This window comes from Anabrus simplex, chromosome 5, assembly GCF_040414725.1.
Source record: "Anabrus simplex isolate iqAnaSimp1 chromosome 5, ASM4041472v1, whole genome shotgun sequence".
Lineage (NCBI taxonomy): Eukaryota > Metazoa > Arthropoda > Insecta > Orthoptera > Tettigoniidae > Anabrus > Anabrus simplex.
In genome coordinates this window covers 379,925,340-380,069,518 of record NC_090269.1, presented here as the reverse complement: position 1 = coordinate 380,069,518, position 144,179 = coordinate 379,925,340, and the positions used below count along the sequence as shown (strand labels likewise).

The 144,179-nt window shown below is 38.6% G+C and overlaps 1 protein-coding gene across 2 annotated transcripts; it reads left to right on the top strand.

The window, feature by feature from the left end:
* Positions 1-38,901: 38,901 nt before the first annotated feature.
* Positions 38,902-115,257, top strand: LOC136874950 (uncharacterized). Of its 2 annotated transcripts, XR_011018319.1 has the most exons (5): positions 38,902-38,981; positions 39,064-39,174; positions 41,319-41,446; positions 86,737-87,049; positions 114,842-115,257. XR_011018319.1 is itself a non-coding variant. In XM_068227939.1 (4 exons), the coding sequence occupies exons 1-4, from the start codon at positions 38,963-38,965 to the stop codon at positions 114,908-114,910; spliced, it is 327 nt and encodes a 108-aa protein (XP_068084040.1). In that variant the 5' UTR covers positions 38,902-38,962; the 3' UTR covers positions 114,911-115,257. The 2 variants fall into 2 exon arrangements, 1 of the variants encoding a protein (XP_068084040.1); XM_068227939.1 differs by lacking the exon at positions 86,737-87,049.
* The last annotated feature ends 28,922 nt before the right edge of the window (positions 115,258-144,179 follow it).

Below are 144,179 nucleotides of genomic sequence, written 5' to 3'. Positions count from 1 at the left end.
GTATTCTGTAATTGGAGCATTCTGTTGAATCTCCTTTTTTGTTCAGAAGTACTGCTTTGCTTTCTACCAAATCCTCTGGCATATATACTTTTTCATACCAGTACTTGGTGATTTTGAAGAGTTCATCCTTCAGCTTCTTTCCAGAGTTTTTCCACAGTTCAGCAGGCAGTTTGTCTGGTCCAGGAGCCTTTTTTCAGCTGTTGCAGTGCTGTTTCGAATTCCCTTCTCACTATAGGAGGACCTAGTTCATCTTGTGAAACCTGCTCTTGTTTTATGATGCACTCATCTACATTGTCAATTTCTTCTCCATTATATATATCCTGCAAATACTCTTTCCATCTCATCATTACCTCCTCTTCTTATATTAACAGATTTTGTTCCTAATCTTTTATTACACTGCATTTAATTTTAGCTTTTTACTTGATTGTATGCTCTGTCAACATTTCCGATTTTCATATCATGTTCTATGCTTTTACAAATGTAATCCATCCATCTTTCTTTCGCCTCTCAGCACTTCTGTGCGACTAAGTTTTGTAGTTTCTTATAGTTTATCATTCCTTCTGGAGTATTTTTCCGGTGTTCTTTATTTCTTTCCCGAATGAGATTTAGTATTTCTTCATTCATCCAGTTCTTCCTGGGTTCAAGCGTCTTTTTCCCTAGCACTTCATCTGGTGCTGTTGTAAGTGAAGCTTTGACAGCGTCCCAATCTGTTTCGTTGCAGTTATTGTACAAGATCGTGTCTGTCTTTTCTTCGAATGCTACTTGTGTTAAACGATCATTTAACTTTTCTATATTCCATTTCTTGCTTCTTGGTTTCCTTAACTTCTTCAGCATATTTCGACATTTTGCTAATACTGTCTAACCTATCTAACCGTATTTTACAATCAGATTTCGCATAACCTTTTTATACATCGAGGAAAAAAGTGCCCTATAGAACATGAGTAACAGCTGCAACTGATAGACGAGGAAGCGTTTAAACTTTGGTGTGAAGAAGATAAGACAGATAAGTTTTAGTCTTTTACTCCAAAAAGGTGAGGCCATTGAACGTGATTGCGAAGTGTATTAGTGTTCTTAAGACCTCCTGTAGATATTCTATCGATATGAAAGGGACAAGTGACCTAGAAGTGCAAGCGTATTTTAAAATTATTGCTTTACTAGCAGAAAGATTAAAGTTGGTATTGGAATGTTAAAGACAAGACGACCTGAAATGTGACAGAAAGAGAAAATGTGAAGCACTGGTAAGTCATCTTGGTAGTTGTGAAGAGAGTATTATCAAAATGAGTGACAGGTTCTTTATTTTGCGGGACTTTCTGAAAAATTAAGCCCTTGTTTTAGCCTTGTGTTATCCTTTGAAAATGTACCACGAGGTACACCCGCCCCGTTCATTCAAATGAAGCAGCTTGAAGAAAGCCATCTTCAATATAAACTTGCAACAACTTGTGCAAGATGTTTGGACTTTTCTTCACAGATGTCTCTTTCAAACAAACGTATGTTATGCCCTCTAGTGTGATGAGGAACGATTAAGACTACAAAGTAATTTGTTATTTTAAGGTTTCCTTAACTGAGTTGCTTTGAGTTTTTTGGTGTATCACAGTTGTCAACACTTCGATTTATTTCCGCCAACTTCAAAACTGACCAATAGGAAAATTTGTACGCGTATTTTTCCACCAATAATGTTCATCTACTACTTATTTGATCATCCAATAAAAATTGGCGGTGTGTCGGGGCTTAGTCCAGATCGCTCTAGAACCTTCCTCTCGGGTATAACAGCTGGTACCTTTAAGAGCCACCTTGTCTTATTGGTCGTCCAGTTTACTGAGTGTGTGCTAATAGAGGAGGCGAGGCGTCTCACCCTTAGTCGAGCTTTACTGCAGATTTATTGTAATGGCAGCTATTTAATATCTATGTGATAGCCTCTGAAAGCTAGCTCGACGGGAAGGTTTCCTGACTTTAATAATGTAACCTTTAATTTCCAATCTCCTAAAATGTAAATGTCTACTGTAAATTTCAAACCAGCCGAAAAGCACTTAGCTTAAATTCGGGAATAGAGAGTGTGACACTCTCTCGAGTTCCCTATCAGTTGGTCTTCGAAGTGACTATGATTTTGTAACCATTTTCAGTCTGTAACTTAAATTTTCTCCATCTAGTCGCCTCAATAGTATAGAATTAGCCTCTGTAACGTCGGGTAGCGAGCCCAACTGTAAGTTTCCAAGTGTAAGTTTCAAGGAGTGCAAGTTTCTGCCTCCGCATCATTTTGCCTTTTGTGCCAGTAACCTTAACCTGTGTTTTTGTTCTCTCCACAAAGGCGCGGTAGAATGAGCATTCGTTTCTCCTATAAATCATTTATGTGAAGTGGTTAGACTGTCGAGTGTTTAAGACAGTGAATTCTGTTTGAATTGTAAAATGTAGGTTGTTCCTCGAGAAGCTTGGAAAGTGTAAATTTTCGTGAGCAAAGATGCTCGGTTTGTACATGTGGAAGGTTGCCTTGAGGAGGAAATAGGAGTATAAGGTTCGGACCGCAGTCTGCTAGATACTTCATAGAGCATTGACGCTCTTTCTATTTTGTAGAGGTGTTAGTAAAACTCTGTAAATGAAAGTGGGAGACCTGTCTCCTTGACTCTTGAGTGGATGGAGCAATAGTGCTCAAGTAATATTTGTAAAATCGGGAGCTTCAAGCTCAAATGATTAATTACAAATTTGTTGATTTTCTAATTTTTCCTACTTTGTACTTAAACTTATGCCATTTCACTGTTACCTAAAGATACAACCGGAACAAAAATGGAGTCTAAATTGTCAAAACGACGATATTTAAACGTCAGACACTATTACAAGCCGAGATGGTAATATTTTCGTCAAGCGCTCCGAAAAAGAACGAAACAGAGAAGGCGGTGGAAAAAGAACGAAGTGAGAAGATTGTTACTAGCTATTATTAAGAAAAAAATTGAAAAAAATCATTCATTCACTTAACTTACTTATGAGAGGAACGACATAGTCGGTTACCAGAAGGAGGATATCAGCGTATCGGAATTTCATTCTGAAGACAGGAGGAAGACTTTATTTACGGCTATGATTATAGCGGGATACATTACTTCGCTCCGCGAAATTAAATTACTTTAAAAAATTACAGAAAATTCCACGATGATACGTCACACTACATTTTTTAGACGACGTATTAGCCGATACTCCCAATTTTAAACGGCTAAAGGATTGGATTTTCGGCAAAAACATTGAGAATATATATATATAAAACGCTATTTTTACATTTTGAGTGGAATAATTAATTTCACCTATCCCAGGCTGTTAGTTATTTCTAACATCAATTCTTCCAAGAACGACGTTTATTAATCATAGGCAAATAGTAACAGAACATAGCCATAAGATGACGACGTGGACTGAAATGATGTATTATTATTCTGTTCCAATTGCTCAAGCCATCACCATGGTGCTCTAAGAAGACGAGACGGTCCCTAACGTTCCCAAACACCAAAGGGAGATGAAAGGAGCTATGTCCGCATGTCCAAACGCCCGGACATGAGTTGACTACATGAGTTGCTGAACAAAGATAAGTCCACTTTGAGTTAAATGTACAATCAACAAATTAATCTAAAAAGCCACCTAATCGATACTTTATTTCTTTTGCCTTTGGCAAACTTAAAAATACATTAACAAACACAGTACATGTTTCGACCACTTAGTGGTCATCTTCAGCTGTATATAAAAAATCTTAGATGATAACATTTAAAAGCAAGCACATTGGATCTTTTAAATGCTATCATCTAAGATTTTTTATATAAAGCTGAAGATGACCACTAAGTGGTCGAAACATGTACTGTGTTTGTTAATGTATTTTTAAGTTTGCCAAAGGCAAAAGAAATAAAGTATCGATTAGGTGGCTTTTTAGATTAATTTGTTGATTAAACTCATCGATACGGCCATGAACTGGACAGCTTGCAATTAAATGTACAAGTAAGAAATTATTCATTTTTCTTATTATTAAAGTGCTGTTATAGTTATAGCAAGTGCGATAATTAAATACGAGTAGTTGGTTACCAAGGTTAGGTTAAAGATTATTAGGTATTCTTCAAACCTTATACGTCAAATCCACATGTAGGGAACAGTCATCCAGTGATAAGAAAGCCTTCGTTCGTAACGCTGTCAATATAATGTAAGAGGAGGCTAGTTTTTATTGTATTGGTGAGTTTCATACGACGTTGAAATAGAAGTTAGGCATGTGTGAGAATTTATGCGACTGAAGAATTATAGGAAGGAGATTGTATATATGAAGTGCTTACTATATATAAATGTGGTAATATCTTTTGGAATTATGAAAGGATTAAAGCTATGACAGGGTTGATAAGTTCACGAACCATGATAAAGGTAAGAGATACGTCGAATTAGAATATGGTAAGACATATACGGTGAAATGAAATGTAATATTTATTTGAAATGTGAAATGATGATTATTTAATGTGAGTAATGATATGAGATATGGTAGTTAATATTGGTGGTAGTTGTTATTCTTCGTGAATATAGTCATGGTTATGTTGTTGTGGACATAATGTTCCAAGTTACGTATTTTGAAGTGATTAGTGAACTTATTCTGTTTTCATTTGATTATTTACCCATAAGTAAGCCAAGAGTTGGATAGAATGCGATCCCAATGCCGTCCGTATGATGACATTTATGTGTAAAATCACCAAATGATTTATAATGAGGAGGATGAATTTAAACTAGCTACCTCCCTGGTATATATTCCAATTATAAGATTCTTCTCATGTGTTAGGCAGACTTTGAAGTTAATTCTAAGGCATTACCTAGTATCACTGGTGACTGAACTGCACAAATAAAAGTTATTAATTTGAGGTAGAGTCTTCGCACAAGGTAGACCACATAGTTATCGCATATTTTGATGGAAGTATGATGATATACACTTAGTAATATAGTATAATAGCATGGATACGCACTTGAATTTTATGAATAATCTCGAATTAAAAGAGTAATTTATCTAATTTTTTAAATGTGATGTTTGATCGTCCTTTTGAGAGTATACATTAATTTAAGGGGGACTTATCGATGTTTATCAACAGAATGCGTCAAGAAACATGAGCATTACTTGAAATACAACATCTGTCAAATATTATAAATACTATGAGGATATTTTCCAGGTTAATTTGATTGTGTATCTAGACACAAAGAGTTAGAAGCAAGAGAAGTTATTGCATTTCCGTAAATCAACGTAAATAAGATGAGAGAAAACTGAACATTTGAATTTAATTTTGTGAGATTTCATGTAGAAAGCTGTGATTCCAATTTCGTTAAGAGGTTTACTGCCAAATACGAATCAGCGTCCTATATTTTCTAAAACCACCCTCAATCTACGACACTGTACATATTATGTTGTGATGTAAATATTATTTTTCTTCATTTGATGCATCTAATATCTTAGTCAATATTTTAATCATCTAATATTTTAATTATCTGATGTTTTACTTATCCAATATTTTATCATTTAGTACTTTAATCATCTGATGTGTTAATTACTTAATATTGTCATTACCCAATATTTCTTTATCAGATACCGTCATTTTAGTTTCTTTCCTTTTCAAATATAGACTTTCTAGACAAGTAGTTCTTTGATTGAGATCTTCTAAGATCGTGATTATTTATTTTCAAGCATACTAACTGGACATTTCGTTTCTTTCAAGAACCTTAACTTAATGTTTTCAGAAATGAACTTTTAGATAAGGGCACAGCCCATCACTCATTACCTTTATTCCCAAAGGAGAAATTATGATATTCTTTCTACGGAATGAACTGAGTTTGTAATAAATGTAGTATGTTAAAATATCAACCTTTCTTTTAATGGCTCTGTAGAGTAGTTACTTAGTTGTAAGTACCTATATTTTTGGCAATCTGGTAAACCATAGGGAATTCTAGCTAATGTGCGAGTAGGGGACGTCCTTCTACGCGAGTTAGAGATTTCCTCGAGCATAATTCGGTAGTCTTTCTTCTCAACCGGAACTCATAGCCCGTAGATGACACATAGTGGCAAATTTTATTATAACTTGAGCAAGTCTGGATCTTGTGCGTCCTTACCTGGACGCGGGAACGGCGCAAACTGCTGTACCTGAAATCGTGTTCCGTCACTGAGCGACTTGTTTTGTTAAAATTTAGCTTCTGAAAGAAAACGACCAAAAGAAATATAACTCTAATTTTAAGGCTTTTAATTAATCTTTTGTTTGTATTAGATAGACCTATTCCTATCCCTACCTTCTTTCACCTCTGCTCACCACGAAACACCGTAACAGAAAATAACATTAATAATTAAACTGATGTGTGGAAGTGTGGTGTTCTTTCGACAAAAATTATAAAGGAGTGTGTAAAAACTCTGGCCAATATTTGTTATCAACAATTATTCAAATATCTCAAACGAAAATAAATTATCAAAAGAAATTGCCAGAAACGTCAAAAGCAGGGAACCAAAGGAATTGTTTTTAGATGTGTGTAATGCTAGTTTTAGTCAACTTCTATAGTTTGGTGAATGATGCATAATAGGATAATTGGCATGCCGTCATTGTGTTAACGACTGAAAATCTATTTATTTGTTTGGTTTGTCTCGAATTTTTAGAAGACCATATTCATGTTTTAACATACATACATACATACATACATACATACATACATACATACATACATACATACATACATACATACATACATACATTATCATTATAGACTGTTGTGCCTTTCAGCGTTCAGTCTGCAAACCTCTGTGAATTTAATTAACGTCGCCACAATCCTCGATTTGCAACTAGTGTTGTGGCCTCATTTAGTTCTATACCTCTTATCTTTAAATCGTTAGAAACCGAGTCTAACCATCGTCGTCTTGGTCTACCTCTACTTCTCTTGCCCTCCATAGCAGAGTCCATTATTCTCCTAGGTAACCTATCCTCCTCCATTCGCCTCACATGACCCCACCACAGAAGCCGGTTTATGCGTACAGCTACGTACATCGAGTTCATTCCTAAATTAGCCTTTATCTCCTCATTCCGAGTACCCTCCTGCCATTGTTCCCACCTGTTTGTACCAGCAATCATTCTTACTACTTTCATGTCTGTTACTTCTAACTTATGGCCGGGCTGAGTGGCTCAGACGGTTGAGGCGCTGGCCTTCTGACTCCAAATTGGCAGGTTCGATCCTGGCTCAGTCCGGTGGTATTTGAAGGTGCTCAAATACGTCAGCTTCGTGTCGGTAGATTTACTGGCACGTAAAAGAACTCCTGCGGGACAAAATTCCTGCACCTCGTCGTCTCCGAAAATCGTAAAAGTAGTTAGTGGGACGTAAAGCAAATAACATTATTATTATTATTATTATTATTATTATTATTATTATTATTATTATTATTATTATTATTATTATTATTATTATTATTATTATTATTATTATTATTATTATTATTATTATCTAACTTATGAATAAGATATCCTGAGTCCACCCAGCTTTCGCTCCCGTAAAGCAAAGTTGGTCTGAAAACAGACCGATGTAAAGACAGTTTCGTCTGGGAGCTGACTTCCTTCTTACAGAATACTGTTGATCGCAACTGCGAGCTCACTGCATTAGCTTTTTCGACATCTTGATTCAATCTCACTATATTACCATCCTGGGAGAACACACAACCTAAATACTTGAAATTATCGACCTGTTCTACCTTTGTATCACCAATCTGGCATTCAATTCTGTTGAATTTCTTACCTATTGTCATCAATTTAGTCTTCGAAAGGCTAATTTTCATACCATACTCATTGCACCTATTTTCAAGTTCCAAGATATTAGACTGCAGGCTTTCGGCACAATCTGCCATTAAGACCAATTTGCTGGGTGTTGATAACTTGATGTTTGTTGTAATAATTTTTTCTTTTGCCAGTTATTTAACGTAATGGTAACACATTAAATGTTTTCGGCGACGAAAGGTTAGGAAAGGGCTCGAAGTGGTACGGATGCGGCAGTAGCCATAATTAAGGTACATTCCTAGCATATTCCTGGTGTGAAAATGGAAAACCAACGAAAACTATCTTCAGGGCTATTAGCGGTGGGATTTGGATCCCTCCTATCTTTCGAATAGTAGCTCACAGCTTCTCAATCCTGACCGCGCTGCCAACTCACTCGGGGTAATGCTTATAAAATCCGCTCAAAGCATCTTACATTCTAGATGTCGAGCGATTAGTGTCTAGCTTGCATTCGGGAGATAGTGGGTTCGTATCCCACAGTCGGCAGCTCTGAAGATAGTTTTCCGAGCTTTCCCACTTTCACACCAGGCAAATTCCGGGCTTTACCTTCATAATTGCCACGGCTGCTATTTTCCCAATCAGTCCTTTCTTATCCTTCCATCCCCGAAAACCTTCGATGTGTTAGTGCAACGTTAAAGAAGAAAATAACTCTCCTAGATAAAGAGCATGAAATTAAAATTACTATTTCTCTTCTACGTATCAAATTATAAGTTTTAAGAAACCTTCGATAAACATTTTTGTACAACATTCCCACTCCCATTATTAGGCCAGTCCTTTCCTCACCAGCTTTGGCTTGTACGGCAGCCATGATTTTCTGTATTGTCTCAGTATTGTAGTTCTTGCTCTACCCATCAACGAGCTAAGCTAGAATAACATAGAGGGGCAGAAGCGCTGTCTGGCTGAAGCTACTTGAACGAAAACTCGCCATGTTTACGGTGGTTACGAAATATGTTGAAAATACGCATTAGTGAACCACTGGTGCAAAACTAAAGATCATTAGAAAAAAACGTAGAGCATTAGTAATCAAAGAATGCGGACAGCTTCACTTCATCCATGTTGCAACGTGAGGCCAACACCGCCATCTGCTATTTGTAGGGTAGTTCGAAAAGGATGTAAGGAAGAATCGTCGCCAGTGACATTTGCACAGGTCACGAAATCCCAGCACGAACATTACCCTGCTTGGCTGTTGTGGATAATTCGACATTAGGGTATATGGAAGATAATAACGGACAGGGTAATTCAAACTCAATAAAGAGAACTCAGAAAATACACCGTAACCCAGAAATAAGCTTACCCAATTAAACAAAGAACTCCCTCAGTGAAGCGTACTGAAACCCACCCACATAAAAAGGTAGAGGTGGTGATCCACATAGAGTGCAATATTAACGACTGAATAATACACATATTCCTTTGAGTATATAATATACCGTAATTTTAGAAAGTATGTTTTTAACAAACGAAACATTATTTGCAGGAGAAATATTACAAGGTAATATTTTTAACAATAAAATCATAAAACTTACCAGAGAGAATGCAATTTAACAACCTTAACAACGGGATCCCGGATTGATTTCTTTTGAGAACATGATCACAATGTTCGTGACGTCAAATCAGTATGAAAAACATCTAATCGCTTTGTTGCATAAGAATACATCACAATTTCCTGCAGAGGGATTAACACTAGAAACAATATCACTATAAGGGTAAACCAACGAGCTAGAAAGAGGACTATAGAGTGGCTAACATGGCTTCTACAACGCTCTGGGTGGTGCCAAGACGAAATAGCGACTCCATAGTTTAAGCCCCATTCATATAATTTCTTCCGCATACGGTGCGATGCTTTTAACAGATTAGATCGAAGAAATTATGCTCTCTACGTGTGTGGCATGCAATTGCATAAATTGTAGAGAAAACACGAAGAATAAATATCATATTTCAGGTAAGATTTTTTTTACTAAAGTACACAGTTTTGGGCGATTAGCAGAATTACGTTGCCTGTGTAGCACAATCCAGCACGTGTACATTAGGCCTACTTTTATTTTCTTGTAGGAACTGGCAGCCAAACACGATAAAAATGTATCCTGCCTGACTAAGTGGCTCAGACGGTAGAGCGCTAGCTTTCTGAGCCCAAGTTGCCATATTTGGTATTTGAAGATGCTCAGATAGGTCACCTTTGTGTCAGTAGATTTTCCGGCCCGTAAGGGAACTTCGCCGGGGCAAAATTCCGGCACTTCTGCTTCTCCGAAAACCGTACTAAGTAGTCGGTAGGAAGAAAAACCAAGACCACTATTTATTATTACATTGTATCCTACAGAGCACATTTCCCCAGCATTTTGATAATAAATATAAAGTGAACAACGGTGTTACAAGTCCTACACCACCACTACTACTGAGCGAGTTGGCTACGTGCTTCGCGGTATATAGCTCTTAGCTTGCATTCGGGATATAGTGAGTTCTAATTCCACTGCCGACAGCACTGATAGCTGGTTTTCCGTGGTTCCCATTTTCACATCAGGCAAATACGGGGGCTGCTGTGCCTTAATGTCACTGACACTTCCTTCGCAGTCCTAGCATTTCCCTATCCCATCGTAGCTATAAGGCGTGTCCGAGTGGGTGCTACATAAGGCAAATAAAAATCGGCGTTACCATAATCTTCTTCCAAAGATAAGCGAAGTGAATTATTCAGGAAAGTTAACTTATGTGATTTAAGATCATTATCACAAGAAGAACCGTTCTCTTTTTCAACAATTATTTCAAATTGTTTATCCTACAAATTCTTGTTATTTTATTATTATTATTATTATTATTATTATTATTATTATTATTATTATTATTATTATTATTATTATTATTATTCAGGGATACTTTATTACACCATTGTTCACTTCAAACATTGTACCCCACGGCTCTAGAATACTTATTTTTCGTAAATTATTATTAATTTTACGTCCTATTAACTACTTTATCGGATAAGCCGAGGTGCCGGAATGTTGTCCCGCAGGAGTTCTGAGGGATATGAGCACCTTCAAATACCATCGTACTGAGCCAGGATCGAACCTGCCAAGTTGTTTAGTGTCGGCTCCTTGGCTGAATGATCAGCGTGCTGGCCTTTGGTTCAGAGGGCACCGGATTCGACCGGGGTTGAGGATTTTAACCGGGTAGTCGACAGTTAAATACTCTGGATCCGGGACTGGATAACCTTCTTCATCTACATACAACAGAACATACTACAAACCACTACAAAAACATGCAGTAGTAAATACATCACTCCACCTAGGGTTAGCGTCGTCAGGAAGGGCATCCGGTCGTAAAATTAGGCTAAATCCATACAAAATTCCAATTCCAGGTAAATGGAAAGATACTAGGATTTATTATTATTATTACTATTATTATTTTATTATTATTATTATTAAAGTTATATGAATTATTTCTCGATGTTATATTACTTTGCTCAAGGTTTTCTGTTCTATATTTTCATTCCCTGTAAGTGGGTCTAAATTTTTGGCAATGTCTTGTGATTTGTTTTGTAATTCGGACTACTGGAAATGCGCTAATTTTCTTTCTTTATAAAATATGGAAGTACGTAGCCTGTATCTTGTATTTTTAATGTCCTTTTAAACAGACATTGCGCATCTTTGAGTGCTTCCCTAATAAAAAAAAAACTGTGAAACGGTATTTATTCCCGCAGCCTCTGTACTTGCTTCATCACAAGCCCACTCGATTTGATCGCTTACAATATGGCGGACGTGGCTTTCAAGTAGATTCAAATATGGTGGTCCAATAGCCACTCTATAGTCCTCTTTCTAGCTCGTTGGGGTAAACCAAATGGAAACAGAAATAATAATAATAAGCAGGGATGCAACCGTGTAAATGCGCCATACAATAAAAAACGAAACCGAAAAACGAAATGTCATAATAACAGAGAAATAATGCAAATCAAATTCACAGGGAAAATATTAATTCAGAACATGCTGATATCTGGTAAAATTATATCACATGGACAGGGAAATGAATAATAATCCTCACATAAGAAGAATGGGGCGTGGCTTTGTTGGGTAATTGTTGCAGTTCTCGGGAGTGATGAAGATAGATTTAAGATTTGCTGCATGGATTATTATTTCTTTGACTACGCATGGATGGGGAAAGGCTAGGATTAGTAATACAGCGGCCGTAGTCTTAGTTAATATACAGCCCTCTATTTTCCTGGTGTGAAAAAGTGAAACCATGGAATACGGTACCGTACACTTCATGAACACCAGTAAAATACTGTATTTATCATGCTTAGTATACGTTTGAGTGAAATAGGCTTACAAGAAACCAATGCCCAAGCACATGACAAGTTGTCAGGACCAATATGGATATGAAGAAGATAGGGAAAGAACCTTAATATCAAATTTCTCTGAATCATATACCATCACCAGATGACAACAAACGTTAACTTTCAAGGGCAAAGATAAACAGGTGCCGGTACCAGGAAATTATCACTTATGATAGCTGTCTCTGTGGAGCGGTCATAAAGTGTTGGCCTCCGGATCCCAAGATAGCGGGTAGTCGGATGTTTGAAGGGCGGAAAAAATAATTCCATTCGACACTCCAAGTCGTGCGATGTCGGCGTGTAAATGATCTATGGTGACATATTTGGTTTTTACCCGACGAAATTCATTAAATCTCAGCCACAGACGCCCAAGTGAGTTTTGGTTTACTCTCTCTGCTATCTACAAGGCCTAGAGTAAAACGGAACGTCGAAATTGACAGGAAGATAGCCAGATGGTGTAAAATTGAAATGTCTGTAAATGGTGGCTGAGGCCATACGCTGATTATTATTATTATTATTATTATTATTATTATTATTATTATTATTATTAGTAGTAGTAGTAGTAGTAGTGGTAGTTGTAGTAGTAGTAGTAGTAGTACTGTACCGGGCGGTACACCTCTACGCGACGCAAGTTCATATCTTGCGCCAATTGAAACTTCTCTACTGGAGAAACCCGGAACTTTAACCACCGAACTAACTCTACTAGTTATCAGAAGATGTCACTGAGTGTTTTTGATTTGCTTTTGTTTTTCATTGATCAAGAACTGTGGACATTCTCTAACAGATGTCTCAACCAAAAACTATGGTAATACACTCTGGCGCAATGGAATGAACTCTCTTGAAGAAATGTTGTATTCATAAGTTTTGTCTTCACTAAATTTTGTTCTGTGGTTTGTGGGTTGGCATATTAATCCTTTCTTTCCGCCTGCTTTGAATTTATCCAATCAGTAATTTCTGTAATTAATTTTCCTCCAATCATAGTTTTCTTCTTCAAATTTCCATGTGTAATTCTTTGTCTACCAATAAAAATTGAGGGGGTGTGTCTACTCATTCTTGAAAGGTCTCAAATTTTCCACGAGGGTATAAAAACTGCTGATTTTCTTGTCTCGGGGCCACTAGTATAACATCTAACTCAGTGTGTGAATATGTAGCAGGGGGCGGGAAGCGCCTCGTTCTTCAGACAGCAGATCTTCACCAAGGTAATGGCCTTTTAAAATTTTTATTTCTTGCTAGCTCAGCAGTCTAACTCTCGGGGAGGGTTCGAAACCTTTAATACGTAACCCGTCTCTTTAAAATGTAAATTCCTTTTCAGTCTATGTAAAAACTACAAATCTCTTTTACTGTAAAGCGGCGATAGAGAGTGCTTCACCCTCTCGAGCTCCCCTTCATTTTGAAATTGAGGTGACTACGTTTTCATAACCGTTTCTTCTCTTCCTTAATGTATTAAAGTTTTCTCATACGAGTCACCACCCTAGCTTGGGATTAGCCCCTCTGTATCGGCCTGGCGCCACTTAGGTTTTAAAATGTAGATTTAGGAGTGCAAATTTACGCCTCCATCCTCTTTGTTTTGGGCCATTTAAATTAACCTGGTTTTTGCACACTAAGGCCCAGTAGATTGGGTACGAGATACCCCTGTTTCTTTATTATGCCTTGATGGCAGTTTGTATAAAAGTCTGTTATTGCCGTTATAGACTTGAAAGATCGGGAGCGGGTCAGCTCTTTATGGTGTTGTGGTAAAAGTGCCTTAGAGAGGCTTGAAATGTAAGGTTAGGAGCTAATGCTCCATGTAATTAAGGGTTTTCTGCCGTTTGGTGTTTTGTGATTGTGAGCTGAGAGCTCAAGGATTGATGAATTTGGGCCCGTAGCCCAGAATTTGTAAAGACCACTTAACTGGTGCCTTCTTGTAAAGCGGCATTGTACCTGATTTTCTTTCTTATTTCCCCCTAGTGGAAACTGTTTAAATTTTTCTCTTGGTTGTGTACCTGATTTAACTTGTTGTTATTTGTTGTACGCTCAAAATTCTACGTCACCATTGTCAAGTTTAAAAAAAAACTTGTTGAAATTTTAATTCATTTTTCGAACTAAAGTTAGACCTATTCCAGCCCGCACCTTCTTTCACCTCTGACTTCCACGGATAACTCCCTAACAATTATTATTATTATTATTATTATTATTATTATTATTATTATTATTATTATTATTATTATTATTATTATTATTATTATTATTATTATTATTATTATTATTATTATTATTATTATTATTATTATTATTATTATTATTATAGGCCTTTGCTGGCAAGATATAGTGTTTGCAGTGCACTATGTCTTCTGGTATGAGATAGAATATTTTTACTTTCATTGACCTGTCTCAGTCTTATACTTGGCTTTGACAATATGAAAGTGACTGAGGTATGAGTGACTCTAGTAATGCCATACCTTATGCAGCCAGTCCCTGCTATGAATGGTGTGAAAATGTCGCTCATAGGGTCGGTTAGTGCACGCATTTCAGTGGGCTGGACAGACTGATGTGCAATAGAAACTTCTTGCTCAGTGAGGAAAGCAACGGGAAACTACCTCACTCCTCATTTACCTAGTACGCCTCTTCAGTGACACCTAGGCCATCTATGACAGCTAATGGTGAACCTGTTGAGGATCCAACCAGCCTTCGGGCTGAATACCAAACATACATACACATTATTATTATTATTATTATTATCATTATTATTATTATTATTATTACTATTACTAGTATTATTAGTATTATTAGTATTATTAGTATTATTAGTATTATTATTATCATGGGCGCCCGTAGGACCTTTCCCATGTGAGGGCATATGGGGGGAGCATATCAACAATTTCCTTGAATATAAAAACCAATATAACGTCAGCAACATTAAATTGTTTACAGAAATTTCCGGTTATAACAGATGCTAGATGACTGTCAGTAAGTTCAGTTTATGAAATATTCTTACAAGATATTAAACAATTGACCATCAACATTTTTAGAATTCCAGGGGGGTCAAGCGTTCCCCTTGATCCCCCTTGCGGGCGTCAATTATTATCATTATTATTATTATTATTATTATTATTATTATTATTATTATTATTATTATTATTATTATTATTATTATTACTACTTATGATAAGTCTGAAATAAGGGTACATTATTTTTTTTTTGCTAGTTGCTTTGCGTCGCACCGACACAGATAGATCTTATGGCGACGATGGGACAGGGAAGGGCTAGGAGTGGGAAGGAAGCAGCCGTGGCCTTAATTAAGGTACTGCCCCAGCATTTGCCTGGTGTGAAAATGGGAAACCACGGAAAACTATTTTCAGGGCTGCCTACAGTGGGGTTCGAACCTACTATATCCCGAATTCTGGATACTGGCTGCACTTAAGCGACTGCAGCTATCGAATTCGGTGGGTACATTATCAATCACCTTACCCCGATTAGCGCAGCCATACGCTGAGCATACGGCTGGCTGGTGTTCTGGAAGGCGAGAAAATAACGTTTCAATTCTTAAAACTCACGATGTTCAATCGTCACACGCAGTCTACTTGTCACTTGATAATATGTTCTTGCGCGAACTCTCTTTGACAACTCGAAACATGATATGCCTCCGCAAGGAGCGCTGATGTTAGGCATTAATCTCTTGTATCTTGCTATGCATATGGCGATTCCTTGATTCACAGTGAAAGTTGGATTTGATTGGGTTTATTATGTTTGGATTGGCTTTGGTTCCAGTTCCTATCAGTATCAAGGATCATGTAGATTTCTCAATATTCACAGCAGAACTTATAGCGATAAGACAAACACTACTGTATATAAAAAACCGAATCAATCCCGAATGCCAATATTTTCAAGGATTCACTATCAGCACTACAATCGATACAGTCCTCTAAATTCACGCTTAACTGGTATGTTTATAATTTTAAGCAGCTACTATACTACCTACATAATACTGGTATACAGATTTCGATTATATGGGTTCCGGCGCATTAAACATTCCCGGTAATGAAAAAGCGGATAAAGCTGTCAAAGGAGCATCACAGCTCAACACCCCCCCATTTACATTTATGACAGTAGTATAATACAGGGATTCGGGCGCCGCCTCCCCTCCGGGCTCCCAGGGGCCCCTCCGCCTCCCGCGGGAAATTTGAATTTTGGCGGGAAATTTGAATTTTGGCGCGAAATTGGAATTTGTAAACAAAGCCACGTGCTTTTTGACAGCTGTCATCGACAACAACGCATCGCTAACCTCACTGCTGCCATCTTGAAAGGCCTAAACCTCAGTAGTGCCAACTTAACCTAACTAGCGCGAGGTAAACAAAGACACGTGTTTTTTGACAGCCACGTGCTTTTTGACAGACAACAACGCATCGCTAACCTCAGTACTGCCATCTTGATGGGCCTAAACCTCAGTAGTACCAACTTAACCTAACTAGCGCGTGGTAAACAAATCCACGTGCTTTTTTGACAGCTGTCATCCGCCATATTTAAACCACAGAGCACTGTGCTGCCCTCTTTATCGCAGTAGCTGCAAATTCGTCACCTGTCATCCGCAATGCAGCCATATTGACGGGCCTAAACCTTAGTGCTACCATCTTAACCTCACTAGCGTGAGATAAACAAATCCACGTGGTTTTTTGACAGCTGTCATCCGCCATCTTTAATCTATAGAGCACAGTGCTGCCCTCTTTAGCTACTTACCTTTGAAATGTGGTGGCGGATAATTTGAAAAATGCCTTTTGACAGCAGCCATCTTTAATCTAGAGAGCACCGTGCTGCCCTCTTTAGCTAGATACCTTTGAAATGTGGTGGCATGCAATTCCACATGACCAGCAGCCATCTTTAATCAAGAGAGCACCGTGCTGCCCTCTATGTGGTGGCGGCAATTTGAAAAATTCTACATGCTCTTGTTTGGAAACAAACTCACGCGCTTTTTTGACAGCCGTCATCCGCCATCTTTAATCAACAGAGCACAGTGCTGCCCTCTTTAGCTAGATATCTTTGAAATGTGGTGGCAGAAAATTCCACGTGCTCTTGTTTGGAAACAAAGCCATGTGCTTTTTTGACAGCTGTCATCCACCATCTTTAATCAACAGAGCACCGTGCTGCTATCATGCGGGCAATTTCGTCAGCTGTCATCCGCCATCTTTAATCCACAGAACACCGTGCTGCCCTCTTTATGGCTACTACCTTAAGCATGTAGTAGCGGGCAATTTGAAAAGTTCTGTTAGCTATCATCCGCCATCTTTAAGCAAGAGAGCACCGTGCTGCCATCTTTAGCTAGATACCTTTGAAATGTGGTGGCGGATAATTTGAAAAATGCTTTTTGACAGCAATCATCTTTGAGCACCGTGCTACCCTCTATGTGGTGGCGGCAAATTCTACATGCTCTTGTTTGGAAACAAACCCACGCGCTTTTTTGACAGCCATCATCCGCCATCTTTAAGCAACAGAGTACAGTGCTGCCCTCTTTGTTGTGGCGGCAAATTCCACGTGCTCTTGTTTGGAAACAAAGCCACATGCTCTTTTGACAGCTGTCACCCGCCATCTTTAACCAACAGAGCACTATGCTGCTATCATGCGGGCAATTTCGTTAGCTGTCATCCGCCATCTTTAATGAACAGAGCACCGTGCTGCCCTCATGCGGGGCAATTTCGTTAGCTGTCATTCGCCATCTTTAATGAACAGAGCACCGTGCTGCCCACATGCGGGGCAATTTCGTTAGCTGTCATTAGCCATCTTTCATCTACAGAGCACGGTGCTGCCCTCTTGCGAGCGCCATCTTTAATCTACAGAGCATCGTGCTGCCATCATGCGGACAATTTAAAAGCTGCCAAGAGAGCATCGTGTTATCATCTTTATTCTTCGACATGTGGTGGCGGTAAATTCCACATCCACCATCTGAGAGCACCGTGTTGCGCTCTTGATCGTAGTAACGGATAATTTAAAAAGAAGCGATTAAGAATATAATCGAACACTGTACTCGATACAACATATGATCAGAACATCGATTTTTCTAAGAGATAACAAGACTACAGTTTTGAATAGCTTGCGTAAGATAGCTATTGTTTGCTTAGCTTCAACATGTGATTAGAACATTAAAACATGGCAATACTAGAATCGAACACTGCACTCGATATTGTTAACCTTAAGATGTGATGAGAACATTAATTGATGTGTTCAAAACACTAGATAAGTGATCAAGACTAGAATAGAACACGGTACGACATGTTTGAGAATACCTTTATACATATCGCGTAACTGGAGTGATGCATTTTTAGACTTGAACACATACTGCTGTTTAAAACCTATTACAACTAGAATCGCGTACTATAGTTCGATGTTGCAGAACACAGCATTGCGAAACTAGAATCAAGCACTGTTTAGAAAAACAAAAAATTCTCTTCTCAACATACTTACTGAGCTGCTCTTCCTACTCAGTGAAGGTACATCTCTATCGAACGTGCATTGCAAAAGCAAGATTGTAAAACATAACAAGACTAGAATCGAACACTGCACTTGATTTTAACTTCAACATGAGATTAGAACATTAAATCAGTTTCAAACGTAGCAAGACTAGAATCGAACTCTTCCTACTCTTTCAAGGTACACCTCTATCGAACATGCATTGCAAAAAACAAGATTGTAAAACATAACAAGACTAGAATCAAACACTGCACTCGATGTTGTTAACTTCAACATGTGATTAGAACATGAAATGAGATTAAAACATAGCAAGACTAGAATCGAACACTGCACTCGATGTTGTTAACCTTAACATGTAATCAGAACATTAATTGATGTGCTCAAAACACTAGATAAGTGATCAAGACTAGAATCGAACACTGCACTCGATGTCGTTAACCTTAACATGTGATCAGAACATTAATTGATGTGTTCAAAACACTAGATAAGTGATCAAGACTAGATTCGAACACTGTACTCGATACAACATGTATTTAGAACATGTTAGGGGATACCTTTGTTCTAAGAAAATCAGATTGAGACATAACAAGACTAGAATCGAACACTGCACTCGATGTTGTTAACTTTAACATGTGATCAGAACATTAATTGATGTGTATAACTTCCTTTACCTTTACTTACTCTGCCAAGGTACATCTTTATCGAACATGCATTGCAAAGCGAGAGTGTGCAAGTTTAGACTTGAATACATACTACCGTTCAAAAAAAACATATATATACACATACTATAGTGCGATGTTGTAGTACACTACATTGCAAGCCTAGAATCAAGCACTGTTTAGGAAAAAAATCTCTTCTCAACATACTTACTGTGCTAGACTATAATATACTTACGAATTTAATCAACATCTTCTTTCTTGCTCTTATTCTTCTTCGAGAGGAAGGAGTAGGAGGGGAAGGTAATACCTAATCTAAAATAAAAGAATATGCCAATTCTACAGTATTTATTTACATCTTGTATGTACTAGTTTTATCATGAATGATTTTACTTGTAGTGATGTTTGCGTACTTTTGCTTTCTCGATGTAATTCTTGTATGTACATGCTTTTACGCGTCAGTAAAACTAATAACACAAGATTTATTCTCTATGCCGCGATATATAATGGAAATAGAACGTTGATTTAGTTCTTCTATTTCTAAATCAGTTAGCACGCTAAATCTATTAGGTAAAAAAACTTGAAAGTCTTTGCAGACACATAAAATCCTTTCTCCAAATTTCGTTTTTAATCTTCGTAGTGAAATTACTTTAAATTGCTCATTAAGCGGTAGACTTGTTAGCGGCTTGGTAGTTGGAGTTCAAGTATGACCTAGCTGGTTAATCTTCTCCATGGTTTTTCTAAAAAGAACAAATATATAAATGCAGCTTTAGCACTTGCATCACACATAGTAATAATAGGATATAAAAGGGTAAGTGTGCTAGCCTAGAGTTACGATGTTCGGAAGAAACCAAGTTTCAACCTATAGAGGTCAGACATTGCTGAAAATTTGAAATTATAAGATTAACCTCTTCTACAGCATGAAAGATTGAAGAGAGCAACTATTTATCAATAGACTAAAGTTGCTATGTTCGGAAGAAACCAAGTTTGAACCTGTACAGGTCAGACATTGCTGTGAGTTTGAAATTATAAGATTAACCTCTTCTACAGCATGAAAGATTGAAGAGAAACTCTATTTATCATTAGACTAATGTTACGACGTTCGGAAGAAACCAAGTTTCAACGTATAGAGATTAGACATTGCTGTAAGTTTGAAATTATAAGATTAACCTCTTCTATGGCATGCAGATTAAAGAAAATAACTATTTATCAATAGACTAAAGTTACGATGTTCGGAAGAAACCAAGTTTCAACCTATAGAGTTTAGATATTGCTGTGAGTTTGAAATTATAAGATTAACCTCGTCTATATCATGAGGATTGAAGAGAACAACTATTTATCAATGGACTAAAGTTACGATTTTCGGAAGAAACCAAGTTTCAACGTATAGAGATCGGACATTGCTGTGAGTTTGAAATTATAAGATTGGGTTTGAAACTTCTATGGGCCATTCAAACTTCTATGGGAAATTATAAGATTAACCTCGTCTATAGCATGAGGATTGAAGAGAACAACTATTTATGATTAGCTTAAAGTTACGATGTCCGGAAGAAACCAAGTTTCAACGTATAGAGGTCGGACATTGCTGTGAGTTTGAAATTATAAGATTAACCTCTTCTATGACATGCAGATTAAAGAAAATAACTATTTATCAATAGACTAAAGTTACGCTGTTTTAGAAGAAACCAAGTTTCAGCCTGTTGAGGTCAGACATAGCTATGTGTGTTTGAAATTATAAAATTAACCTCATCTATAGCATGAGGATTGAAGAGAATAACTATTTATCATTAGACTAAAGTTACGATGTTCGGAAGGAACCAAGTTTCAACCTATTGAGGACAGACATGGCTGAAAGTTTGAAATTATAAGATTAACCTCTTCTATAGCATGTCGATTAAAGAGAACAACTATTTATCAATAGACTAAAGTTACGATGTTCGGAAGAAACCAAGTTTCAACCCATAGAGGTCGGACATAGCTGTGAGTTTGAAATTATAAGATTAACCTCTTCTATAGCATGAAAGATTGAAGAGAACAACTATTTATCATTAGACTAATGTTACGATGTTCGGAAGAAACCAAGTTTCAACGTATAGAGGTTAGACATTGCTGTAAGTTTGAAATTATAAGATTAACCTCTGCTATCGTATGCAGATAAAAGAAAATAACTGTTTATCAATAGACTAAAGTTACGATGTTCGGAAGAAACCAAGTTTCAACCTATAGAGGTTAGACATTGCTGTAAGTTTGAAATTATAAGATTAACCTCTTCTATGGCATGAGGATTGAAGAGAATAACTATTTACCAATAGACTAAAGATACGATGTTCAAAGGAAACCAAGTTTGAACCTGTACAGGTCAGACATTGCTGTGAGTTTGAAATTATAAGATTATCCTCTTCTATAGCATGCAAATTAAAGAAAATAACTATTTATCAATAGAATAAAGTTACGATGTTCGGAAGAAACAAAGTTTGAACCTGTACAGGTCAGACATTGCTGTAAGTTTGAAATTATAAGATTAACATCTTCTATACCATGAGGATTGAAGAGGACAACTATTTATTATTAGACTAATGTTATGACGTTCGGAAGAAACTAAGTTTCAACCTATAGAGGTTAGACATTGCTGTAAGTTTGATATTATAAGATTAACCTCTTCTATGGCATGCAGATTAAGGAAAATAACTATTTATCAATAGTCTAAAGTTGCTATGTTCGGAAGAAACCAAGTGTCAACCTATAGAAGTTGCTGAAAGTTTGAAATTATAAGATTAACCTCTTCTACAGCATGAAAGATTGAAGAGAACAACTATTTATCAATAGACCAAAGTTGCTATGTTCGGAAGAAACCAAGTTTGAACCTGTACAGGTCAGACATTGCTGTGAGTTTGAAATTATAAGATTAACCTCTTCAACAGCATAAAACATTGAAGAGAACAACTATTTATCAATAGACTAAAGTTGCTATGTTCGGAAGAAACCAAGTTTGAACCTGTACAGGTCAGACATTGCTGTGAGTTTGAAATTATAAGATTAACTTCTTCTATGACATGCAGATTAAAGAAAATAACTATTTATCAATAGACTAAAGTTACGATGTTCGGAAGAAACCAAGTTTCAACGTATAGAGGTCGGACATTGCTGTGAGTTTGAAAATATAAGATTAACATCGTCTATATCATGAGGATTGAAGAGAAAAACTATTTATGATTAGCTTAAAGTTACGATGTTCGGAAGAAACCAAGTTTCAACGTATAGAGGTCGGACATTGCTGTGAGTTTGAAATTATAAGATTAACCTCTTCTATGACATGCAGATTAAATAAAATAACTATTTATTAATAGACTAAAGTTACGATGTTTTAGAAGAAACCAAGTTTCAGCCTGTTGAGGTCAGACATAGCTATGTGTGTTTGAAATTATAAAATTAACCTCGTCTACAACATGAGGATTGAAGAGAACGACTATTTATAAATATACTAAAGTTACGATGTTCGGAAGAAACCCAGTTTCAACGTATAGAGGTCGGACATTGCTGTAAGTTTGAAATTGTAAGAATAACCTCGTCTATAGCATGAGGATTGAAGAGGACAACTATTTATGATTAGCTTAAAGTTACGATGTTCGGAAGAAACCAAGTTTCAACGTATAGAGGTCAGACATACCTTAAAATCTTCGCGCTGCAGACTGTTACTCGGATGAATAAAATGCGTACTTTCAAGCCTGAAACTCGAATGATAATATTCTAGTTGTACCTAAAAAGAAAAGAACAAACATATATGAATGTAGTGTAGGGTACATCAGCTAGCCTAGCTATCTTTACAACTCAATTCGAAAACATACCTTAAAAATGCACGTGTTGCAGACTGTTACTCGGATGAATAAAATGCGTACTTTCAAGCCTGTAACTCGAACGGTACCTAAAAAAGAAAAGAACAAACATATATGAATGTAGATGTTTATTACCTAGCGTAGAAGTTGCTTTGCAAACAGTGACTAACAGTTCAGGCTTACCTTAAGCTAAAGGCTGAAGAATAATATTCACAGCGGACAGTACTTAGACGGGAGATGTGAACGTAATAAACACATACAAAGAACTGTGAGCGCTTCACGCAGACTGCAGCGAGTAAATATGCTCCTTGTTACCAAGCGGATATCAAGAATTGCAGACGTTTGCAGTACAGTCGGAACGAAATGTTTATGCAACAAGAGCTCTCCTGAGTGCCTTACGCTGAGTTCTGCAGGCTGACGTATTTAAGCCGGGATCGAACCTGCTGTTGATGTCGAGGTGTCAGAATTTAAGAGTTCTGCAGCGGATCGAGCCTTGGAAAGTTAGCGCGCGATCCTCGACCTCTGGACTTAAACGGGAGGGTACTAAGCTACATCCGCGGTATTCCTTACCTGTAGGCACTTAAAGGTAATTAGCTAAAACTGCATTTAGCTAGATCATGTAATTACACGTTATGACGATCGCGCAGGTCCCTTGCCTAGCATTTGCTATTTTTTACGGCTTCCGACAGTAGGGGTTCGAACCCGCTATCTCCCGAAGTAGCGAGAATGATTGCGGGTACAAGAGTGTTGAGGGTGATTCATTTGTCGGATGGAGGCGATAAGCCTTGTGCAGGCTTCTTCGGTAGGAGTAGGCTATGTGCCGGTACCGGGATATCTAGTTATAAAACCCGCTACAACAAATTTATCGCGTATACTGCGATTTAAAATCCTAGTCCTTTAACGTCAGGAAGGTAACCGGTCGTAAAACTATGGTGTATGATCTAAGAGGCGGGGTGTGCAAAAAGCCAGCATTAAGTAAGGGCTGTTGATGGGGGGCGTTAAACCTTGCGCAGACTCCTTCGAAAATGATTGTAAGTACAAGACGTTGATGGCGATTCATCTGTCGGATGGAGGCGTTAAGCTGTGTGCAGGCTTCTTCGGTAGGAGTAGGCTATGTGCCGGCACCGAGTTTTACCCTCTCCCTACTGTAGTATATTACATTCTTAGGTAGTTTCGAGGGCGTGCAAAAAAGCCAGCATTAAGTAAGAGCTGTTGATGGGGACGTTAAACCTTGGGCAGACTCCTTCGAAAATGATTGTGAGTATAAGATGTTGATGGTGATTCATCTGTCGGATGGAGGCGTTAAGCTGTGTGCAGGCTTCTTCGGTAGTAGTAGGCTATGTACCGGCACCGGGTTTTACCCTCTCCCTACTGTAGTATATTACATTCTTAGGCAGTTTCGAGGGCGTGCAAAAAGCCAGCATTAAGTAAGGGCTGTTGATGGGCGCGTTAAACCTTGTGCAGACTCCTTCGAAAATGATTATGAGTATAAGATGTTGAGGGTGATTCATCTGTCGGATGGAGGCGTTAAGCCTTGTGCAGGCTTCTTCGGTAGGAGTAGGCTATGTGCCGGCACCGGGTTTTACCCTCTCCCTACGGTAGTATATCACATTCTTAGGCAGTTTCGAGGGCGTGCAAAAAGCCAGCATTAAGTAAGGGCTGTTGATGGGGGTGTTAAACCTTGTACAGGCTCCTTCAACAGGAGTAGCCTATATGTCGGCACCGTGCAGGCTCTTTCGATAGTGGTAGGCTATGTGCTAGTACTGGGTTTTAACTTCCCCCGTACAATCATAATATTTTATGTTAGGAACTTACACGAGCTAAATGCTACACGGTAAGAAAACGTCCCGTGAGTTACAAGTGGCTTATCAGCACGCAGTGTCCTCGTTCAAGGTTAGTACAGCCGGAAGCCGAGTGTGCAATTTCAGCCAACGCATGCATTCCGCACTTCGCTCTAACTGAGTGCGCCGATACAACTTCAAAGATAGTGTTCTATGCGGTAGAACAAAAAATGTAACCCATAACCTGTTCCTAAAGCTTAACACTGTAAATGTTTGGAGCTCCTGTTTTTACAGCTAGATGTGGTTCCTAACGTAGCAGGGCCGGGATTAAAAATATGTATTACAGCCGAGTGCCTCCTCCTGACGCAAGAGTTTAAATCGCAAGAATCTGTTTTACGACCGGTTGCCCTTCCTGACGCGAGATTTTAAATCACAAGAATCCGTTTTACAACAGGATGCCCTTCTAGGATTTTAAAAAGCAGTATCTAGCCTCTTACATCATACACTACTGTTTTACGGTACGACCGGTTGCCCTTCCTGACGCGAGATTTTAAATCACAAGAATCTGTTTTACAACTGGATGCCCTCCTAGGATTTTAAATAGCTGTATCTAGCCTCTTACATCATACACTATTGTTTTCGACCGGTTGCCCTTCCTGACGTCAAAGAACTGGGATTAATAATCTGTTTTACAACTAGTTGCCCTTTCTAACACGACAATCGGGGTTTTACAGCTAGATGCTCTTCTTAGATTTTAAAAAGCAGTATCTAGCCTCTTACATCATACACTATTGTTTCACGGTACGGCTGGTTGCCCTTCCTGACGCTGAAAGACCTGGATTTAGCCAGTTACCCTTCCTGATGTAACAAGACTAGGATTTATTTTTAGACTGCACTTGGCTAGAAATAGCTACACGAAATTATTATATAGGAAGAGAATTGCCAGCTCCTACGGTTTGCTTTAGTGTGCTTGCCTCTCACCCGGCAGTCTCGGGTTCGATTCTCTTGGGATTAAAAATATGTTTTACAGCCGAGTGCCCCTCCTGACGCAAGAGTTTAAATCACAAGAATCTGTTTTACAGCCGATTGCCCTTCCTGACGCTGAAAGTCCTGGATTTAGCCAGTTACCCTTCCTGATGTAACAACACTAGGATTTATTTTTAGACTGCACTTGGCTAGAAATAGCCACACGAAATTATTATATAGAAGGAGAATTGCCGGCTCCTACGGTTTGGTTTAGTGTGTCTGCCTCTCACCCCTCAGTCTCGGGTTCGATTCTCTTAGAACGAAGGTGCACTCTAAACACATCATTCAATGTTCTGATCATATGTTGTATCGATTATATTCTTAATCACTTCTTTTGTTATATAATCTTCAAGTATTCGATAAAGCTATGCCTTAACAGAGCAGGGAAAGGGAGGTTAACACAATCGCTATCTTACGCAAGCCGTTCAGAACCGTAGTCTTGTTTTCTTTTAGAACAAAGGTATTCCTTGACATGTTCTTTTTAAAATTGTCCGCTACTACGATCAAGAGCGCAGCACGGTGCTCTCAGATGGCGGATGTGGAATTTGCCACCACCACATGTCGAAGAATAAAGATGCTAACACGATGCTCTCTTGGCAGCTTTTCAAATTGCCTGCCACCACATTTCAGCTAAAGAATGCGGCACTGCGCTCTCTTGATTAAAGATGGCGGATGACAGCTGACGAAATTACCCCGCATGAGGGCAGCACGGTGCTCTGTTCATTAAAAGATGGCGGATGACAGCTAACGAAATTGCCCCGCATGAGGGCAGCACGGTGCTCTGTTCATTAAAGATGGCGGATGACAGCTAACGAAATTGCCCCGCATGGGGGCAGCACGGTGCTCTCTTCATTAAAGATGGCGGATGACAGCTAACGAAATTGCCCGCATGATAGCAGCATAGTGCTCTGTTGGTTAAAGATGGCGGGTGACAGCTGTCAAAAGAGCATGTGGCTTTGTTTCCAAACAAGAGCACGTGGAATTTGCCGCCACAACAAAGAGGGCAGCACTGTACTCTGTTGCTTAAAGATGGCGGATGATGGCTGTCAAAAAAAGCGCGTGGGTTTGTTTCCAAACAAGAGCATGTAATTTGCCGCCACCACATAGAGGGTAGCACGGTGCTCAAAGATGGTTGCTGTCAAAAAGCATTTTTCAAATTATCCGCCACCACATTTCAAAGGTATCTTGCTAAAGATGGCAGCACGGTGCTCTCTTGATTAAAGATGGCGGATGACAGCTAACAGAACTTTTCAAATTGCCCGCTACTACATGCTTAAGGTAGTAGCCATAAAGAGGGCAGCACGGTGTTCTGTGGATTAAAGATGGCGAATGACAGCTGACGAAATTGCCCGCATGATAGCAGCACGGTGCTCTGTTGATTAAAGATGGTGGATGACAGCTGTCAAAAAAGCACATGGCTTTGTTTCCAAACAAGAGCACGTGGAATTTTCTGCCACCACATTTCAAAGGTATCTAGCTAAAGAGGGCAGCACTGTGCTCTGTTGATTAAAGATGGCGGATGACGGCTGTCAAAAAAGCGCGTGAGTTTGTTTCCAAACAAGAGCATGTAGAATTTTTCAAATTGCCGCCACCACATAGAGGGCAGCACGGTGCTCTCTTGATTAAAGATGGCTGCTGTCATGTGGAATTGCATGCCACCACATTTCAAAGGTATCTAGCTAAAGAGGGCAGCACGGTGCTCTCTAGATTAAAGATGGCTGCTGTCAAAAAGCATTTTTCAAATTATCCGCCACCACATTTCAAAGGTAAGTAGCTAAAGAGGGCAGCACTGTGCTCTATAGATTAAAGATGGCGGATGACAGCTGTCAAAAAACCACGTGGATTTGTTTATCTCGCGCTAGTGAGGTTAAGTTGGTAGCACTAAGGTTTAGGCCCGTCAAGATGGCTGCAATGCGGATGACAGGTGACGAATTTGCAGCTACTGCGATAAAGAGGGCAACACAGTGCTCTGTGGTTTAAATATGGCGGATGACAGCTGTCAAAAAAGCACGTGGATTTGTTTACCACGCGCTAGTTAGGTTAAGTTGGTACTACTGAGGTTTAGGCCCATCAAGATGGCAGTACTGAGGTTAGCGCTGCGTTGTTGTCTGTCAAAAAGCACGTGGCTGTCAAAAAACATGTGGCTTTGTTTACCTCGCGCTAGTTAGGTTAAGTTGGCACTACTGAGGTTTAGGCCCGTCAAGATGGCAGCAGTGAGGTTAGCGATGCGTTGTTGTCGATGACAGCTGTCAAAAAGCACGTGGCTTTGTTTACAAATTCCAATTTCGCGCCAAAATTCAAATTTCCCGCCAAAATTCAAATTTCCCGCGGGAGGCGGAGGGGCCCCTGAGAGCCCGGAGGGGAGGCGGCGCCCGAATCCCTGTATTATACTACTTATGACTCCAGTAACGGATCTAATTCCAATACTAAATGAACACAAAAAATGAACATTGCAACAGTTCTGGAATGATACTGCAAGAATTAAAGGGAAATTCTATCACAGAATCCAACTATCTCTGCCAATCCAAACACTGGCATCAACGAACAACATACACACGGCGTCATATCATAAATATTATTAGGCTACATTTCAACCATGCGCTTACGCCAATGTATGAATATCGTTCAACATTGTCAACCAACCGATATGTCAGTGTGGTTCAAATGAGGCGGATGAAAATCACCTCATTCTACAGTGTCCGTTAAATATTCAGGCTCGAACACGGTTGCTTACAAGTCTAATACGTTTACGACTACCGCTTCCAACAAATGTTGATTGTCTTGTTTACAACCCGACACCGGAGGTAATATACATAGTAAACAGATTTTTAGATGATACGAAAATCATACTATAAGAAAATTCATCCGGGTAACGTTTTCATTAATAGTGTGTCATATAAAAAAGTCTTACTTCACACTGCCGACTATGCCTACTTAAGATTCGATTCGGTTTTGTTTAATATACAACTCCAACAGGTACTGAGACTAGGGATGGGCGCGACTGAAGCCTGGAATCGAGAGCGTCGACTCCATCGACTCCGAACACCGGTCCAGGACGAATAGAAATGAATAGTGTGACGACTCCCTCTGAATCACATGTTAACAGACACGGTGTACATGTTCTCCGCCACCTGCAGCGCTGCTGTCGATAAAAGGGCCAAGCACGCGCGCTTTTCGTCGGCTTACCGTGAAAATGTGAAAACAGTTTGTGGTCTTTTTCAGTAGTTTTATACATTCTCCAGTTGTATAAGTGCAAAATAGCTGGCATTAACTTTTCATGAACTGAAAAGTGAAAAAGATTATGCATTTGAGAAGTAGGACGTATACTTTGACATATGCTTCAATTTACTACCACATGTGAATATGCCTACAACTTGCAATGTCCCGGGTTGAAATTCGGGTTACAATAAACATTCGAATGATAAGCGTCATTTTTGTTTCACGCCCAAAAGATCCTACTCTGTTCTCAAAGTGGTCGAAGGCTATCCCACGTCATCTGCCTTAAAGTGATAGTGCCCTTAACATAAATTTTCAATCAGATTAGAGCCATGGCAAAAGCTGTTGTCAGAAAGAATGTCAAAACCATAAGTACAGCTCAGGAAAAAAAATTACAGCACGCTTACCTTTGATCAGCCACAATTATCTTTTTTTTTTCTAGTTGCTTTACGTTGCACCGACACAGATAGGTCTTATAGCAACGATAGGATAGGAAAGGCCTAGGAGTTGGAAGGAAGCGGCCGTGGCCTTAATTAAGGTACAGTCCCAGAATTTGCCTGGTGTGAAAATGGGAAACCACGGAAAACCTTCTTCAGGGCTGCCGACAGTGGGATTCGAACCCACTATCTCCCGGATTCAAGTTCACAGCCGCGTGCCCCTTACCGCACGGCCAACTAGCTCGGTCCACCATTATCAAGTTGGAAAGATGAACAAATAGCTCCTTTCACCAGTTCAAAAATTAATGCCATTCATCAATTCTGTGGGTATATTGTTAAACATGCAAGTGAAGTGATAGGCTGTACAGCATGTATTGGTTCTATGCAAAACAATACAGAGGAGGACCTAACAAGTCTAGAAGAATATTTTAACGCATCCAACTCTGTTATTTATCCATCGAGTGAATTATTATAGATGTTTTCTCATGTAGAGGAAGTTGTTGTGAGAAATATTAGTGTACAAGAAGTATATGGGGTGAAATATTTCGAGAATGCCTGGATAGTTTATCTTCAATTACTGTTTCTCATAGACTTGGGTGCTGAACTGAACATACTCAGGACTTGGTACCAAAATTAATTTTTCATTACATACGATGCCGATTTTATTTCCGAACAAAGGAAGTACGGAAAGAAATGCAAGCTTGTACGACCGCAAAACATACCCGGAAAATGTCCAAGGTGTCCAGTTAACTGACTGACGGGGTGAAGTGCTGATAAGATTCATTAATTTGAGCATGTTAATATATAATTTAACTTAAGTAGTTATTGCATATGTATGACATACCGGTACGTAACATCATGTGGGTGCCTGCAGAGTTTTAATGTGTTTATATTACGCAGCATATACACTAACAGTCGAACATGTGATTTTTTTAAAGGTTATAGCTGATAATAGCAACTGAGTTTGATTTTGTGGTGAATTAATGAAATAGCTCTATACACACATACCCGTTTGACATATTCGTTAAGACACTGACGAACCAATTTCAGAAGTAATGTCATTAAATCTTTACTAAATGTAAAATATGTCCTACGTATTTTTCACATATTACTTTCAAAACAAGGAACACTATAATCTTAATTTGCACGAAACACAGTCATCGGTCAGTAAAGAGAATGCACATTCCTGAAACATAACAGTAATAAACACACGGTTTAAAATAATTTATTTAAACGATAAATTCCGAATTAAGTCACATCAGATCTCATTTAAAATCACATGTTCAGGGACAGCTGATCCCTGTTTACCTACACCAGCGCCGCGTAGTGCAGGAACATATCAAACAGCAGAAGTCGTCACACTATGTACAGTACTTCTATTCGTCCTGACCGGTCCAAGACCAACTACAATATATCAGACCTTAAACGACCTATCGAAACTGTCCATAATGGCGGCAGCTGGAGTGCTAGCATGCGTTTGTTTTGATTTGTGAAAGCCGTGTTGTTACCAAATATTTGCGGAAATTTGAATATTATTAATCGTATATTATATTTATTTATAGTCTTAAGAAGGTTACAGATCCTCTTTCAGTGCCGTAAGAAGCTATTTGTTCTCAAAGAGCTTATTTATTCCAACAATATCGGTGGTAATAAGGTTAATGTTGATTCTCGTGTTCTTCTCTGAAAGTTTTTCCTTTATTTTTAATTACCTATGCAATATGTTTATAGTTTAATGTGCTGTGTGCCTGGATGTAAGTAAGAGCTTAAGTGTTCCCGTTTCCAAAAGACCTAGTATTAAAACAAAATTGGGTTAAGAGCATTCGTAAGGAAAACTTCGAACCGAATCATAGGACTAACAATGTTGTGTGGATTAATCATTTTATCATTTTTGAAATCAAACGTATTGTTAGGGAAGACATTATATACCCATAGAAGATGGTGATCTAATTCGAGTGCCGCGCAAACTTGCGAATTTTAAACTAATGATGCCTATCCTAGCATTTGCCTTATCAGCCAACGTACCTTACTACAAAGAACATTAAATCAGTCCCAGAAATCATGATTAATATTTATGATAAATCTTAAACGGTGGCGCAAGAATGATGTAATAAATTTTCAACGTTTTACAATGAACATGGGTAAACTAAACCTAACCCCCTTTCCCGTGGAATGAACATGAAGATTGTGTTCTTTTATATAAAATACAATTATGCCATAAATTCTGGTGAGTTTTAAGCTGACGAGTGCTTTAGATGGTCAAGTGTATCATACAAATATCGCTTGTACCTACTCAACAATATAGGTGAATTTTGGAGGGTTGAAATTTTGTTGGAGAAATTTATTTGCGTGTTTTACATAATGGGCTGTGGTTAATGGTGGTGTGAAATCTATATATCGTATTTGCTGACCGGAGATTTATATGTGAAATATTTGTATACTGTCTGTCCGTTCCAACCTAACGTTATACAATAATTCTTCCTTCGTTATTTTCCCCTCTGAAATTTCATTTAGACTTACAATACGCTATAACGCTACTTTTGGTGTTTAATTATTCATATTTTGAGTTAGTGAGTTGCATTTCATGACGTTCGACTTGTGGTATTTTCTTTAGGTGACTAGAAATAAACATGCATAATCTTTCCCTCAACCTCTCATATCGCACGCCGATGTCCGCCATGTTTATTCTGGATTACGGTCTGATGTAATTGTAGTTGGTCTTGACCGGTCTCGGTTCGCACGAAGCCTCTCGTCTCCAAGTTAACTTGATGCGCATTGCGGGGCCGCGCGGTCGCTTCGCATGAAGCCTCGCGACTCCAAGCGAACTTGACTCTCATTGCGGGGCCACTTGTGTGTCGAAGCGCGGAAAATAACATGAAATATATCATACATGTTGCTGCTCATTTGCCCATTGGGTCTTTTAAGAGTATTGTAGAGTGAAGTACGATATCGTTAACGAAGACGACGAGCGTAATGGTGTTGAAATAAAATTAAACCTGTCATGTCAGAAAGTATCGACATAGCAGACCACGGACATTTAATTTCACGTCTTTATTTGTCGTGATCAGGAAATTGATAAACAGATATCGATGGTAAATCATTATGAATTGCACATGAACGGCGAAAACAAATCTAATATGGGTAAATCCTCTAACATACTTCGAACATAACTTACACCATTAAAAGCCTCCGTGGCTCAGGCGGCAGCGCGTTGGCCGCTCCCCGCTGGATTCCGTGGTTCAAATCCCGGTCACCCCACTGAGGTTTATTTTTCTCCCGGTACTCCGGCTTTCCCTGTCATCTTCCATTCTAGCAACACTCTCCAACGTTATTTCATTTTATCTGTCAGTCATTCATTATTGCCCCAGAGAAGTGCGACAGGCCTCGGCAACCGGTACAATTCCTATCCTCGCCGCAGGATGGGAGCTTAATTCTTTCCATTCCTTAGCCGGTCACTGACTGGAAAACAGGTTGTAGGTTATAACTCAAGGACCACATTAAGTCTTGTTGCATTATTATTATTATTATTATTATTATTATTATTATTATTATCATCATCATCATCATCATCTGTTTACCCTCCAGGTTCGGATTTTCCCTCGGACTCAGCGAGGGATCCCACCTCTACCGCCTCAAGGGCAGTGTCCTGGAGCTTCAGACTCTCGGTCGGGGGATACAACTGGGGAGTATGACCAGTACCTCGCCCAGGCGGCCTCACCTGCTATGGTGAACAGGGGCCTTGTAGGGGGATGTGAAGATTGGAAGGGATAGGCAAGGATGAGGGAAGGAAGCGGCCGTGGCCTTAAGTTAGGTACCATCCCGGCATTCGCCTGGAGGTGAAGTGGGAAACCACGGAAAACCACTTCGAGGATGGCTGAGGTGGGAATCGAACCCACCTCTACTCAGTTGACCTCCCGAGGCTGAGTGGACCCCGTTCCAGCCCTCGTACCACTTTTGAAATTTCGTGGCAGAGCCGGGAATCGAACCCGGACCTCCGGGGGTGGCAGCTAATCACGCTAACCACTACACCACAGAGGCGACATTATTATTATTATTATTATTATTATTATTATTATTATTATTATTATTAGTAGTAGTAGTAGTAGTAGTATACATAAAAGCCCTTTTTCGCGACAGCCCTGGTAGGCCTTGGCGTACTAAGTGACCTCTGGCCAGCTCGAAAGCCAGTAGATTGCGAGGTGACGTGTGTTCAGCACGACGAATTCTCTCGACCGTTATTCTTAGCTTTCCAGACCCGGTCTCTACCTCAACGTGATCACGAAACCTGAGATACAGGTAAAAATCCCTGACCTGGCCGGAATCGATCCCGGGGCCTCCCTAGACCGCGGAGGCGTCTATTATGACGCACAATGTTTGGTAAAATATTTGTTGTAAAATCAGACTCTAAGCACTCGCTTCTTTATTTTCTTTTTGATGCCCCAGGCCAGGGGTATTAATCATTTACAATTAAAAATCTAACCAGTCCTAGAACCGAATCCGGGACCGCCGGATGACGGGCGTACGCGTTGCTCCTTACACCGCGGAGCTGAACTGCTTGAAATCAATATTGGGGATTATGTAAACGTATACTGTCAGATTATTATTGTCACAACAATTATCGTCATCATTATCATCATCGTCGCCAAAATAGACCTACAACATTAAGACTAACGATCATAAAATCCCGAAACAATATTTAATGCTTGCTGACTAATAATCATCTTGTATTCATCGTATCACGAGTTACACAGGGAGAAACGAGGAATTATAATTCCAAGCAGTTCCGACAATAGTTGATAGATGGCGTTACTGCATCATTGGAGTCGACACTGGAGTCGAGAGTGTCGGTTCCAGAGGTAGCAGTGCCGACTCTTCGCGACTCCGTTCGCAGCCCATCCCTGGCTGAGACATTTTTTCGCACTGCTACTGTCATTTGTCGACTCTATCACATGTGTCATAGTGCGTTGTTCTTTTGTTAGAAAGATCAAGATTCAGTAGGTGAGGTTTTAGGTAGGGATGGGCAGCGAACGGAGTCGCGAAGAGTCGAGACTGCTACCTCTGGAACCGACACTCTCGACTCCAGTGTCGACTCCAATGATGCAGTAACGCTATCTATCAACTGTTGTCGGAACTGCTTGGAATTATAGTTCCTCGTTTCTCCCTGTGTAACTCGTGATACGATGAATACAAGATGATTTTTAGTCAGCAAGCATTTAATATTGTTTCGGGATTTTATGATCGTTAGTCTTAATGTTGTAGGTCTATTTTGGCGACGATGATGATAATGATGACGATAATTGTTGTGGCAATAATAATCTGACAGTATACGTTTACATAATCCCCAATATTGATTTCAAGCAGTTCAGGTCCGCGGTGTAAGGAGCAACGTGTACGCCCGTCATCCGGCGGTCCCGGATTCGGTTCTCGGACAGGTTAGATTTTTAATTGTAAATGATTAATACCCCTGGCCTGGGGCATAAAAAAGAAAATAAAGAAGCGAGTGCTTAGAATCTGATTTTACAACAAATATTTTACCAAACATTGTGCGTCATAATAGACGCCTCCGCAGTCTAGGGAGGCCCCGGGATCGATTCCGGCCAGGTCAGGGATTTTTACCTGTATCTCAGGTTTCGTGATCACGTTGAGGTAGAGACCGGGTCTGGAAAGCTAAGAATAACGGTCGAGAGAATTCGTCGTGCTGAACACACGTCACCTCGCAATCTACTGGCTTTCGAGCTGGCCAGGGGTCACTTTGTACGCCAAGGCCTACCAGGGCTGTCGCGAAAAAGGGCTTTTATGTATACTACTACTACTACTACTACTACTAATAATAATAATAATAATGCAACAAGACTTAATGTGGTCCTTGAGTTATAACCTACAACCTGTTTTCCAGTCAGTGACCGGCTCAGGAATGGAAAGAATTAAGCTCCCATCCTGCGGCGAGGATAGGAATTGTACCGGTTGCCGAGGCCTGTCGCACTTCTCTGGGGCAATAATGAATGACTGACAGATAAAATGAAATAACGTTGGAGAGTGTTGCTAGAATGGAAGATGACAGGGAAAGCCGGAGTACCGGGAGAAAAATAAACCTCAGTGGGGTGACCGGGATTTGAACCACGGAATCCAGCGGGGAGCGGCCAACGCGCTGTCGCCTGAGCCACGGAGGCTTTTAATGGTGTAAGTTATGTTCGAAGTATGTTAGAGGATTTACCCATATTAGATTTGTTTTCACCGTTCATGTGCAATTCATAATGATTTACCATCGATATCTGTTTATCAATTTCCTGATCACGACAAATAAAGACGTGAAATTAAATGTCCGTGGTCTGCTATGTCGATACTTTCTGACATGACAGGTTTAATTTTATTTCAACACCATTACGCTCGTCGTCTTCGTTAACGATATCGTACTTCACTCTACAATACTCTTAAAAGACCCAATGGGCAAATGAGCAGCAACATGTATGATATTTCATGTTATTTTCCGCGCTTCGACACGCAAGCGGCCCCGCAATGAGAGTCAAGTTCGCTTGGAGTCGCGAGGCTTCATGCGAAGCGATCGCGCGGCCCCGCAATGCGCATCAAGTTAACTTGGAGTCGAGAGGCTTCGTGCGAACCGAGACCGGTGTTCGGAGTCGATGGAGTCGACGCTCTCGATTCCAGGCTTCAGTCGCGCCCATCCCTAGTTTTAGGGTAACATGTCGTTCGTCATAACACGCGTTCTTGGTACTTTTCACACACACATTGAGCAGTATCTACATTAAAACCCTCTGATTTGTGTTATCCCATCCTCAATAATAGATCCTTTAGGAGCTGAGTTATATTCTATGTCCATCCCAATTGTAGACCCGTTCCAGTATGTCAAAGTAGCAAGACGCCAAGATGGGCCACTTCGGCGTGAAGATATACTACCTTGCGTCCACGTGCTTACTCCTAGGTCTATTCTTTTTACACTCACATGATGTAGATCACTCCTACTAATGGCCACTGTCCTAAAGTATAATACTTTCTGAATAGTTGCATTACTTCCACATACCAAAGTACGATCCCTACATGGTAATAACCAAGAAGCTTACAGTTTTACCAGCTTTAAAATTTATGAGATAAAGTGTTTGTTAGTCATCATAAATAAGTGGTTCTGAGTGTTGTGAAGTGTTTCATCCATATTGTACAGTATTAATAATAATTATATAAGGAGCACTCGAATGAGTATTGAGTTTGTTGTGCCAATTTACATTGTGCTGTATTCTGTTAGAGTCTTTATTCTGTTCTTGCACTTTAGCAGATGGTAGCGGTCGCACTTTTCCTTACACAGTGTACAAACACAGTCGTCTGTTGGGTTGTGGAATTTTGTCTTTGCGCATATTTTGTGGTGGAAGCCATGTATTGCATATCTTGTTATGATATGTCTTTGCTCTTGAAGGTGATTGGTCAAGACCATCTACAATAATATCAGACCTTAATACAAAAACAACACGGCCGACGTATCGGTTCCATAAAAACACGCATGTGATACATAAACATAACCTTTGGATTATCGCACTGAATTGTTAAGCTGTCAAAAATAACGAACAGAAAATTTACTTTGGGTAATAGACCAACACTAACTAGAAATAGCCTATATTTAGGTAAGCAATATGTGGATAATTTAAAAAAATATATATTTTCTACGAGCTACTATGGTAAAGAAAATAGGTAATACAGGATTGCATTCTAAAATAACAGTCCTGGGGAAATATTTGACGCGTTTCAATTCAGTCAATTAATTAATTAATCACTCACCGATGATCTGAATTTAGAGCTGTCATCCAAGTGGCAGATTACGTATCAATTGTCTACTTAGTATTTTCTTAAGTGATTTCAAAGAAATTGGAAATTTATCGAACTGATGTAGATATAGTAGGGAGCACCCTTGGTAAATTCTTCCTATAAATCAATACTTGTTTTAGAAATACATTTATTTGAATGACCTTTCTGTTACCATATACTTTTAAGTATAATAGCCTACCTCGTTCAAGAAATTTGTTAGAAACATAACCTTTGGCGAATTTCAATTATCTCATAACAATGATTCTGACAATGATCCACGAAACTGCTATATCAATTTCACTTCAGATAATCAATAGGAGAATCTATTTGAAGTTCTCTGGTAGCATGTGCATTTTCGTATAAAGCACTTTAACACCCAAATCGTTGGCAACGTAATAACGTACTGTAAGTGACAGTATATCAGTTGATACCTTGTCCTCTAATTTAACAAGGCGAATATAATCTTCATTCACAGATAAAATAAACAGCATTATCACTTTTAATAACCTCACTTTTAAAATGGATTGGCACCAACACAGAGTTTTGGACTTATCCGAAAAAAAAAAAAACAGCTCATCAAGCAGGCGGAACGCATCCACTCTATTGATAAATTTATCCTCGAATGTTTTAATGCACTAATAAAATACTTGTAACTACGAAATCGTCACGATGCATTAAGAACACTTGATCGGAATGTGAGTGCATCTGCTGTAATATGAATTACATCCAGGCATGCAATACGATCGACACGTCCTAATATATCAAAATAGTTTTAAAACCAAATTTCAATAAAAACATCTCTATACTAACGTTTCCTAATCAAACCAAACCAACAGAAAGAGGCAAATGCTGGGGCTGTACCTTAATTAAGGCCACGGCCGCTTCCTTCCAACTCCTAGGCCTTTCCTCTCCCATCGTCGCCATAAGACCTATCTGTGTCGGTGCGACGTAAAGCCGCTAGCAAAAAAAAAAAAAAAAAAAAAACCAACAGAAAGAACTAAACAGATGTTTCCCACATGCTCATGTTTACATTTGAACAAACCGATCGGGCCGCCATTTTCGCTATTATCGATAGCTGCATTAAGGTCTGAATATTGTAAACCCTAATGCCCATTCGGGTGCCCTTTCTAATAATAATAAAATTAAGGTCTGATGTATTGTAGTTGGTCTTGGATTGGTCCAGTTTCGATCGATCATGGAGTCATTTCCGTGGAATTCGGGGTCTATTTCCGCGCGTTTCTTAAGTAGTTTTTTTCTGAAGCTCTTGGACTGGGCCGGTAGATGGCAGTGGTAGATTGAGTCGTAGATCCTCAATGAAGTAAGTTTCCCGTGCCAGTACATAAACAAGTCTGGAGGGTGCCAGTTTGCCTACTCCTAGGGCCTTCTTCAGGAACCTTGCTTTGACCCTTTCTATCCTCTCCAAGTCACCGATTGTCAGGTTATCCCATATTATTTCGATTCCATATGAGACAATTGGGATTATTGCGGTCTTGTATTGTACAGTATTGGAACTGGGTGTTAGTTAAATACTGAGCCCAATCAAATTTCAAGGAGAAGAAGAAGAAGGATCATGTATGGCGCGAAATTTCAGAGTTGCGTTTGTGGTACGGCTGCATTTATCTTATCCGTTTCGTCTGTATTGCTGCATTAGGTAGCTGTGTACTATGGATAATTTACCAACGGGTAATTACTTTTAATAGAATAATTTTAAATCGTGCTTTTTTTTTTAAGCAATCAGTTATTGATAAATACTTGTGTGCTTTAGGTTCTGGTTTTGGATCTTCAGGAGTTGGATATCCAGAATTGTCTCTCCTATCAAATATTGATTCTACTCTATTTGCTGAAATCAAGAAGATGTGTAAAGAGCAAGGAAAGCGTGAGTTTATGTGTAGAATATGCCATAGTTCATGAAAGATACAGGAACGGAGGAGATATTTGTTAGTTTAGTATCACCAGTGAATAATGGACATAAGAAGTTTTACCCTGTAATAATTAAGAGGGGAATTCCTCAAGGCAGTATTATTGGACCTTTATGTTTTCTGATATATATCAATGATTTGATTAAAGGAGTGGAATCAGAGGTTAGTCTTTTTGCAGATGATTTTATTCTCTATAGAGTAATAAATAAGTTACAAGATTGTGAGCAACTGCAAAATGACCTCGATAATGATGCTAAATGGACAATAGGCAATGGTATGATGATAAACGGGGTTAAAAGTCAGGTTGTGAGTTTCACAAATAGGAAAAGTCCTCTAGGTTTTAATTACTGCGTTGATGGGATGAAAGTTCCTTTTGGGGATCATTGTAAGTATCTGAGTGTTAACCCGCGGTTACTCGCATGGTGAGCGCGGCGCTCACCTTCGTAGTATATTGCTTCTTGTTGGAATATTACAAAACCTCCACCTTTGTAAGTCCCTGTACCTTTGTAACAGATTATTATGAAGGGGATGTGTCAGTCATTTTCATTATCTTTGAAGATAAACACCCGCAATTCATTATTAGGCACGGCAGTGTAGGTTTGGTGAGCGATGCGCTCAGTAGCGAGGAACTGTGCTACTTATATTTCACTCATTGTAATAAGTCAGGTTTTGTTTCATGCTTGTGTTTAATGCGAAATGTTTATACTGCGGGTGTTGTTAGACAATATTTACAAGTTATTGTGGCATCCAGTGATCAGATACTTTCGTGGTGTGTGAAACGAAGGAGGGAAGGTCTTGACATTCGAGACTGATGGTATGAAACAGATGAGGTTTACGGAAGTGATCATAACTCTGTTTCAGAGTGTGTGCAATTTCTGGGGAAGGAGAGGAACTTTCGTTTATAGCAAACTGTGATATCAATGTACATAGCTTGTTTTACGACCGGATGCCCTTCCTGACGCCAACCTCAGTTGAAGAGCTAATAAAGATGAAATAAATTATGGTGAAAGAAGTTGGCTAAACAGGTGTAAGGAATCAGCTGTAGTCTGTGAATAGAAACTGCCCCGGTATTTGCCTGGAAGCGTAAACAGAAAACCATTCTCTGGACAGCTAATGGTGGGGATCGAACTCACGCGTCTCCCGAATGTTGAGCTTGCATCCATAGCCACTCCACTCGGCCGTGTTCCTAAATAAATAACTATCTCAACTGGACATATTAAAAATACCTCCATATTCATATGGACATATTATAGCCTTTAAACATAAGGTGAGCGCTGCGCTCACCAGCGAGTAACGGCGCACGTAAAGACCTAGCGAGTAATGCCGGGTTAATATAAGGAAAGATCTTCATTGGGGTAATCACATAAATGGGATTGTAAATAAAGGATACAGATCTCTGCGCATTGATATGAGGGTGTTTAGGGTATGTAGTGAGGATGTAAAGGAGAGGGCTTATAAATGTCTGGTAAAACCCCAACTAGAGTATGGTTCCAGTGTATGGGACCCTCATAGGATTACTTGATTCAAGATCTGGAAGAAATCCAAAGAAAAGCAGCTCGATTTGTTGTGGGTGATTTCCGACAAAAGAGTAGCGTTACAAAAATGTTGCATAGTTTTGGCTGAGAAGAACTGGGAGAAAGGAGATGGGCTGCTCGACTGAGTGGTATGTTCTGAGCTGTCAGCGGAGAAATGGCGTGGAATGACATTAGTAGACGGATAAGTTTGAGTGGCGTCTTTAAAAGTAGGAAAGATCACAATATGAAGATAAAAGTTGGAATTCAAGAGGACAAACTGGGTCAAATATTCATTTATAGGAAGGGGAGTTAGGGATTGGAATAACTTACCAAGGGAGATGTTCAATATATTTCCAATTTCTTTGAAATCATTTAGGAAAAGGCTAGGAAGACAACAGATAGGGAATCTGCCACCTGGGCGACTGCCCTAAATGCATATCAGTATTGATTGATTGATTTGATAGATATATCTTTTTCGATTTCTTCTGTGTGTACCGATAATTTTTGCTTCATTTCTTCAATTTATTTCTTGTGGTAACTTCTAATGTTGTAAACTTGTAATGATTCCAATGTTTTGCATGTTTTAGTGAGCGACCAAGCACTTCTGGCCCTTCATTCATTGTTCGGAGCTACCTTGGAGAGGGCGGTTGAGTTACTGGAGAAGAACTGTGTTACATATCTGCGAATTCCGAAGAGAACAAGATATGTTGTTCAGGTGAACTATTCTTATTACTAATTGTGAGATTACGTTTTTGTGTGTGGTTTCTGGGTTACCTGCACAGTTCAGTTAAACAAACGTCAACGTAATCTACCATTCTCACAAATAATGAGACATGTAGTAACTTAGTGGTAAGAATCTGGCCATGGGTTTAAAATCTTGTGAGTGTAAAATTTACTTTATTAATTAATTCCAACAAGCCGAAGCCTCATATACAGGAATTGTACAATACAATTTGTTTAGCATCTAAAATTAATATAATACATATACATTGGCTGCAAATAAATACATATATTTGTTATAATGAACATTACTCGAAATATTCCAATATTTCCTTTACATTACCATTACACAAAGTCTTATAAAAAAAGTCGTGTTATAATTATGAATGTCTGAATTCAGTGTGTAGTTACTATCTTGCAGGGCACTGTTTAATTTAATTTTGTGAATTAATATTGATCATCTAAAAGCAGTGCACATAGATAACGGCATAATTTTACTATTAGCGTATAGAACTGAAGTGGGTGTGTCAGAAGGAAGATCATAGATATTTTTTGATTGCTCTATTTTGTATTACCATAAGTTCATAAAGGATTGTCTTTCTGCAACGAGACCAAATTACGATTAGGTACTGTAAGTGCCTGTGAATGAGTGAGTGATATACTGTGAGTAGAACTTTCCTACGGACTATATATCTTAATCTTCTCAATAGCCCAGATACTGGAGCTGTCTTTTTTGCAATGTAATCAACATGCTCTATCCAGCTTAAATGTTTATCTGTTACTAGGTGATGTACCCGTGCTTCGCTATGGAATTCTAAATTTAATCCAGAATTCTAGGTTAGGTAGTGTAAACCTTGTGAGCAATATTAAGTTGCATAGCTCTCAATGTTGCCCTAGAAGCACGACGGGCAAGTCACCAACGTCTTTTCTCATATCAAGACTGGGTTAGGGAATTTTCATTGTAATGGTAGGCTAGCTTGCCTACTGTCAGTCACAATCAGGTTGGGGAGTTTTCATTATAAAGGCAAACACTCACTCTCCACCTGCCTTTATAACAATGACGTCAGTAGGAATGGCGCGATTAAAAGCAATGCCTTCATATGAAATACTCGATCAAATGAAAAACCACACATTTTTTCACTTTTAACGAACAGTACTATGCTGGCGAACTAACAGTCCAAAGCTACAGAGCTGGAATGACCAAGACGCAGACATACGTGATCCGTGAACAATTGTCGTCCTTTTTTTCGGCGGAGGGGGGGGGGGGGAGGTGTGTTCAAATAGTGGATAGTCCCAGGGCAAAAACTATGCCTGTTTACTTATCGGCTTCCTAGGAGTACCCAATGAGTCGGAAAATCTCCATTCACTACACTGGCGGGGGAAAGAACTATCTGACGTGGAGGCAATTTTTACTCCATGCCAGAGAAGAAACCACATCTCCGCTGCTAATTTGGAATAAAATTAATGTAGATTTAATGAAAGTGAAGAGGAAGAAGCTTTTCCTAAGCAACGGCTCTTTTCAGGGTTGAATTTTGAGTTATTTAGTGAATTCTGGTACTATAATTTGGAATAGGGCTAAATTGTAATTCCAGACCAGTTCATACTACTACTAATTGAGCCTCTGACTCAAGTGCGCACACTGCTCATTCAAAACAGCGCATCAGAGTAGGTATCGAATAGCTGGCATACTATGATGAACCAGTGTGTTACGTAGCAGCAGTATCAGAAAATGTATGAACCAGAGGATTGGCATGCTAAAGAAGAAAGTTATCTAACTCCTCAGCTATTTCCCGCCAATATTCAGTTAGGCTGTTATACTCGGTATGCAGCAGTAATCCCATCTATCGGAGTTGAATGTCAGCATAAGAGACAAAGAACATTACAACAAACAACGGTCAGTGTAATGTTATTGTTGATCTATGTTACACGCTCGATATTGTAGGCCATCACATTATTAATTGTCTTCTGGTTCTGAAATACCACTCTTTATCATAGTCGGTACGGTAAAACTGAATACAACATAAATGATCGGAAATTATATTCTCTATAACTTTTGTTATGTACTTTTCCATAGGACTAAGAACATAGGTATTTAAAAATTAAATTTTAGGTGACTTCCCCTAAACTACCATTTCACCCAGGGTGAATAACATTGTTTATAGCTTAAACTGTAGTTTCTTATTCCCCGACTCTATATACCGATTTTCATTAAATTCTGTGTACCCATTTTGTCGGGGCTTGGCGTTGATATGGACTTGGCAACAAAAATCCAAATTCATGAATATTTCTGTTATCATAGCCGGTACAGTAAAATGCATTAGACGTAAATGATCAGAAATTTAATTCTACATATCGATATGACCACTAATAATATAAATATTTGAGAATTGAATTTTAGGCCTTCCCCATAACTACCATTTCACTCAGCGTGAATAAAATAATTTATAGCCTAGATTGTAGCGGCTCACCCCCCGACTCTACATACCGATTTTTATTAAATTCTCTTTAGCCGTTTTCTCGTTATGCATGTACATACATACATACATACAGACAGATAGAAAATATGGAAAAGTAAAAACTGCATTTTCTTGTTACTGTGGACATAATCTATACAGAAATACCATTCATGTCTAATTCTGAACAATCTACAGACAAAACTCTCTTATTTTATATATATAGATTAGACCCAAGTATTTAAAGCGATCGACCTAATCTATTTCTTTTTTTTTTTTTTTTGCTAGGGGCTTTACGTTGCACCGACACAGATAGGTCTTATGGCGACGATGGGATAGGAAAGGCCTAGGAGTTTGAAGGAAGCGGCCATGGCCTTAATTAAGGTACAGCCCCAGCATTTGCCTGGTGTGAAAATGGGAAACCATGGAAAACCATCTTCAGGGCTGCCGATAGTGGGATTCGAACCTATTATCTCCCGGATGCAAGCTCACAGCCGTTCACCTCTATGCGCACGGCCAACTCTCCCGGTAAACCTATTTCTGTGTTGTTGATATATATCTTTGAATGATTAATATTTTTGATACGCGGCTTAGTTATTATCATATATTTAGTTTTACTGACATTCATAGTTAATTTATTGATACTGAGCCACTTGTTTATTGTGATTATGTCTTCTTGCATACGGTATTATTGATTACCGAGTCCACTTTGTCACCAGTGTAGGATACATTTGTATCATCAGCATAATGCATAATTTTACCTTTTAAATTTAGAATATTTATATCATTTATGTATATCAGAAACAATGTAGGGCCCAGGATATACCCTTGTGGAACCCCACAACTCGCCTCTTTGTCTGTGCTTTGATAACCATTGACGGAAACAAATTGCTTTCTTCCACTGAGGTAGCTGCGGAACCACTCTATTCTAATGCAACACCATGAATTCCAGCATCTTCTGATTTAGATAACAGAATTTTGTGATTTACCATGTCGAAAGCCTTTGGGTGTGGCGAGCCCATCGTAACAATAGCCTGTATGGACAAAGCAGATATGGTGCCTCGGAAAAGGTTAGGGCGTCCCCTGCTAAAAGCGATGCGCAGCTCTTCAGGTGCTGGGAGAACTGTGAAAAATGGGCAACCAGCACCAAACTACATCAAAATTGCAACAGTAAATGTACTGACACTGACGGGAAAGACAGAAGAACTGGTTGGCTTCATGATAGAAAAAGATATAGCCATACTTGGACTGTGCGAGACCAAGAAGAGGAGTACAGGGGAGATCTCTCTGAGAGAAGGATACAGGCTGTATGGAGTGGCCATCGTACTTAGAAGAGAAATCCAAGAATATGTGGAATATACAAAGTACGTCAGCGATATGATGATGATGAGACTCCAGTTTGAAAATGGCGTGAAGGATCTATTTCAGTTGTATGCCCCACAAACTGGTTGCATAGATTAACATCTAGAGGACTTCTTAGAGGAAGTGGAGAGACAGATAGAAGATAAGGAAGTACTATTGATGGGAGATCTAAATGCACAAGTTGGAATGGAAAGACAAGGAAAGGAAAATGTTGTAGGGCCCTTTGGATATGGAAATGTAAATCCAGAAGGCGAGTTGTTGGTGGATTTTTGCATGAGGAATGAAATAATTGTTGGAAACACCTGGTTTAGGAAGAAGAACAGTCAGAAGATTACAAGGTATGGTTGGGGAGACAGACGAACAAAGACCATGATTGATTATATAATCATAGAGAAAGAACACCGGAAGAACCTTGTAGATGTAACAGACATGCCTGAAGAAGCCTTTGGTGGAGATCATAGAGTTGTGATAGGAAAATTGAAAGTTGGAAAGATTGAAAAACCCCCATTAAGAAGAGAGAAAAGAATTAAAGTATGGAAGTTGAAGGAGAAAAGCATACAAGAAGAATTTCAAAGGGAAATAATACCCTTGGTACCCAGGACAGAGGTGGGGAATGTTGAAGAAGAATGGAAAAGATTTAAGGAAGCACTGGTTGGATGTGCAGAAAAGGTGTGTGGTAGAACATCAGGAAATGTGAAAGACAAAGAAACACACTGGTGGAATGATAGGGTAAAGATTAAAGTGAAGAAAAAGAAAATGGCATGGAAAGCATGGAAAACATCTAAGACTGAAGAAAGTAGAAGAAAATATGTGGAGGCAAAGAATTTGGCCAAGAAAGTAGTGGAGGAAGAAAAGAGGAAAAGCTGGGCCTTATTCACACAGAAATTGAGAGATGATACGCAGGGCAGCAAGAAATTACCATATGGTATCTTAAGAAACAAAAAGAGAGATCAAGTAAACACCAGCTTTGTGAAGGATGAAGGTGGCATAATTTTAACAAAGCCAGAAGAAATAAGAAATAGATGGAGAGAGTATTTTCAGAAGCTGCTGAACATAAGAACGGATGACAGTCATTCAATGGACGACCAGGAAAGGCAATTAGTTGATGAAGAAATGGATAAAGAAATTACAATGAATGAAATTGAAATGGCAGTAAGAAAGATGAAGAATGGAAAAACTGCTGGAATAGATGAAATTTCAGTGGAGATGATAAAGGCAGCTGGAGCTGTAGGCCTGCAGTGGACATATCGGGTTCTCAGGAATGTCTGGGAGAATAAGGAGGTCCCTGAGGATTGGCAAAAAGGAATAATCATTTCGATTTTCAAGAAAGGTGATAAAGTTCTGAAGAACTACAGGGGAATTACTCTAATATCCCATGTTGCTAAGATAATGGAAAGGATAATGGAAAGTAGAATAAGGTTGAGGGTTGAGAATCAGATACAGGAAAATCAGTTTGGTTTCAGAAGTGGAAGGTCAACAATAGAGCCCATTTTCATTATGAGACAACTAATGGAAAAGCATTGGGAGTACGGGAATGATATGGTGATGACATTCATTGATATTGAAAAGGCATATGACAGTGTCCCCAGGACGAAAGTTTGGGACAGTCTGGTGCAAAAAGGAATTGGACAGGGATTAATAAAAATGATCATGGCATTGTATAAGGAATGTTGTAGTTGTGTGCAAACACAAGTTGGCAGGACAAGTTGGTTCAAAATAACTAGTGGGCTGAGACAGGGAAGTGTTCTATCACCAATCCTGTTTACAATACTAATGGATGACATCATGAGAACAGCAAAAGCAGCATTTGGAGGAAGAGAAATGAACATGATGTTATTTGCAGATGATATTGTGATTTGGGGAGAAGACAACAGGAAGGTTCGAGAACAGTTGAATGTGATGAATGGGAAGATTGAAGAATGTGGATTGAAAATAAGTGTAGAAAAGAGTAAAACTCTTGTTATGACTAGAGGGGAGAAAGAAGGGAAAGGTCAGATTAGACTTCCAGACAAACCCCTGGAAGTAGTGGAAACGTTTAAATACCTGGGGAGTGAATTAATGGAGAATGCTCGACTGGATGCTGAGATTAGTAAAAGGATTCAAGCTGGAAGTTGTTTCTATCATAGTGTAAGAAACATGTTATGGGACAAAGGTGTGCCAACGGAAGCAAAGGATACTATGTACAAGATGTATTACGTACCCATAACAACTTACGGAGCAGAAACTTGGACAATGACAAAGAAGTATGAGAGTCGAATACAGGCAGCCGAAATGAAGTTCTTGAGGAGTATGATACAGAAGAGTAGAAGAGACAAAATAAGGAATGAGAAACCCGGGAAGAAATTGGAGTGGAAAAAATGAATGATAGAATAGAGAAGAGCCGACTAAGATGGTTTGGGCACATAAAGCGAATGAGCGACGAAAGAATGCCAAAAAAGGTGATGGAAATGCAAATCCAAGGAAGGAGTGGCCATGGACGACCACGATTGAGATGGAAGGATACCATCCAACGCAGCATTATAGAAAGAAACCTGGACTGGGACACAGTGTTGAAGGAGGAGTGGTGGAAAGACCGAAGAAAGTGGAGAGGAACATTATTTGCCCCTACCCGGCTACAGCTGGATAAAGGGAAATGATGATGATGACCATGTCGAAAGCTTTAGTGAGATCAATAAACAATCCGATTCATTGTCAGGCATAATGGTTTAGACTTTGTTTAGGAAGTGTGTGTTTTGCTTTTCTACCGTTGAACTGTTTTTGCTCACTAAGGGGTTTGGCTAATTTAATGAAACTACTTTGGTGAAGGTAATTACATGGATGGTTGTTTGCATGGAAACAATAGTGAATACTGTAGTTTCATGGTATGTTCTGAATATTTCTTCGATATTTTCAATTTAGCATATTATGGATGCTCACATCCTTACCGCACCTAGAGTTTTTTTGCTTTATAATTTGTTTTATGTCTCACTAACACAGATAGGACTGGTGATAGTGATGGGCTAGGAGTGGGAAGGAAACAGTTGTGGACGTAATTAATGTGCAGCCTGGTTTGAAAATGGGAAACCATGGAAAACCATCTTCAAAGCTGTCTACATTGGAGTTCGAACCCACCATCTGAATGCAAGCTGACAGCAGTGTGACCCAAACTGCATAACCACTAGCTTGGTGATTAGAGAGGGTAAAACTTCACTAACTAGTTTGCAGAAGTGAGGTTAAGATTCCCACATGGTGTGGCTCATACGATGTCACAGTATGCTACACATGGTTGCCAACTTAGGAATTTAGGTCAGGGTAGATATAAGAACATGACAGCATATGAGATATGTCTGGTAGTGACAAGACCATGGGTCTAGATGTGTTAGATGCAGCTAGTGATAAGACCATTGGGCACGCAAGCGGGGTCAGGGGCATCAGTCCCCAGGTTGAACTGAGAAACGGCTCAAAGGCCTCTATTATCCCCGTGACAGTATTTGTTAGTAACAAAACCATTGGATAATACATCACCGATACTGCAACTACATCCAGCACACACCATGACAATCACTTTCAAACTCCGTGGTTTCCTTATTTTCACAGAATGTGATAGCAGTGGGCCACAGATGATGTGTCTGTTGGGCAATAGGAACTACCCTGCAGCCAGTAAGAACACAGGAAATTGCTGCATTTCAGAAATTGCTTTACCATTGGTTTAAATTTCCTTATTTTCTTATTTTCTAGGGGTGGGACGGTAGGGCCCTGGCAAATATAAAGGAAGGATCTCTCTACTTGTCTACTTTAGGTATTTTTCCCAATAATTTTTGCTTGGGTTTCACGTGCCTAAAAGTGCGAACGCTCTAGTAAAGTGTAACCCAGAAATGTTAGTGACACTGGCTGAGATAGGATAGAAATAAACTACATTGTTGGTGTGCTTGGAACAGTCAGCTGATGATGGAGCTCTCTATTTCTGTTGTTTCAAAGTAGTAATTTCATATTAAAACGGTGTAATTTTTTGCCTGAGTGAGTCAGTGCAATAAATATTGTGTGTTTGGTGTGTATAGGAATATCAAGATTAATTGTACCTATATTTTAAATTTACACTGAGTAGTTCTTTTGGTGTTTGTAGATTATGAAGGTTAGGTTTTACTTTGTTTCGACTTTGGGTTACGCTGTATTCACACGTAGAAGATCAGTATGAGATACACGTATGATATTTCACTGTCAGATACACACATGCCATACATATGAGATATACCACGGCTGTTTCTAGTCATGGCCTGGCCCACACTATATAGCAACATCGCAGAGGGAGGTGGTTGCCATCCTTAAACTAGACACAGTTGGCGATAAAATGAAAGTGCGAAGTGAAAGAACTGTTTTTTGGAGAAATTTTTATTTCAGAAGTTTGTTTCTTGTTAAATTTCTTTCTGTTATTGTTTAAGTTGGCTGTATACCCCTTTCTTTCCCCTTGTTTTGTATTTAGCCAATCCCGAATTTTTAAAATTAATTTCTAACCAATCAGGTGTATCTTCTCCAAAGGGGATATGTTGCTGTACCCTAGCCAATAAAGTGATTGTGGGCGGGTGTTTTCTTACCTGAAACGCCTCGAACTTTCCGCGAGAGTATATAAACTGCTGATTTTAGGGTCTCTGCGCCACTTCAGTACCATCTTTCAGGGTGTAAAGTACATAGCAGGGGGCGGGAAGCGCCTCTTTCTTCGGGCAGCTGTTCAACACCAAGGTAATGGCCTTTTAATAACTTCTTTTCTGGCTAGCTCAGCAGTTTAACTCTCGGGGCGGGTCCGAAGCATTTCTACCATGTAACCTTTTCCTAAAATGTAACTACTCTTAGCATCTATTATCTTTTAAGGCTACATATTGGGATAGAGAGTGCTTAACCCTCTCGAGCTCCCACTCATTTTGTTTTGAGGTGAACTTATTTCTCACAACCGATTCTTCCTTAATGTAAAGTAAATTGTTCTTTTCTAAAGTCACCTCTGTAGTATGGGATTAGCCCTTGCATTAGTGGCCTAGAGCCAGATTAGGTTTTAAAACAAATGCATTAGGAGTGCAGATCGCCTCCTCTCCAATTGTTATTTTAGAGGTCATGTAATTAACCTTCTTCTCATTTAATAGACCTCAGTAGGTTGGGTATTTTACCCCTGTGTATATGTCCTTAGAGGACAGCTTGAAAGTGGAATTAGGTGTGGCCTTTGACAGGCCTGAATTTTGAGAGCAAGTTGCTCTTTCTTGAAAATTTTGTTTTCTGCACGCCTCAAGGAGGCCTTACTGTGTAATTTGGAGCAAGTGCTCCTAGGTATGAATGGGGTTTTCTGCCCCTCTGTTGAAACTTGTGTTTGGGGTAAAACTGGGCTAATTGCTTAAGAATTGTGAGGTTGGGGCTCGAAGCCCAAATCCTGTAAATATTGTAATTGTATTTTTATTGACTTGCTACTCTGTACCTGTCTTTCGTGTTATTTCTGAATTTTGGAAAGAAAATATAACCTTGTTAAATTTTACATTAACTTTAATTTCGTAGTTTGAGACCCGTTCACACCCGCACCTTCTTTCACCTCTACCTACCACAAAAATACGGTAACAAGTGGTAGCAGAGTGTGGTTGAATGGGTCTCAATTTAGCCCCTTTTGACGGCTAAACATTGTTTTGTTCCGAACTCTAACAATTTTCTCAGTTGCTGGAATTTTCTGATTTTTTCCAAATTGTTCTGTCATCATGCCCGGCCCTCGCGATGTTCTCCATCTTAACTATTTGCGCAAGGAGGAGTTGATCTATGAATTAACTATTAGAAATGTGCAGTCTGGAGGCACGGTTGCGGTAGACACAAACAAGCTTAGAGAGTCCCTTGATTTGCCCATTTCCATCCCCACTTTGGGAGACAAAGAAATTGACGACTCTCTTTCCATGATCATCGAGAATATTACTGGGCTAGCATCTGTAGTTAGTTTTTTTGACGAAAATGATCCTTCTCCTAATCAAATTAAGCGTGTGCAAGCCAGGCTATTTCATTTTTCAAATAGAGTTAACGATCTGTTGTCTCTAAAGTTGAATGACGTTCAGAGGAAGGAAGCTTGAAAATATTTCTGAATTATCTAGTAAGGTCACTCAATTGTTAACTGGGGAAGTTCCTCCCAAAACTGATCTACCCGCTACGGTGAATGCAGGTAGCGAGGAAGAGCCTCCTAAGGGAGAAGTCAATAGGATAACCGTTGCTGCTCAAACGATCTCTGCCCCATTGGACAACGAGTCTGAACGCCGTGCATCGTTGAATAATGTTCGTTCTGAATTAACTTCTTTGCCACTTAAACCTTTACCGACTATGTCACCTGGGTTCAGCAGTTTGCCTCATCCATTGGCAATGTTGCTCAGAGGTATCTCGAAGTTTTCGGTTAATACTACCAGTGAAGTTATTTCTTTCTTAAGGTTTTTAGTTGAATTTCAGGATCATGCCCTCGTTTTTTCTCTTTCTCCATGTCAAATTTTGCAAATCATCTATCCTTATGCAATTGGTATTCTCTCTGACAAAATAGTAAGAGCCATAGCTGAACAGTCATCTATTGAAGATTTTCATGCACACTTGCTTGCAAATTTTATTCCTGCCCGCGCAAGGTCATCTCTGATTCAGAAGTACTATTACCGAGTACAGAGATTGGATGAAAATCTGGCTGATTTCATACAAGACATTAAGTTTTATACTAGGGTGTTTGCTCTTCACTTCCCTGAGGATCAGATTGTACAAGCTATAGTGGAAGGCATTTCACCATCTTATAGGTCATATTTGTGTTTCGCGGCGTGCCCGCAAACCTTCTCTGAACTTGAAGCATTGGCCGTCTCAGCGGAAGGAGTTAGGTACGCCGATTCCTTGCGTGTCGCGAAAGAACCCCCTCCTTCGTTTAGTAATACTCGGCCTCCACCTCGCCGACCTGTTACACCCCGTAAATGTTATGCTTGCGGGTCGCCTGACCATCTTCGCAATAAGTGTCCACTGATCAAGTCTAGTGGGACAAGGAATGGGGCTGGTTCATCACAAGGCTGTTTTAAATGTGGGGCTTTCTCACATATCGCCAAAAATTGCCCAAATTCAAATAGCACCCCCTCCTGCTCAACTTCTGGTGCAAATTCCACCAATGCCAATAATAAAAAATGACTAGTGGTTTCGGCTGAGTCGACTAATCCATCTTTCCGAGGCTCAGCCCCTGGTAAACAGATCGAAAATTCAGGGAACGTTCAATCTGCAAATCCATCTTTTGAATGCCCCAAAGAGTGTCTTAGGATCGCGGCGGATTCCCCCGCACCGGTTCCTTTTCTTAAGATTGAGTTAAATAACGAGCCTATAACAGCTCTATTAGATTCAGGCAGTGTTTGTTCAATTATTTCGGACCAATGGTATTCAAAATTGAAATCTGTTTGTAAACTACCTGACTATGGCTCATCTCCTGTTCAATATGTTTCGGCTAATTCATCTCCATTAGAAATTCTAGGGTCTTTACAGGTCAAAATTCATATTTTTAAATTTACATGGAAAATCAAATTGTTTGTGGCCAAGCACTTGTCTTGCCCCATTATATTGGGAGCTGACTTCATTTCTCACACTGGTCTTGTGCTCGATCTTCAGAGTAAGTCGTGCACATTCAAATTTGCTTCCAATTGTAAAATCCCCTTGTTAAAATGTAATTCTGCATCATGTTCATCTATTTCGCCTACCCAGGATGAGATGTTGTTAGACCTTAGACATCTACCTGAGGAGCAGGCTGATAGTATTCGTAAGTTGTGTCAGTCGTTTCCAGAGGTGTTCTCTGATACTCTTGGTGTTACTGACCTTATTGAATACAAAATTGAGGTCACGGATTCGATTCCTGTCCGTTTTCCACCTTATAGGCTCTCTCCACCAAAAATGAAGGCTCTGAAAGAAATCATCGATCAGATGTTGAAGGATGGTATTATTAGGCCCTCGAAGTCGGCGTATTCTTCGCCTATTTTTCTAGTCCCGAAACCCCAAGGTGGCTTCAGGCCTGTCATTGATTATAGGGCTCTCAATCGGAAGGTGGTGTTACAATCTGTGCCCCTTCCTGACCTTCATTCGTGTTTTTCATGGTTTCGTAAGGCCAAGTTCTTTACTATCTTGGACCTGAATCAGGCCTACAATCAAATTCCCCTTGCGGAAGAGTCTAAACATCTTACAGCGTTTGCCACGGACTGGAATTTATACGAATACAGCCGCGTGCCTTTCGGGCTCCCCATGGGAGCAGCTGTACTCACTAGGCTGCTAGATAGGGTCTTCTCCGACATCAAATTTGAGTACTTGTACCACTACTTGGATGATGTCGTCGTATTTTCGGAGACCTTTGAAGAACATCTAGATCATCTGCGAGAAGTTCTCAATCGCCTTCGTAAGGCTGGGCTAACTGTCAAGTTGTCCAAGGTTGCCTTTGCTAAGCCCTCTATGTCATTCCTAGGGCATATTGTGTCACCTGATGGTGTTGCCGTCGATCATTCTAGAACACAGGCCATCCGTGATTTTAAACCTCCCAAGGACATTAAAGGTATCGCCAGGTTCATTGGTATGGTGAATTTCTTCAGGAAGTTTATTCCTAACTTCGCTAATAGAGCGGCGCCCTTGAACCTTCTTCGTAGGAAAGGCATCAAATTTGAGTGGGGACCTTCTCAACAAGCCGCGTTTGAAGATCTTAAATTAGCTCTCTGTAATGCCCCTGTCCTTGCTATGCCTGATTTCTCAAAGAAATTCATCGTCCAAACCAACGCGTCGTCGTCAGCAGTAGCTGCAGTCCTTCAAGAGACTGAACTAGGGAGGCGACCCATCGCCTATGCATCTAGGACCTTGTCGGCTCAAGAAGCCAAGTATTCCATCTATGAGCTCGAAGGTTTGGCAGTCTTATTTGCCTTAGAAAAGTTCCGTCTCTATCTGGAACATGTCAAATTCGACCTGGAGACAGATAATCAAGCCTTAAGCTGGGTCTTAGGTAGGCCGCGTCGTACTGGTCGTATAGCCCGTTGGGCCATCCGTATTTCTGCCTTCCAATTTGATGTTAGGCATATCCGAGGTACCGAAAATGTTGTCGCTGATGGACTCAGCCGTATGTTTTCCAACGACGTCGAGACCCATGAATCGGTCGACAGTTCATCACCTCCCGAGTCCATACTATCTGATGTTAATGCCATCTTAACAGATGCTCCCATGCTCTTTAGGGATATCGAGAAATACCAACGTGAAGATCTGACGCTGGCTCCAATAATGGAAACCCTTTCTTCTGGGGAACATGTCGTCCCTTATGTTCTGAGGAATGGTGTTTTATGTTGCCCATCGAGGCATGATAAGATGATGAAAGTTGTCGTTCCAGCTGTTCTTGTACCTATGATCTTCAAGTACTATCATGAGACCCCATTAGGAGGGCATCTAGGCATCTTTAAAACTCGTGAGAAGATTCGTGAAATGTTCATCTGGAAGGGGATGGACGGTGAAGTCCGTGAACTAGTAAAGGCTTGTAAATCCTGTTTGCTTAGTAAACCAACCATATCCACCAAGGTAGGCCTTTTGTCTTCTCATCAAGCGTCGCGCCCCATGGAACGCCTGTATATTGATTATGTAGGACCCTTCCCCCAGTCGAAGGGAAATGCTAACAAGTTCATCTTTGTATGCGTAGATGGTTTTACAAGATTTTCCTGGTTATTTCCGACTAAGCTGGCTACCGCTCAGTCCACCATTACTTGCCTAAATTCTATTTTTGCTTCTTTTGGTCCGTGCCAATATATTGTGTCTGATAATGCTAAGGCGTTCACATCAAATCTTTTTCGTAAATTCTGTTTTGACTTGTCCATCTCTCATGTAACTACTTCTGCTTATTATCCTCAACCATCTCTGGCTGAACGGGTTAACCGTAATCTCAGGTCCGCGCTTATTGCCTATCATCATGAAGATCATTCCAGGTGGGACACGTCCCTGCATTGGTTAGCTTTTGCTTTGAATTCGGCAGTTCATGAATCACATAACTTTACTCCAGCCTCTTTGATGTTCAAGTTTGTTCCCAACACGCCGCTCTCTAACCTCTGGTCTCTGAGTGACATTCTACCTGAGACAATAGATCCGGATAATATCAAAGATCTTTGGAAGAAAGCTAAAGCCAATCTTAAGGTGTCTCATGAAAAGGTTAGGGAAAGATATGATCGTGGACGGAGACCCACCAATTTGAAGGTAGGTGACCAAGTGATGGTCAAGAATTTTGTTCCCGCGGGCAAGCTTGCCCCCAGATTTCATGGGCCGTGTGTCATTCTCGATTTCCTTACGCCGGTTACGTTGTTATTAAGCAATCCAGCCACCGAGAGGATATTTAGGGTTCACCTGTCGCAGGTGAAACCTGTATAAATCCTGTGCTAACTTGCTTCATATAATCTTGAAAGGAATATGAAGGGTTTTTTTTTTTTTTTTTTTTTTTTTTTTTTTTGAGTCTCACTTTTAAGGCTTTCTGCCCCTTCTATAATATTTTGTTTTATATGTAAGCATTTTTGTAAAACCTGTCCCGAACCGTTAAACTGCCATTCTGTCCTTACCACGGCCATTACCACGCCCCCGTCTCCTGCTCCACTACACACAGTGGCTTATGGGAATTAAATAAATATCTCCACGCCGCTGGGCCCTCAACCTCACCACAATGAATGTACCCTAGCATCATTCTGGTCCAACAAAAATTCTGCCGTCGAGCTTTAATGTTTCAGTGCCCCCGCAGCAGCGCGGCGCCGTACCGCTCCTGAGGCAGGGTACGGGCCCGCCCTTCCCCAGTGAGGCCAACCTGTGTACGGCGAGCCGGAGTCCTCCTCCCGGCCAACACTGATGTGCGGCGCACAACCTGTAACTGGCCCGCAGCCTGTATATGTTCGCCGCGGGTGCGGCGTGCTTCAACACCACTACTCCTCTCATAGTGCGGGCGAGCGGTATCTCAGGGTACTTGAGGGGTCCGAGCGACCTCCTCTGGACACAAGCTGCAGCGGCCGGTCTGGCCATCCAATTTAATCAGCTATATGGACATTCCAGTTCAACATTACTACCTTTTCTTGCATTTTACTGCAATACCTGGTGGACTTAGAAAATTTTTCCTCAACTTAAAAACTAAAGTTTTCCTTCTGAATTCAACTTCTACAAACATAAAGACATTACTTCAGCAGTTACTACGAGAATTTTTGAAACTGGATCAAATCAAATTTCAACAATTTTATAATGCTTCTGCAATTAATCTCCATATCAACATCATAACTTGGACCTTGTCTTCAAACAAAAGTTTATGTTCTTCTGTGTTACCTCTTGGAGGAACTTTTGTGGGGGGAGGTCTGTACCGGGCGGTACACCTCCACGCCGCTTATTTAAAATTTGCGCCAGTTGAAACTCCCCTACGGGGAGAAGTCTGAACTTTGTCTTATGTGTTAATTTTCAAGTTACCCTGAAGATGTCACTACTGGGAAATTTTGGAGTTTTTGAACTGGGTCATTTTTGATGTATTTTTGTTTTACCTGTAGTAAGAAGTGTGAACTTTCTCTTCTAGAGGACACTACTGAAAAACTATAATGGTGCACCCTAGTGCGAAGTGAAAGAACTGTTTTTTGGAGAAATTTTTATTTCAAAAGTTTGTTTCTTGTTAAATTTCTTTCTGTTATTGTTTAAGTTGGCTGTATACCCCTTTCTTTCCCCTTGTTTTGTATTTAGCCAATCCCGAATTTTTAAAATTAATTTCTAACCAGTCAGGTGTTTCTTCTCCAAAGGGGATATGTTGCTGTACCCTAGCCAATAAAGTGATTGTGGGCGGGTGTTTTCTTACCTGAAACGCCTCAAACTTTCCGCGAGAGTATATAAACTGCTGATTTTAGGGTCTCTGCGCCACTTCAGTACCATCTTTCAGGGTGTAAAGTACATAGCAGGGGTCGGGAAGCGCCTCTTTCTTCGGGCAGCTGTTCAACACCAAGGTAATGGCCTTTTAATAACTTCTTTTCTGGCTAGCTCAGCAGTTTAACTCTCGGGGCGGGTCCGAAGCGTTTCTACCATGTAACCTTTTCCTAAAATGTAACTACTCTTAGCATCTATTATCTTTTAAGGCTACATATTGGGATAGAGAGTGCTTAACCCTCTCGAGCTCCCACTCATTTTGTTTTGAGGTGAACTTATTTCTCACAACCGATTCTTCCTTAATGTAAAGTAAATTGTTCTTTTCTAAAGTCACCTCTGTAGTATGGGATTAGCCCTTGCATTAGTGGCCTAGAGCCAGATTAGGTTTTAAAACAAATGCATTAGGAGTGCAGATCGCCTCCTCTCCAATTGTTATTTTAGAGGTCATGTAATTAACCTTCTTCTCATTTAATAGACCTCAGTAGGTTGGGTATTTTACCCCTGTGTATATGCCCTTAGAGGACAGCTTGAAGGTGGAATTAGGTGTGGCCTTTGACAGGCCTGAATTTTGAGAGCAAGTTGCTCTTTCTTGAAAATTTTGTTTTCTGCACGCCTCAAGGAGGCCTTACTGTGTAATTTGGAGCAAGTGCTCCTAGGTATGAATGGGGTTTTCTGCCCCTCTGTTGAAACTTGTGTTTGGGGTAAAACTGGGCTAATTGCTCAAGAATTGTGAGGTTGGGGCTCGAAGCCCCAAATCCTGTAAATATTGTAATTGTATTTTTATTGACTTGCTACTCTGTACCTGTCTTTCGTGTTATTTCTGAATTTTGGAAAGAAAATATAACCTTGTTAAATTTTACATTAACTTTAATTTCGTAGTTTGAGACCCGTTCACACCCGCACCTTCTTTCACCTCTACCTACCACAAAAATACGGTAACAGATATATTTATTGTTCCAAGAATCATGCTATTTTCCTTTCAACAATGCTATTTTCCTTTCAACAAAAAAGTAATATATTTATTGGTCCAGGGGTCATGCTATTTTGCTGTTCGAACTGCCCACGCTAGTCATATGGACAAAGATAATGAGAATTCACAGACATAGCATTTCCATTCGTTGATGCTAGCCCTGGACCTCAAGAAAGAAACAAAAGATGGCACAAGCAGCGGAATACAGCATAAGGGAGTCCTGTCTACAGCCCGTAAGTATGTATACATATTTTTCTAGATTTTTCTGTAGTAATGATGGTATTTCTTAATTTACCGCAGATTTTTCACTTTATTTGTGTAAAAGCAATTATTACGTTCCATTTGGGACAAATATTACAGTGACATTTCATAGATACCTTTGGTCTACATTACCAAAATGAAGACCCAGCTACTAGGATTTCAAAACAATGATTATAGGCAGTGATTATTATTGTAGACTTACATCACTGTGAACATTAATATTTAAGAAGACAACAAAACAAATGCAAACAATGTCATTAAATACTTCTTTATTTGATACTGTATAGGCTTTTGGGCTAATGCCGTGTCAAGAAAATAAGGTGAAATTCTTCATGTTTCGCAGTGGCCAAAAGCCTATACAGTATAGTAACTCCCCTCCAAAACCTAACAGCAAGCCTAAACTCGCTAATGACACTCTACAACAATTCCACCCACCAGTATTTAACCTTTCCTCCACCAACTTAGATGAGGACGATATAAGAATTCTTTCGAAAGGTCCAAAGCACAACTGGCCCTGTTTCAACTCGGCCCTTACAGCCTCCAAACTCGTAGTCGAATCAGAAGTTGCTATCAGCAAAATGCCATATGACCTACAAGACGAACTCAGAATGGACGTTAAAAAAACAATTAAACAAAAGTTTTTTCTCAAAAAACCGCACCGCGACCCCTATCACCAAAATCAACAAAGATTCCCTTACTGAAAGAAAACAAATTCTCAATCTTAAAAAGAAAGTCAAAGACAACCAACTCATTATTACAAAGGCCGACAAAGGCAACACAACAGTCATTATGGATAAAACAGATTACATTCAAAAAACCAAAAATTTCTTAGATAATGACTCCTTTTCAATAGTTAAGAAGGACCCAACACAATCAATTCAAAGGCAATTGAAACAAATTCTAAAAAGCACATATTTTCTCCTCACTGAGCAAGAAAAACAAAAGTTAATTACTATGAACCCAGGTCTACCAACAGCTAAAGCACTACCCAAAATGCACAAAACCGGTGTCCCTATTCGACCCATAATAAACTACAGACCAAGCCCCTTATATAAATTATCTCAATTTATCCAACAATTTCTTAATAAACATTATAAATTCTCGTCAAATAAATCCATCAGGAACACTGTAGAATTAGTGAACAAACTAAACAGTTTCAGTCTTCAACCATATCATTCAATGCACTTCTTTGATATAGTCAACATGTATCCCAGTATAAAAACCAACTCATTATTCCCAATCATCGAAAAGAACTTATTTGCTAACAACCAACTAAGTAAACTAGAAGTTCAAGACTTTATGACTATATTAAGATTACTAATTAACAATAATTATTTCACATTCGATAAGATCATTTACAAACAAGATGCTTTGGCTATGGGTTCACCAGCCTCAGGAATTTTAGCAGAGATCTACCTTGATTTCCTAGAGCACACCGCCATCGACAATAACATCAAATTTGCTAATATCCAATTCTGGGCTAGGTACGTAGATGACACATTTATAATCCTAGATGAACGCTCCATAGACGCGCCATCCACTCTCAAAAACCTTAATAACATTGATCATGACATTAAATTTACCTTAGAATCAGAGATAAACAACTCCATCAACTTTCTAGACTTAACAATCAATAGGCACCCCTCTTCGTTCACATATAGTATCTATAGAAAGCCCACTCAAACGGCCACTACTATAAGAAATGACTCACTACATCCCCAAACACACAAAGCAGCTACATATAATAGCTTAGTAGACCGAGCATTCAAGATCCCGATGTCCAGAAAAAACTTACATAAAGAACTGAACACCATTCGCTCTATAGCAAGATTTAATGGATATAATGAAACCTTTATTGAAAGAATAATCAATAAATTCAGACACCGCCCAAAAACCACCCTAATAAAAGACAATACTAGCACTGCCACGTTTTCTACATTTACCTTTAATAAAGAAATTTACAACGTCACTAACGTTCTTAAAAAACACAATGTTAAAATAGCCTTTCGTACTAACAATAGAAGCACAGAGATCCTACACAACTCTTCATCAATAAATAAAAGAAGTCCTTTTTCTAAATCAGGTGTATATAGGTTTTCTTGCCAAGACTGCAAAAGTTCTTACCTAGGGCAAACAGGACGCAGTTTTAAAATCAGATATGCAGAACATGTCAATGCCATAAAACACAACCGTTTTTCCGCGGTCGGCCTACATATAAAAGAATTCAAGCACTACTTTACTGAAATAAATCAAGATCTTGAGGTATTAGAAATTCTAAACAAAGGTTCTTTCCTAGACGTCACTGAAAACCTCTATATTCATTTAGACCAATATTTCAATCCAAACCTAAACTTAAATGATATCTCAGAGAAACCAAAGATCCTATTCGACTTTCTCATTGAATTTTTTCAAAAACATTAATATCCCGAAAAATAGATCTGTCTATCACATTATGCATAATACTTTGTCACGCCACACACTTTCACCACATCACCCTCCATATTTCCCCTCGTTCCACTCCTCTTCCCCTACCGCTCCTTCCCTCTCCCCTCCTAATCCAACAATGGCCGCTCCCCAGACCTAAACTATCCAATACGCTCTATTCCTCTTCATTTCACGCCATAGCTTTACCGCCTTAGGTCCCGCAATAAACATCATAGAAACCTGCCCCCACCCTACACGTAACGCTGCAACAATACACCACAAATACTGGCACAGTCAACCTCTAAGCTCTCAGAGGAACGTCTTCCTTAATTCCAATTTTATATTTCTTGTCGAGTTGAATATGTTTACTACACCCTCAACAAAGCGATTCTTTATCTACCATGTTCATCTCACACTTGGATTTAAATATGCATTTGTACCAGTTTGGATATGTTGAACCCTGTCTCATACTTACGCTGCGCTTGACTTATATGGCACCTGACGAAGAAATCCTACAAATTTTAATTATTTAACTGCCAATTTCACTTTGTACCACGGAAAGTTGAATATGTTATTTGTATTTGAAAATATTATTTAATGAGTCCTAACTCGTATGAATTATAGCTTTTGAATTCACCTTTCATGGACTGTTTTGAATTGACATTACTGAATATCTGCAATTCGAACCTTCACTGCCAAGTTCATCTCGCAACATAAGTTCAGATGTCACGTGCAATTCTATGAGGCTGTTAAATCCTAACTCACATTTGAACTACACAAGCACCGGTGCCATTCAATGAATGATTGAACGCAGACCCTTTGTGCCAAATCCATCATGAACCTACATTTTCGAGTGTGTTTCATGTGTTTTTTGCATTTATCGAGTCCAAACTCACGCTTGTGCAATTCTTGTCTCACCCTTTACAGCTGTTTTTTGAATTGACGCTTATTGAATAAGTGATTTCAATCCCTAACTGCCAAATTTCACCTCAACCCAAATATTTTATAATGTTATGTGCATTTTTGAGAAGATTGTGTTTATTGAAATATAACCTATGTTTTGTACTACACTCGCGGCAGGCAACATTCAATGGAAGAGTGTCTGAAATAATTTGAATCTCCAATGCCAATCATCTCGTACTTCTGCATGGTTTTGTTACGGTTTATATGTTTATATGTTTTATTATTCAAGTGATTATGTTATCTCATGTTTATACAATTTTGACTCACCCTTCATGACCACTTTGAAACTGACATTGTACTTCGCGTCTTCATGTTCTCTCATTTAATCACACTAATGTAACACCTTGTAATATAAATGTCTACATGCTAGCCTATTTCCCACATTTTGGCTGAAGATGACGGCAAACAGCGTCGAAACTAGTTCCAAGTGTAAATGTGTTGTAAGAGGCCACGCGAAAAAAGGGGCCCCAGGGCCCTGTTTCATAAAACAGTTTTCACTAATATTGTTTATAGTAAGAAACTAATAATATTAGTAATTAGTTCCTTTGTTCGTAATCTCTTTACCCTCCAGGGTTGGTTTTTCCCTCGGACTCAGCGAGGGATCCCACCTCTACCGCCTCAAGGGCAGTGTCCTGGAGATTACTCTTTGGGTCAGGGATACAACTGGGGATAATGACCAGTACCTCGCCCAGGCGCCCTCGCCTGCTATGCTGAACAGGGGCCTTGTCGAGGGATGAGAAGATTGGATGGGACAGGCAAAGAAGAGGGAAGGAAGCGGCTGTGACCTTAAGTTAGGTATCATCCCGGCATTTGCCTGGAGGAGAAGTGGGAAACCACGGAAAACCACTTCCAGGATGGCTGAGGTGGGAATCGAACCCACCTCTACTCGTTTGGCCTCCCGAGGCTGAGTGAACCCCGTTCCAGCCCTCGTACCACTTTTCAAATTCCGTGGCAGAGCCGGGAATTGAACTCGGACCTCCGGGGGTGGCAGCTAATCACGCTAACCACTACACCACAGAGGCGGACCGGTAAATAGTTTGAGTAAAAATTATTAGTGCCATGCGGTTAGGAGCGCGCAGCTGTGAGCTCGCATGTGGGAGATAGTGGGTTCGAATCCTACTGTCGGCAGCCCGGAAGATGGTTTTCCGTGGATTCCCCATTTTCACACCAGTCAAATGCTGTGGCTGTGCCTTAATTAAGGCCACGGCCACTTCCTTCCCATTCCTAGGCCTTTCCTGTCCCATCGTCGCCATAAGACCTATCTGTGTCAGTGCGATGTAAAACAAATAGCAAAAAAATAAAAATAAAAAATTAGTAGATATTCCTAATAATATTAGTAAATTGTTTCATAGACAACATGACTAATAAAAGTTACTCATATTATTGGGATTATTTCCATGAGTATTATTTTGATTCATAATCCATATTATTAGTGAAACCAAAGTGAGTGGTATTTTAATATTTTGGCATAAAATTGTTTAGATCAGTGAAATGGTAGACTGATTCAAATAGCGATGAGGAGTGAGTGTTGGTATTCACTGTCCAGTAAATTTTGGGCATGTACTAGTGTGTAACAAACAGGTCAGACTAGCTGATGTACCAGTGCTTCGCTACGGAATTTTCAGAAAGACTGTGTGGTTTTTCCAACTGAAGATAGTATGAATGTAGCAATTAAAAGCAATGTTATTATATAAAATAATCAAATTAAAAACTGCACAATCTCACTTTTAACGAACAGTAGTACGGTTAAACCAAATTAAAAATAATAAGTGAGTTAATTCCACCTTTTCAATACAAATTAAATAGTGTTAATTAAATAAACATTTAATGGGACTAGTTTCGACCTATTTAAAGGTTTTCTTCAGCCATATCGCATGTATAACAAAGTATTTGAAATGATAGATGTTGATTACCATAGGAAACCTGAAATATTTGTCCCGAATGAGTAAATTTATAATACCAATAAAAATGGTCCGTTATTGGACATCATAAATTTTCCAGCTAACTCATTTTTGGTTGCCAGCGTTTCGCCCCTATGTGCTAAGTTGGGCTCATCAGTTGTTAAATAGCACACCCAACAAGACGCATGGCTAGTGCATACCGTGGAGGCCACTGCGTAGGCTACATGGAGCCACCAGCAGTGCCAATGCATTATGAAAGGCTGTTTCATTACCAAAAATTCGGGACATATATTTCAGGTTCCCTGTGGGAATCAACATCTATATCATCTGATGGCCAGGCAGGCATCAATTTTTGGTAATGAGACAAAGTCTTTCAAAGTGCATTGGCACTGCCGGTGGCTCAATGTAGCCTACACAGTGGCCTCCACGGTATGCACTAGCCATGCGTCTTGTTGAGTGTGCTGTTTACCAACTGATGAGCCCAACTTAGCGCACGGGGGTGAAACGCTGGCAACCAGGAATGAGGTAGCTGGAAAATTTATAGTGTCCCATAATGGACCATTTATATTGGTATTATAAATTTACTCATTTGGGACAAATATTTCAGGTTCCCTATGGAAATCAACATCTATATCATCTGATGGGCAGGCAGGTATCAATTTTTGGTAATGAGGCAAAATCTCTCATAGTGCATTGTCACTGCCATTGGCTCCATGTAGCCTACGCAGTGGCCTCCACGGTATGCACTAGCCATGCGTCTTGATGGGTGTGCTATTTACCAACTGATGAGCCCAACTTAGCACACGGGGGTGAAACGCTGGCAACCAGGAAGGAGTTAGCTGGAAAATTTATAGTGTCCAATAACGGACCATTTATATTGGTATTATAAAGTATTTGAAACAGAGTGGTTTTAAAGGTGGTCTTAAATCGTAGAAATTTGAAACTATGAGAAATTGTTTTTAGAATTTCATGAAAACACTTTTGTTGTAAGAAATTAGTTCACTTAGCTATGGGAATATGTGAGAAGAAGAAGTCTTTAATATTCTTCGTAGTATTCAAGAACATAGATACAAATCAAAATTCTCAGTCTTGATGAGATGTGCAATTGGGCATATATTCATAATGCTTTTGTAGTGCAGGAGATGTCATTTGATATTCTTCATATCACTGCAAAGCGTAGATACACTTAAAATCATTTATAAACTTGATGAGATGTAGAATTGAGCACATATGTAAAGTATTGCTTTAGTTAAAATATGAGTTGAAACAAATATATTATTGCAGTGGAAAGGAAATTTTATATAGTTGCATAAAGAATATATTTGTTGTATGGTGTGCTTGGTGTGACCTGGCTAAAATCAGGTAGTAGTGACATGATAAAAATATACCTCAGAAAATGCTATGCTGTCCTGTAACGCATGGCTTTAAATCAGTCACCACTGATCTGCATTTAGGGCAATCGCACAGGTGGCAGATTCCCTATCTGTTGTTTACCTAGTCTTTTCTTAAATATAAGGGCCGATAAAAAGTTACCGTTTTATGGCCGTACAGTCCAGAATTGGGATGCCAATCAGGCAAATTCGCCGTGAGCATGAGGCACACTCATGCCACTGATGTACCAGGTTGAAGATCCCTGTGTGATAAAAGAATTTGTCTTGCTGCATGAAGTCCGTAACCGCCTGCTGCACATCCTCGCCCGACAGGAAGCGTTGACCCTTCAAAGCCTTTTTGAGGGGACCGAAGGCATGATAATCGCATGGGGGGAGATCATGACTGTCGTCTCATCCACCACCCGCTTGCTGTAATTGATGAGACTGGCCTCCCAGATTGATTGGTGTCTTGTATCGAAACGCAACACTCACAGAACTTGGTGCACCATTCTACAACGGTGGTTTTTAACAGACCTGCTGCCCCATACACAGTCTTCATTCTCCGATGGATGTCCGCTGGTGTTTGTCCCTTGACACCCAAGAACAATAACAGAACGTTGGTCTTGTTTAGACGCATTTGGTAATAATGTTGTCATAGTTCACGTGGCCGTATTTAATGCATGTACCTCGGCATGATATGACTGCCACACAAATCCCTTTGTCAACATGTCCATGCTTATATACCCACATGAGAGTCGCGCTATGTTGCATGTCCGCTGCAGCAGCACCCTGAAACAGGAACTTTTTGATCACATTTTATGATTGCAAAGAATTTGGAAATTTATTAAACTTTTCCCTTGGCGAATTATTCAAATCCCCAACTCCTCTTCCTATAAAAAAATATTTGCCCAAGTTTGTTCTCTTGAATTCCAACTTTGTCTGCATGTGGCGATCTTTCCTACTTTTAAAGACACCACTCAAACTTATTTGTCTACTAATGTCATTCGACGCCATCTCTCCACTGACAGCTCGGAACATACCACTTACTCTAGAATAAAAGACTTAGGGATTTCCACCTTTACAGTACAATGCTAATCACACTTGGCGATTAAATTACATTATCAAAATTAGCAGTGCATGTTTTGTCACATGTGAGACATCTTCAACTGCTTGTTAATGGTTTAGATTAAAGTAGATATAACAGACATTAACAGATAATACAGAATAGTCAAAAACATTTCAAATTTTTAAAAATTTAACAAGCGTGCATAGAGTACACTTGAAATAAAAATTGGGGCTTAGAACTAATAATCAGAGCCTTAGGAATGAAAAAAACCACTATCCATGTTACATTTAAAATACAGTTTTAAAAATCTTTCCTTAAGGTAAAATTGTCCTTGCATTTTGTTATTATGAACTCATTATTCATGATATTCTTGCTAACAACACATATATGCTTGTGGAGACGACAATTGATCCTAATTGAGGGGGGGAGTCCTTAAAGTCGAAGGAAAAAACACCGCATTGATTACAGGTAACTTAGACTGTTGTGGAATGCACAAATGCAGTATTCGAAAAGGGGTGTCTGAACACAAGACTTCCTACTGCTAGAGCAATGCCATAAACCAGACCTATCATAAATTACAAGACTAGTCCGACTTATGAAGTGTTACAATATGTTTACAAATTTCTTAGAACACATTTTCAAATTTGACAACAATAAATCTATAAAAAACACTGTTGAATTCTGTAACACTACTAAAAATTTTGAGTTAAATTCCTATCACACAATACACTCATTTGATATTAAAAATATGTATCCTAGTATTCCGATAAAGGAAATGATTAACTTTATGAAAGAGAATTTGAGCCAAATTAGCCACTTTAACCTTCAAGAAATAAATGCATTTTTAATTGTCCTGGACTTCGTCTGAAATAATAACTATTTTATGTTTAAGAACAAAGTCTACCGACAAAGAGGTCTTCCAATGGGTGACCCAGCATTGGGCATCTTGGCTGAAATTTACATCTGCCAAATGGAAAAAACTAAAATTATTGAGAAACTTGAAGGATTGTACCACTGGCCTAGGTATGTGGATGACACTTTTGTAATATTAGACGATAACTAACGGTCAGACCCGTTTAAATCACCTAATTCTCTTGACTCGTATGTTATGTTCACCCTTGATTCAGAAATAGATAATAGTTTGAATTATTTAGACTTGAAAGTTACTAGAAATAATAAAAACCTATCCTCCGAAATTTTTAGGAACCCAACATAGATCGTTAGCATGATAAAATTATTCCATACACCCAGGAGCTCATAAAAGAGCTGGTTTCTCTAGAATGATCTGCAGAACATTCAATATCCCTCTTTCATCTCCAGATCTAAAGAAAGAAATTAATACCATATACTGTATAGCATATAACACCACCTGTAATAACAAATTTGTAGACAGGATTATAAATGAAATAAAAAATAAACCTGTCACTACTTTATTGAAAGAACGGAAGGAAGAAGAGAATAAGAAATTTGCCATATTCACATATAATAACAGTAAATTATATAGTATTACAAATTTGTACAAACGATTAAATTAAGAATCACTTTTAGGCCCAACGATACAAACGCTAAATTATTTTATAACACACATATCCTTAATAATAATTAATTTCTAAATTCAGGTGTATATAAATTAAAATGTGCAAATTGTACCATTACATATATAGGTCACACCGGAAGAAATTTTGTTGTAAGGTATCGTGAACATGCCGGGGCTAAAAAATACAACAGATACTCAGCAATGATTGATCTATGACATACTACAATCACATGTTTTCAAACATAAACAATGACCTTAATATAATGAAAACTTTAAATAAGGGCCATTTATTGAATATATATGAGGAAATTTTCATTTATCCAAACCAGAGGAACAATCCGATGGGTAATGTAAACAATCTTTCTGAGAAGATTAACATCTTATATGAAGAATTTAAATTGAAAGTTAGAAAGAAACATCAAACTTTAATGCTTCACATGTTCGGTGACTCAGGTCGTTCCTCTGCCCATACCACGCCGTCACACTTCCCCTCCACACTCCCCGCTCGATGGAGCTATTACCTTCTTGGATTCAGTTAGACTAATACCCCAGCAGAGGCGAGAACTCTTTGTCATATTGGGCTGATAACACGGAAGTAAGTAATGTAATTTGAATCATATATATTATTCCATCTTCTATCTCTCTCTTCTTACATGTAGTTTTCTATTAATTTCAGATTTAACATATTCAATTCTACAACCAACTTCACCCCTTTGGGCCCATTTTGACTGAGAATCTGGAAGCAACTCATTCTTCAATGTAATTTGAAGGAATTACTTCCTAAGATCATAAGAATTTCTTTTTGTCATGAAATATTGTAATTTTACTCAACATCAGTGGTCATTCTACGATGTTTTTATGATTGCACCTGTTAGTTTTTAAGGACTTCATCAAGAATCTTCTGAACAATTCTCATCGATATTATTGACTACAACATGACTTGGAACGTTAGTCAAGTTTGCAATTATATTATTTTAAATGTCCTTGTATATGATAGTCAAGTTGGTGGAATGATAGAGTAAAGCATACAATTGAAAAAAGAAACATGGCAAAGAAAAACAAAGATGTTGAGAAACATAATCTGGCTCAAGGAATTGTACCAAAGGACGATGTTAAAGAGGAAGACTGGAACAGGAATATAGGAATAAGAAACTCCAGGTAAAAAGAGTAGTGAGAGAAGAAAAGGAGAAGAGCTGGGAACTGTTTACCCAAAGAATTAAGGAAGACAGTAAAGGAAATCAGAAAATGTTATACAGGATAATGAAAAGTAAAACATTAAATACGGTAGAAATTAAAGCTATTGAAACAGAGTTCGGGATCATTATCAGAGACATGGTAGGAATCAGAGAAGTGATGAGGAGTTACTTTGAATAATTATTAAATGGGGAGCGTGAACAAGAATAAGTTACCAAAGTCACTAATGAATTACAGAAGGAACAACCTCCAATTACTTGGAAAGAGACAGAAAATGCCCTGAAGAAAATGAAAAGTGGAAAATGAATTGAGAGCCGATGAACTAACAGTAGACATGATTAAGGCAGCTGGAATCCCTGGAATACAGTGGCTACATCAAACACTGGGAGTTTAACTACAAACTAGCTTTAAAATTTATTTAAACTCCACTTGGAGTAATCAGTAACATTTTTCTTCGTCATTATTCTAAAGATTGAACTGTTTAGGCTCCAATCTTATTTCTTATACTTTCAACCAATACAGGGTGCCGTTTAACAAGATTCGATGCAGCAATAATTGTGTTTTTGTAGAACTGCTAATATGCAACTCTTACCACATTTTTAGACAAGGACATTCATAAAAGTATATAAATTACGACTGTTTGTAAGGCTGCATAAAGGCTTTATTATAAGAATATCTTAACTACTGTTATCCCTCTCGCTCATTTTTTGATGCAGATACCTACATCATCCTCACTTTTACAATTTGTAATTTATCTTAAAGAACTACAATTAAGAACAATCAGGATCCTGATTTATCGTCTTTCAGGTTTGAGATTAAGGCTGAAGATGCCCTTAAATAAAGCTCAAAACATGTCCCTATAATTTACTTCATAAGATTTAATTCTTAATTAAAATCACTCTTTATGTATTGAATAGGTGGTATTCAATAAACATTAATATTTCTTTGACTTTAATGTACAATTCAATACGGACCAAAATATGAGAATTACAATGTGTAACCTGTGCTCACTCGATGGGGAACATGACTGGGAGCTGTGGACTGTTACAGTAAGCATTTCAAAGCAGTCAAAGAACTTGGTTGAACTTTCAAGGATGATTCAGTTTGTATAACCAATGCTAAGAAGGTTGTGAATGACTTTGATATGGACAATGCCTTGGTGTACATCAGGGCTCATTTCACATTTGTTGCAAATACATACTATTACTGCTCTTGAAAGTCATGGGAAACCTCTTTATGAACAAATTGAGCTACTGGCAGAAACTGTCTGAAGTAGCTGGAGCTGCAGGAGAAAAAGAATAAGAAGCATGATTTTGTTCTTCAGAAACATTGGTCCAGAGAGATTGTTTGATGCCACAAACATTTTAACAAGAAAGATTGATGAAAGTGAAATCCCAGTTCATCTTAATCAAAAAAACCTAAAATATTGCCTTGTGTGTATAATTGACGTTGAACAGTCTTTCTCAGCGTACATATTAATTAATTAATTTTCCAGGGATAAGTTAGAGAAAGTGCTTATGATTTAATGTGAAGCCAACTACGGAAATGATGTTTAACCTCAATTTGTGTCCGGCTCCATGGCTAAATGGTTAGCGTGCTGGCCTTTGGTCCCAGGGGTCCTGGGTTTGATTCCCGACAGGGTCGGGAATTTTAACCATCCTTTTTTAATTCCGCTGGCACGGGGCTGGGTGTATGTGTCGTCTTCATCATCATTTCATCCTCATCATGACGTGCAGGTCGCCTATGGGAGTCAAATCAAAAGACCTGCACCTGGCGAGCCGAAGTCCTCGGACACATCCCGGCGCTAAATGCCGTATGCCATTTCATTTCACCTCAATCTGTAATAGTGGGTTATCTGTGCCAATTGTGAAATGTATTTCATTTCTTTTAATACTGATATTCCATGTTAAATCAAGTTAAGATTACTTGCATCACTGTTTTAGTGTTTTCTTGGCATCTTAATGCACTTAATGCACAATCTAAATGCACCACTTAGCACTAAACTTAAGTGGGCTTATAATACATGTGTCAGTTTTATATTAAATATGCCCAAGTATTGCTATGTGTTACCCTGTCTTGAACAGCTGTCATGATTATATTTAGGAGAGAAAAGAAACCTTCACTCGATGTTGCTTTTCCACAACATCCTCCGTACAGGTACATCCAGTTATCTGAGAACAGATCTTAAATGCTTGTCATCCCCAAACTGTATTCCTACAAGGTCAGAAACCTCTTCCTTCTTTGACCGAACAAGTTGGCTGCATCCTTAGGGTTGCACAGCTGTGAGTTTGCATTCGGGAGATAGTGGGTTTGAATCTCACCGTCTGTAGCCCTGAGTAAGATTTTTTAGTTTCCCATTTTCACACCAGGCACATGCTGGGGATGTACCTTAATTAAGGCCACAGCTGCTTCCTTCCCACTCCACTCCTAGCCCTTTCGTAACCCATTATTGCCATAAGACCTACGTATATTGGAGCATCAAAGCCAATTGTAAAACAAAAAAGAAACCTCTTCCCTGCTGAGCCTCCCAATTTACCACACAAGTTATGACTATTTATTGATACCTGGAGTTCCCTTCTGGCTGTAATGAGGGCCATACATAGTGGAAATGTATTTTTTTTAAAAAGGAAATGATAGAAACACTAAGAAATTAGTATATAATGTTTCCTTTTATAACTCTCAGATATTCTTTCCTTTATAACTATTAAGTGTAATTTCATAATGAATTATATATAAGTGAGACTGTAGTTTGTACAATTTAGCACATCAAATATGGTTTAGCATAATAGCAGGTTTCGTAGCCTGAGCCACGCCATGTAAAATAAGTCATTAAATAAATAAAAGTAGAGTGAGACACCTGAGGTGATGGCTAGACTTTGTAATACTGTAAATTCACAATAAGGTGTTATAGAAGATGGCACAATGCTGGTTGCACATAAGGAATTCAGAGACAGTGATCACATGGATTAATACAATCTGGTGTTCCTTATAAGAAAAGAGTTGTCTGTAAAAGCAACATACTTTCACAGGATGAAAGATCACCTAAAATCAAATATTATCACATCATCATTCATCCTGTTGCACTCTTTGATATTAAATATTGAATATTTATGAAAGGAACAGATTGTAATCTAAGTACCATAAGATGCTCAGACGATTTGGATCATGTTTGTGTTGTAGACAGAGGAAAACAATTTGGTATTATGTCAATCCTAGAGAAAATTTGCAAAAGTTGTTTACAGTGGTTTGAACATGTGCTATGGGATGAAGCAGGTATAATTGCAAAGATGGGCTGCACGTTAGAAGTTATCATAATGAGGCCCTAGAGACAATTTAAGCAACAATGGGTTGATACACTTAACAACATCAAGGAGAGAGTAAATCTTCATTCCTGACATTATCCATGATAGAGTAATAAGGAAATATTGGAGCCACATACCAAACTCTGTCAATAGATGGGACAAAAGCTGTAGAACATGATGATAATGCTACAGCATTACTGTGTCTGTCAATAAATTAAAGAATTTCATTCTTTGCAGCAGTATGTAGTTTGAGGTTTTTTATCAGGATATTACTGGACTCAGTTTATTGAAGCTAAGGGGAATTACAGTAATACCAACAACAGCTTAATAGTAACAATAACATCATCTAATGGCCTTAACTACCATGTGCAGGCATTTTGATTTTTCGCCATCTAGGCAGTCTGCATGTAATTTTTGATGTTTCATTTTATTCTACCAGATGGCAGTGTAAACTGGGCCTCTTTTGGGTGGCCTGTGATTGAGTTTTTCGATTAGTTCTGTCGTGTAAACTCTAAAGGTGTCACCAAAGATCTTCTACATGCTGACATCATATGATATGTCTGGTTATCCATATGAGCCTCCTATCTTCGGAGAGATAGGTGGTTTATGAACTACCGATACCGAACTACTGCTCCTCTGTCAGGCATTATATCATTTTGTTCATTAATGGTGTTTTAAATATTTGTGTGTGTTTAACAATTATGAGTGTTTTAAACGTTAGAAGTGTGTAGAGTGTTGAATGGACTTTCTTCTGCCATTTAAAAAATACAACTACACCTGCTGAGTTTGAATCCACAATCTTCAGATCTGAAGGCTGACACTACCACCAGTCCATTGAAGGAGCTAGAAATTCTGGTAGAAAGTGGTTTATCTGTAATTCCAGGGGAACAATTTGAACTACAGTAGACTTGTGATTATCCATCCTAATTGGGATGAAAGACTACCTCGGATATGGAAAAACTGGGATAATAGGTACTAATAGGTCGTAAATGATGAAAAGATGCTTAAAACTGTATTGTAATTACTTTTTAGAACATAATTCTTTAAAATTTTTATTGAATACTTGATACAATTTAATTAAGAGATAAACAGATTACAATATTAAATGAGGCAATAGCTTTTGAAAAGGTCTTGCCTCTTGCCTCTCTTGGATGCTGGGATGTAATGTCGGTGCTGTAGGGACAGTAGGTTAAGCGTGTAGATTCTTCTTGCTCTTGAATATAGGTTATAGCAGCTTTGATCACCTTCAGCCCTGCAGAATGTGATATTTTATGGTGTTCTCGTCAGTGTCATACTCCTCATAATTTTCTTCAGAATTGATGACCAATTCAATAATATCATTGTCAGCTCCATTTATTGACCGTGATTACATCACTTGAGAATGTCTTCATTCCTAATTGGCATTTGCACTGGTAGCTCATTAGCTAGCTGGACGAGTTGAGACATTTTCAGTGTCTGATCCCAGTGAAATTTCATTGGTTTTCTCCATGCCAAACCCTTCATGTTCTTTGAAGTGTTACATTTTTAACTTCATTCCATGTCCTCACAATCCAATATGAAACATCTTTCACCATTATTTTTTTTCAGAGCTTCCCTTAGGCCCATCCCTTTATCCAACTGGAAATCAACATCTAAAGAAGCCTTCACTGCTAGTTTCTTTTTATTATCTCAAGAACCCCTTGCCTGCTCTAGGAACGTCATGACCTTTACGTTGGTGTGGGACCTTGTTTGTTTGTTGATCCTGAGGGCTGTGTCAGCTCAGTTACCCATGCTGGATTGGCCTCAGTGTAGGACCAGACTAACAATGTTTCCCCCGAGTTGCTTGAGGGGTGTCTGTGATCTTTATTATTCATAACTATTTATACCCTTCTATTCTCACCTTCTTAAATTTCATTCCTCTTCCTGTCTAGCCACCCTCTCTGCCTTGGGTAGAATAGGTTAGTACGGGGGTTTTTCCTCCCCCAATCACAAGTTTTGGGTCGTGGCGGGGTGATGCATGGCTACTGGGAGAGTAGTTCTTAGCGACCCCCTCCAGATATCAGGCGCCCTCTGGAGTATGTAGCCGTGTCTTTGGTACTACTCATGGGCTCTGCCGAAGTCGACTTCATATTTCCTCAGTACTCGTGGGACCAAAAACGGAACCTCTCTCTTCTTTTTCTAACTCTTCTTCAAAGGGTGCCACCCTTCGAAAAACACCATCCAAGATTGCTAGGAAACGTAAGCAGTATACTCCAGTTCCAGTTGATTATTTAAGTGACGAATGTCTTCCTCGATTCGTGGTTGCTTGTAGAGTCTATGGTAAAAGTTTTCTTGACGAATGTCCTTTTATGATCAGTAATTCTATCGAAGAAATTGTTCCTGGTGAGGTCATCAAGATGCATAAGCTCCACGATGGGTGCATACTCATAAAGACATCTGCGGCTGAACAGTCTAGACGGCTACTTAAAGCCAAGTTTTCGGAAAGGTAGAGGTCACAATCGAGAAGCACCAGTCCCTAAACTCTTGCAAGGGAGTTATATTCCACAGGGATTTGGTTAAGTCTTCCGATGATACTATGATCCAGTACCTAGCACGTCGGGGTGTAACCAACGTGAAGAGGTTGAAGAGGTGTGTGGGTGATAAGCTGCTCGATACGGGTGCTTTCATCCTTACCTTCGACGCCGAGACCATGCCTGAATGGATAAAAGTGGCAATGTATCCTCTGACTGTTTGTCCATATATCCCAGCACCAATGAGGTGCTATAACTGTCAGAAGTTTGGCCACATCTCATTGCGATGTACAGGTTCGACAACCTGCAAAATGTGTGGGAAGTGCGACCATGCTAGGGTTGACTGAACACCACCACCACCAACTACCCGGTGTGCATGCTCCAATCTCAAAGGAGTGTGCCACACTCAAGCAGGAGAAGAAGATCTAGGAGGTATGGATAAGTTGTCTTATCCAGACGCCCGGAGGAAGTTCAAGACTATGGCTGCTCTGGAGTTCTCCCATCTCCGTCGCTGAAAAGGCCGCGGACGTGCGGATCACTCCACGGAGTTTTGTACAGAACACCAGTACTGAAAATGCATCGAAAAGTCAAAGCCAGCAGCAAAATGTAATCGTTAAAGAAACTGGAGTTTCAGTACCTGAAACATCGGAACATGCGTTACTAAGTCCTCCCCCAACAGGGCAGGGGGAAACACTTCCCCAAATAGGGCTGGAAAGTCTAACCCTCCTTCCAATGCCCAGGCCATAAAGCAGGAGAAGGTGAAGTCACAGAGCTCCCTGAAGAAATTGGAGAAGAAGCCTTCTCCAACTCAATCGGGGGTCACAGTATCCCCAAAGAAGTCCGGCAAGCGATCTGCCAGTTCTCCTCCTAAAAAGATGGTGGGCAAAAATGAGAGGCCCCTAGCCCCTCTTGCTCAATCGTTGTCTGGAGAACCTAGTTCTCCCAGGAAGAAGGCCCACTGTTCCCGATCAGTGAGATCACCGTCCGCAAAGTGCTCAGTCAATGCATCTCTCTCTTCTAAGGAGACAATGGAGATTGAACCACTCGTTGTCATGGTAGGTGATGATGTCAAAAAAGAAACCGACGGCGGCGGTATCTGACAGGTAAGTGGACCGAATGAAGAGCAAGTACTTGCTCTAAATTTGAAGTGCTACCTGTTCACACAATGGCACTATTGCAGTAGAACTGCAATAGTTATCACTGTTGCTTAGCTGAGTTATGCCAGTTGATTTCTGTCTCTGCAGCCTCCGTGGTCTGTCTACAGGAATCTCGTTTGAGACCTGGACACGACTATGAGAGGATATTGTCTTTATTCTAAAGACAGAGTAGTTGTAGGTGGCTCTGTGACTGGGGGCGTTTGTACCCTAGTTTGCTCCGACATCTTCAGTGAATTACCACTCCGTACTCAGCTAGATGCAGTTGCAGTTCGCATCCCGTTGCCAGTAATGACAATGGTGTGCAACGTGTACATTCTACCGGACTACAATCTTCAAATGCATGCACTACAAGACTTGTATTATAGTCTATTAGTTTCATGTCCGTATCGATGGTTTAGTGTACACAATTATAAAGATGGGAATCTTCCACCTAATCAATACTTTATTGATGTATAGCTTCTGAAATATATATCACATTAGTATACAGGACCGGTTTTGACCGCTATTCAGGTCATCTTCAGCTGATCATAGAACCTAATATTAACATAATGTACAATTCAAAGCATCACTGAATTCAGTAATGAATATCACATAACACAAATAATAATATTGTAGTGTTAAAATGTGTTCAGGTGTTTTTCTCTTAGTCTAAAATGTTCATCAATGTTCATATGACCTGCAATGTGCGTCTCTAAAACTCCACCTAATCTATTCCTAAATGCCACATAATTCGTTAAAATGATGATGTATAATGTTCATATAGCTTAAAATTGTTCTATAGCATTCTTGTAGCAATAAAAATGTTTTGATCTGTGTTTATAAAACATTTAATTGATGATGCTTGTTGTTTAAAGGGGCCTAACATCGAAGGTCATCGGCCCCAAACATTTAATTAATTTGTAGTTTGCAGAATATTCGAATATATTCACTGGTGTGGGCTGTTGATCTTGATGAGTACACAAGTTCGGTATTTGTTATCATGCTACTAATTTACATTAAAACATCATAATTAGTTGTCTTATTTCATAATATGGTGTCAGGCTCATTGTCTGGTTTAATAAGTGCAATTGCTCCTCTCTTCATAGTTGTGTTCCATTGGACATGTCAATTGATGTGCTGTTCTTAGTTTGTCGGTATGTGTTGTTTTAATGTGTGCTATAAGAATGCTATAGATCAATTTTAAGCTATATGAACATTATACATCATTATTTTAATGAATTATGTAGCATTTAGGAATAGATTAAGTGGAGTTTTAGAGACGCACATTGCAGGTCATATGAACATTGACGAACATTTTTGACTAAGAGAACAACCCTAAACACATTTTAACACTACAGTATTATTATTTGTATTATGTGATATTCATTATTGGATTCAGTGATGCTTTGAATTGTACATTATGTTAATATTAGGTTCTATGATCAGCTGAAGATGACCTGAATAGGTGTCGAAACCAGTCCTGTATACTAATGTGATATAGATATATTTTAGAAGCTATATATCAATAAAGTATTGATTAGGTGGAAGATTCCCATCTTTATAATTGTGTCTACAGGATTGATCGCTCAGTTACCTCCTCCTTCTCTGTTGCTGGGAGACGTGAATGCCCGTAACACACTCTGGGGTTCTCTGTCTTCCTGTGCTAGGGGGAGGATGCTCGAGCGATTGACCAACCAGTTCGATCTCTGTGTGCTAAACACAGGGGAACTGACACATTTCAGAAGCGCACATGGCACATTCTCACATCTGGATATTACTTTGTGCAGCTGTACACTAGTTCCCCTGTTACGGTGGCAAGTACACAATGACCATCCCAATAATTCTATCTCTCTTTAATCAAAGACAGTTCAAAGTACCCAAGCGCTGGTTACTTCGGTCCGTTTGTTGATTCGAGAAAGTAAGAAAGCGACGTGGGAGAAGTATGTGTCTCTCATGACGGCACATACTCTCTCATCACAAGTGTGGACAAAACTCCGCTGTATTGTCGGAGTACAGAATGTGCCCTCAGTCCCCGGAATCTCCATTAATGGAGAGATAGTTACGATTACTTCAATCATTGCAGACCATATCGCGTCACGTTTCACAGATACGTCTAGCTCTGGGAAATATGACTCTGCATTTCTACCAATTAAGTGCGAAGCAGAGGCACACCATCTCTCTTTCGCATCCCTACAGCGCCTTTCATGGAGTGGGAGTTGCGGAGTGCACTCGTGCTATGCAGAGACATGGCCACAATACCGGACAAAATCCACAATCAAATGCTTAAGCATTTGAGTGACAGAGATCTCAGGGATATCCTCACCTTATTCAACAGAATATGGAGTGAGGGAGTGTTTCCATCTCATTGACGTGAGGGAATTGTGATACCAGTTCCCAAACCAGGTAAAGATCAAAAACTTCTGGATAGTTATAGGCCTGTATGCCTTACAAATGGCCTTTGTTTCCTGGGTCTCCATTTTGATAAGAGACTAACGTGGCAGCCCCACATCCGTCAGTTGAAGGTTGCCTGCATGATGAGACTTAACATGCTTAAGTTTCTCAGCGGCACTTAGTGGGGGGCTGACCATGTGGCGCTGCTATGTTTTTACACGGCAACGGTCCTCTCTCAAATGGACTACGGTAGTGCGGCTTATGACTCAGCATCAAAATCTACGTTGAGCCTTTTAGCCAGTATTTACCATAGTGGAATTAGGCTGGCAACGGGAGCTTTCCGTACTATTCTCATTCCCAGCCTGCTCACTACGGGAGTTCCATCTTTAAGGATAAGGAGGCAGCAGTTACTCCTCACGTACGCTGCCAAAATTCATGAATTGCCACAACATCCAAGTTATCAGTGTATATTTAGTACCCAGTACCACCAGAGTTTCCAAGATCGGCCGAATGCCACATGGTCGGCTGGGTTGCGAATTGATAGCTTGTGATAAAAATGTTGATTCCCATAGGGAACCTGAAATATTTGTGCCGAATGTGTACCGACTCGTTAAGTTCTCTGAAGTCTATTGAAACCTGTTTCTCGCAACACCCGCTGGTGCTGCCGATTCATGACCTTCTAGCCATATTAAGTGATGCTGGCACCAGAATCACTTTCGCACGGCTTCCAAGCCACGTTGGGATTGCGGAAAATGAACGTGCGGATTAAGCTAAAAAGGAAGTGGTACTTTTACCTCCAAGACCTATTGATGTACCTGCTAAAGATATTTGTTCTCAGGTACGTTGAACCATCTTGGCGTCCTGGGAATCGGAGTGGCTAGCTATCCGAACTCCCAACAAGCTGAGAGCAATTAAGAAGACAACCACCGTGTGGCGGTCCTCTTTCCGGCTGGAATTCAACTTTTTATATGCTGCGTCGATTTGTAGAACACGAAGAAGCTATCAGGGCCACTATTGCTCTGCTAGATAAACATCTGCCCGTAATAATTGGTGAAAAATAGCTAACTTGTCGTCAACTTTGCAATGTGCTAGCTCCATTTGAAGAAATTACTAATTCTTTGAGTGGAAAAGCATATATGACTGGAAGTTCTGTGACTGTGGTCGTCAGGTGCCTAAAAGGTATTTGCGAAAAACTCAGGCAATCAGCCGAGTACACAGGAGCGAGGGCCATAATTGCTAGCCTTATTAAAGGGTTAGAAGAAAGATTCAAGAACGTTGAACACAACAGCATCTTCACCTTATGCACTTCGTTAGATCCACACTATAAAGACCACATTTTTTTCAAGACCCTGTGGCACTAGATAACATCTAAAAGAGGGTGTGTAATTAAGTAGTGGACCTAATAGAGAGAGGAATGTCCAGACCAGCAAGAAGCAGAATACTGACATTCCATCCTCCTCACTTCCATCTACGACCGGTGCATTGCAGCCCTCTTGTCCAATAAGCGCTTGGAGCATTTTCAATGACATTATTGGAGATAAACGTCCTCAAACCAGCCCTCTGTCACAAGCCAACAAGGAACTGGATTTTTATTTGAAAGATGACATTTTACCTCATGTAAATGAAGCAGGGGAATCTAATTGCCCCTTGGAGTGGTGGAAAAATCACCAACATTTGTATCCCAATTTAGCACAAATATTCATTAAAAAGTGCAACATAGTGGCCACTTCAGTGCCGTGTGAAAGACTATTTTCCCGAACTGGACTGATTGTTAATGAAAGGAGAACAAGGCTGTCATCAAAGAAGGTAGAAATGTTGATGTTCCTCAAAGTAAATACGGAGAATTAGTGCTCGAGTATTTTTCGTAACGGGTATCATGTGAACAGAATAAAGTGTAGCATAGTGATCACATCAGTGCCATATGGAAGACCTACTTTCCCAAATTGGATTGGTAATTAATGCCTAGCTCTCACAAAAAGAGATCGAAACATTAGTGTTCCTTAATGTAAATATGAATAATTAATTTTTAAGTGTTTTCCTAATACTGGGCATCCTATGAATACTCTCGTTTGTTTTTGTGTGTATGTATTTATCTCTCTTATCTATAAAATTCTGTAACTGCAGGCACAGGCTATATTGGTCATTCTTTCCTAAATCTTTTTTGAACCCAGGAGCTTTTTTCCAATTTTGCTGCCAAATTCTTTGTAGGTAGCATTCTGAAATTCAGCCCAGTCTCGTTTAAGGTTGAAGATTTGATCTGGTGTCAGTCCCTCATGCAAAACAACTTCTTTAATTATTTCCTTTGTTCAAATTCAGCAACTTCACATGAATTAGCTAACAATTTTCCCCCAGAAATTGAAAAATCACTTTGTCATGCAGCTTCCAATCGGTTAGTATGCACTTAATTTGGTTTGCCAACGCAGAAAAACTAGAACACTTCAGTAGTACCGTCTTGAAGGAAAACTCCTTTGTAATGTAATGCGTTGTTACGGCAATGTAACTCTCTGCAACTAACGATGTCCACAAATCGGTTGTTATGCACACACTCACTGCTTCATTCGTCACTGTGTCTCTTATTAAAGAAAACTGTTGATGATAGAGTGCTGGAATCATCACATTTGAAATAGTCTTTCTGCTGGGTAATTCATAGCCAGGGATCCATTTCATAAGTTTAGAAAACCCTCTATCCTCAACAATACTAAAGGGCTGATAATCTAAAATAAATAAATCAAGTAAGTCACGATCATTTAATTTCTTTTGGGAAGATGAAACATTTTTAGTGACGTAAGACGTAATTAATCTTTGTCTTTTAGGCGTAACACATGAATCACCAGTCGAGGCTTTGCTATCAGGCCTGCTAGTGCTAATACTAGGGTCCTCTCTATCCTCTGTAGGCCTACCTGGTCGTTTTTCCACTGAAGATATTTCCTTAACACTGTGACATGTTAGCTCAGTATATATTGCTATATGTTTTCTTTGCAAATGCCCTTTCAAATTTGTAATAATTGACTTGTAAGAAATAAGTTGCTTGCAGATAGTGCAAAGTGCCTTATCATTTTCACTTTTCGTGAAATAATTCTACACCTCGCTTCGTTTTAACATGTTATAAAACAACTCGCCTCGCTCAGCACTCGGCAAACATAACACCGTTCCGTGTATACAAGCTAATGCTACCCTTTGATAGCACCCATTCATTACTCGCAGTAAAACCTTCTTCACCATCCTTAAATTTCTTTGAAATTCTATTACCTTAGCTTGCACCATAGAACCACTTGCTGATTCTGCTTTGCAAGTGTGAAAACTACAAATAAAGCCTGAGACATCTGCTCATATTCACTTTTTTCTGTTTTTCTTTCTTTCTTTCATAATTTTCAGCGCTAAACCACTGCCTCCGCTCACACTTCGACTCACCCACTTTTCGATGTCCTCCCACTTATGTCTCCAATCTCCAGCAGACACTTCCCCTACTCCATGATCAGTAGCAGCCTTTTTAATAGGCTTGCTTTTATCTGACCTTTTTATTGCGTTATATTTTGTTTCCAGAGAAATCTCACACCTTTTCAGTTTGCCACTCATGCGTCACTACTTGTCTAGAATAGGCCTACACATATTTAAATACCACTGTAAAGCTGCGGAGTGAGGGCCCTCGCTGCGAGCTGGAGGTCAGTCAGTTTTTGTCCGCGGATCAAAGGGTTTTGCTCATCGAATTTCTCTCGGTGTAAACATGGTCCCCGTAGTTGCACGAGGGATGAATCAAGAACAATGCTAAGAGAAGATGCGTGGAAGGAAATTAGTTCTCAACTAAACTTTCCTATCTCTACAGTAAAAGCGAAGATGAAAGCGCTACTGGGATCATATCGAAGTGAAAGATCGAAAGAAAATAAGAGCAGAGTCACTGGATCAGGTAAGCTATTACTATTGGTTTATAATGCAAAATTGTGTCATTTCATTGCTTCTTTGAACCTACCAGTACCTATTTTGAAGCATTCTTGGGTCACTGTGAAGAACTTCCACTAGTGGGCAGACATCACATTCAGAAGGCACAAGCCCTGAACATTTGGATTCGTTATATGTAGATGGGCTATTGCGCTTGTGACTAATTTTACTTGGTTTGTGATTTATTTTTGCTTCCATTATTTTATCTTTATTTTACATTTTCATCCATTTTTTGTATTGATCCACAACAATTAACAAATATGTCTGTACCGGGAGGTACACCTCTACGCCGCACATTTAAATCTTGCGCCAATAAAACCTCCTCTACAGGAGAAGCACTGAACTTGAAACTAGACCTACTTAAACTTTTACTCGGAAGATGTTACCACCTTAATTTTGTGATTGTGAACTTTCCAGTACTGTATGAAATTCTACGTGTTTTGTTTACCATTTATCAAGAAGTTTGGACTTTCTGCAACAGATGTTACTACAAAAACTATGATCATGCACCCTGGTGCGAAGTGAAGGAACTTTGTTTGAAGAAATTTTATATTCATAAGTTTGTTCTTTACTAAATTATGTTCATTCATTTTTGGGTTGTCAATATTGATCTTTTCTTTCCGCCAGTTTTGAATTCAGCTAATCCCTAATTTCTGTAATTAATTTTCGGCCTATCACAGGCTTCTTCTTCTTCTTCTTCGATTTGGTGTGTAACTTTACGCTAGCCAATAAAAGTAAGAAGGTGTGGCTTGATTATTCATAAAAGGTCTCGAACTTTCCCCGAGGGTTTATAAACTGCGGATTTTCACGGCTCTTGGCCACTTGATCAACATCTAACTAAGTGTGTGTATGTGAAGCAGGTGGCGGGGGGTGCCTCTTTCATCAGGCAGCAGTCCTTCAGCAAGGTAATGGCCGTTTAACATCTTTATTTCTTGCTCGCTCCGCAGTTTAACCCGAGGGATAGGTCCAAAATTTTAATATGTAACCTACTTCTCTAAAATGTAAGTTTGTGCCGGATGTGAAAATTTCCTAAAATCTGCAATTGTAATTCGGGGATAGAGAGTGATTGACCCTCTCAAGCTCCCCTTTATATTGGTTTGAGGTGACTACGTTTTGTAACTGGGTTTCTTCCTTTCCGTAATGTCTTAAATTATTCTGATACGAGTCACCTCCATAGTCTGGGAATAGCCCCTGTTTCATCGGCCTAGTGCCTTTTAGAATGCATATCTAGGAGTTCAAATACTCGCCTCTATTCAATTTGGTGTTTTGGGTCATTTACTTAACGTGTTCTTTTTCTGCTAAGGCCCAGTAGGTTGTTTACAAGATACCTCTGTTTCATTTCTGTAAGTTATGCCTTGATGGCAAGTAATTGTAAGGTTCTGATATTGCCTTGAATAAGCTTGAAAAACTGAGAGCGGGTCAGCTCTTTTCTAGTGTTGTAAAAGTGCCTCTGGAAGGCTCGATATTGTAATTAGGAGCAAGTGCTCCATGTTTTAGGGGATTTCTGCCCTTTGAACAAATTAGTGTGTTGTAATGTTGAGCTGGGAGCTCAAAATTGTAAAACTAGGGGTTTGTAGCCCAAGAGTGTTAAAATTCTGAAATCTTGGATCCTTCTGAGTCTTGTTTCCAAATTGTTATTTCACTCAGTGAAACGTTGTTATAATTTTGTTGTTTCTTCTGAAAATATAACCTTTGTTAAAATTTTAAAATTAACTTTGACCTTGTAGTTAGACCCATTCATCCCGGCACCTTCTTTCACCTCTGCGTTCCACGAATACCCCGGAACAATATCAATCGCTATTTTTCAAATGGGTGCGGTTTGGATACAAAATGTATTTCTAAATCGAATTAATATTGTGTGATTTTTAATTATTAGCATTCCTATTTGTTCATTTGACTTAAAAAAAATACACATATAATACCAAGTCGATTTACTGTTTTAAATGCAATTAATTATTATCCCTACCTTCACATAATCCTGAAGTGTTTCAATCAACGCATCACAAACTTCTGGGACGATTTTTTATATTGTGATATTTTAAATAAATACTGCAAACTAGTGTACGAATCACCAGTTGCTAAGAAACGCAGTGTGACAGCCAACCTTTCTCTCACTGTTACTGCTTCTCTGAATGTTGTGTCTTGTTTTTCAACTCTTTGACTGATCAGTGAAACGAGTTGTTCAAAATCTTGGGTACTCATGCGGACGAAGTTCTTAATTGTATCATCAAGTGGTTCCTGTACCATTTCTCTTATAAGGCTGTTCCCATATTGGCTTCTTTGAAGGAATAATTGTTTGCTCCACCATTGTCGAGGGCGCCAATTTTTCTTCTTCCCTTTCTTGATAAAAAATGACATTGATATGATGGAAAACGCGGCTGCAGTGGCTGGAGGGACAAAACAAGTTTCCATGTTGGCTGCAAACCAAGAACTGAAGTGTTCAGGCTTGTAAGGCGGCTTGCCCCACTCGCGCTATTTTTCGCTCTGAATTGCGCTCTGTTTTGGGTAGTGCGAAATTTCACTCGAAGCGAGTAAGTTTCACCCGAGCGACTTTTGCAAGGGAGTTTCGCTAGTGTAAACTCAGCTTTACAGGGGCTTGACTCCAATTGACAGTAAAAAGAAATAAATGACCTTAGGCGAGTGACCAGACACGTGACCGGAGTTCCCTGAATGGGGAGGATGCGGGTGGTGTGAATTCTTAAAACAATGCTCGACCTAGCAGCTGCAAGGACCAGCGCATTGCTACGGTACCAATCAACTTCATAGACACATGCCTCCTATCACCACACTGATACAAGAAATATATATTTTATTTTCCAGCAACTCCCTCGGTAATCAGAAATCTGTTAATCGTGAAACTACCGTTCTTGTAATTAAGTTTGTGTTTTTTAAATTTAAAGTGAAGTCTTAAATTTTACTTGAATCAAGACTTTAAACATACGTTCACAAGTCTGGCACTATAATGGACCATCCTTGTTTTCATCCCAATACTTTAACAGAAAACATTCTTTAAACAGTACATAATGCAGAAAAGAAATATGTGAAAAATCTACTTATAAATATTTGCAAAAATAAATGTTAAAGGCAGTTTCATCACAGTTCAGGCCTTCAGGTCTATAATTCGTTATAATTCCTGGAATATCCTCTTTTTACCCAGTGCTGTACTGTATTGTCATTCATTTATTTTAGATTCACCACAAAATTTGTGCTTCCAATTATATTCTATTGATCCCTGAAGTCAGCTGGTCAGTGCTCTAAAATCAGAGCTCGTATTCACCATCTTAGCATACTGCGGCCTTTTGATTTCAACATTTCTGTACTTACAAGTAAAGAGACCGCTCAATCCTATTCAAATCACGTAGAGCACGTTTTCCATGTGTGAAAAATTTCCTTCCTGTAGACAATTTCATTTTTAGGATTTGGATTCTACTTTGGAAAATTTGTGTTGAAATGACTCTTTCCTGCTAATTATTGTACATATCATATCATAGCGTACCTGATTACAAGACCAATCATCAAATCTGCTTTGGATTTTTACAAGTTATCCTCCACTTTGCAAATTAATCTCACTTTTTCATCTACAGAGGTACATTTCCATTTTCTGTCACTCATGGCTGCTGTAGATATCCTGATAATAAATTAATAGACTTTTATTCCCACATTATGTAGGCCTACTGATTGTAAAATGTTACGTCTCATCATTTCCCTCTCCCTTTGTATACCAGGTCTGCTAGTGCAGTAGTATGACTTCTGCCTTCACTTGTAGTTCTGTTTTGCTGTGTTATAATAACACGTGCTGCATTCTGAGAGCAAGGATGGAATAACATTACATACAAGTGTACCTTGAGATCAAAAATGTGTTGCTAATAATTGAAAAACTTTTAAATCAGTTATGTATAATCCAGAGGAAAATATTGTATGTAACATAATGTTGCTTGGCCTGTACTTATAAGAGCCTAGTCTTAATTCAGAACTATACTACTTGGTTTCATATAAATGGTTTCATTCATCATGATCAGTTTTCAGTTCCACTTTCTAACACATCATATTTTTATCCTGGTCTCTTTTTACAAACTTAAACAAATTTCTAGTTTTTGTAAAGATGAAGACATTATTTTAAATGGTCATATAAATGCTGCATATTTTACTATATTTTTTGTTGTAGTATAATTATTTTATATATTCTGCAGTATTATTCATGTGTTTTGTGCCGACAATGCCAAGTAAGTTTGTTTGGATTTTCTTTCCTTACAAATATTTTGTTGTCAAATGAGTTTGAAGGTTTTGCTATCATTAAGTTGTCAAAATAGAAAGGACAAAAGAATGTTAGGATTGTTGCTAAATTGCTGCTTGTCTTCTGAGCAAATTTTGGGCAATGTTTTATTTTGCAGCATATTTCCGAGCTTTTTATACATATTTGAGTATCTTTCAGGGCATAAGTCCTTGCATGTTTCCAGACTTTGTAGGTCATAGAAATCTGAGCCCTAGTAATTACACATTTACTTAAAAACTTCAGAAGGTTAAACAATTGGAAATTCCGTATACTAGTTGAAGGTTGGTGTATGTTATATTTATGCTTGATTTCAGTCATGATGTTGATGAAATATTTATTGTAATTGTAACAAGGTCTGTTTGAACTGTTAACAGGTGAGTGGTAGTTCAGGTGCTCTCTACACATTGTTTCCTCATGTCAACTACTGTCCCTGTCCAGCATATCGCTATCATGTTCTCCGCACAAGAACAGATCTAACGTGCAAACATGTGATTGCGGCCCGCCTAGCAGAAATATTAGGGCAGGGTAAAGAGATACAAGTTTCTGATCGCGAGCTTACTCGGATACTGCTACTTTCTGCTGGATTGTCTGAAACATGAATTTGAAAAACTACTTGTGAAATTGGAGAGAACCAGAATAGTGAAAGTGGAGTCCATGATTGAAACTGAATAAAAAATAACATGCAAGGTGGGTGCAAATCATATTACAGAACATACTTAACAATCAAAATAATATGGTATCCTCCTCTTCTTTCTCTTTGTCTTTCCTCACATACAAAATCAAATCAAAATCTCTTTTTTTTGCAAATGAGCTCGCGTGATTTGAGCCAGAAATTTTACGATGTCACTAGAGGCAGAACATTCCCGTTGAATCTCCAAGAAACTCACAGGTAAGTTGGCCGACGAGAGCAATGCACGGAAAGGCCAGCCCCACCCTACAAGCCAGCTGGGAGATCCCAGGTCGTGTGAGTCACTAGCCCCTTCCTGGAAGTACCGAAAGTGGCTACCACGGGCTGGCAAGTAACATTGCCCCCCTTCAAGAGCTGATTGCCCCGATCAGTAACTTTCTCAGCTGTTCTTCGGTATGGCGCCCGTTGTTCTAGATGTACTACCTTCATCTGGACATTGGCCTCCGTGGAACTTGGTACGTGACGTCATTTAATTCCCTCAGAACATGATAAGTGTGTTTCCATGTCCTCTGCAACTTGAGAGGCAAGCCTTTCTTCCTTATTGGGTTATGTAGCCATCCTAGGCCGTTCTCGTGATTTCCGATGGTGTCCCCTCGGTCGTACCACGCCTTCACCCGGTCGCTCTCTGTGCGTGTACTCTCCTGGACAGCGGCATGTATATCCTCTGGGCTCCTTGTCAGATCCAGGCAGTACCTATCGGTTGGGGCAGAATGGTCCTCAGATAGGACAAACCCTAGATCTGTCGGAACGCTCTGCTCTCTTTCACATGCCGGCCTCGCTGGAGTAGATCTCATGGTCTCGCGCACTGGTAAGCCAGTGAGACTAGGGGTAGGTGACGATCCGTGTCCCTGTACATTTTCATCCAAGCGTCACGGCTCCAGTTTCCTTCGAACACCGTTGTGATTGCTCAGCAGGAAACTTTGTGCTCAGCCTCCCTCCGGGAACAGAACTCGCAGTCTTCTGGACAAGGTCTATGGGACAGAGTATCAACCTCGCATGGACCCTCATCAACATTTCTCTGTCCATCACTCATCTTATCGTCGTCCTCCATCTTCTTCTGGCCATCTTCCGCCTTCTCCTGACTGTCCTCCATCTTATTCTGGTCATCCTCAGTCTTCTTTCACCTGTCGCTCAGCATCTTCTTCTGACCTTCTCCTGTCTTCTCTTGGTCGTCGTCTTCCAACTTCAAATACCAATATAAATGGTCCATTATTGGACATTATAAATTTTCCAGCTAACTCATTCCTGGTTGCCAGCGTTTCACCCCCATGTGCTAGGTTGGGTTCATCAGGTGGTACCTAGCACACCTACCAAGACGCATGGCTTGTGTATACCGTGGAGGCCACTGCGTAGGCTACTTGGAGCCACCGGCAGTGCCAATGCACTATGAGAGACTTTGTCTCATTACCAAAAATTGATACTTGCTTGGCCGTCAGATGATATAGATGTTGATTCCCATAGAGAATCTGAAATATTTGTCTCGAATGAGTAAATTTATAATACCAATATAAATGGTCCATTATTGGACATAATAAATTTTCCAGGTAACTCATTCCTAGTTGCCAACAGACAGAAACATTCTTACTGCTGACCATGACTCAATCGAAGCCACCCTCAGCCTACTTGCATATTGACATAAAGACTTCCAATCAGTCAATCAATCAGTACTGATCTGCATTTTAGGACAGTCGCCCAGGTGGCAGATTCCCTATCTGTTGTTTTCCTAGCCTTTTCTTAAATGATTTCAAAGAAATTGGATATTTATTGAACATCTCCATTGGTAAGTTGTTCCAATCCCTAACTCCCCATCCTATAAACGAATATTTGCTCCAATTTGTCCTCTTGAATTCCAACTTTACCTTCATATTGTGATCTTTCCTACTTTTAAAGACACCACTCAAACTTATTCGTCTACTAATGTCATTCCACGCCATTTCTCCACTGACAGCTCTTCCCACCCACTGTGAGGCAAGCATTTCCTCTGTGGAGTAAAGTAGACTGGCTAGTTGTCAATCAGGACTTGTCATCCCTCACTTGGTGCTGGTTATCAGCTGAGCGTGATATCAACAGTGCGGTTCCCTGTTTGAGGATTTAATATTTACCACTATTAAACAGCATGTACTTTTCTCCAAACCCAGAACGCACAAATATCCCCCCTGGCTGAGTGCCGAAACTAAACTGCTACTAAAGAACAAAACCTGTGCGTGGTCACTCTGGAAGTCTATCCCCAATTCACACATGTATAATACTTTTAAACACCTCACGAAAATTTCAGAATCTGATCTTAAGAATGACTACAACCGGCACATCACTTCTATAACTGGAAACCTTAGAAACAACCCTAAAAAATTTCGGACTCTCATTTCATCACGTAGAAAGTCACCCCAGATACCATTGAATCTTAAACTACATAGTGATGATGTCCCAGATGAATTAAGGTCTCAAAAATTCAACGAGTACTTTCAATCTACCTTTACTCCTCCCGCACCTATCACAGAACTACCACAGATCAATAGTGTTTGCAGTTGCTCACTGTCACGAATATCAACGACCCCTAACGAAGTTCAGAAATATTCTCAATAGTCTCCCAACAAACCGCTCCTCCGGGCCCAATGATATTAGCCCTATATTCCTCAAAAATACTTCTGCATCTCTTTGTGCACCATTATCTAAAATTTTAAACCTGTGTATGGCTACTAGTACATTCCCCAACAGTTGGAAACAAGCTGATATCACACCTGTTTTCAAATATGGCAACAAACATGATATCTCATCATACTGCCCAGTATCTATTGTCCCAATACTATCCTCTGTCCTTGAAAGAATAATCCACCGCTGACTCCTCTTTTTCACACAGCCGTACCTATCTGATGAACAACACGGATTCATTCCCGGAAAATCATGCCTCACTAACCTCACAGTCCTCAATCACTACATCATTTCAGCAATAGAAAATAAATTTCAGTTAGATGTAATCTATATAGATCTGGCCAAAGCATTCGACTCAGTGGATCACGCACTTCTTCTTCATAAGCTCGCTACCAGATTTAATATCCATGGCCCCGTCTTGTTATTGATAACAAGTTTCCTCTCCGGGAGAAAACAAGGATTGGTACTCCCTGAATCTGCCTCATCATGGTTATCTGTGTTATCAAGTGTATCTCAGGGCAGTATTATGGGACTCCGCCTCTGTTCTCTATATCGATGACATAATTCTCTACACCCAAAATAGTCAGTTTCCACCCTCTTGTACGCCGATGATCTGAAAATCCTAAGGGAAGCGTCTATGCCTGATGATTGTGATGAATTACAGACTGTTCTCTATTTGTGTGATGACTGGTTTAAGAAATGGAATCTTTCTCCCAATGTTAAGAAGTGCAATACAATCTCCTTTACATTGCTAAAGCAAGGAATGAACACTGCCTATACCATCCAGGGAAATACATTGCAATCAGTTCCTCAGATAAGAGACCTAGGTGTTATAATAGACCGTAAACTAACCTTCTCTGCTCATATTCAGTCTATAAAATCCTGTGCTATAGGTACCCTAGAATACTTTACAGGTTCACCGAAATTAATGATATTAACGCCTTAAAATTATACTTTGTCTCGTATGTTCTCCCCATTATTGACTCTTGTTCCCCTATTTGGTCCTCGTCTGCTATCACAAACATATCTCAACTAATAGTATTTTAACCTTTTCACTTTCATTGTTAAGACTTGCAATCCTGTTTTTAAGAACAAAACTAAATCTGACATTTTGAACTACCTGAGTATACTTGACCTGAGAAGCCATTTACAGTTCTCCGATCTATGTTACCTTAATAAAATAATCAATGGCTACACCAAATGTAATATTCTTCCGGCGTACATCCCTATACACGTTCCTCCCCGCCCAACATGCAACCAGCGCACTCATCATGTCTCCCGTCCGTGCCTAACCTTACAAGAACGCTCTATCTTCCACTGTCTCCCTACTCTTGGTAACCCACTACCTGATATCAACATATTCACACCTTTTGCATCCTTCAAACAAAAAATTAAAAGATTCCTTTGAAGTCCTCTCCAGGTTTCCATTTTATTCCGTCCATCCAACCCTTGACCTCTCTTCTTCCTGATTTCTGTAACCGACATTGCCAGTTAACGTTGCCATTGTTGTAACATTGTTATTGTTAATAATTGTCAATTGATTGTTGATACTTAATATTGTTGTTTATATCTTTGTTATCTTTTATACTTATTTATATATATATATATATTCGTTTACGGCCATTAGAGACCACGTTAGATAACAATTACATGTTTCTGGAAGCCTTCCTCACAGCCCAGAACTTCAGCATCCTCTCTCTGGCAGCCTGTCTTCTTTCGTCCGTCCACCCACGGTTAAGTTTTGGTTCGTCATGGAATCCCTGAAATCTGTCGATCACTGACCTAAACTTTGTTCGGTTTGAGATGTCTTCCGAATTTAGTCCTACCTGTCTGAGATCCTTTCTCACCTCCCTGAACCATTTGTCCGACACTTTAGGTCTGCTGTCTAGTATTGTGAAAATCCTTTTCGTTAGTCTCTTCTCATCCATTCTAAATAAATGCCCATAGAATTTAAGTCTCCGTTTTCTCATGCACTCAGTTAGCCTTTCATTGTCTCGGTAAAGTTCTTCCCTTCCTCGCAGCCTATACTGTCCATCCACAATCTTTGGACCCATTATTTTGCGAAGGATCTTTCTTTCAAATTTCTCAGCTTCTCTCAGTCCCGCTTTTCCTGTCATTTGGAGGCACTCACTAGCATACAGACATTCCGTTTTAATCACTGTATTGTAGTGCCTTAGTTTAGCTCGTCTGGAGATGGTTTTCTTCTTGTATATAGGATATGTCCTACGAAAAGCCGCAGCCATTTTCTCCCGTCTGGTGTTGTTTGCTTCTCTTTCATTTGTTTTCAATTGCACTATTTCACCCAAATACTTAAAGCTATCAACTCTTTCTATTTTACCGTGTTCTGTCTTCAGGTACCGAGGGGCTGTTTTGATGTTTGTTATATATTTAGTTTTTTCGAAAGAAATCTGTAGTCCTGCTTTTTCTGCTTGTAGTTTTAGTACATTCAGCTGTTCTATTGCTGTGTCAGTATTCCTAGATAGCAGCGCAACGTCATCAGCAAAGGCAAGGCAATTAATCATGACACCACTTTTTGACCCTCCAATGTATACTTGGTTAAGTAATCCTTTTCTGTCCAGTTCTTTTTCCCACTCCCGGATAATCTTCTCCAACACACAGTTGAAAAGAATTGGTGACAATCCATCACCCTGCCTGACTCCTGTTTTAATTTCGAACTGTTTGGAGTTCTCTCCCATGAACTTAACTTTCGAATGTGTCCCAGTTAAAGTCTGCTTAATAATTGCTGTTGTTTTGGCGTCAATTCCAAATTCCACTAGTATATTGAATAGCACTTCCCTGTCGACTGAATCATACGCCTTTTTAAAGTCTACAAAAACGACTACCAGATCCTTTGAGAGATGATTCTCTAGTACACGTTTCAGACTCCAGATTTGATCAACGCACGATCTTCCCTTCCTAAATCCCGCTTGATACTCGCCTAGTTGATGATCCACTTGTTCCACAAGTCTCCTCTGTAGTGCTTTAGAGAGTGTCTTATAAGTTACAGATGTGATGGAAATGCCGCGGTAGTTGTTAGGATCTGCTCTATCTCCTTTTTTGTGTAGAGGATGAATGATAGCATTTTTCCAATCTTCAGGGATTACCTCCATTTCCCATATTTTTTCCATTTCTCGCCTTAAAATTGTTATTGCGATTTCTCCACCACTTTTCAGCATCTCTGCTGTGACAGAGTCTTCCCCTGCAGCTTTGTTGTTCTTTAAGTCTGTAATTATTTCACGGAGTTCTTTTTCATCAGGGGGTATTGAGTTTTCATTCCGTTGCTTTGGATCCTCTTTTGGCCATTTATTTTTAGGTTTTTCACAGTTCAACAATTTCTCAAAATATTTAGCTAATATCTCACAATTTTCATTCTTATTCACTGCCAATTTTCCATCTTCCCTTCGAAATCCCATGGTAGATGGTTGATATCCATGTATGTGCTCTTTAAAGGTCCTATAAAAGATTCTAGTATTGTTCTTCTTAAATTCTGTGTCAATACTTCGAATTTCTTCAGATATTTGATTCCTTTTGGCTTGCCGCAGGATCTTTGCTGTCTGTTTGCGTACCTCCTTGTATGTCTCAAATTTATCTTCTGTTTTATCTGCGTACCATGCTTTATAGGCTGCAGCTCTCCTATCAATTGCTACATCACAGTCTGTAGTCCACCATCGGTGTCTGCGAGTTCGTCGCAATGGTGCAACATCCTTAGCTATATTAGCCATATTCTCTCGAATATCCTCACAAGTCTCCATTTTCCTCTCCCGCATACGTCTTTGAAAGTCGTTTCTGTTTTCTTGAAGTTTTTCATGGTTTACTTTTATTGACGCATTCGGAGAGAGTCTCTTCTTGTTTAGCGGTAACGGCTTGAATTTTATGCGGGTCAAGAAGTGATCAGAGTCAAGATTGGCTCCTTTCCGTACTACCACATTCATAATTTCTTTAGTGTTTCTCCTTGAAATTGCAACATGGTCCAGTTGATATTCACCTAGGTCTTTCCGTGGAGCGCACCACGTTTTCTTTTTCCTTGGCAGTCTTTTGAAGTACGTGGACATTAATTTAAGATCGAATGTCTCACATAAGTCAATAAGTCTCTTCCCATTCGTATTTGTTCTGGTGTGAGCTGGATAACCACCCACTATTTTTCGGAACTGACGTTCTTTCCCAACCTGCGCGTTGAAGTCACCCATCAGAATTTTGACATGATTGCTTGGCGTCTTTAGCAATTCATTCTCCAATTGATCCCAGAATATTTTCACCTTATCAGGATTGTTTCTGTTGTCTTCATTTATGGGGGCGTGTGCATTGAATAGTGTGTATCTCTTGTTTGCACATTTCAGTGTTAGAGTGGAGAGTCTATCAGAAGGAGAAGAGAAGTCCGTTACGGAGTCAATAACCCTTTTGTTTACACAAAATGCTGTGCCAAGTTGCTGCAGATTTCTTCCAATTTTTCGTCCAGGTTTACCCTTAAAGATTCTATAATTTTCTGAATCAAACGTATTAATATCAGTAAAACGCGTCTCTTGCACTGCTAGTATTAGAATATTCTGATTTTCCATTTCATCCAAAGTCCGTTTTAATTTCCCCGTCCTAAGTAGAGTCTGTATGTTGATAGTTCCAAAATAGTGATGTTTCTTTGTCCTTAGATTTTGTTTTAGGTTAGTCGTGTTTGTCGTTAGTACGTCATCAGTCTGGCTACCAGATGGCTCCGACTCCATCTTGCATGTTGGTACAAGCTCCCCAGAATCCGAAGGCTTGTTTGCGCCGCCTGGTGCGACGGTGGATTTCCATTGCTGGGTACCACCTGGGGTAGTTTTCCTTGAAAGTGTTTCCATCATGCATAATGTTACCTCATGGTAATGCTTGGTGGGACAGATTACTCTGTCCGTAGTTAGAACTACGGTTGTTAGCCGTAGAGCCAGTTCTTCCGCCCTCTCAGCCGTTGGGAAATATCCTCATCCGCCATCGAGACCGTTGACTGCAGACCTTTTTGCCTCAGTTGATCCGCGGGTGTTTATTTGGCTAAGCCTTATTCACACCTGTCCTGCATATCTACAGGAACATTCCCTATCAGCCATATGGGACGCGCCGTGTCGGGGTTGAGGCCCCCCGCCCCAGTGTCTTCCGTGAAGTTATGCCAAACACTTACTCAGTTCAGTGCGTGACCCCCACGGAAGCTAACCGGGCACTTTATACTTATTTATTATTATTATTATTATTATTATTATTATTATTATTATTATTATTATTATTATTATTATTGTAAAATGGCCCTCCATAGGCTGTATCTAATAATTAATTAAATTAGAAAAATAGAAATAAAACCTCCATTATTATTTAGGCCTAGTATATGTATTAAGCTTGTGGAATTTGATTAGTAATTTGAGGTACAAATCTTTAAAAAATTAGACATTCAATGTGGGCAAGAATACGTAGTTACAATCTCAAAAATATTCCTCCAGTCATGTACAAAGTTTAAGATTATTTCAGTTAAACCTCTAAGTTTCACAAATAAATTTGTGTTGGCAATGAAGAAGAGAAGTTAGAAATTAGGTCAGTACCTTGGCTATTGTGAAGACTTAGTTTTAGAACTTCAACAACTTCTACATGGTCACAATCCATATACACGTGAAATATTTTAAATTGTATCATATTTGACACCTACGACATCCGAAGTTCTTGTAAAATTAGAAAACCATACGTCAGACGGTTTGGAGGGATGAATACTTTTGTCATAAGTCTTCACCTGCCCTAACAGGCAAAATCGCTTAGGGTTGTATTGATGTGAGATCTGTTGTTATTTAAAATCTAAAACATAGGGGAGCAACCATCATTCGAAATTTTAACCTTGTATTTTATACGGTTTCAGAGAAATGAATATTTATGTCATCAGAACTCACACCCAGGTAAGCCCCTTAAGGTTTTGTTATTTTAAGACCACTTCTTAGTTAAAATGTAAGGCATAGAGGATGGTTTCAACCTCATATGTCAAATGGTTTCAGAGAAATTAATATTTTTTTTGTCATCTGGCCAGAAACCCCAGTCGAAACCCCTTAGGAATATATTGTTTCAGGACTGCTTCTTATTTAAAATCTAAGATATATAGGAGCAACAATCATGTGGAATTTCAACCTCATATGTCAAACGGTTTCAGATAAATAAATATGTTTGTAATTGGACATCACCCCACCCCTGCAGTCAAAACCCCTTAGGGATGCATTGTTTGAAGACCACTTCTTATTTAAAATCTGAGACATTGAGGAGTAACCACCATGTGAAAATTTAACCTTGTAGGTGAAGCAATTTCAGAGAAATTGATATCTTTGTCATTGGGCTTCACACCCACCCCCAGTCAAAACTCCTTAGGGGTGCATTGTTTTAAGACCACTTTTTATGTAAAATCAATTACATACAGGAGCAACCACCATATGGAATTTCAACCTCGTAAGTCAAACAGTTTCAGAGATATGAATATTTATGTTTTCAGGCCTTAAACCTCCTCTTCTTCCCCCCCCCCCCCCCCCCCCCTTCACCGGTCACAAACCTTCTTCTTCTTCTTCAAGTGCCATATCTGGTTGCCCAGACATTGGCGATTACTCGGAGAAAGTTTTTCTGTCTTCTGCCAGTCGGAAGAGTCTCTCAGTTGTCTCAATACCGGTCCTTTGCTTGATGTTGTGTAACCATGTTATCTCTGGTCTGCCCTCTATTTTACCCTGGAGAATTAGTTTTATGAGGCCATATTTGTTTCCTCTTAATATGTGGCCTAGATAAGCTATTTTGCGAACTTTTATAGTTGTTATTAGTTCTTGCTTCGTCCTAGCTCTCCTTAGGACTTCATTGTTCGTTATAATATCTGTTCAGGGTATTCTAAGCATTCTTCTGTGCAACCACATTTCAAAGGTGGCAAGTCATTTGAAACTTGTGGCTTTTAAGGTCCATGTTTCTGCCCCATATAACAGTACTGACCAGATGTAGCACTTCATTAATCTCTGTCTGAGCTTCAGATTCAGATGATTATTACAGAACAAAGAGCTCATCCTGCGAAATGCAGCTCGAGCATTCTCAATTCTGCATCTGATTTCCTTATCTGGATCCATACTGTCTGTTATTATGCTCCCGAGGTACTTGAACTGGTGGACTTGTTCTATTTTGCGGTTGTTTAATGACAAGGTGACATTTGCATTACTATTTCTGCTAAATACCTTTAACTTAGTTTTTGCTACATTTATATTGAGACCATACTGTAAACCTTTGACATGGATTCTGCTCAGGAGTTTTTGAAGGCCTTCTATAGTGTTGCACAGAATCAGAGTGTCATCTGCAAATCTAATATTATTGATCAAAACACCATTTACTTTCACACCCAGTTCAACATCATGCAAAGTTTCTTTAAAAATGATGTCAGAATAGATATTAAAAAGGAGCGGCGAGAGTATACAACCTTCGCGTACCCCCCTTCTGATTTACACATCTGATGTTTTGGTTTGGTTGATTTTGACTGTTGCTTGTTGGCCCCAGTAGAGATTCTGTATGATGCGTATGTCTTTTCCATCGAGATGTTTTCGTTGGAGAATCTCTATCAGTTTTTCATGTTTCACTCTATCAAAAGCTTTCTCATAGTCAGTGAGTGGTTTCAACGCTTCAAGAACGGTGATTTTAATGTCGAAGACTGGCATAGTGGTGGAAGAGAGAAAGTTTTCGAAGATGCAGAATTGGAGACATTGCTGAGTGGAGACTCGCGTCAAACTCAGGAAGAATTGGCACGATCAGTGGGAGTGACACAGCAAGCCATTTCAAAATGTCTCAAGACCATGGGCATGATTCAGAAAGAAGGAACTTGGGTCCCGTACGAGTTGAAACCAAGAGACGTTGAACGGGGACGAAAAATGGGTTCATTACGATAACCCTAAATGCAAAAAATCATGGGGATATCTCGGCAGTGCTTCAACATCAACGACATAACCGAATATTCACGGCTCCAAGATCATGCTCTGCATTTGGTGTGACCAGCTCGGCGTCGTGTACTATGAGGTGTTAAAACCCGGTGAAACAATCACAGGTGCTTGTTATCGAATGCAATTAATGCGTTTGAGCAGAGCATTGAAAGACAAACGGCCGCAATACAGCGAGAGGCACGATAAAGTGATTTCGCAACACGACAACGCTCAACCCCGCGTTGCAGAAGAGGTCAAAACATACCTGGGAATGTTAAAATGGGACGTCCTACCCCACCCGCTGTATTCTCCAGACATTGCTCCCTCTGATTATCACCTGTTTCAATCAATGGCGCATGGCCTGGTTGACCGACACTTCTGATCTCATGAAGAAGTCACAAATTGGATCAATTCATAGATCGCTTCAAAAGATGAACAATTTTTTCGACACGGGATTCAAGCACTGCCTGAAAGATGGGAGAAAGTCATGGCCAGCGATGGACACTACTTTGAATGATACATGTGTAAGTAATCTGTTTCATTAAAGCCTCCAATGTTGGGGACAAAACAGCAGAAGCAAAGTTGTACACCTTGTACGTAAGAATGCTTTTAACATATGACTCATCAGACTTATGAGACGGTAGTCACTGCATTTCTTTGGATGAGACTTTTTAGGTATTGCGATGAATGCCGATTGTAACCAGTCCTCTGACATTTCAAGCTCGTATGTCAACCAGTTTGAGAGAAATAAATATTTATGCCATCAGCTGCTCACCCTCCTCCTCCAGTCGAACCCACTTAGGATTGTATTGTTCTAAAACCACTTCTTATTTAAAATCTGTAAGGTCAACCATAATGTGAAATGTCAATCTCATATGTCAGTCGGTTTCACAGAAATGAATACTTTGTATTTATGTTTTTAGGCCTTACCCTCCCAGTCAAAACCCCTTAAGTGTGTATTATTTTAAGACCACTTTTTATTTAAAATCTAAGACATATAGGAGCAACTGTCATGTGAAATTTCAAACTCGTATGTCAAACGGTTTTTGAGAGAAATGAATATTTATGTCATCAGACCCTCTACTCCCAGTTGAAACGTTTTATTTAAAATTTAGACATGTAGGAGGAACCATCATGTGAAATTTCAACCGTCAAACGGTTTCAGAGAAAATATTTTTGTTTTCGGATATTAACCCCCTCTGAATTTTGTTTCTAAGCTTGTGTTATTTAACATCTAGTTCATAAAGGGGCAAACATTGAGTGATATTTGAATTTTGTTTGGAATAAAGTTTCATAGTAATGAATATTTTGATTTTCAGGATTTTACCCTAGTTTCATCCCCATAGAGGTGGAATTTTTTGAAACTCTTCCTTACTGGGTGCCTACGTTGCAAAATTTCATTTGTTAATGCAGAGTAGTTTTGCCTAGGCATTGGTATACAATCAGTCAGGACATCATCTTTTATATGTATATATATCATAATAAAAATACTTCAACCCCTATTTCACTTCTTTTCACCCACCCCAAGTGGATTTTCCAAAAACTAAAAAATACGTGTTTCTTTATTTTTAAAGGAGAATCCAAACACCAATCTTTATGTCTTTAACGTCTTCAGTTTTCGAGATACACAGTATACTCATAAAACATACATCAACTACTTTTTCACTTCTTTTTACCTCCCTCCCAAGTGCATCTTCCGAAAACAAAAATATACGCGTTTTTTCATTTTAAAAGGATATTCCAGTACCAATTTTCACGTCTGTACCATCTTCAGTTTTTGAGATATAAGTATCATCATTAAAAGAATTCAATACATTTTTTTCAGTCCTTTCCACCCCCACTTAGGTGGATTTTCCAAAAACAAAAAGAATGTATTCCTGTATTTTTTAAGGAGATTCCAAATACCAATTTTCACATTTGTACCATCTTCAGTTTTTGAGATATAGGTGTCCTCATAAAAAGTATTCAACGCCTTTTTCACTTCTTTTTACCCACCCTTTAGGTGGATTTTCCAAAAACAAAAGTATATATGCTTTTTTATTTTTTAAAGGAAGATTCCAAATACCAATTTTTACATCTGTAACATCTTCAGTTTTTTAGATATAAGCATCCTCTTGTAAAGAATTCAACTTTTCCTTCACTTCTTTTCATCGCCTCGCCCCCCCCCCCCTCCGCCCCCCCCCCCCTTCTAAGTTGATTTTTTGAAAACAAAAAAATATGATTCTTTATTTTTAAAGAAGAATCCCAATACAAAAATTCATGTCTGTAACATCTTCAATTTTTGAGATAAAAGTATCCCCATAAAAAGAATTCAACTTCTTTTTCAGTCATTTTTACAACCCCTCGAGTAGTTTTTCCAAAAACAAAACTTTATTTTTAAAGATTCCAAATACCAATTTTCACGTCTGTAACATGTTCAGTTTGCGAGATATCAGTATCCTACTAAAAATAATTCAACCTCTTTTTTTTTCAGTCCCCAAAGTGGTTTTTCTGAAAACAAAAGAATACATGTTTCTTTATTTTTAAAAGATTAAAAATACCAATTTTCATGTCTCTAACATGTTAAGTTTTTGAGATATACTGTGAAATGCTCATTTTAAAAATTCACAGCATTTTGCACTTCTCCTTAAGTGGATTTTCTGAAAACAAATTATGCTTGTTCCTTTACTTTTACAGGAGATTCCAAATTTAACGTTAAGAATTTCATTCTTCAGGTTCCGTATTGAATCAAGATTCACAATAAAGAAAGAAAAAGATAATATCCACTTGATTTTGAATCAAAATACATTGATCATGACTCCCATAGTAATATCACAATAATAGTTCGAGAAATATACATGATAAAGCTAAAATTATATTTATATATACAAGCTGATTGTCAGTGAGATAAAAATGGTTGTTTTTCTATAGGGTGTACACCTTAGTATTACTAATTAAAAGAATGACTAGTTAAAAGAAATTAATTCTACTTGTAGCAAAAAACAATTGTCAGCTTTGATCTATGGTGCTTCTATCTGTTGAACTGTCGGATTCATTTTATAAGGCTTTATGGCGATGTTTGACAACAAACACTTAGTCAGAGTGTTCCATATGAATAAGTGCACATTAAAAAGTAAAATTATTCTAATGGGGCTGCAACTTGAACTTAACAAATGAAGAATTTTAATGTATTGTCCAATGTAACCACTGGATTAATTGTCACTGCAAGTTGATATTGACAAGCAAAGTGTCCATTGGAAAGTTCTATATATCAGTTTGTACTCTGATATGTTTGTTTATATTGTATTAAGGAGTAGGTTGAACATAGTAAAGTAGCCGAGGTTCTTGTTGAATTGGTACTTGAAGAAAGGCTCCCAAATACCAGTTTTCACATCTGTAACGTGTTATGTTTTTTAGTTTTACTGTAGATATACTCATTTTGAAAATTCACCCCCTTTGTCACTCCTGTTCAACTCCCCCTAATTGGATTTTTCAAAAACTAAAAATCCGTATTTCTTTATTTTGAAAGGAGATTCTGAATACCATTTTCATATCTGTAACATCTTCAGTTTTTGAGATACAAGTGTTCTCAAAAAAGGATTCAACCCTCTCTTCACTTATTTTTACCCCCAATAAGTGGATTTTCAGAAAACAAAAGAAATATGTGTTTCTTTATTTTTGAAGGAGTTTCCAAATACTAGTTTTCACATCTTTAAACTGTTAAGTACTTGATACACTGACTGACAGTGACAATGCAACACCAAGGAGGAGTGGTTCGAAAGGGATGAAAGTTGGGGAACAAACAGAGACGGCACGGACGAAAAATTGATGTTTATTTCAAACCGATATGCAGGTTACACAATGCGCACGGCATCGACTCAGTAGGATGTAGGACCACCGCGAGCGGCGATGCACGCAGAAACACGTCGAGGTACAGAGTCAATAAGAGTGCGGATGGTGTCCTGAGGGATGGTTCTCCATTCTCTGTCAACCATTTGCCACAGTTGGTCGTCCGTATGAGGCTGGGGCAGAGTTTGCAAACGGCGTCCAATGAGATCCCACACGTGTTCGATTGGTGAGAGATCCGGAGAGTACGCTGGCCACGGAAGCATCTGTACACCTCGTAGAGCCTGTTGGGAGATGCGAGCAGTGTGTGGGCGGGCATTATCCTGCTGAAACAGAGCATTGGGCAGCCCCTGAAGGTACGGGAGTGCCACCGGCCGCAGCACATGCTGCACGTAGCGGTGGGCATTTAACGTGCCTTGAATACGCACTAGAGGTGACGTGGAATCATACGCAATAGCGCCCCAAACCATGATGCCGCGTTGTCTAGCGTTAGGGCGCTCCACAGTTACTGCCGGATTTGACCTTTCTCCACGCCGACGCCACACTCGTCTGCGGTGACTATCACTGACAGAACAGAAGCGTGACTCATCGGAGAACACGACGTTCCGCCATTCCCTCATCCATGTCGCTCTAGCCCAGCACCATGCCAGGCGTGCACGTCTATGCTGTGGAGTCAATGGTAGTCTTCTGAGCGGACGCCGGGAGTGCAGGCCTCCTTCAACCAATCGACGGGAAATTGTTCTGGTCGATATTGGAACAGCCAGGGTGTCTTGCACATGCTGAAGAATGGCGGTTGACGTGGCGTGCGGGGCTGTCACCGCTTGGCGGCGGATGCGCCGATCCTCGCGTGCTGACGTCACTCGGGCTGCGCCTGGACCCCTCGCACGTGCCACATGTCCCTGCGCCAACCATCTTCGCCACAGGCGCTGCACCGTGGACACATCCCTATGGGTATCGGCTGCGATTTGACGAAGCGACCAACCTGCCCTTCTCAGCCCGATCACCATACCCCTCGTAAAGTCGTTTGTCTGCTGGAAATGCCTCCGTTGACGGCGGCCTGGCATTCTTAGCTATACACGTGTCCTGTGGCACACGACAACACGTTCTACAATGACTGTCGGCTGAGAAATCACGGTACGAAGTGGGTCATTCGCCAACGCCGTGTCCCATTTATCGTTCGCTACGTGCGCAGCACAGTGGCGCAATTCACATCATGAGCATACCTCAGTGACGTCAGTCTACCCTGCAAATGGCATAAAGTTCTGACCACTCCTTCTTGGTGTTGCATTTGCTCTGTCAGTCAGTGTATATAGATATACTCATTTTAAGTATTTGATATATAGATATACTCATTTTAAAAATTCACCTCCTTAGCAGCGGAATATCCAACAATCCTTTCTTAGTGAGCACTTACACTCTAATATAAATATATTCCCAAAATTAAATTTCTGTACGTCCAGTAGCTTTGGCTCAGCGATGATGAATCTGTCAAGATCGGTATGTGGTGCTGTTCTTGAAAATGGACATTAATTCATGAAATGTGTTGCTTAAAGCGGACTCATATTCTATAATCAAGTAAAATGGGCAGGGTTTTAAATTTAACTTTACATTCTGCTCCAACAACAAAAATAGTCAAATTTTACTGTTTATAGCATGCAAGAAAAAAGTGAAAATGACTTCAAATTACTTTTATCAGCTTTGATTTTTATGATATTTTCTTGCACCATATGCAGGTGACTACATGCCCATTATTCAAATATGTGTGTAAAATGATGCCCAGGCACTTGAATATGATCCAACGACTGTGTGATGATGAGTGGTTTGTGGTTTTCAGTTATTTGTGTGCACTATCTTTGCCCCATAGGTAATAATAATAATAATTGGCGGGAAAACCATAACGTTCGCGGGGTATGGAGGAAATGCCTACTCCCAGTCCTGAACAACTAGGATGAAATAAGGCAAAAAGCCTTCTTCACAATTCATCTTTCATCACCCATCATTCACCATTCATCACCTTGCCAGATCACATCTGGCATTGTAAGCCCTGACTTCGGTCAGAAATGTATTGATCATTGATCAGACAGTCAGCCTATTATGATTAGTCTTCTAATGAAATATCCACCGGTTTGGATACACACGATCATCAGATCCAAACAAAGACACCATTCGGATACGGTGGGGTGTCACATGGAAGACCAAGGCGAGTCGGAGCGCCTGCAACCCATTAAACAACATGCAGACCCATCTGATCAAGAGGAAACTTAAATTTAATAAATCAGGACAGTTCTCATATTTCACTACAGTGAACATAAATTCATTAATGAAAGTGGGCAAATTAAAACATCTCACAGACGTCTTAGATCAACATAAGATACTGATAACTGCTCTTCAAGAATTGCGTAATACGGATCAAGACCCCCTTGAGTCAGGGGGATATCACCTATACAAGGGTCCCCCAGGTGAAAGAGTACTAAAGAGTGTTCCTCAGTTTGGAGTCGGCTTTTTTGGTTCATACTAGTATCTTAGATTCAGTTGAAGATTTTTCTTCCACCTCCCCGCGAACGGCATTGATGACAATCAAAGTAGAGAATAAAACGTACATACTGATAAACGTCCATGCTCCAACGAATGAAAAAAACAGGACCAACAGGGAAGACACAGACAAATTTTGGGAAGAATTAGACCAACTATTATCATCCATTTCCGATAACCATATTAAAATCATGCTTGGCGATTTCAATCCTAAAATAGGCCGTGAGAAAAAGTTTCGTAATGTTGTAGGTAAGTGGCCAGCTCATCATCCAACTAACAGGAATGGTCAGAGATTGATCGATCTTTGTATTGATCATGGGCTACTTTTGGAAACCACACGATTCAAACGATGACCACATAAACTGATGACTTGGAAGTGCCCTAATGTTGAATTAGGGGAGTTCCAAATTGATCATGTAGCTATGGATAAGAACTATCATAAGGAAATTTACAATGTGAGGGTCCTCCGTGGAGTGGACATAGATTCAGATCATTATTTGCCCAAAATTAAAATAAAATTAACTCCAAAAAAGAAACGCATTCTCTCCAAATGTAATAGGAAGAAAACATATGACCCTAGCTATCTCATTAATAATAAATTATATTATGAACAATCTAAAACCTATCTAAGTGATGATTTGGGAACGGTAATTAACAAGCTAAAAACCATTGCTGAGGAAAACGCTCCCGTTAAAAAGAGGAAAAAACATGCTTGGTGGAATGAGGAGTGTGATGCAGCGATTCAACACCGACACAAGGCATAGTTGATTGATCAACAACGGAAAACAGAACAGTCACGCGAAGAACTTGTTACTACTAGACGACATACGGCTAAAATCATCCGAAGGGTTAAAAGAAAGTATCACACGGAGATGTTACACTCTATTGACGAAGCATTTACTCAACATAAGACAAGATATTACTATAAAACATTTCAGCAATACCAAACTAATTATACTCCCCCAACACTCCTAATGAGAGATACTAATGGAAAACAGGCACATACTAATCAAGATAATGCGGAAATTTTAGCTAGATACTTTGAGAACTTACTTAACAGTGAGGAACCTTCAGAATATCTGCAATATGACACATCCAAAAAATAGGATACCTTTAGAAAAGGTTATACTGCCCGTTTATAATGAAGTACGAGCAGCAATTGATTCCCTTAAAAATTATAAAGCACCGGGAGAGAACCAAATCGTCGCAGAGGTATGGAAGAATGCTAATGACCAAACCGTTCAGAATCTACATAAACATCTTATAGATATTTGGAATACTGCTACAATGCCTGAAGAGTGGAATATGGCAATAATTCAACCATTGCATAAAAAGGGCGATAGATCTGATCCAAATAATTATCGGGGAGTATCATTATTGGATATTACATATAAGATTTTATCTAAGATTATCTATAACAGAATACAGGGACATCTTGACTGTGAACTAGGGGAATATCAAGGTGGATTTCGTCCAGGAAGAAGCTGCCCTGACCAAATCATCAGTTTAAAATGGATTATGAAACATCATAGATCTAGAAACAAAAATTTAGTTATTACGTATGTTGATTTTCAAAAGGCGTATGATAGTATACATCATGAATCACTGTTGAATGTCCTTCAGGAATTTGGTCTACATTCCAAACTTATTAGCCTGATTGGTATGACTCTTAAGAATACTCAATCTAAAGTTAGATTCAGAAATGAGTTATCTAAATCATTTGCAATTACAACAGGCCTCCTCCAGGGAGATGGACTTTCACCATTATTGTTCAATTGTGTATTGGAAAAGGTCATGCGAGAGTGGACTAAGGTATGTCCTCCAAAAGTCAAAATTGGAAAAAATATCAAACTAAATTGCTTGGCATTCGCGGATGATCTTGCGATACTGGCAAATGGTTTCGAAGAGGCTAAAGTTCAATTGGAAGAACTTGCAAATGTAGCGAAAAAAGTTGGATTGCAAATTTCGTATGATAAAACAAAAATAATGCCTACTTTCAGAACTTTAAATTCAGAGCTATTATTAAATAATAATAAACAAATTGAAATTGTAAGTACATTTAAATATTTGGGTGAAAATCTCACTTGGAATTGCAATGAAAAACCATCAATAGAGAGCAGAATATATAAACTGAAGCAGGCACAACGGATAACTTGGCCTACATACAAAAAGAAATGTCTTTCGATTAATGCTAAATTTAGGCATTATAACTCTGTTATTAAACCAGAAGCAACTTATGCTTGTGAAACATTATTTAAATTCAATACTAGATCAACAACAGAACGCTTACAACAAGTTGATCGAAGGATACTCAGGACGATCATAAACAAGAAACATCAGGTGGATGGACAGTGGAGATTGTTGCCGAATTAGGTTATCTATCGGGAAAGTGAGTCCATCACAGACACGATGAGAAAAAGAAGAATTGCCTTTTTTTGTCACATATTTCGACTAAGTGATAACAGAGTTTTAAAACAATTATTTAATTACTTTTGGAATAATAAATCAAAAAACAATTGGTTTAAAGAAGTCCAAAGTGATTTGGAGGAGTTGAATATTACCATGCAAACCATAGAAAACAGAGGCGAGAAAAGTATTTTGAAGAATAAACGCATCAGGCTTCCTCTGACCACTGTACAGAGGAAACAATATGTTATAGCGGATGCGGAGAGGGCAGCCAGGTCAACCAGACTCAAGACTTTTTGGGAGAAGAAAAGGAAGACAAATTTGTTGTAGTCTGATTTAAGTGCTCCAATGTGAGCGTAAACTCTGTAAATAAATAAATAATAATAATAATAATAATAATAATAATAATATCAGCGGGAAAACCATAGCTATTGTCGGGTTTGGAGGAAATGCCTACTCCCAGCCCTGACCAACTAGGCGTGAACATTATCCTGGCAGAAGGTATAAAATGCCCTCTGGGGCTCATTACCTCAATTGTAACAACGCTACCGATACTGCGGTTGCCCAGCTTAATACTTTGGCTTGTGAAGTATCCATGGAGCACACCTTGGTCGACGCAAGCAGGTTGTCGGATTCTGGGGATCTGCATCGAGCGCAGAGGGAGAGTCGGAGCTCTAATACCTCAACGTTCTCAATATGCCGGACACAAATGATCAGACCCAAGAGAATCTTTAAATTAGGAACCATCAACATACAGACCATGATCAGAGTGGGGAAACTGAAACAAGTCCTAGATTCAATGAGAGAACATGGAATCGGCTTACTGGCTCTACAGGAAACGAGATTCAGAGATGAAAATATGGTGGAATTGAAGGATATGTAATATTGAAGGGTAAACCGGGTATCAGGATGAAGCAACAGCCGTTTTTGTTTGACACAGCATTTATAGTATACCAAAGCTTCTTGAATAGTATCATTGACTTGGAGGGGTGTGAATGAGAAACTGTCATACTTGATGATGAAAATTGGCAGTAAAACTTATACACACTTGTCAATACACATGCCCCCACAAATGATAAGAACAAAAAAGACAAGGCAGGGACAGAGAACTTCTGGAACGCGCTGGATACGGAAGCAAACAAGAGAGGTGTCACGATCTTGCTGGGGGATTTCAGTGCACAGTTAGGCACTGAAAGGAGATTCAAAGGCCCTGTAGGGGATTACCCTGTGCACAAGAGAACAAATAAGAATGGAGAAAGGCTTGCAAACTTGTGCAAAAGATACAAGAATCATCACCACACACTATGAAGAAGTCTTGTGATATTCTTCTTGCATCCGGGAGCTTCCATCCAACTCCTAGGCCTTTCCTATCCCATCGTCGCCATAAGACCTATCTCTGTCGGTGCGGTGTAAAGCCACTAGCAAAAAAAATAAAGATATTCTTTATATTCTTCTTATCACTGCGAAGAGTAGATACACTTTAAAATAATTCATAATCTTTGATGAGACGCTGGCAAGAAAGCATGCGTACAATTGGAGAAGGAGGGAAGAAGAATCTTGAGACATATATGGGTCTCCAAAAAGCAAGGTGAAGTCTGGGTACACAGATCAAGGCAGGAACTATATGAGAGTATAGAACCTATCTCGAGTGTGATAAGAAAGAGAAGGTTAGGATTTGTTGGACATCTCATGAGGATGGATGACAGTAGGCTGACGAAGAAAATATGGAATGCAACCTGCTTAACTGGAAATAAGTGGATGAAGGAAGTCAGAGAAGATTGGAAGACTATTGGCATAAAGGAAAAATATCCACTGTTGACAGTACAGGCTAGGTCCAAATACAGAAAGCTCATGGAAGGTCACAGATGGACGGACACCAGGATCCAAATTCAGATCACGTGAGCAGAGAGAAAGAGGAGTGGAAGAATGAAGAGGTATTGGGAAGAAAGAAGACGTGCCGAGCTAGTCAGTCGTGATCCTCAGGGGTCGTAACGAACTGAATAGAATAATAATAACAATAACAACAATAATTTACTCTAGGCCTACTTAATGGCAGATTAACCGAATCTCTCTTGGGCGTCTATGGCTGAGTTTTAATGAATTTTGTCGGGTAAAAACCAAATGTATCACCGGAGATGTATTACGTGATGTAGATGTTGTTTCCCATAAGGGAACATGAAATATTTGTCCTGAATGAGTAAATTTATAATACCAATTATAAATGGTCCGCTGTTAGACATTAGGTGGAAAATTTATAATGTCCAATAACGGACCATTTATATTGGATCTATTACGTTTTATTTAGGAATTGTGGAAGCAGTCCATAGAGGGGACTGCGTAACTCAGTGACTTCATTTAAGTTATGATCTCGGTTGCTAAGGCAATTGATATAAATATATATATTTTCACTTTACTTCATTAGCTTGCCCTTTTCACTCTCTTAAAAATGGTTAGATCCTGCTCTATAGTAGTATAAGAATGTGCTGTTTCCGTCATGTGGATATTCATTGCCAAATATCTTTGGTATTTATTAGAGTTAAAGTGCTCTAAATATCTGCTGGAAAAGCTTCTTCCTGTTTGTTTTACATATGAAAAACGTCACTGTGAACAAGTGAGCTTGTAAATCCCTGATCCAGAAAACCGATCTTTTACGGGGTTAACAGTGTTGTGATTTAGAAAATGATTCTCGTTTGTGTTACTCGTGGTGAACGAAGCACTGAAATTGTATTTTTTTTATATATTAGAATTTTGGTGTATGCTAGAGCTATTGTGAGTGAAGGTGGCATACCTGGTCTCTTTTGGTTTGTCAGGGATTAACGTTGAAATTTGTCTTTGTTCTACTTTATTTATAATTTTGTTGACCATGTTTACTTTATAGCCATTAAACCTAGCTATATTTGGTATGAATTGGAGCTCCTTATTATGGTCCTTACATGAAAGGGGGAGTTTGAAAGCTTGGTATATTAGGCTGTAATAAATACGCTCTTTTTTGGGCGTCCAGATGAAAGGAATTGTTTCTTACTGTAACGGTGGAAACGTAGGGTTTCTAAAGATTTGGTAACTAAAGTCATCTTTTTGTGTTATAGTAACATCTATGAAATTTATGGAGCCATTAACTTCATCCTCCGGAGTGAATTTTATTTTTTGATCTAAAGAGTTAAGGAAATGTAACATATTGTTACTGCTATTGTGGCGTTGATCTATGACCGCGAACATATCTTCAACATAGTGGATCCAGAGCTTTAAACCTTTTGTATTTTGCTCATGATTTTAGTATGTTCTAAATGGTCTAGGTAATTGTCATCTAAGACACCTGAGGCCGGAACCCCCATAGGTAGGCCTTCTTGCTAATATATTTTTTGATTAAATGTGAAATTTATTCACGAAGCACAAGATACAGCCACACTGAGCAAATTTCACTTGCACTGTCAACAGACTAATTAACAAATGTAAACTTTCATAATAAAATATAACAAACATAGCAAAATAGAACAAGATCAGGTACACAGCCTACTAATAAGAACTGTCCAAATCGAAAACCATGTGAATGTCCATGTTCATAGCCAAGTTGTCGTGGGTCAAGAAGACGGTATAATCCCTTCACATCAACTTATCTTTAAGAGACTATTTACACCCCTCTCGAATATGGTTTTATTTGATGCTATATCAAGCTCTTGTTTCCTATTAATATTGTTAAAGTGTGTTGGGAGGCGAATTAGGAAAGATCATTGAAGTATTGAGTGCTGAGTGTGGGGAATGTGGAGGTCTTTGGTTTTGGTGGAGGGGGAAGGAACACAGAGAGAGAAGAGTGAGACAAGATGTTCCCAGCGGTAATGCCCATTTAAGATCCCGTGGAGCAAACCCAGGTCAGCTACCTGTCACCTGATGTGCAGCGGTGACACATTTATTGCCCTTAATACCTGTTGCATAGACAGATTTCTGAGCTTGGGGTTTCTGTACCTTATAGTTGCAGCAAAGGAGGACACTGCTCTGTCTAACTGGTTAGTGTTGGAGGGGGAGGCTGTTGTCCAAATCATAGAGCAGTAGTTAAAGAGAATTATGAATAATTCTTAGGATTCTTAAGAATTCATCTATTTCTAGCTTACTGAGGTGACTTTGTCTCCTTAAGTTGTCTTGGATTATTTTAATGGTTTCTTCTATAGGAACGTTAGAATACATATTAAAAATAACAAAAGAGTATAAAATATGGTTCGATGTAACCTTTAACTTTTGTAATTTATTACAGAATTCTATGGAGTTTTTTTTATGGGAATACTGTTATTGAAACGTTAATGTCGTCTGAGGAAATTATGTACTATTGAAGTCCTATATGTAGGACTGTTTCTGAAATTAATAACTGGTCTGATGGGGACCTCAGCCTTATGTATCTTACGTAGAGCTCTGGCTGTGTGTAAGCCAGGGTTCATATTAATCAATTTTTTAGATTCCTGCTCGTTTAGCAAGAACGTTGTGCTCTCTAAAAGAGTCTTTTAAGATCTCACTATATTTAGGTTGTAGGTGCTTTATCTATTATTGAAAAAGTATCATCATTAAAAAATACTTCTGTCTTAGAGATATAATCCTTTTTGTCGATGATGACGGTAGTGTGACTGTTATCGGTTTTGGTGACTATCATGTTGCTCTGTTTTATTTTTTAATTCCTTATTGTATCTATTGGTGTTACGTGAAGATATAGCTATGATTTAATTTATCATGTTAGGAAGCTTTTTTTAAATTTCATGTCTTGACGCAAGTGTGATGAAACAGGTATAACTTGGAAACAGTATTCTCTCACCCATGGGTAACTAATGCAGATATCGAGCTCGAATTATTATTATTATTATTATTATTATTATTATTATTATTATTATTATTATTTAATGATTATGGTTATTATTATTTACGTAGTTGAATGATCGTATTGTGTGTGAGGTTATGTCATGAAACATGTGTTGTACATAGACACTTATATCAGTTCCGTTAATGTAAGTACCTGTAAATTAATATTGTAATGTATTCTAACTTGTATATATAAATTGTAATCCATAATTGTGAAACACACTGTAACTTCCAGAATGGTAATAGGCACGAGAAGGGTTGAGAATATTCTGTACATTATAACCTATGTATTAGACACTCCAGAATTTTCACAAAGATATATTTTTGTAAGGTAACTTTCTAGACGCCTGGCCAGGCAGATATATAAGGAGACGATCTTGACGGTGACAAGAGAGTCATCGGAAGTTGGTTATTGAGAGTTGTCATCTCGATGTGCAGCGATTGGCACTTGTCCTTAAATGGCAGTTTGTGATGTGAATGTTTTGTTTTTGGAAACAGTGATTAAGCTTATGTGTGTAATTTGTAAATACATGTAAATAAAATAATTGTACCAACTGACAGCATCTCGTGTGCATCTGTGTGGATACGTTAGTCTCAGGTCATTCCGCTGAGCTATACAAAGTTTCGACAAGTTAGATTCTCTTTTAGCTATAGTAGTAATGATTTCATAATCTTTGTGAGAGTTAGGCCAATTAAACTTAGGACCTTTGTTGGGAATATCTAACTCTACTTTTGTAAAGTGAACTTTAGACAGATTAATTGTCAAGGGAACTTTGTCTTCTTTTACTTTTGTTAGAAGTAAGAGCCATGTTTTCATGACAAGGACCTTTGAGATGCGCTAGTTTCCTATCTAATGACTTTTGTTTGCTACTCAAGATGGTTTCCATTTTATTTTGGTCATGGATCTGAAAAGAATTCCATTCTAGAGGGACCAGCAGCAAAGGGGCGTTTAAGTGTGCTTTGTATAATTGTGTATTAAGAAATGCTTTCTTTTTAATGCAAAAACTTGATTTTGTTTTTTAGCCAAATTTTATTCACTCTATTTTGGGTTTCTCGGTGCTGCAAGGATGGTGTCTGCTTTTTTTGAACCTGCTTTAGAAATTTAGCATTAGACATTTCTTTAAGCATTCTTTAAGGAAACATAAATCTTAAGTTATTCTACCAATTTTAATCTTAAGATTAAGGTATTTATTGGGGATGCTTTGTGCCTGGTTGCTTTAATATTGCAAGTTATAAACTTCATGATCGGGTCCGTATTGAACTTTGTATAAGCTTATGAAAGAAGTGTCTCTTGGAAGTCCATCTTTTCAATACATTGTTTTTTTATTTATTAGAAATCAAAAATATTATTACATGTTAAAAGCCTATGTTTTCACCAGTTACAATAAAAAACAATTCCTTTCATCTGGATGCCCAAAAATGAGCGTCTTATTACAGCCTAATATACCGAGCTGTCAAACTCCCCCTTTCACGTAAGGACCATAATAAGGAGTTGCAATTCATACAAAATATAGCTAAGTTTAATGGCTATAAAGTAAACATGGTCAACAAAATTATAAATAAAGTAGAACAAAAACAAATTTCAGCATTAATCCCTGACAAACCAAACCAGACCACGTATACCACCTTCACTTACAATAGCCCTAGCATACACCAAATTTCCAATATATTAAAAAAAAATACAATTTCAGTGCTTCGTTCACCACTAGTAACACAAACCAGAATCATCTTCTGGATCAGGGATTTAAAAGCTCACTTGTTCACAGTGACGTTTTTCATATGTAGGACAGACAGGGAGAAGCTTTTCCACCAGATATGTAGAACACTTTAACTCTAATAAATACCAAAGATATTTGGCAATGAGTATCCACATGAGGGAAACAGGACATTCTTATGCTACTATAGAGCAGGATCTAACCATTTTAACGAGATTAAAAAAGGGTAGGCTAATGAACTAATATGAAAATATCTACATTTATGTCAACCGCATGTAGGACAGACAGGGAGAAGCTTTTCCAGCAGATATTTAGAGTACTTTTACTCTAATAAATACCGAAGATATGTGGCAATAAGTATCCACATGATGGAAACAGGACATTCTTATACTACTATAGAGCAGGATCTACCCATTTTAAAGATATTTAAAAAGGGTAGGCTAATAAACTAATATGAAAATATATATATTTATATCAATTGCCTTAGCAACCGAGATTGTAAGTTAAATGATGTCACTGAGTTAATCCCCTCTATGGACTGCTTCCACAATTCCTAAATAAATTGAAATTATTATATACTTCTATTCAAATCACAAATAAATCCTCTCTGGCTATAACATCACCCACCAACAGGCCCCCTGCAAACATAGTTCCCTCCGTCCCCACTTCCCCCTCTCCTCCAGCATACCCATCCACACAGAGCAAATACAACACTAGACACGCAGCCTTCACTTCGGCCGTATCAACATACTCCGGCTCCTAGGCTGTCAGCAGCAAAGTGTGGACGACAATTGGGTACACCTAACGCTATTTGTCAGTTTTCTGTCACTTAACCCCATATATTTTCATCTGAAATTATAATTAAGTTATTTCTCTTCCCCCCCCCCCCCCCCCCCCGTTTTTCGTTTCAGACAACTTCTTACCAGAAACGGAATTTCTAGTACTAAACATAACATTCAGCTATAGGAAGAACCCCGAAAGTCCCCTCTTCCACTTTGTTCACAAGAAGCATACAAATCAAGCCCACTTAATTGATTTTAAACAGCCACAATTATGGCCTGAAGTGATAGCACTTTCATTCCAAGAAGAAACAAGTTTTAAAAACATAAATACAAAACGAACTTGAATGTTCATAGACATTAACTACCATATATGATCCTGGTTATTTTATTCACTATGATATTTTATGCATCAACATATGTTATTTTTACCCAAGTGTTCATTTTATCTTAATAAGTGTGATTATGTGATTATTTAAATGTTACAAGCGTATATGGCATATCAATCTCTTATAAACTTCCCGTTGCCCTTTTTGAAAAGGCTGTCTGGTGTTGAAGTGTACAATCTGACACTGTCAGTCATCAAACAGTTTGAAACTACTTGTTTCATGATTTTAAGATTGGTTAGAGGAAACCACGAGATAATTATGAATATGATGAGACGACTATCTAATGGAAAGGTACTGAAGTCTCGGATTCCTCAGTCTACCAATCAATACCGACCTCTATTCCTAGCCTTTGACCTATGTAACATGCCTAAAAATGTCAGGGGATCACTTTTAGAAAAGACCATGAACGAGGGGAAAGAAGGAATTATTGCCTGCCAGTGCACCAACCAACATCCTAGTAGTGCTGAGAGGTGGATAGTGGAGAAATTTACACTAGTTCAATGTATGCACTCCCAGCTGGAGTAGAAAGGCATGTAGTGTATAGCAGAAGGCGATGGTCTAATACCTAAACGTGTACAGGTGTGATGAACTCCACAATCAAGAATGAATTTACTGTATTTTATTCTCTTTAACTTATTTCTGTGTATTAACATTGTTGCCTCCAGAACACATTACAGTTTAAAATATTGTAGTCTACTGTGCTATTAATATGCAATTATTTTACAGGAGTGTCAGAGCAGCAGGAACAGCAGCAGCCACCGCTACTGTGAGACCACTGGCTTTCCACAGTTTTAGATGATAGGACAGTTGTAACCGACGAGTGCTCGGATCTTGTCGATGAAGTGTCCTTATGAATCCAGCGTAGGACTTCTTGTGTCAGTCTTCCATCTGTTTATTCTTATAGTGTTGCATGCCCAGCTCATTTCAATTACAATTGCTACTTTTACACAGGTTTTAGATCTAATCCAGACATTCATCTTTCTGTCTCTTTGGATTATTCCTAGTATTGTTCTCCATCCTGTCTGTAATTTCTGCTGAGTATGTAAATGCTATTCTTTAAAAGGTTTTTACCATTTTAATACAATTGTTATTTAAATGAAAATTTGTTCATTGTTTCTTTATCTTTGTTGATTTCATTTCAGTCTGTGCTGTGTGACATATTTGCTTGTGTTTCTCTTCCATAATGCATATTTTACAACTTAAATTGTTTATTTGTTATGTTTGTAAATTATATTAAATGAAAAGTTACATTACTAATAATTATAATCAGGACTCAGATTTTGAAAACTAATCAATGCACTAAAATGACCTATAGAATGACCTGAAAGGAATCAAAATGACTCAAAAACAGTTTTAAAAAATCAAAAGAAGATATTCATCTACTCAGAATTGCATTTTCATTCATTTCTAAAAGATATTTCAATAGCCACACTAAAATACTATTTTACACCTGATCGATCGCTAAAACCTACCCTTTGCCTGTCACTTTCTCAGTTGTTCAGATTAGCTCCAACATCTTATCACTTCAGTACAAAGTTACTTTCTCAGTTCCCTAACTGAATGCTAAACTTCTCCACACCATTTAATTCAAAGCTGAAATCATATGGAAGTAAATTAACCCAGACATCCAGACAATTAATCCAGAAATGAAATAAAAATGTTAGTGCTGAACTGTAGAAGTATTGTAAAGAAAGGAATCGAATAAATTAATTCAATAGATATATACTTTCCAGATATTGTAATAGGAGGTAAATCATGGCTGAGGAATGATATAATGGATGCAGAAATTTTCTCACAGAACTGGAGTGTGTATTGTAGAGATAGGATAGGAATGATAGGAGGGGGAGTATTCATTCTGGTGAAAGAAGAATTTGTAAGCTACGAAAAAGTTAAAGATGACAAACATGAAATTCTAGGTGTAAGGCTCACCTCTAAAGATAATAGGCAACTTTATGTCGTTGGAATATACAGACCGGGAAAGGGTAGCGCTGATGCTGATTCGGAATTATTTGATAAGATAATCAGCTAGGTGGGAAACGATAAGAAAAAGAACTTGATTGTAGCGGGTGATCTCAATTTACTAAATGTCAATTGGGAAGCTAATGCGAACAACAGGAAGCATGACCAACAAATGGCAAATACTGTAAGTTAATATGGGAAGGGCATCTGCTTCAGAAAGTGATAGAACCAACTAGAGGGAAGAATATTCTGGATGTGGTGCTGGTAAAACCAGATGAGCTCTATAGAGAAACCGTAGTAATAGTTGGTATTAGTGATTTTTGTGGTAGTTAAAAATAAATGTGAAAGAAAGGAAGGTTTTAAAATGAGGACTATTAGGCAGTACCATATGGCTGATAAAACCGGCATGAGGGAGTTTTTAAAATGTAAATATGATCGGTGGAAAGCGGTAAATAAAAATGTAAACATACTCTGGGATGGGTTTGAAGCAATTGTTGAGGATTGTGAAAATAGGTTAGTACCTTTAAAGGTGGTAAGGAATGGTAAAGTAAGAAGAAATTGAAGGAACTTACTAGGAAATTGAATCTAGCAAAGAAGTCAGCTAAGGATAACATGATGCATACCTGCCAACTTTTGCAGTTTATCCGTAAAATTTATGGAAATTGCAGCATTTTACAGTCTTACGGATGGATGGTGCCATTTTACTACTTCGCGGACAGAAATTTGAAATGTTAACATTCAATAATCGCTCCACTTCTGTACAATTGATTGTTGGAGTGGGTCGAAGTACGCTCGATCTTGGTCAAAGGCAAGTCCGCGATAGTCGATAACTCATTCTTTGATATGATTGGTATTTTTAACCGTGTGATCTTTGTGTCGTTATTGGAATTGACTATAAAGCCGGAATAATTGTTCTTCCGTGTGAATCTTAGGTGTCAGCAGGCTTTGCTCCGAAAATTCTTTGTTCCGCTCCGTTCGCTTGTTGTAATTTAACCTATATTCGTTGACGTACTTTGTTCACGAAATTTGCGTTCCGCGAACGTTTTCGCCTTTTAAGGTTATGACATATTTTAACGAAGTGTTTGAGTTTTTGTGTTATAACTTCGTGCTTCGCAGTTTCCTGTATTCATTGGACTAATTACATTCGTTCCACTAACTGGGTATACAACTGTTAGCGAAGCTCATTAAATTATAAAAAAGAAAATGAAGAATTACATTCATTCCACGTGTGTGTATGCTTTTTACCATATGCATATTCTTTGTTCACGAGGTTGGCATCGTGTTCATTTAGTGGTTTAAGACTTTGTGTGCTTTGACATGTTTTAATGAAGTGTTTGACTGCCTTGAGTGTTTATGTTATAATTTTATGTGACGTTCAGTGATCCAGGTTCATTTCGATTTTCAGTACGTATCGAGACATTTGTTCAGACATTTTCATACGCTACATTCCTAGTGTAGATTATCATGAGTACATCCAATAAGAAACAGTACTTCCAGACATTTAAAGAATCATATTCTCTTGATTTTCTGTGCATACAAAAATCAAGAAGGAGAAAAATTTGCCTTTTGCACGGTATGTGGGTGTGATATTAATATTGCACATGGAGGAAGAAATGATTTAAGTGATGATGAGTTAGTTATTGGCATTCAGACTTCGAAGATAGTGAATGATCTCCAAAATACAGAAAAATCCCTTTTCTTTTCATCAGTGAGAAACTATTTTTGTACTGCCTGTGACTACATCATCAACAAGTTTCCACAGATGCACAGTTTTCTTCCATTCGTTTTTTCTTGGAAAAGTTTCCTGTCATTTTATGTAAGGAAGGGAATGAAACTACAGGTGAGGTGATGAATGACCTTCAAACGCATTTCACAGCTCTTCAGGTAGATGACACTTCGGCTGCAAATCAAGATGCTGCAAGTGATTCCAGTTGGGCACAAATATCTAGAATTCGTGGAGCTGATGAACTTCTTAAGTATAACCAAATTTCTAGAGTAATGCTCTCTGTTCTCACCATACCTCATAGAAATGCAGAATGTGAACATGTTTTCAGCCTTGTGAAGAAAAATAGAACAGAGTTCAGATCATGCATGCCCACTGAATCTTTGGAGTCTATTTCTATTTTGAAGACCTGGAGTTCTGGTTCCTGTTATGACAAAACATTTTCTCGAGACCTTTTGCAGGGAGCTAAAAAGGTCACAACCATGACTTTAAAGTCGAACTATGGCCTAGCGTGTGATTTGCATTGTTTATTGTATTATTTCTTGCCTGTGTTATGTTTAAAAATGTTTTATTGTGTAAAGCCTTTTTCAATTATCGCATATCTGCTTAATTTGTCACGGAAGTCCTGTCATGTATGCTCCAAATCAATATTCGCCATGCCTGCTGCTGTTTAACATGGATTTCTTGATTGTTATGTTCATCTACAAATCATTGGCCTATGATGTACCATAAGTAGATGTGGTTTCATTGAAGTTTCCTGTTTAAAGCATGAATTATTGTATTTTGCAGCCCAGAAGTATTATTATTTTCGTCAAGCCAGGGTATTGCATAAGACCAGTGACGACAATTACCAATATTATGTAATTAACGTCCAGTTCATTAATGATACAATTTAATTGTCAATTTTACCCGTTTACTTTTTAAGCAGTGACAAAGAAATTTATTGTGTAAAACATTTTCAGTGAAAAAAATTATTATAAATAAGGTTTAATGTATGACTCAACCTTGAGAAAATCGTATAAAAGATGGCTGAAGATGCTCGAAACATGTCCCAATTAACATTTGTATTGTAATGTCCCTTTAGAGACAATAAACATTTTATGTATTGAATTGAGTGGATAATAAAAGTAAGAATTGTAAATACTAAGCCGGGTTATGTTGAAAATTGTTAGATTTTTTGTCACGCGTGAGTTTTACTGATAGCCCTTTTCAAAAGTTGGCAGGTATGATGATGCAAGTGACTAATTTCATGTTTTAATCCGTGTTGAAATCTGTTGATTTACAATAACAAAGTTGTATTATGATCCACCTGTTCAATACATTACAGTATAATGTTGTCACATTTAAAATATCTTCATTAGTTAAAAATTGCATGTGGGACAGGTTTCGCTCCCTTAGAGCATCATCAACCAAATCTGAATCTCGAAGAATGGTTATGTTCGTAAATAATGACTTAAGAACTATTAGACCATTTCTCACAAACTTAAAACTTACTCTATTAGAATATCATAAAATACAGAATCTTTGGAGACATGCCTTAATTACATGTGCTTAATAGGAAAGATACATTAAAATTGTGGAAGAATGAGTTCTAAAATATTTAAAACAAGTAGCATGTCTAAAATCTTAGTAAGACGTGAAAATCAATCTTAAGAGCTAAATTTGAAGATTTTCTTGGCAATGAGATCTGGTAAAAAAGCTTTTTATCCCTTGTGGATAAGAGTCTATAAAGATTCAAAGATCTCGTCAATTTGATAATTGAACTTGTGACAGGATGAATGTTGGTCCTCAATTGGAGGGGTAAGTGAAGTTTCTAGAAGCACACTCTTAACTAGCCACACAACTACCGATTACTTACAAGATTCCTTTTCTTGTTACAGACATACAAGATAAACTACCCAACAACTTTTAAATACGATCGTCGATTTACGTCCCTTTCAATCGTGCCTTATCAAATCCATTATTTCAAATTACGGTCACTACATCAACAAGAGCGTATTTATTCAACAGCATTCACGGAGGTCAAATGACAACAAGCCTTTAAATTTCCTGAATTTCTTGAATAATAATAATAATAATAATAATAATAATAATAATAATAATAATAATAATAATAATAATCGTATTTCCTCAGCTACCGTTTGCAGACATTTCGATTTGACGCCATCTGGCTGTCTGCTTGTCAATTTCGACGTTCCGGTTTACTCTGTCTGCCATCTAGCGGACCTAGAGTAAACCGGATCTCTCTTGGGCGGCTATGGCTGAGATTTAATTAATTTTGCCGGGTAAATACCAAATGTATCACCAGAGATCTTTTACATGCCGACATCGTATGACATGGAGTGTCAAATGGACTTTTTTCCGCCCTTCAAAAATCCGACTACCTCTGCCGGATTTGAACCCGCTATCTTAAGATCTGGAGGCCGACACTCTACCACGGATCCACACAGGCAGCTTTCTTGAATAAAGGGTGCAGATCTCTGCACATGGTTATGAGGGTATTTAGGGGTTGTAGTAAGGATGTAAAGGAGAGGCATATAAGTTTCTGGTAAGACACAAACTAGAGTAAGATTCCAGTGTATGGGACCCTCACCAGGATTACTTGATGCAAGAACTGAAAAAATATTCAAAGAAAAGCAGCTTGATTTGTTCTGGGTGATTTCTGACGAAAGAGTAGTGTTACAAAATGTTGCAAAGTTTGTGCTGGGAAGACCTGGGAGAAAGGAAACGAGCTGCTTTACTAAGTGGTATTTTCTGAGCTGTCACTGGAGAGATGGCGTGGAATGACATCAGTAGATGAATAAGTTTGAGTGGTGTCTGCAAATGTAGGAAAGATCACAATATGGAATTCAAGAGGACAAATTGGGGCAAATATTTGTTTATAAGAAGGGGAGTTAAGGATTGGAATAACTGACCAAGGGAGATGTTCAATAAATATCCAACTCCGTTTGTAGTCATTTAAGAAAAGGCTAGGAAAACAAGAGATAGGGAATCTGCCACCTGGTCGACTGCCCTAAATGCACATCAGTAGTGATTGATTGATTAATCCGAAACTCAAATGCAAAATAAAGGGGAAAATGTGGTGTAAAACTATGTTGTCAACAAAAAACATAGATGAAAATGATACAGTAATGTAATGATACAAAACGTTAGAAATAAACCTGAAAATAAAAAATGGCAAAAATGACCATAAGTTGATAATAATTAAGCATTTCTATAATCTAGGTATCATAGCAAAGGTTTCTATACAAGTTAGCAATGTCTATGGTATTTCTGTTAATAGATGACTGTCATCAAAATTACGGCCTTGCTAATAATTAGTCATAAGTCATATTTAGAAACGAACATGAAATGGAACGCACGGTATGATAAAACACATTGATAGGTCGGTCTGGGAAGGAGGGAGCTAAAGAAAGAGGAGATAACATAAAAACAAAACAAAAATGGACAGTCTCTTTATTTTCATACATCACCATCTTCTGATCAGTCCATTTCTACACCAAATTATTCTCAGTCCCTTGAGTTCATTTCTGCTCCACAGCTTCATCAGGAGGTTGGGCATTAACCCTCATCAAGGGGCCGTCTTGGTAGATCTTCAGTCTTGTGAAAGTGTAGAATATGAAGAAAGCCGTATCAAGATAGGAAATAAGCTAATAATAAGCACTAATAATTTAGTACATGCAAGTGATATTAATACAGTATTGAATTACTATATATGCTTCAAGTATAGTAAAATAATGTTGTTGTTTGAGTCATCAGTACCGGGCGAGTTGGCCGTGCGGTTAGGGGCGCACAGTTGTGAGCTTGTATCCAGGAGATAGTGAGTTTGAATCCCACTGTCGGCAGCCTTAAAGATGGTTTTCCATAGTTTCCCATTTTCCCACAAGACAGATGCTGGGGCTGTACCGTAATTAAGGCCACGGCCGCTTTCTTCCCACTCTTAGCCCTTTCCTATCCCATCATCACCATAGGACCTGTCTGTGTTGGTAAAGCCAGTAGCAAAAAAAAATCAAATGAGTCATCAGTCCATAGACCGGTTTGATGCAAGGCTCCATTCCACCCTATCCTGTGCTAACCTTTTTATTTCTACGTAATTACTACATCCTACATGCTCTAATCTGCTTGTCATATTCATACCTTGGTCTACCCCTACCGTTCTTACCTTTTACATTTCTGTCAAAAACCAATTTACCATGAACCTACTACGCTGGCATAGCAGAGGGTGAGGTGATACTCCCACTGGTGCATCCCAGGTGACGGATAGGGTGGCCGTAACCGGCTTGCTGGTGGACTTGTGGGAAATAAAATACCTCTCGTGGACCAAACACACAACCCCCTGTGGGTGGGGGAGGCAGACGAAGATACACGCACGGTATCCCCTACCTGTCATAAGAAGCGACTAAAAGGGGCGACCAAGTTCTACTTGTAATTAGTACCACCATGCAGGGAACACCATGGGTCGCTTTTACTTGCGCGTCGTACCACTATGTTAGGTACACAATAGGTTTGTGAAGATACACGCACGGTATCCCCTACCTGTCATAAGAAGCGACTAAAAGGGGCGGCCAAGGGATGATCAAAATAGAATCATGATTCTACTTGTAATTAGTACCACCATGCAGGGAACACCATGGGTCGCTTTTACTTGCGCGTCGTACCACTATGTTAGGTACACAATAGGTTTTGATTAGTAGCGACAGTGTGTGCTCAGGATGCATTTTACAGTACCTGTGATTCATACCACTATATGAGCGACACTATGGTTCTGCCTTGCCTATGATTAGTACCCACCGTGTGAAGAACACCACGCGATAATGCGAGTCTCTGTGTTTAGTCCACTTATGTGCAGAACACCATAGGTTTGCGTTGCCTGTACAGGTTTGTGTTGCCTGTAAATAGCGACACAATGTGCAAAACAGCATAGGTCTGTGTTACATGTATGCATTACATTACCTGTGAATAGTACCATAATGTGTGGAATACTGAGAGTCTGTGCTACTTTTGATTAGTACTGCAACATGACAGTTACCATGGTTCTACTTTCCCAGCGATAAGTACCATTCTGAGGGGCCGATGACCTGGATTTTGGACTCGTTTAGACTACAAGCATCATTGATTCAGTATTGAGCTTCAGAAGCTGTCCCTTATCAGTAATATAATTGTTTTAATGCTCGTTTCTGGCAATGTGGGGCATTGTAGGTCAGATCCACTGATTGTTTTAATTTCACATCCATCCATTCATTCTTCGTCCTCACGTTTTGGATTCTGATCAGTGGAGGTTTATGGATTGTTAATTATCCTTACATTTTGTCTCATTTCGTGCCATTAGGGGCTGATGACCTAGATGTTAGATCCCTGTAAACAACAAGCGTCATCAAAATCAATTTAACAAGTCCTGGGTGTCTTAAGATGTTCAAAATCAAAAATCAAAATCTCTTTATTTACAAATGAGGTGTTTACCTCGGTGGCAAATGGTACACTAAAATACATTATTGTCAAGCACTAAATATTAAATTAACAAGAGAATAAAATTTTCCTATAATACAATATTATATAATTTACGCTAACGATTTTTTCTATTAAACACACAGCTCATCCTTAATAAATTTACATTGTTTACAAAATTCTAGTTATATCTCCTGTACTACATACAAATATAGTCATCTGATATACAGTATGTGGAATTACTTCAAATGATACTGTACAACTGGTATAAGATTAAAATTTACATTGCATTTATTTACTTTTTATTTTCTTTACCCATTCTGGAACCTAAGTAGCATAACGACCTGCTGCGTCTTAACCAGAGCCCCTTTTACCACCACTTTTCAGAGTTCCTGAAGGGCCTTCACAGCTACCGTAGCGGTCCCAGGGCCCTCGAAGTCCCCACTGTACTTCACCCCTACAGGCAGTCCCCTACTTTGGCTGTCCAAACTCCTTCGACCAGGGGATGGAATTAATTTATTTACACACATTTTTAATTTACAATAACCTGCACTGGTCGAATGCCCTCTAACACTTCATTTATTTTCTCTGTTGCTGTTTATTCTCTTTTTGAATATCTGTACAGATTTTGGAAAAGGATCAAACACTACCCCTGGTAAACTGTTCCACTCCTTCACACCCTTCCCAATGAATGACAATTTACCCCAATCGCTTCTGCTAAAATTCCTTCTAATTTTATATTTGTGGTCAGTCCTGCCGATATAATTATTTTCCAAATGAAGCCTCTCACGGATATCTCCCCATGCTGCTTCTCCTGTATAGGCTCTATATAATCCTATAAGTCTAGTTTTCTCCCGTCTCTTACTTAAACTTTCCCACCCTAGTTTCTTTAACATTTCTGATACACTACTCTTTCTCCTGAAATCCCCTGTTACAAATCTTGCTGCTTTCCTCTGCACACTATCTATTTCTTTTATTAGGTATTCTTGGTGAGTATCCCAAACACTGTTTGCATATTCCAATAATGGACGAACCATACTTAAGTAACTTTTCTCTTTTAATTCTTTGTTGCATCCTTTAAGTAGCCTCATTATGACATGTAACGATCTGTATGCTTTCCCAACAATGTCATCCACATGACCCTTCCAATGTAAATCACTTTCAAATCTTACACCTAAGTATTTGCACTTGCCATCTTTTGGGATAACTACCCCATCCAAAGTGTATTCAAATTCAGTTTTAAAACTCCTTTTTGTAAATGTTGTAACAGTTGATTTGCCTCCATTAACTTTCATGTTATTCTCTTTAACCCATTGTTGGATACTCTCAAGGTCCCTTTGTAATTCTGAACAATCCTCAATGGTATTTATTTCCCTGTAAACAATTATGTCATCTGCATACAATCTTATTTTTGATGTTATATTGTTCCCTAAATCATTTACGTATATTAAGAAAAGTAACGGACCGATTATACTACCCTGTGCAATTCCCTTCCAAACTTTCTCTTCCTGCGATACGTTATTTCCTCCTTTCACTTTCTGAACCCTTGAATTTAGAAATGGTTTTATCCAACGTGTAACCCCTACGTCCAATCCTATTCCCTCCAATTTCTTTAATAATATTCCATGTTCCACTCTATCAAAGGCTTTGGAAAGATCTATGGCTATGCAATCTAACTGACCTCCTGAATCCAATTGATCTGATATGTCCTGCTGAAATCCCACCAGTTGTGCCTCACAAGAATATTTCTTTCTAAATCCGTACTGGCTCCCCATGAACCAATTTTTATCATCACATATCCCTCTAATGTACTTTGATATTAAACTCTCCAGTATTTTACAAACTATACTGGTCAGGCTGATTGGTCTGTAGTTCTCTGGTTTCCTTTTATCACCCTTTCCTTTATAAATTGGTATTATTATAGATTCCTTCCATTCCTTTGGTATTACACTATTATTTATGACATAGTCGAAGAGAAATTTTAAATAAGGCACTATGTACCACCCCATTGTCTTTATCACCTCCCCAGTAATTTGATCACTTCCTGCTGCTTTTCCTTGCTGAAGCAGTTGGATTTCACTGAAAATATCTTCATTTGTGAACGAGAAGCTTCTTGTTTCCCTCTGTGTCTGTCCCTCTGTAACTTCTGTTTCGGTGTCCAACTCCTGACAATCATCTACTGAATCACTAAATTCTCTACTAAAGAGGTTTGCATTCTCAGTATCTGTTAAATATTGTTCACCCCCTTCTCCCACCATTATAGGTATTTGGATTCCATTTCCTTTTTGATTCCTGATATATGAATACAGCTTTTTCCATTTCCCTTTGTGGTCATTACGCTCTTGAAGAATGCCATTCATATAATTCTCTTTTGCTTCCTTTTTTACTCTATTCAGTTCCCTCATTAGCTGTTTTCTACTTTCTCTACTCTCCCTACCTTCTTTGATTTTCCTGTTGACTATTCTACATTTTCTTTTTAATTTTCTTATTTCCCTTGTATAATAAACAGGGTCTGAGGTCATTTTACCCTTCTTAACAGGTACAAATCTCTTCTCTCCTTCCCACACGATTCCTTTGAATTTAGCCCAAAGTGTATCCACATTACTCCCTTCACTTATCCAACAAGTGAATTGTGATTTAAGGTAAGTCCCAAATTCATCAACTTTAGTTTTTCTGTACAATTTCTTGTCTTGTGTGACCCTCTTATTAAGCCTTTTTGGTACCAGTCCTACATCCATTATTACACCCTTATGGTCACCTATTCCTTCAATTACCTCAGTTTTATCAACAATTTCCCGTGGTTTAACCAAGAATACATCTAGTAAGTTATTGAGACGAGTTGGTTCTTGTACTACTTGTGTAAATCCTCCCTCCCAAATTAACTTATTTGCCAGTTTCTGTTCATGGGCTTCACTTGCAGCTCCATTCCATTCAACCTCAGGCAAGTTTAGATCTCCCCCAATTATTACCACATCATTATTATTGTTCTTATGAGTATAATCTATTATTTTCTCAAATATTTCCATGTCTCTTTCCTCTCTTCCTGGCCTGTATGTTCCTATAATTCCCACCTCCTTCATATTATCACAAATTAATTTTATCCCTAATATTTCATCCCTTTCATCGGTAAACCATTCATGTGAACAATATGTTTCCTTCACCAGAATAAACAGCCCCCCTCCCTTTTTGTGTCATATTCTATCTATTCTTCTCATCAATTTTAGACAAATTGATCTCCTCTCACCAATTTGATTTAGTATATCATTATTCGTGATCAATCTACCCATCTCACCATAAGTTCTTCTGTAACACCACATTTCAAAAGCTTCTATTTTCTTACTTTTTGAACTAGTTATCATCCATGTTTCACTTCCATACAATGCTATGCTCCAGACGAAAGTCTTCAAAAACATCTCTCTAATTCCTATACCAACGTTTGGGTAGGTGAGCAAATTTCGTTTCTTAAGAAAGGCCTTCCTTGTTTGTGCTAGTTTGTATTTTATGTCATCCTTACTTTTATCATTGTTAGTTATTTTACTACCCAAGTAACAATACTCATCTACTTCCTTTAAGAGTTCATTTCCTAATCTAATATTTCCTGCATCACCTGTCTTTGTTCGACTGCACTCCATTACTTTTGTTTTGGATTTATTTATTTTCATCTTGTACTCTTTTCCCAAGATTGTCCATACCATTCAGCAATTTCTCCAGATCTTTTGCAGAGTCATAAAACAATCAGCATATCTCAGAGTTTTGATTTTCTCCCCTTGGATTGTGATTGCCTTTTCAAATTCCTCTTTGATTTCCTTTATTGCCTGTAAACATTAAAAAGGAGAAGCGACAAACTGTAGCCGTGCCTCACTCCTTTCTGAATTGCTGCCTCTTTTTCAATTTCTTGATTCTTATCACTGCAGACTGATTTTTGTACAGATTGTAAGTAATTCTCCTTTTCCAGTATCTGATCTTGATCATCTTCAGAATCTCACATAGTTTGGTCAAATCAACATTATCAAATGCCTTTTCTAGATCTATGTGGCTTGTCTTTCTTAATTCGGTCCTCTAAGATGAGACATGAAGTCAGGATTGCTTCACGTGTTCCTACATTTCTTCTGAAACCAAACTGATCTTTTCCCACTTCAGTATCAACTTGCCTTTCCATTCTTCTCTAAATGATATATGTCAAAATTTTGCAGGCATGAGATACTAAACTTATGTGTGGTAGTTTTCACACTTGTCAGCACTGGCTTTCTTGGGAATAAGTAGCCTATAACAGTATTCTGCCGAAAATCAGATGGCACTTCTGCTGTATCATACATCTAACACACCAAATGGAATAACCTTCCCATGCTGGTTTCCCCTAAGGCAGTCAGTAATTCTAAGGGTATGTCATCAATTCTTTGTGCCTTGTTCCTAGTTAGGTCTCTCAAAGCTCTGTCAAATTCTGACCTCAAAATTGGGTCTCCCATGTCACCATCAACGGCCTCTTCATGTTCCATAACCCTATCATCTACTTCTTTGCCTTGATACAACTTTTGGATATGTTCCTGCCATCTTCCCGCCTTGTCTTCTTTCCCTAAAAATGGTTTCCCTCTGAGCTTTTAATATTCATACACCTTTTCCTTTCTCCAAATGTGCCTTTGTTTTTCCTGTATACAGCATCTTCTATTCCTAGGACTGGTCAACCTTCAACATCTTTGTACTTCTCTTTCAGCCATTCTTCCTTAGTCCTGCACTTTCTATCTACTTCATTCTTTATTTGCCTATATTCTTTTCTGCCCTCCCCATTTTCCTTTTTACTTTCTTGTAATTTCATTGTTCTTCAATCAGGTCTAGTATCTCCTGAGTTATCCATTGATTCTTAGCTGATCTTTCCTTTCTTCCTAACCTTTCTTCAGCTGCCCTACTGACCTAATTCGTCATGACTGTCTGTTCTTTCTCTGTTGGGCTTCCTTCAGCCTTTTCATTTAGTCCTTGTGCAACATGTTCCTTGACAATCCCTCACACTCTTTTCTTTCATCTTTTCTAGATTCCATCTCCTTGCATTCCTTTCTTTCTTCAATATCTTCATCTTTAGATGGCATTTCATGACTAACAAGTTGTGGTCAGAGTCTACGTCTACCGAGCTCGATAGCTGCAGTCGCTTAAGTGCGGCCAGTATCCAGTAATCAGGAGATAGTGGGTTCGAGTCCCACTGTCGGCAGCCTTGAAGATGGTTTTCCGTGGTTTTCCATTTTCACACCAGGCAAATGCCGGGGCTGTACCATAATTAAGGCCACGGCCGCTTCCTTCCAACTCCTAGGCCTTTCCTACCCCATCGCCATATACCTATCTGTGTCAGTGCGATGTAAAGCTAATAGCAAAAGAAAAAAAAAAAGAGTCTACGTCTGCTCCTGGGAAAAAATTAACGATCTTAACCAAACGATGGGGTTCAGAAGAGAGCCTAACTACTTGAAATGAGGAGCAAATATGTGCTTACTAACTTTTATTGAATCCATTAATTGCACAAAAAAAAAATTTTAATTTATATAAATCCTTGACCAAAAATTAATTATTAATTTTTAAATGTTTCAAACGCAGTCACATTGCATAGCGTTAATTTTATTGATTACAATATCGACAAATTTTCTTCAGAGAAAGTAGGAATCTCATAAATTAGTGGACAGCGAAACTGAAAAAGTGAAAAAGAAAGCCTGAAAAATCAGGCACCTATTAATCCAAATGATAACTGAGAATTAATCCACACGATCTGTGGAAAATCTGACCTTCAACAAGTAGAACACCGGATTTCCTCTTAATTAAGGTTATTCACCAGTCGAATACCCTTTCGGATATGGAACACCCGCTGAATGGACCCTTAATCGAACCAAATTGACTATCAGTTGCTTTGGATAGGTTGCAAAATATTATTGGAAAGCATGGTGTTCACTACCAGCTGAAAGCAGCATTCACAATTGAAACAAAAATTCCACCATGGATTGTCATTTCATGACACCCTTAAGTTATACAATAATCCCGTTGCTAAAACGTGCATCACCCAAACAGCTGTTCAGAAGGAACCAACAACAACACGCTCCGCGAGGATCTTACGTTACGTCGTTCTGAAGGAACAAAACTGCGAAATGCAGGAAACACATTCATCACGCATTTAGAAGAAATGCCAAATACTGAAGTTAAATAAAAAGTGGTAAATCACTTGAAAAATATTATAAAACCGACTTTCAGGTTATAAATGGTTACGTTACGCTTAATAAAATTAAAAGTCCACATGGTAAAATAAAATAAAATTCTTTCCTTTTTAACAATGACTACCATCACAGATCCATCTACTTATTGTTTGTCCCAACACATTACCTACAAAGTTATCAATTGACCATGCTCAACTACGTATAAAAATGAAAGAACGACAAAAATTGAAAATAAAACATATTACCGGCTGATGAATCGAACCCACATTCGTAACTCAAGTCTCACACAAATATACTGAGTGTCAGCACGCACACTAGCAAAGCCAAAAGCGGACGTCAGAATGACAAAACAATTAAGTTTCTGTAAAATATTTTCACCGCCTTGTCAATACTTATACATTTTATTTTATTTAATTACTGTACATGTACATGTTTTGATAGCCACCGCTCTCTTCTTCAGCGGTGCCAAACATTAATTGATCCTTGGACTATGGTACCATGGTATAATATAACAAGTATATATGAATTTTGAAAATTGTTACAACAATTTCTCTCTTTCCTATTTACTATGTCATTTGTTGCAGATTTTACTGGAAATTTCCTAACTAATGTAATCTATTAAATTAATCTCTATATGTTAATTTATGTCCTTATTTACATCTGAAAGAATAATTATTTCTTCTTGTCTAAATTTAACATTTACTTGTCATTTAGTGGAAATCCTTAAATAAATCAATTTGTAAAATAATAGATAACATCTATAAATAGTCTTTATCGTAAAATCATAAATGATAAATATCAATTCGTGAAATAATAAATAAATAAATAACATCTATAAAATTAGTTATCCTTTAAAATGTTTCTGCCTTCTTTCTTTTTAAAGTCTGCTATAATTTTCTAGACCTCTCATATCAGAATATTTTCTCTTAATCTTGTCCAATTCCTTAAATAAATAAAACAAATAAATTAACTTAGAGACCTTTTGCAAAAAAAGACGGTTACTCAGATGTCTGAAGAAATTATTTAGGCCTACTTCATTCCATCTAATTTACCCAAAAATTAAAATGATGTGATATTATTTTACGAATTGATATTTATCATTTATGATTTTACGATTTTAGGATAAAGACTATTTATAGATGTTATCTATTATTTTACAAATTGATTTATTTAAGGATTTCCACTAAATGACAAGTAAATGTTAAATTTAGACAAGAAGAAATAATTATTCTTTCAGGTGTAAATAAGGACATAAATTAACATATAGAGATTAATTTAATAGATTACATTAGTTAGGAAATTTCCAGTAAAATCTGCAACAAATGACATAGTAAATAGGAAAGGTGAAACTAAGAGAAATTGTTGTAACAATTTTCAAAATTCATATATACTTGTTATATTATACCATGGCACCATAGTCCAAGGATCAATTAATATTTGGCACCGCTGAAGAAGAGAGCGGTGGCCCTCGAAACATGTACAGTAATTAAAATAAAATGTATAAGTATTGACAAGGCGGTGAAAATATTTTACAGAAATTTGAATATAAGTCAATACGGACCAACATGGTGAAAATAATCAAAACAATTAAGTCCGTAAAATAAATAAAATACTGAAGTTCATTGAACTCAAACACACATGGCGAACTGCAGTAATTATTCAATCACCATTAACTCAGTACCCAATATTGGACAGCCCTTATATGCCGTTAGTGGTTCCATAATCTTAGGTAAACACCTTCCAGCTGGTAAGCTTGGCATCAAATTACTGAGCTAACACTCTTCGCATTGCATACACTACTGCAGACACTACCATCGCTCAAGTCACTTTGCAAAAACATCTAATCTAAGACTTGAGTATGTACAGCTGACATCCCAGACCTATCGTCGGGCTTATCTAACGTCTGCACACCCTAACACTAACCTCTATGTACACATTCCTTCCTACATCTATCGTTGAGCGTGAACTAGGACGTCTCATCATCAGTATACTCCTAGGATAACATGTGACGTCCTAAATCTATTGTCGAGCGGAAATTGGGTCGTATACGCTTCCTCTAGCTTATCGGGCGAAATCGTAACTTCAAACACACTCTTAGATATTTTAGCCTACACCTTGTTGAAAATAATAGCACACAGTGAAACGAATCTTGCCACAAAATGAACGCAAGTCGGGAAATGCAACTAAGTCCCTATCTTGTTACTAAAAACGTGAAATTGAAAATAAGTGACACGTGGCGCGCAATCCACAACTCAAACACGATCTCAGCATGCGCAATGAAGTTTGGAAAAATAATAATGACTTCCAACACACGTCTGACACTACTTGACTATCGCCCAACAATAATCATCACCACTGCAAAAATCCACACTGTAGTTTTAGGGTGAAGCCCTCAAATCGCCTACCGTCATTTTTCCAAATATTCATATCCATGACTATCCAGTGAAACGAAATTCAATAAATTTACACAGCCAAACATATCGCTTTAATAACGTCCAATATCTCATCCCACAATGTTTCCGATTTAATGATAAATTACCGCCTTGTAATTTATGAACTTTACTGATTGGAAACTTGTCATTACAGTAAAATATCACCAACTGTGTATTCAGAATGCTCTTTTACCCTTGAGGTCATATTACTATAATACTCATTATACTGACTTTACGTAACTAGTCACTTGATTTTTACTACCAAGAGTTATAATCCTCACCAGGAATTGTTTTTCACTTGGGATCTTAACTTGAAATTTTACTGTGCCTCACACAAATAATCATCTCGAACCAACCTTCTCCAGATCTCAGTTTTCGGATTGTTAACGGAATATACTACAGCCTGCCACATAAATATCACATTTAATATACAGCCTGTCTCAAAAATTATTCGCCATCAGCAAATATAGCCTGTCTCAAAAATTCATTCTCATCACCTTCTCACGGCAGCTTTACATAAAATTCAGGTTCCCTTTGCCTTCAACATCTATACAACTCTTATATCAACATATATAAATTCTTCGCCCTCAATCCCTTTTCTTATATTTCAAGACTTTTCAAACCTCAATCCTCTCGTGACAAACAACCTTTATAAAAATATCTTTTCATTTATTTTTACTACAACTTTCGGACCTCAGGAATACAACACCACACCGTGATTTTCCATATCACTGACATACACGATGTCACAAAATTTTACTTCCCATGAATAAAACATAACTTTATCGGATTTCACTGGAATTTTCTAGACAGCCACAAACCTTGTAGAACATACCTGTTAAATCCACTTTTAACATAGAAAAATGTTATCCCGCAGTAAACATTATTATTATTATTATTATTATTATTATTATTATTATTATTATTATTATTATTATATCAACAAAAAAATTCTGAATTCAAACAATGTTCACAATTAAGACATTCACCACGACTACGTTATAGTTATCACCTTCCTAATTTTACTCAATCTGGACAATGTCTCAGAGAATATTAACACAATATTTAAACTTTGCATTTTATAGTTTCTTGACGTGAATTTTACAACACTGAAGAGTTTCACACGACGACCAGAAATGTAATACCTTCGCCTGATCATTATTAAATATGAACCCGACATACGCCATGAAAATTGGTTGGGACAAACAATGTTCTAACTACAAAACATACAAAATATTCACAGACCTGTAATTGTAGTTACCATCCTGGATTCTGGCTGCATCTAGCCAGCAGACCTCTTTATCTAGCCTTCCATGGCTAGCTTAGATGTCTTCTTATAAATATATAACTTAAATTACGCAACACTTTATAATGCACTTTCAACACGTCTAACAGGCGATGAGCACTCTTCTCAAAATGAATGCGGCCACTGCGTTCGCAAGACTCTGTTCCCTCTCACCCTACTAAGGGCCAGGTGTTCCAACAGATAAAAAACCAGACCTTGCAGCTAACATCCAGACTCTAACAAATATTATACGCACAAACTGAATACAGAGAGAAACTCAATTACTTATTCACCCAAATATCTAAACCTTCAAAGTTCCCATTAGCGGCACTTCAGAAAATTTCTACCATCTTCTACTTTAACAGTATATTGGAACCATAGACACGAATTTGTAATAAGTTACTGGGAGAACAAATCTCTGTACTTTTCTGCTGACGAGTGACGTGGGCTTCGCTGCTCCAACAACCAGACAGAAAATGTGAAATATACGAAGGGAGATTTCTTTTATACCCTATGGAAGGACGCTACTCACACCATGAAGCTTGATTGCACAATCTGCTAATTCCGGGTGCCGAGTAATGACATTCAGAGCACGACTAGTGCATGAGTGTTATGAAAGGTGTTGCTCATAGGGTCAGTCGTGCTGCAATAGCACTTTCTGACCCAGTGAGGAAAGCAATGGCAAACTACCTCACTCCTCGTCTTGCCTAGTACACCTCATTTTGGTGCTGCCATTGGTTTTTGCGGTTTCCTTATAACCACATAACCTTTGGTGGTGCTATTTGAGGATCCAACCAGCCTCTGGGCTGATGACCTAACAGACATAGACCAATTTTCCTGAAATTTGTTCCATAACTTCGGACAGACTTACGATTTATTACCGTGTTAATTTCATATTTTTCCCATACTCGCAACAGGCGAAATGAATTATTTCTGCCCGGGCGTTTCGCGGGTTTTCTTCATCCATCGGCCTTGGCACGTGTCGCTAGTTCGGGAGCTGGGCGCAAATTCTTCTCTAGGCTTAACTGCATTTATTTTTACCCTGGGGGTTCTGTCTTCCCATAGGGTTTAAGAATAATTTAGATTCTTTATTCCTGGATTTACCACGTCGCCAAAATCTCTCGTTATGAAGAATTCCTTGAATTTGATAAATTGTTCAATATTCGAAGTCCACCGAAGTGCCCCGGTATTTCACGAGCTTGCGGCTCGCTCTACACGGGGAGCTCGTTCCCACGAGACAGCCAGACTCTTGGAATAAAAACATGACTGCTCTCAAAAAGTAGTTTGTAGCTGAAATGAATATTTGAAATTAAAATATAATTTTCTCATCGTAGAATTATGGGTTCAATATATTGTACCCGTAAAAATGTGTTCATATCTTTAAGGCGCTTGATATTAAATGAACGAGCATGATTCTTTACCTAGGGAGTGGCTTTATCATTGGAGCTGGTACAGAGAGAGGTATAGTTATCAATTTGAGAGATTATTTTGATAAATTGAGTTTATTGATCATCAAAAGCAAGTTCATATCACCTTCGTACAGCAGCGTGGTTGGTACCTCCAAGTCGTGGGATGGTGCTGGACATCGACTGGGCAGGGACCACACCTGCTCGGATGAGGAGTTCTGAAATGTCTGGAGGTTCTGGAAGTGTCTCGACGTTCTGGAAATCTCGACTCTCTGGAATGTCCCGACGTTCTGGAATGTCTCGAAGATTGGTACACGTTCCTGGGTTCGATTCGAGACGTAATTCACACCTGAATTTCCTGCACGGCACTCCACACATTCAGGGCACTGTCTGAACAGATATGACCCTTTAATTATGGTTACTGAACTCTAGATATTAAATCAAAACGTTCTGGAATAATCACTCGAAGAACAAGTACTGGTAGAAATGCAAGTTCATAATGCAAGCTCACTGTAAGTCAGAATGTTTAGGAGGATTACTGTCACTGCAGTCCTAAATGCATAGTTCTGAAGATTTACAACATATTGGCAATGAACTGAATAAGTAGCACTCGGAAACTGTCCTGTTCCGTCAATAAGCGAAGTGAATAGCCATTAAAGAAAATAATATTTGAAAGAGAAAGTCTGACTTCATAAATTGTGGATCACTCAAATAACTGGAAAGTTCTAGGCTTTCTGGAAACGCGATATGCATATTCTGAATTGTCACAGTCTTTAAGAATCAAAACATAAGTCCCTGTGCAGCACTTGGAAAGCATTGCATATTTCACAATTAAACGTAATGTTGAATGTCCCCTAAGTTCAATGTTCCAGAAATCGATTCAAAAATATAAGTTCGAATAAGTTCGAAACGTAAGTTCAATGCGATACACAACACGCGTGAAATTCAATCGTCGTCGAATAAGTAAGTCCTTATGTGGCACTTCAAAAAAAAAAACAAAGTTCCAATGTATAGAAATAACAAAGTTCCAATGTGCCAAAATGTTAAAGTCCCAACACGACACTCGAAGAAAATAAAGTTCCAACGTGTCGAAATGTTAAAGTCCCAACACGACACTCGAAGAAAATAAAGTTCTGATGACAATGTTCCAGTACGTCACCTTAAGAAAATAATAAAGTCTTATCGCGACACTTGGCGAAAATAACTAAGTTCCAATGAGACGCTTCAGGAAAAAAAAACAAAGTTCTTATATGGCACTTTAAGAAAATATCAAAGTCTAATCACGACACACGAAAAAAAAAACAAAGTTCCAATGTGTCAGTATGACAAAGTTCCAATACGATGCTCTCAAAAATAAAGTCCCATTCAGGCACTTCAAGAATATGATAAAGTCCTGATACAACACTTAGAGAAAATACCGAACTTGGATTTCGCAGACTGTCGACTAGAAGTTCGACACGCACAATACTTCTCTTGTCACCCATGTCACAGAGACGGCGGAGTGACAGACACTGAATTCGTAGGTCGGGTGGGCCTCCTTTTATACACGTTCACATGGAAGTGTCTAGAACTCGGGTACTATCTACCCTTATAACTTCTATAATACTCGGTGGATTTTCTTGAAATCTGAAGAGATGATGTCCATTGTAGAGGCTTTTAAGTTGGCAATGTCAAAATAGCGATAAATTAGCTCAAAATGTACTTTTGAGGACGAGCTGGATCATTACCATATATGGTAGCGGATAGCTGGCTTACGGCGGCCACGTCACTCGCTGGGTACGTCACTGCGTTCGGCGGGCTGCCTACCTTCCATCTCGCGCGAAGTTCAACAAACATACTTCGGACTTCTCTCGTAGCGGTGTTCCCGGTATAATATATATATATATATATATATATAGATAGATATAGATATAGATATATATAAATGATCTGACTAAAGTTCTGGAATCACAGATAAGGATATTTACGGATGATGTTATACTTAATAGAGTAGTGAATGAGTTGCAGGATTGTGAGCGACTGCAGGGGGTGCTTATGCAATGTAGTGAGATAGACAGCAGTTACTGGTATGAATGTAGATGTGATGAAAAGTCAAGTTGTAAGTTTCACCAAGAGGAAAAGCCCTCTCAGTTTTAATTATTGTGTTTTGATGGGGCGATGGTACCTCACGGGGAACAATGTAAGTCGTCATTGTCATCGGCTGCAACTCATATCTGAGTAAACATATTTTTCAGCTCTGTACATTTTCACACTCAAAATGCTTTGTGAATATGTTTCATATGACTTAATAGCCCAATCTTGGCATGAAACATACGTCCACACAGATCATATGGAATGGCTGGGGGAGGATAGGGCTGAGTTTGACGGAACTTCCATGCTTGCCATTTATCCTCTTCACGTTGTCGTCATTCCTCTTCAAACACTATAACTGGTGTAGAAACAGTGTGGTGTCAAAGTGTGCAATTCTCAGCAAGATTATCCCAGGATTGAGTGTTAATTCCAGCTCTTTTCGTAGTATGCTTTAGCTGATCCTTGAAACACCTCAACCGGGCGAGTTGGCCGAACGGTTAGAGGCGTGCAGCTGTGAGCTTGCATCTGGGAGATAGTGGGTTCGAATCCCACTGTCGGCAGCCCTGAAGATGGTTTTCTGTGGTTTCGCATTTTCACACCAGGCAAATGCTGGGGCTGTACCTTAATTAAGTCCACGGCTGCTTCCTTCCAACTACTAGGCCTTACCTATCCCATCGTTGCCATAAGACCTATCTGTGTTGGTACGACGTAAAGCCACTAGCAAGAAACGATTCAAAGGGGCTTAAAGAAGTCTTGTTCCAGAGCAGAGTTCATCGTACAGGAGTTGATGAGGAAGCCTGGTTTCACTTATGCGTCGGACATGCCCTATCCATCTGAGATGGTGGCAAATTATGGTAGCCTCAATGCTTATAGCATGCGCTCCCTCAAGAACTGCAAGGTTAGTGACACGATCCTCCTTCATGCAAACAATAATCAAATAAGTACTTCATATATGGTACTATATCCCAACCCATTGTCTTTAGTACATCCCCAGAAATCATATCAATTCCAGCTGCTTTTCTAGTTTTCAACTTTTGTATCTTATTGTTAATGTCATTGTTATCATTGGTAAACTTCAGTAGTTCGTTAGTATTAGTCAACTATGCTATCTGGACATTATCTGGGTGACCAACAATCTTTACATACTGCTGACTGAATACTTCTGCCTTTTGAAGATTCTTGCATGCACACTCCCCTTGTTCAATAATGAATTCCTGGAATGTCTTTCTTAGAACCTGTTTCTGCCTTAAAATACCTATACATACTCGTCCATTTTCCACTAAAATTTGTATGACTGCCAATTATGCTTGCCATCATGTTATCCTTAGCTGACTTCTTTGCTCGATTCAATTTTCTAGCAAGTTCCTTCAATTTGTTATTACTTCCACAGCTATTTCTAACTCTTCTTCTTTGCAGCCTGCACCTCCTCCTTAGTCTCCTCACTTCTCTGTTATTATTTAGCGGGTCTTTACCATTCCTTACCACCTTTAAAAGTACAAACCTGTTTTCACATTCCTCAACAATTGCTTAAACCCATCCCAGAGTATGTTTAAGTTTTTATTTACGATTTTCCACCGATCACAGTTACTTTTTTAAAATTTCATGCCTGTTATATCAGCCGTATAGTACTGCCTAATAGCCCTACTTAAAGACCTTCCGTTTCATCAAATTTTTTAAAACTCTACTTAAAGACCTTCCGTTCCATCAAATTTTTTTAAACTACGACAAAGACAGTTTTGTGATCATTAATACCATCTATTACTTTGGTTTCTCTACAGATCTCATCTGGTTTTACCAGCACCATGTCCAGAATATTCTTCCCTCTGGTTGGTTCTATCACTTTCTGAATCACCTGTCCTTCCCATAATAACTTATTTGCCATTTTTTGGTCACACTTCATGTTGTTTTCATTACCTTCCTAATTTATATTTGGTAAATTGAGATCACCCGCTACAGTCACATTCCTTTCCATATCGTTTCCCACATAGCTAATTACCTTATCAAATTATTCCAAATCAGTGTCAGCACTACCCTTTCCTGGTCTCTACACTCCAAAGACATCAAGTTGCCTATTTTCTTTACCATACACCTAGAATTTCATGTTTTTCATCTTTAATTTTTTTGTAGCTTACTAATTCTTTTTTCACCAGAATGAATACTTTCCCACCCCCGCTACCATTCCTCTCCTATCTCTACAATACACACTCCAGTTCCGTGAGAACATTTCTGCACCCATTATATAATTTCTTAGCCATGATTCAACTCCAAGTATATATCTATTAAATTACTTAATTGTATTCCTTTCTTTACAATACTTCTACAGTTCAACACTAACATTTTTATAGTATCCCTACTTGACTTCCAGATCCCTGTACCCTTATCTCTGCTCCCTAGACCACTGCATTTCCCTGAGTGTACCTCCCTATAACTCTTCTAAATTAATTTCCTAACTGATACGTACCACTGTGGTTTAAGTGAAGGCCATTTGAGTGCAGATCCCTACCTGCTACACAGCCAATAGGATCTAGAAGTCATTCCCAGTTCCCGCATACCCACTCCATAGTCTCATTTAAATCTCCAATCACCTTCCAGTTAGTATCCCTCCTACACAGTACTCCACTGATAACCATCTCCGCTTTCTTTAAACTTCACCCTACTGCATTTACCAGATTCTACACATCCCCTTGTGTGGCTGCACATGGCTATGCATCTGTCATTTTTGGCAGCGTTGATAAATTTCTCTCCTCATTTTTTTTATGTTATAAGGGGCTATTAGTCCCTATGCAGGAGAAATTTACGAAATGGAAAGTCAAGTCCAAAAGGTCATGATTCCACATAACAGTATGTGGTAACGAATTTACTGTCATATTCAACTCCAAGTTTTGTAGCTTTTTGGTCTCAAACTGTAGTTAACTGATGGTACATTGCAGTCTACTAGTTACGGTATGTCGCCGGGCTGAGTTGATTAGGCAGCTGAGCGCTGGGCTTCTGAGCCGAAGTTGGCATGTTCGATCCCGACTCAGCCTGTACTCAAATACGCCGGTATAGTGTCTCTAGTTTTACTGCCATATACGAAGAACTTTTGCCGAACAAACCTCCAGCACCTCAGCATCTCCGAAAACTGTCAAAGTATCATAGTCTATATAGGTACAGTGTGACAGTATGCCTTAACAACAATGTACTTTTTAAGCCAAAGATAGACATATTTATCATTTTAATAAGCAATTTTGAATGTTTGAATCAAATGGATCAATTATATTAAGTCTAATATCCTAAACACTAATGTAAACAAATGTAAAATCCATTTAATGTATAATAGTCTAGACATAGTGGGGTCATATGCCTCACACAGCAGGTGCTTTTAACCAAAGATATACTCACTAATATTTTAACAAACAACTTTTAAGTCTGATTTAATTGGACTAGTTTTACAAGGTGTAATCTTTCATATGTGATGTTTTTGTAACTATTTCTTTGTGTGTCAGCTGAGGGTGATCCCATAGGGATCGAAACCGGTACTGACTGAATTTACTACTTTAAGTAAATAAATTAATGTATTGATAAGGTGGAGACTTCTCAATTATCTTTATGTTAAACTGTCAAAGTAGTCAGTTACTCTACAGACTACAACTCTACAGATCGATTGAATTGATAACTCTTTACAGAATAAAACTAATAGCATTACGATTGTAGGCCTATTTCGACTTTCATAATCAACACTTGATTTCAGAGGCTTTGAGTTTGTGCCATGTAAAACAAAACAAAATACCTGTTATTCTCCCACCTTTCGATATATATGTGCATGTATAGGCCTACGGATTTAAAAAGTGGGTGTTTGTATAAGAGTTTGTTAGAGCGAAAAATTCATTATTATGATATGCCTCGGCTGGTGTCAACGGAGATTATGAAATTCCACTCATGGGCGTGCGATTTCTGCGAGTACCGGTCACAGTTTACACCATTCAATTATTGAGTTATTATTGACGTCTAAAATGTATATCTTACAACTATCTGAACTATTCTAAATCTTAGTTTATAAATAACAATATTGAGAATAATTATCTCTTGGAAGGATATTTCGTTTATTAAAAATCATCTTTCTAACAAATTATTAATATTGACAAGTTAATCGGAATAGCAACATGACTGGATGACAAGCACAACTGAATATTAAGCAAGATAATTAATCAAAGGTTCCTACACTTTTGTTGGTTATAATAAATTGTACCAAGATATCATAATATAATTAATAATGAACATTTTCTTGATAATTATATTCACATTAAGTCATGTCCCAAGTATTTCATTATAACCAAAATAATAGTGCTGAAGGCTTAAGCATTTAGTTGAAATGTTAATTATTTACATCATTCATTTCTTTATCAACCAAATAAAATTACTGGAACATTTATCCATTGAAATCTGTCCTTTGTTGGCCTAAACTCATGTATTTCGGTATTCTATTATTTTCATAATTCATTGCGCCATTTAAAAAATCTAACTAACAACTTGAGTATTCCGACAGCCTGCATTCGACGTCGTGATATTTCTATTAACAGCATGACTGTAAATAATTTTATGATAAATCATGGCTCATCTCAAAAATAATATAAATCAGGTTGTAAAACAGAAGTCTGCATACCCGGAATCCTGTGATTGCTGCATCTAGATGAATAAATGTCTAAGTATCAACATCATTAAGAAATCATAAATGATTTAGATTTAAAATGATTCCACAGCTTCTGGCATCTTCCATGGCTCCTGTAATGTCTACATTCCTAGTACAAAAAGCAAATTCTATATGCTACTGGAAACAACTATTCAGCAGGAAAATTACTGAACTATGCATTGCGTTTGATGACACTAAGATGCTTACAATCACAACACAATTCACACTTCTAAATGGTGTCATTTGGTATCAAAGATTCTAGTAAACTGATTATACATACGCAGGAAATTCGCTTAAAAATCACATCATGGATTATCGCAGTTAACGATTATTCATACGACCCGTATCAATATTCTTCGGGAAAATATCATTTGAAAATCAACCATCAACTTTAAAATGATTGCCTATTCTCAATATCATTACATCATACGCATGACGAAAATCAAATCGTATTTCTTTCAACCTTATATAATCGGGATTCACGAAGATTGCATTACCTTATGTAATGCTCAATTCCCAATGAACAATTACATCACAAACATCACACATTATTCTTTCACTTCATCAACGACCCTATTTCCAATATTCATCCATCACATGTGCATCACGCTCAGTCCTAATTCACCTCCTAAAATATGCAAACACATATCGCCGGAGACTATCTCATTCTTAAAACACGTATGAAAATCGCCACATCAAAGTGGTAAATATGACTATCATTATCGCGAAGATCTACGTATATAACGTGGAATTATTATAAAGGAAGAATTCAACCTCGACACACATTAATTACTTTATGGTTATTCCAAATAAAGTACACTTATGCAATAATTGGTATGTATGTTCAGTCTTCAGCCCTAAGGCTGGTTGGATCCTCAACAGCTCCGCCATCAGCTGTCATAGATAGCCTAGGCATTACTGAAGCGGCGTACTGGGGAAATGAGGAGTGAGTTAGTTTTCCGTTGCTTTCCTCACCGAATGGTATGTTAAGTTTCAATTTACGATGACTACAAAGTGTGTGAGGAAAGTAATGAGACTGGCAGCACTACAGGCAATCTGGCAACGTTGTGCCTACCGGCCTGTGCTAGATGGTTTGTTTATTGCTTCCACGTCCTCAGTCTGAGTTTCAACTCCGTATAGCTAACACATTACTTTTGACAACGCCATAAGTGAAGTTGTGTTTTTGTTGTGTATTTCAGAAATGGAGCATCGGAATTTAGAGCACCGTTGTGCAATAAAGTTTTGTGCTAAACTTGGTGAATCCGCGAGTGTGACTTTTAAAAAGTCGAAACAGGTCTATGGGGAACATTGTTTATCAAGAGCACAAGTTTTCCGCTGGCACAAATCATTTTTGGAAGGCCGAGAACACGTTGAAGATGAACCTCGCTCAGGGAGACCTTCAACTTCAAAAACTGATGAAAACGTTGAGCATGTGAGGGCTCTCGTGAGATCAGACCATCATTTAACAATAAGGATGTTGAGTGAACAGTGAAATTTAAACACTTTCACCGTACATCAAATTTTGACAGACGATTTCAACATGTGAAAGATGTGTGCCAAAGTGGTGCCGAAAAACCTCGCAACTGAACAGAAGGACAATCGAAAAGACGTGTGCGTTGATCTTCTTCAGAGTATTGCCAATGACCAAGAATTCTTAAATTGTGTGATCACAGGTGGTGAATCCTGGATATTTGAGTACGATCCTTAAACAAAGCGGCAAAGTAAAGAGTGGCACACTCCGTCATCTCCTTGGCCGAAGAAATGTCGAATGAGGAAATCAAAGATCAAGACAAAGCTGATTTGTTTTTTTGACAGTAATGGTATTGTGCACAAAGAATTTGTTCCACCAGGACAAACTGTCAACCAAGTGTTGTATAAAAGTGTCCTTGAAAGGCTCAGGAAAAGAGTGATTCGTGTCAGACCAGACATTGCAGACAAGTGGTTGGTTCATCATGACAAAGCCCCGTGTCACACGGCCATTTCCATCAGTGAATTTTTTACCTCAAAAGGCATTACTGTTGTTCCTCAAGCCCCCTATTCACCTGATTTGAGTCCTTGTGACTTTCTCCTTTTCCCGAAATTGAAACATGTCCTAAAAGGACGTTATTTTCGAACTCTGGAGAACATTCAAAGGACTGTGATCGACCAGTTAAAAGCCATATCAGTTGAAGACTTCCAGCGCTGCTACCAAGAGTGGGAACTACTCCGCCGGTGATAACATTGTTGTTTGAAAACAATAAAAACTGTAGTTAGTATAAAATCAGTCTCGTTACTTTTCTCACACACCTTGTATATTTAATTAAATATGACTGACACCTTCTGATAAAGTTCCTGCATAACACTTGAATATATACTTGAAGTTAAGTGAGTAACACATGGAAAAAATCATGATTCCAACTAAGCCATTCTTAAAAGAAATTCACTGCACTCCACTATTGTCATGGACTTATTTAATGACGATCCTACTGTATCACGCAAGTTGTTATATCAAATATGTCACATTCTGACACCATGAAATAATCTACTCTACTTTTAAAAAAAGGCAGCTACCTAATAGAATAAAGGAGAGACACTCATCTGGGTATTTATCATGCTGATGGATTCGCGATGACAGCATCCCCAACACCTCGGCTGTTATGTTTTATGATTTGGTTTCCTTCCAACATTATTCCAGACCCTCCAGGACACCATCCTGGATTTAGGCCTGCAAGGTCTTGTTATTTGACATCATACAACGACAATCCATTACATAGGTCAGCTTCATGATCCCTGAAACTTGTACAATAAATATTAGTACAATGTTGTACACTCTAAATAAATCCACTAGCGTTTTGAATTAACACTCGCCTTATTATCTTATAGTAAAATCTATATCCTATCTTTACAATTA

Bases quoted from the DNA above. Each gene is read 5' to 3' on its own strand.
- LOC136874950 (XM_068227939.1), top strand. The intron at 39,175-41,318 runs GTGAGTTTATGT...TGCATGTTTTAG, and splicing joins GTGTAAAGAGCAAGGAAAGC to TGAGCGACCAAGCACTTCTG. The intron at 41,447-114,841 runs GTGAACTATTCT...ATTATTTTACAG, and splicing joins GAACAAGATATGTTGTTCAG to GAGTGTCAGAGCAGCAGGAA.